Source organism: Sparus aurata, chromosome 12 (assembly GCF_900880675.1).
Source record: "Sparus aurata chromosome 12, fSpaAur1.1, whole genome shotgun sequence".
Classification (NCBI taxonomy): Eukaryota; Metazoa; Chordata; class Actinopteri; order Spariformes; family Sparidae; genus Sparus; species Sparus aurata.
This window is the reverse complement of record NC_044198.1, coordinates 23,336,912-23,481,090: the sequence shown is the minus strand read 5'-3', so window position 1 is coordinate 23,481,090 and position 144,179 is coordinate 23,336,912. Positions and strand designations below refer to the sequence as shown.

The 144,179-nt window shown below is 43.7% G+C and overlaps 4 protein-coding genes across 8 annotated transcripts; 2 read left to right on the top strand and 2 right to left on the bottom strand.

The window, feature by feature from the left end:
• Positions 1-64,920: 64,920 nt before the first annotated feature.
• On the bottom strand, positions 64,921-114,846 carry arhgef28a (Rho guanine nucleotide exchange factor (GEF) 28a). Of its 4 annotated transcripts, XM_030436571.1 has the most exons (36): positions 114,371-114,846; positions 110,135-110,189; positions 102,047-102,191; positions 101,585-101,956; positions 98,788-98,971; positions 97,690-97,879; positions 97,003-97,072; positions 95,302-95,348; positions 95,008-95,080; positions 89,991-90,091; positions 88,822-89,093; positions 88,558-88,732; positions 88,359-88,470; positions 87,566-87,652; positions 86,166-86,208; positions 85,268-85,369; positions 83,072-83,195; positions 82,401-82,536; positions 81,588-81,643; positions 81,133-81,193; positions 80,875-81,013; positions 80,663-80,778; positions 79,705-79,845; positions 79,325-79,575; positions 79,114-79,239; positions 78,900-79,017; positions 78,541-78,795; positions 78,358-78,434; positions 78,030-78,208; positions 77,851-77,942; positions 77,570-77,755; positions 77,203-77,438; positions 76,423-76,470; positions 74,769-75,287; positions 72,866-73,151; positions 64,921-66,987 (listed from the first exon to the last, which is right to left on the bottom strand). In XM_030436571.1, exons 2-36 carry the CDS (start codon positions 110,183-110,185, stop codon positions 66,812-66,814), a joined length of 5,346 nt encoding a protein of 1,781 aa, XP_030292431.1. In that variant the 5' UTR covers positions 110,186-110,189; positions 114,371-114,846; the 3' UTR covers positions 64,921-66,811. The 4 variants fall into 4 exon arrangements, with proteins under 4 accessions (XP_030292431.1, XP_030292433.1, XP_030292432.1 ...); XM_030436573.1 differs by lacking the exon at positions 85,268-85,369; XM_030436572.1 differs by lacking the exon at positions 87,566-87,652.
• A 9,860-nt stretch (positions 114,847-124,706) lies between these two features.
• Positions 124,707-129,467, top strand: ankra2 (ankyrin repeat, family A (RFXANK-like), 2). The gene is made up of 9 exons (XM_030436020.1): positions 124,707-124,837; positions 125,114-125,460; positions 125,577-125,735; positions 125,828-125,893; positions 126,685-126,782; positions 126,879-127,004; positions 127,155-127,221; positions 127,814-127,894; positions 128,441-129,467. The coding sequence occupies exons 2-9, from the start codon at positions 125,169-125,171 to the stop codon at positions 128,494-128,496; spliced, it is 945 nt and encodes a 314-aa protein (XP_030291880.1). The 5' UTR covers positions 124,707-124,837; positions 125,114-125,168; the 3' UTR covers positions 128,497-129,467.
• A 549-nt stretch (positions 129,468-130,016) lies between these two features.
• Positions 130,017-135,475, bottom strand: btf3 (basic transcription factor 3). Of its 2 annotated transcripts, none has more exons than XM_030436021.1 (6): positions 135,386-135,475; positions 133,511-133,576; positions 133,153-133,266; positions 132,851-133,052; positions 132,574-132,630; positions 130,017-130,560 (listed from the first exon to the last, which is right to left on the bottom strand). In XM_030436021.1, the coding sequence occupies exons 2-6, from the start codon at positions 133,574-133,576 to the stop codon at positions 130,514-130,516; spliced, it is 486 nt and encodes a 161-aa protein (XP_030291881.1). In that variant the 5' UTR covers positions 135,386-135,475; the 3' UTR covers positions 130,017-130,513. The 2 variants fall into 2 exon arrangements, with proteins under 2 accessions (XP_030291881.1, XP_030291882.1); XM_030436022.1 differs by having other exon boundaries at positions 135,323-135,449.
• A 6,608-nt stretch (positions 135,476-142,083) lies between these two features.
• foxd1 (forkhead box D1) lies at positions 142,084-143,667 on the top strand. Its single transcript, XM_030435008.1, has one exon. The coding sequence runs from the start codon at positions 142,356-142,358 to the stop codon at positions 143,421-143,423; it is 1,068 nt and encodes a 355-aa protein (XP_030290868.1). The 5' UTR covers positions 142,084-142,355; the 3' UTR covers positions 143,424-143,667.
• Positions 143,668-144,179: the final 512 nt, after the last annotated feature.

The following is a 144,179-nucleotide window of genomic DNA, read 5'->3' as shown; positions in this document are numbered from 1 at the left end:
ATAAATATCATCAAATATAATCGCTTGTATATAAGATGTGTGTCTGTCACAGTCAGCAGAACGTCCTCGCAAACGTTCCTCATGCACTGAAAGCGGCATGATTACATGTTTACAGATCAGTTGTGCAAACTGCTGCAGCTCTTCCTCGTTAAAAGTAACACCCATGTGATGCAACACACGCAGGTTTCAGGGCAATAATAATCACTGGGACGACTCGGTGGAGAAATTGGAGCTATGAGCTTTTTAATAATCAAAGTAAAGCTGAGTGCCGGTTTGATCGGCGTTGCAGGAGATTTCAGTTCGTTTGTGAAATGGAGCCGAAGATCCGTGGCGAGAAATTGGGAAACTTTCCCAGTAAATATTTCTCCGCACACCTTTTCATTTTTGAAGGAACGTGTTGTGACGAGACGCGTGACATTCAGAGATGAAATGAAAAGATGAACTCATGCATAAAAAAAGGTAACATGTTTGGTATTTCACGTTTAATTGGATTTGCGTTGCCCCACAGCAGCGTCAGACGTATTGTGCCAAAAGACATCCACCCGCTGCATTAGTGCTCATGTTTTCCCATTAAGCACATTATATATGAAGGTGTGTATTCATCGGTGACTTCAATACTAGATTAATTGATCATTTGCCATAATTGAAACAACACCTTGAGTGTGACGGCATTAATTTGTTTCTATTATGCCTGATTGATATTTCCATTTTCTCTCACCCTGCATCTTTCCCGTCTGTTCCATATTCATGCCGAAGGATCAATCACCACATTTCCGCACAGCGCTGCATCTTCATTCCGCTCAGAGCGTCTGCAGGAGCTGCCCTCTGACCCCCGAGATCAGTCATGTTGCAAGTGGAGTGTGACTGATCCCCCTGCAGCCTCCTCCCGCGGAGACGGTGCTGGATCGGCCCCGTCCGTCATGTCCTCATGCGGGGAGCCCCAACTTAGCCGACGTGCCTCCCGCATTAGCATTCCTCAGCTGGACTTGACATGGTGTCATGCTTCTGAGCGCAAGTTCTACCCTGTCCAAGGTGCTTATTTTCGCCCGCGAGATAATTTTCCTTCATAACAAAAATACACCCAGCTACATTCCTAAATATGAGGTTAGAGCATCACACCCACCCAACAACACAAGCGCTCTCACTGTAATTTAAAAACAAATACTGTACAGCTCTTGACTTACATAACGTCTGCAGGTGGAAGCTTGTTCTTCGCTTGTTAGGAAATTACAAATTAATTGAAAAGCTTGGAAGTCACTGTACAAAAACGATTACTGTAATTGTCAAGTAAATTACTGGATAATAATCAAATGCATTTCACAGCAGTATGCTGAAATTGTTTTACAGTAATAAAGATGAAAATCTGTAATATTGTGTTATGCTGAAAAAGTTGCAGCATGATACCGTAAAAAGCATTTGTAGATATTGTAACTATACAGATTTATAGTAAACACAACCAACGTTTGCTTGTTAGCATTTTAGCCTATTAGCATGTTGTACTCCTTTTAGCATGTAAGCATATTTACCTTGTTTTAAAGTATTTCCTTGTAATATACCAATTTAACTTTTTTTTACGGTCCCTTCAGAAGGCCGAATGAAGTGAAACTCTCGCCAAAAAGCAACCTAGGCTTTATTTGTGACTGAATATGAGTCAAACCTTCGTGTAAAATTAATTTTCAATGGGGTGGGGCACTTTTAGGATAGCATCAAAATCTCTATTTTTAAAAGACTAAGAAGGCTCGACACAACATGAAACTTTGCTTGTAGTATCACCAGGGTCTCTACACATGAACACGAGCATTGAGAACATTGTTTGTGTACACAGAGTTTATGAAAAAGAAGGTTTTTGAACTACTCACCATTGGAGCTGGATCTCCGGCGCGCCACCATCAAGGCAGACAAAAAGTGACCTAACAGGCAGGAGAGTAATGGTGGACCTCCTACCTGTTAGGTCGCACTCGGGGATCGACACTGTTTGTCTGCCATGACGGTGGCGCGCCGGAGGTGCTACTGCTAACGTGAGTTGTCCAAAAACCTTCTTTTTAGTAAACTCTGTGTACACAAACAATGTTCTCAATGCTCGTGTTCATGTGTAGAGACCCTGGTGATACTACGAGCAAAGTTTCATGTTGTGTCGAGCCTTCTTAGTCTTTTGAAAATAGAGATTTTGATGCTAGCGTACCAGTGCCCGTAGCACTCCATTGAAAATTAGCTTGCCCGAAAAACGAAACTACGGTAAATATTAAAAGTGCCTCTTTTGTCATAATTATGCATTTAGACGAAGGTTTGACTTATATTCAATCACAAATAAAGCCTTGGTTGCTTTTTGGCGAGAGTTTCACTTTAAATTCAAATTCACAGCAGCTTACTGTATAATTCCAAATGATTACCTGTCTTGCATTGCAAATGCCAAATTACAGTAGCTTCATGGTAGAATTTACTGTGAAAACCTGCTGTTGTTGCTGCCAACAGTGTAAAAGGTGATGAATTATGACTCATGTCTGTGGAATGATGTTTGCTATACAGAGAAGTTGTCACTCTGCAGCGGTGACGTTCATAAACAAGCCAGCGTTCCTGCAGAAAGTGGAGACGATGGGAAACATAAACAAAGGGAGAGGTGAAAATGTGCGACAGATAAACATGCCGGTCCTCCGGGAGAAAGAGAGCGAGCGAGCGAGCGAGCGAGCGGACAGGCAGGAGGGTGAAAAAAAAAAAAAAAAAAAAAATGCACAGAGCTTGCGATGTGAGGACGAAGTAGCTACATGAGTGCTGACATTCAGGAGAGGTGGATGCGGCACAAGGCTCCACTGTTAGAGGGCAGGACGAGGGGAAGGAGCAGCTGTCCGCCCGGGCAGGCAGCGATACGCCTGCCCCCCAGCTGTCAGGGCCTGGAGAAATGGCCAATTCACACACAGGACATTGGGTCAGTGTTCAAGGACCGACAAGACACGGGAGCTCGCAACACATATACAGGAAGGTGTGTGTTCTTGACGACGCGCGACACACACTGGAGAACATTTAGGAGAGAAAGTAAGAACACGCTTAAAAAAAAACAAAACACACACATACAAGCATGCTCTTTATATGTTTAACAACAGTGAGCAGATTCATAAACCATTAAATTACCAACGTGTTTCTGGCCATCAAGCGTATCGCGTTCCTTATAAAAACAAATCACAGTTGGAAGAATATTTACGCAGAGGGGCCGGCCGGCCATTCCCACAACTCACAGCTGCTTAAATTGTGAAACTGATACCTCAGGAGATCTTATAATGTTTTGTTTTTTTTAATTAAAAAGGTCCCACACAATGTCAGCGCTGAGTTTATTACACACACGCACGTCTGGGACCTTCATCAGGCATCACATTCACAAACTTGGAATATCTTCTTAACCTACAAGAAAAACAACTACTGCAATCATATAATGAATTATTAATTAAATACATACCAAGTAAGGATCCTAATATTTGAATATATCAAGTGAAACCTTTCTACATAGTATAATATTACACAACATATTGTTGATTTTATTTTATTCCTCTATTTAACAAGATCATCTTGACCTCAGACTCTTTAACAGGCTAACTTGTACTTGGTTTGTGCCCGAAATCAATTCTGGATGTTTACTATTATATTACGTTTGTACTCTACAACAAGTAAATAAAAAATCTGAATATTTCTGTTTAAAATCTACTGAGCAAGTTCACAGATCGTACATACAAGTGTCTCATTTTAAAGAGACTCTATTTATGATTTGTGGTGGTTTGCATGTATTAAATTACTTGTGAGCAGAGTGTTACGTGACGTGAAGAAATGAGACGTTCCTCGTCTCTCGCAGTTGCCAGTGGACGATTTGTTGAAGTTGTTTTATGCTGCTGGACTGTGGATTCCATTGTGAAGGTCCTGAGTTGGATTCTCTGCAACAGACCAAAGGATGTGACTATATGCACGTTCTCGACATCTTCAGTGATCATCTCGGCTCCGCTAACAGAGATGAGAGCAACAGTAGCTAACATAAGTTAGGAAACGGAGACCGCTAATATAAACTAATGACCCGCTTCCAGCATGATGCAGAACTCCACACGGCCCCTTTAAGTCTCATCCTGGCTCTGATCAATATGCTTATTCATTTTCCCCAAACAAGGGCTGTCACGATATCTGATTTTCACTACAAGATTACTGTGGCCATAAGAATTCATGGTTTGATATTATCACCGTATCAGTAGAAAGCTTTGAAAAGAGAACACCGTCAGTCACATTCATCTTTAACTTTGTGCATTATCAGTGATGTGCACAAGGGCCCTATTGTTGAAAAACGCGCGCTAAAGTGCCCTCCTGAGAGCCAAAACGCACGCTAAAGTGCCCTCCTGAGAGCCAAAAAAGCATGCCAAAGTGCCCTCTTGGTTGGCAAAACACACTGAACTGCCCCCTTGGCTGGTTAAAACATGCTAAACTGCCCTCTTGGGAGCCAAAGCACGCGCTTAAGTGCCCTCTTGGGAGCCAAAACACGTGCTAAAGTGCCCTCTTGGGAGCCAAAACGCGTGCTAAAGTGTCCTCTCGGGAGCCAAAACGCGCGCTTAAGTGCCCTTCTTTTCGCCCCTGCCCTTCAAAAAGTCTGCGTACACCACTGTGTATTATTAAAGGGTTAAGGTTCATTTTCATGGTTATCATTAACACCATAAATCGTGACATGTCTACCCAAAGTACTTTCTTTCGCTGTAATCCTTCTGTGAACAGGAAAAGTTACCCGCTCTCATACATTTTAAACTTTAGACAGTTTGACAGGAAACCCCGAATCAAATATTGACACTTCTAGACAAATAAAGCCCCGTTTTTTTTTTTTTCATCCGAAACAGAAACTCCTCAAGTCTAATTTCGTGGTTTCCTGACAGTTGTCAGGGGCTCACACTCAGACACTTGTTAGTTTTGACAGGAGGCATTGTGGTGATGTGAACAGTGACAGAGGAGAGAGAGGCGAGAGAGCAGAGGACGCGAAGAGGAAGAGGAGGAAGAAGAAGAAGAGCTGCAGCTCATTCTTCTCAGGGCGGAAAGCTTGAGCTGGAGGGCAGACATCCAGCTGGGCCTGGAGCACAATGTGCACATCAAGTAGGGTTTTTTTTTTTAAAAACAGAAAAGAAGGGTAGAGCTGAGTGTCATCGGGTTTGCAATTACCTTAGAAGATGGTGAATGTGAGGGTGGAGCCAATGTGTTCATAGAGAGGAACCCAACAGAGAGAGAGAGAGAGAGAAAGAGAAAGAGCAGTGGTGAATACAGAAATCATCTTCTGAGCTGTGGAGTTCACGAAGTAGAAACAGAGTGAAACAGAGATCGAAAATGCCAGATATGATGTGATGAGACTGATTTGTAACGGCCGTGTCGGTCTGCAGAACTCGAGATATTCAAAAAAACTTCTTGCAGCGTGAGAACTTGAGTCAATCGCTTGTTTGGCGCTTGCTATATTTTCGCTCGTGGATTCAGATCACCTGTTGCTCATCCTGTGGAGATTTTGCTCCTGATTGACGATCGAGAGCAGCTTGGGGGCGATCGCCTCTCAGCCAATCAAGGTGCGAGGATGCGGATTCTGTGAAGGCATAAGAGAGGTGCAGAGCGGCAAAAATCATGAGTCGACCTCCGATTTGTTTCAATCGTCACGTAAATCAGCATCACATCAGTTTGCTGATATAATATAAATCCTCTGAGGACACATGTTTCCTCTCAAACCTTTAAAGTTATAGTTTTTTAACCTACATTAGGCTGACTCGTGGTCTAGAAACACCACATCCATTTATTTCAATTAACCCCCATCATCTCGGTCAGCCGGCTCCTTACCTGGCGGCCCCTAAATAAGCCATGAGTCATGCCCCGCTCCTCCTCCTCCTCCGCTGCAGAGCCGGCTGAAAGCAGCTGTGTGTTGCTCCAACGAGAGAAAGATGAGCGGATAAAGCCGCTGCTGTTATCTCAAGATTCATCGGCCCATTCTGAAATCACACAAGAATCCCAAACATCCATAAAAGCAAACAGAAAAACACAGCAAAGTATTTCCCCCCCCCCCACTCCTTCTGAATGACTCAGATTACGTCCTGGCAAATCCCTCATTGTGTTAATCAGCGCTCGCCAGATGATTGTCTTCCCGCTACATCTATTCGATTGTTTTTTATTTCAATTTAAAGTGACATGTTCGTTACATCCTTATCTGCCGGGCCGTTCTTTGGCGTCTGCTTCACTGTAATATCAATGAGGTTATCAGTCCACCCACAGGATTGCAGATATGAAGATTAACGGTTGCTGATTGCGTAAAGATTTATTTTTTTTTATTTTTTCCTGCTATCGTTATTAGCCGGTCCTCCTGTAAACAATCTGTGATCATTTCAGATGGAAAGCCTCGGGCAGCCGTGTGAGTAATAATGTGATATTTATTGCAAAAAGTAAATTGGAGCTGTTGATCTGTTCAGAGAGAGGATTGATTTGACGAGAAGCACTTCAGGTGTTTTTGGAGATGCTCTTTTGATGATCAGTTTTTTGGGGGGATTTTACTGTAGAAATATCAGAGCTACTGGTAGCAGATCACAGCTTGAAGTGTCTCCCAGAGGAAGAAGGTCTGTCAGTGAAACGTCCAGCGTAGAGGAAAAAACTGAGGTCAGGCAACCGTGGATGGATGGATGGAAGGAAGGAAGAGATCAGCTGGCAGGAGCAGAAAGATAAATGGCTGTGGTTTGGGAGGAAAGAATGGAAATCTCCTCACCATTTTAAATACCAGGCATGCTCGGAGAGGAACCGTGAAGTGCAGCTCTGTGTAACATCTGGGCTGACGGGAGTACAAAAGTTCAGGAATTAAAGTGGAGAAAGCTTCAAAACACGAAGACAACGTCGCAGAGGATGAATAGGGTCAAAAATGAGAGGTTGAAACACAAACTGCTGCTGATCAGACGCACACTAGATCTTTTGATTCGCACACAAAAGTTGATCAGTTTCTGTTGTTGCCCTCCTGATGCCGTGTTTTGACCTGATGTCTGCTTCTGTTGAGGACGAGCTGGTGTTCCTTATATTCCAAACTTCACAGCTCATCTTCCGGTTCTATTACGGCTCCTGAAGAGCACCTACTTCGCTGCATTGTTGACTTGCAGGTGTTTACTGTAGCATCTTTCAGTACACCCAGAGGAAAAATGTGCTGCTCACAATAGTCTTTTATTTGCATATGAATTTTTTTGGGGGGGGGATAACTGAATTCTGACATTTTTCGTACCCATTTAATGTAAGAAATTATCCATCCGAGTTTGAGAATAAAAGAACAAACACAAGTTCTGTTATTCTCTGTCAACTGCACTCACTGCCCTTTTTCGGTGAATCAGTCCGAGGTCGTGCTGCTGAATGTTTGTCTTTCTACAAAGTGCTGGTTTAAAAAAAAAAAAAATATGGTTATTAACTGAGGTATGAGTCTTTTTTAACGCGTGAGTCACGGTCAGGAGCACTGTGCAAAACTCTCTTTCAGCAAGTTTATCTGCAGGAAACTGCCAGTGGCAAAAGCAGAATTATGAGTATTTTTTTTTTTTTCTTTTGTATGGATTTCAAAACCTCACAACTGACAAACTCCACTCCTTTTCTCTACAAAGCAGTCGACAGCGCACTGTCAGCGTTTTTTAAGAGAATGAAAGTCAGTCGATCGGTTGGTAGCTCGGTTTCTTGAGCTCTTTGTAGTCCAACGCTGGGCTCCACATCTTCCCCTCAATGCACACTGATGTGGTAAATAATGGACAACGGTAAGCGCCAAAACTGACTGCCCAAGGCTGGTTTGGAACAGCGGGGGGGGGGGTCTCAGGCTGGCAGGAGGCTTAAATCAAGAGAGCAGTGTCGACTCCAGCTCCAATGTGCTGCTGATTCTGCTTTGTGGCTGTGATAAAAAGCCTCCAGCCAGTCCAACAGCACCCAGGAAGACACAGAACAGAACTGACAACGGTGGTGTGAGCGGGGGAAGTTTTTCCTTCCCCCGAACTGTTCACCAACTTCACTCGCCTGCGTGCTGCACTGTGGAGTTTCCTTCAGTCAGCTGTAACACCTGGAACAAGGGTCAAGTAACCTCTGAAAATCTCTTCTTTTTTTTTTTTTTTAAAGGGTTTTTATCTCTGTCCGTGTTGGAGGCGAGGAACAGATCCAATCAGCCGACCGCTGGCGTTCACTTTCAGTTAAACTAGATTTTACCGCGACCTCTTGTGAGCCAATTGCGGTGTCAGAGTTTTAAAAAATGTTCCTTTTTTCTGCTGCTGTCAGCTGTCGTTTCAGTGTCAGATGGCTGCAACCCTTCCGCCGCCCCGCTCACCCCTGGTTTTTCATCACCGCCGGCCTTTTTTCCCAGTCGGTCCTCCCAGTGATCCCATTAGAAGTCCCGCTGCACTGCTCATCCGTCCAGACTTTCAGCATTAATCTCTTCCCTTCACCACCACCATTAATAACTGGACTCTACTGGGAGATATTCCAGTACAGCTCACAGCATCACTACCTCCTTTTTTTTGAAATATGACGTCATGATTCAACTCTCTCGCAGGAGGTGCCGGGGAAAAATTTACATCATGTTGCGGTGGCCAATCACGTAAGCTGGCAATCAGACTGGCTGCATGAATCTCCGAAAACATGCACTTAATTGGGCCTCAAGCTGCAGTTAAAAACACGCTTGTCACCTGTGGATGACGCCAATAATTGTAGGACTGTGGCAGTGTCTCCTTTTGGCGAACTGATCGGCAAACATGACAACAAAACACAGCTTGAGTCATAAGGTCCTAAAACTACAATCCCCAGTATATTAAAGTAGAAAATGCTTGAACACGACCACTCGGTATTTCTCGCCGTTGTATTCGATTACATAACGCATCCCTGTAATTCGCGTCCACCCACTTTAATTTCTGCGCTGACGTGTACACAGGTGTATGCGGCGTCCCTCGCATGCCTATCAGCTGGCACCGACAGAAGCATAAACAGTTTGCTTTATGACCAAAGAATTTGACAGATGTTTTCCAATTGCAAGACAAGGCAAGCTCCGTTGAGCTTATCAGGAAAAGCGTGGGGGGGAAAGTCCCCCGTCGCACGGTTACACTCCTGGCATCGGCATCAGTATGGATGTAGTCTGCGAGCTGGTGACAAGGGAAATTGCCGGTAAACAAACAACTGAATCTTCGCCTGATAACACATGAAAGCGGTGTGTGTGTGTGTGTGTGTGTGTGTGTGTGTGTGTGTGTGTGTGTGTGTGTGTGTGTGTGTTCATACCTCTCTGCGCTGCGGTTTGCTTCCTTATCTCCCATCAGCACATGAGAGGATTCCCGGCGAGCAGCCGTCCCTTTGAAATCCTCCCCGGCATGTTTGTTTATGTCAAGCACTCGCGTGTTTCAGGGATTACATCTTTTCTTTCCCTTTTTCCTGAATTCCCCTTCTCGTCCGCCTCCGAGGAATTCAGCCGCGACTCCCCTCCACCTCCTGAGAGACACGCACACACATTCACTTTGGCCCTGTGGCGAGGATTATCGGAGGTCATTAGGACAATTTGGTGCATAACAATAAATGTAGTTTGGCATCGGAATCAGCACTGCAACATGACAAAACAAAGTCGAGACAGTTCATCACACTAGAATACAATCTGAGCGTTGATATCCAGGGAGATGACTTCTGACTACCTTCCTCTCCCTCGCCAGAAAACAAAATGTCTAACATTTGTTGCACCGCTGCTTCTTCGACTCTTTCAATCAACCTTTGGACTTAATGGTCAGGCTAATTAGGTCTTCAGAGAGTACTGTTGTCAGACCAGTCAGGCTTGTCACTAGAAAGGAACCCAGAGAGACCATTAGAGCCTCGATTGATGTCCGCTAGACAATCGCTGCAAGGGTTCTTCATTTTTGACTAAATGAGCCCCGGTAACCATCCTGTTCTGTTCCAGATATAAGACAGAATGCTCCGATCACTGCTGCTGTTCCCGTATGGCCGAGCAACCCCGGGTCCTCCATATACGACTAATTTGCATCAGAAAATATATTTTGAAGGAAACACAAACACAACATGATGAGAAAGTATCTACATTAAAAGTATCTTTCAAACCCTGAGATGTTAACGCAAAATGTTCACGTTTGAAAGAATTTGCAATAGATGTTTAAGGAAGGTACCATGTTCACCATCTTGGTTTAGCTTGTTAGCATGCTAACAGTTGCTAACTGGCACCAAATGTATATCGTCCTTGGCATGACCCATTGGTTTGTGGGCTACAGCTGTGAAACCTCGAGGTTGGCGTTAAACGGTGGTCGCCATCTGAGTTCTTTTGGACTCAGAAGTGACCCCTTTAAGACGAGAGGGTTAAGTTGAGGAACATATCCTGGTGGCGTTCCCAATGCGAGAGGAAATGTCAGAGGGCCACTAAATTTGTTACCATGCATCGTCTTGGAAACATAAATATCTGTGCTAAATTTCATACCCGTCCATCTGATCTTCGTTGAGATATTCCAGTTTGAACCAAAACCCTGAGCCAACCTCAGCCTCCTGCTTATGACTTGCGAGCTTTACTTCCTACATTTTTAAATAGATGCCAGTGAAAGTAATCCAGGGCCTAATTATGTTTCCTCCAAAAAGAACTTGGCAAAGCAAATTAGTGGGATAGAAACATGTGTTTTCGGAGATAGGCTGCCCAAAGGGATGGACAGAAACATATTGCGAGGATGCTGCAGCTCGGTCGGTAATGACGCCTAATGTGATTCTAGTTTTTTTTTTTTTTTTTTTTTACATAATGCAGTCATTTGCAGAAAGTCTACCCAGGTCCAACAAGCTGGTCTTGGCGGAAATGAAACTGTTGGGAAAAGTAATGCACTCGAGTAAATGCACACAAATGTCGAAACAGAGCCGCGTGTCGTCGTTTGCTAATGGATCTGTGAAATTATCCACATTTAGGAGGCGACCTTGATCACAGGGTGAAATCTCTCCCCTGCCTGTCATTACTGGGGCCATGAATATGCATGACGAATACATTTATATTAGAAGCGACGAAGCCAGCTGACTTTCAATATAAGGTGCAACAGAGACGGGTTTACATCATCATGTGAACGCACACTTATCTGCTAAGTGACTGCTGGTTTCTGGTTTTGACAAAGACAGGTGCACATCAGCGCGCACGCCTCTCCTCACATCGAGCCTCGTAAATATTTCACGTGATGACAGAATCAAAGTTTCCCTCTATGTCACGGGGAAAGAATGTCGCTGAAAAAGTCAAGTCTCGACATGTGTGCGCTGTCAAATTCCTCCTCTGGAGCAGGACGTGCTGGAGACAGTCGGGGGTTATATCACAGTTAGCCCAGGTTTGAACCCTTGTTTAATGAAAACAGTCTTATTGATACGATATTCAACAGACTCAGTTTATCCCATGAGCTGTTCTCTGCTAATGACTCACTCTGAGTCATGCAGCATATGGTCCTACTGTAGAGGCGACGTTGGGGAGGTCTGAAGTCCTGCTACACTGTGAAATAATTAATGCATTCGGCTTCCCTTCTCTGCCTGCCGTTATATCGCGGATAATAACCCCCGTCCGAGGTGATGAATGTTCGATGAAGACGTTTCGAATGGATCAACGTTTAGGAAACAAACTTTCCTGCTGACTCTGTGCTGCAGAGAGCGAGTGAGAGTCGTCAGCGACGGCGTTTTTCTTTTCCTCTCCGCAGCACACGGACAAAACTGTCTCTTTCAGAATAAAGCGACGACAACAATGATTTATATTGTTTTGATCTTGAAAGCTCGCATCAACAGCAGACACTGTCTTGGAAAATCGGAGAATTGTAATTGATTCGTTCTTCATAAACCAAGATCAGGTCGTGATTCTGGCTGTTTGATGGCTACCTGTCCGTCGTTTTTGAAGGAGACGATGTGTCGGATTAGTTCTTGGCTCTGACTTACAACCACAAACACTCCAGGAAGACTCAAGTCGGTCCAAGAAATACTCAAGCCTCCAGGTTTTACCGTGCAACAGAGTCCGGCTCGCTGTTTGCCCTCGTTTCCAGTCTTTGCGGTATGCTAAGCTAACTGGCTACTGGGTGTAGTTAACGGACACATGTGAGAGAGAGGCGCCAGTCTTCACATCCAACCCTCCCTTGTCTGAACAGTACACATGGCTGCACGCCGTTTGCCAGGAGAACAGTGTTAATAAAACGAACCCCACGCCCTTCCGTACGAATTTAATTTACCATTTATCATTTAAAGGCACGTTTTCTACTCTCAGGATAAGCGAGGCCCGTTAACAAATTGGCAAATAAGTTTCGAATGTGCACAGATAATTTGTCTTCCTCTGAAGCAATCAAAAGTAAATATTTCATTTCTTTCCTCTCTTGACATTAAGTATGAGCTGCAGAGCTTCCAGCGTCTTTCCTCCGTCCTCTTTTTTTTTTTTTTTTCTTTTCTTTAATTCAGCAGAATTAGAAGTAGAGGCTTCTGTAATGGCCCCCCGGAGGCATGAAATTATGAGAGTCAGAGAGAGCAAGGTAATTACCATCAAGACTTTGGGCCTCAACCAAGAGCACATTAGCCACTTCAAACGAGAGAGAGAGAGAAATGCAAACACAGGACGAAGATACAGCTACTTCGTTGCTGAACTGAACCCTCTGACTGCCTTTTTGAAAATGTTTTATCATACCTGGGGGCTGTGTTTGTGGAACAACATTGTTTAAAAGCTATTCTATTTTTGTTGAAAGACTCATTTCTGCTTCCTTTTTAATATACTGCAATTATAATTTTGTTTTATCTGCTCAGGAAAATGTCAAAGGCAGGTAGAAAAACTATACTGTAATTTGATGTGAGAAAATAGCAGTCAAGTTACTGTCATTCGAGGTTTTTTCACTCATGGCGTCGACATCATGAAGTAACCTGCGCTCACCATTGCGACATATCAGTGCTTTCGGCCTCAAAACAAGAAGTGAGTCAACATTAGTAGAGTTTTCCTCTGAATCCCCTGTTACATTACATAACACAGCATATACTCAGCAATGTAGGCGACTTTTAAAGCAGTGTATTGCAAACTGAATTTCTGTGGAGAGCATCATGGTAACAAAAATGAACCGCTAACGGTCACAGCTTGGTTGGAATCGGAAGACAAAACTAGCCCACTAGGAAAAGATGACCAGATCCATGTTCAGGCAAATCCACCCTTCTTCTCATCCTTCCTTCGGTTGGGAACACAAACCTTCTGTCTGTCTGTTGTTGTGTTTATAACACATACATGTAGAATTGTGGAAAAAAAACAACCTCCCATTTAGTAGACTACTGTAACGCTGTTTTGCTGTGAAGCTCCAGAAATATTTTGTGGACTATGATGATGATAATGATTTGAATATTTCATTTTTGGGTGAACTTCTAGTGTACAATCTGTGAGCAATGTTGGACTTTGGCGTATGAACTTCACCCAGCGTTTAAAACCATGTTTGGGTGGCAGTGCATCAGCCCGAAGAGACTTTGCTTGGATTTCTTTGTAACAGAGCAGTTTCACGTTCAAGACCTGCATGGATCAGTCTATACGAGTGTGTCTGAGCCCTGCAGAGGTGCCCTCGAGCAAGGTATCGGATCCCAAAACTGCTCCGAGTGCCCCCAATGGGGCAGCCCCCTCAATCACGGGTCCTGTTTGTGCATATAAGTGAGTTTCAATCTGTTATTCATTTTACAAACAAACGGAATTTCTCCATCTCTTGTCGTCTTTGTTTTCTTCTTCTTCATGTTATTTGTATGCAGATTAAATTGCCTGGGCTGGCTCTCCAGTCTGCACACCTCAAGGGCAAACACGGCATCTTTATTTATTTGCAAAACACACTTTTCCCCTTTTTTTCTTTTTGTGCAAACAAAGCAGAATTCTCTCTCCACTGTATCTGAAGCATACTTGCAAAGTTAACAATGAAAGACTACTGTGTAAAAACTAATGGCGTCCTCCATCTTTTCCCTCTGACTGCTTTATGGTTTAAGTATTCTATGTTTTATTAGTTTTTCTTCAACTATCTCAGTGCCTCATTTGTACAGTTCACAGTCAGCATTGATTCTGTGATGCAACCATCGGGCTCTCGCCGATCAATAGTTCTCAAGAAGGCATCAACTAGATGCTGTGTGTGTGTGTGTGTGTGTGTGTGTGTGTGTGTATATATATGGAGATGATCTCACAGCTCCCTGCTGCACTGCAGGCTACGACTGGCTCCGACTCCCCGCACAGGCAGAAGGAAAAATAATCCATAAACAATACAAACATGCCCACGAATGATTATGCAAAGACTACTCGATCCTGACCCCAAAGGTAACTATTAAAAATGAAATAGTGCTTTGCTACTCTTAGTAAAACTGCCTTCACAAGGGAGCAGAGATTGTAGTAGTAAATAAAATGTTGGTGGGCGCCTGGAGACTACGCGCCGTGGTTATTAGTTTGTTTCCCAGACTGTCTGCGAGCGAAGACACTTCCTCCCTTTTACTCCCTCACCAATAACTGCGGGTCTCTGTGCGCGGCAGAGAAGCTCATTACTGCACTGAGCTGCCTCTAAATTTGAATAAATGTAAATACGGCACTGTGAAGCCCTGCAAATGGTCAAAACGGGCGAAGCTACTCGGCCAAGTGAAGGGAGAAATCTGCACTATAAGCGCCAAACAGCCTCTTAAAAAACGATGTGTAAAAATTCCCATAAACGGCTGATGTGTTGTTAATTATGAATAATGAAGCGGTCATACCCATGAGCGCCTCCTTTATATCGCACTAAATGAAAACCTAGCTTTTATTGCAGTTGGAGGCAGAATCTCTCCTGTCTCATATCCTCTCTCAGGGGTTTAGGGCCGTTCTGCTTCGAAGATTTAATTTTCACAAGCATGAAATTGGACCCCTGTCCGGCCGTACTTGCTGCAGCGGAGCGCCTTGACCCAGAGTTTTAAGTCGGTGAGCCCAGCAACAACAGAAATGTGAGCCAGGGTCACACAGCACGGTATAAACAACACTGAACAGCCCCAGAGTGCTCCTAAAGGGGCAGCCCGCTGACCCCTAGTGAACCCAGCGGCTGCTTATTGGGATATTGATCTGTTTCTAATATACTTTATTCAAGATCTAGATGGAAAATTCTTTTCCAGCGGCCCTGCTGAGACATTGTTGAACAGAGGTTATAGGAGGATGCAATTACAGAAATGCACCAATTGGAGTAATTGTGCTCCTGATTGTTGGAGCTTTTAGGGAACTTATTGTACGTATTGTTACGTTCCACCTCGCTGATTGCTTAACTACAGTATTATCATGTGAGAAACAAGCGCCTGTATCATCATGGTAATGTCACAAAAACATCTGTATTCGGATCATCTGAATACTGTCTGTGTATGACATCCCACACCTGTTTAGAGAAGGAAGAAGGAGTTATTTACAGAGCTTTTATTTGGTCAGTTTACACTGTTATGGTCTCTTTCGGATATTTAAAAAGTGGAAATGGAACAAGATGTGGATTAATTGGGCCATTCTTGATAATGGGAGGAAACCATTGAGTGCCTGATTTACAGGGAAAAAAACAAAAATTAGGTCATTTTGCCAAATTCCTTTAAAAATGGAGCACTGTGAGGAGATCAAGATGTGAATAAAAGTGTATTTCAAAAGTTTATCACAAAAAATGACAGAACGATTAACTACTGGTTGTGAGGTAGCGGTGTAACTATTACATTTGGCTGTTCATATGTGTTCACAGCACATTATCTGTGCATATCTGGATAACGTCATATTGATTTATTACTTCTGGAGCGAACTTGAAAGAGTGTTACACAACCCAGAGATTTACAGCCGCGTGAATCAGAGCATCAGGCGCAGCACTCGTCTGAAGAAGAAGTGTTTTCTTTGAATTCCTGCGGAAACGTGGATAAAGATATCCACTGACTGGTATGATAGTCAAGGTGACACGAAGGTTTTTGTTTTACAGACATCAATGTGAAGCGCAAGACAAACATTTGAAAGCAGTGAGGACAGATGGATCCGCACTGCATGAAAGCAGCTGCCAACTGAAGGAAGGAAATTAAGAGGCTTCTTTATAATGAACTGCATTGTGTATATTTTAATTGGACCTATTTGTTTGTGTATTATACTTGAGAGAAACCCATAGAGACCTGCACAACTCAGAGGAATTCACAGAATGAAATCTGGAGTATTGTACGGTGACAAGCCAATCTTAATACTGTGACAAAGTCCGTGTAGAGAGGAGGTCATTCAGGACTTTGGCCCTGAAGGTCGCTGCTTGTGAAACCAAAAATCAAGAATGACTAAGTTTATCTTGCATTGGTACACATCATACTTAACTTGTGTCACAAACCTGACTTGTGGCATAATGTCAGTTAACGTAATTTGACTTGATTTAACATAAGGAGACACATCATATCAAGATGTAATATATCGAGACGTCCCGTAAGAGGAAGCAACGTATCGAGACGTCCCCGCAAGAGGAAGCAATGTATCGAGACGTCCCCGTAAGAGGAAGCAACGTATCGAGACGTCCCCGCAAGAGGAAGCAACGTATCGAAATGTTGCGTAAGGGGACTTTTTCTAATCCTACTGAACTCATTTTGGTGCCTAAACTTTACCAAATTGCAAGGGTTTTCCAACAATAACCACATGTTAGAGAAGCTTTCTAGGGGAAACGCTTACCATTTCTTTGTCTGAATCTGAACAAGCCTGCGGGGGTGGTAGTCAAGCTGGATCCGAACTCAGCAGGTGTTCAGTTTTTTTTTCCAAACCTGATGAAATTTGGATGAATCATTGCTGCCTGGAAAATAATAACAGCTTCTGTGTTTCGGCCAAAGGATTCTCACATGAATAACAAAACAATTCTCAAATTTTGTCTGAATCTGGCCCAGCACGATGCGACCCAACATGCTCAGGGCGGCAGTGGCGTGCGCAGACTTTTTGAAGGGCAGGGGCGAAAAGAAGGGCACTTTAGCGCGCGTTTTGGCTCCCAAGAGGGCACTTTAGCGCGTGTTTTGGCTCCCAAGAGGGCAGTTTATCATGTTCTAACCAGCCAAGGGGGCAGTTTAGTGTGTTTTGCCAACCAAGAGGGCACTTTGGCACGCCTTTTTGGCTCTCAGGAGGGCACTTTAGCGCGCGTTTTGGCTCTCAGGAGGGCACTTTAGCGCGCGTTTTTCAACAATTGGGCCACGAGGGGGGGCGACTGCCCCTCCTGCCCCCCCCTTGTGCACATCACTGCAGGGCGGGTATCCATGCTCTAGTCTTCACTAACTGTGCATTCAGGTATTCTCACACACTTTCTAAATGATTTACAGGGTCGAGAGTATTCGACCGACCGAGTGTCGTCCCAAATCCATCATTGCGTTGACCGAATATTCTCATTTGGGAGTTTTGAAATCCAAAACGTAAAATCTGAAGCTCAATTCTGAGGCTAGTTTGTGAAGAAATTATGAATATCGAAACTTCTGCAAAAACGAGACCAATTTCAGGCTTAAACTCACAACTTCAGAGTTGGCTTAACAGATACAGATAATGGTGTGCACGCTCATCCTTCATAATTTAGATCATAAAACTTGGCATCTCCTAGTCCCTTTAATATCAGGACCACACTGATTTATTCCTCCAATAATTTAAGTAACTTTTTGGCCATCACTGAGCTTGGCTATGACAATATAAATTGTGCAGAACTCCAGTAAAATAACTCATATGCATCTTAATAATTGAAGGCCCTAAGCCCTTAGAGGTTTTAGCTAAATTATAGTGTTTTATTTGCAAAATACACTTCCATAAGTTGGTATCAGTCTCAAAACAAAATAGATTGCTTTTGCTGAACACAGTGATTAAACACTGTGAAACTCCTCGCCAGTAAGTATAAGTAACTGGCCTGAGGGAGCAAGGGCTCTTTGTTTTAATAAAGTAATGCTGCTCCTAAATAATTTGTACAGATGGGAGGTTTTTCCTTTTCATTATTAAAAGTCTGGCAGTATTGCTGCTGGACATTTCATATTAGAAAAAGTTTGTAATACTAGGAGGCAAGTGTTTTTGCTTCAATTTTCAAATCTCATTCCTACTTCCCCCCTTTAATAAACGGCTTCGGCTGTTTCAATCACTTCCACGGCAGTGAGTCAAGATGTGGTGAGGCATGCTAAGAGAAATCATTGAAGGGAAGGCTGTGGAAAAGTAGTTGGACAAATGTGTGGGGAGATAATTTATTTGTCCGCTGTCACACCACATTCATAAGAACATGAAAAGTAGGAAATGACGGGTCCTCAACTCATTTCCACGGCGCTTTCGCGAAGATTAGGAACTGAGACGGACAGATTTTCGGGATTTATCTTTTGAAAACACTTCACTGGCTCAGCACGACATTCAGCTTGGGGAGACGGTATTCAGGTTTTTCCCCTCAAGTAATATGAAAGGTGTCAGTCAAAAAGTGAAACAGCAGCTAATGGAGATATGTGCAGGTTGTTTTCCTGAGAATCCTACGATTCACGGAAAACAAAAAAGCGCAAAATACACTTGTATGTCTGGACAGAATTGGCGTGTTTGGACACTTTGGGATAAAGCCGAACCCTGTGTTTGTTTCTGTTAGCGCACACTGGTTCCATATGGGATGTTCATGATGCTTTTAAATTATGTTGAGGAAAAAATGGGCTCAAATTTCTCCACCGGTAATCTCACAGTAATAAACAGCTGCTGGTGGTGACCTGCGCTGCTTCGGGGGGGAAGGTCACATCCTTGATTTTTTTTGTTGTTGTCTTTTCCACTTTCAGTTCCCACCCGGTGTAACGCAACGCGTCCACATGTGTGAGCGTCGTGCTTATCTGTACCTCCTACAGCTACTGTGGTGGGAACAAAGCGATAATATTGGAGTGATTACATGTGGATGAAATGACATCATCATATGTGCTTTGTATTATGTTTTTTTTCTCTTTGTGTTGGGAGGGATTATTTTTCTTCCAGTGAGCTGAGAGGTGATTGACAGCAAACAGAGCGTAACGTATTTGCGTGCAGTGACATGAAAACAGTTCAGGTACAATGAAACGACAGAACCGAAATGGGAAAACCCAATTATGGTTTTGTGTTTATTGTGGGGGATTATCTCGCTCTGTGGATGTTGTTTTTCTTTACTGTACAGCGGCAACCTATAAGCCATGTCCACACTAATGCGGATAAGGGCTCTGCCCACACGCCGTGGCCCCTCAGATGGATTTCTTAAAGTTCAACATCCACATGAAAATGCCAGAAGCCGCCTTCTTCCTCTTCTGCTCCTTCTTCTTTGCGTTCCAACAACATTGTGCCTTGACCTAGGATTGCTACCAGCCTCGGGCTTTCTCTGTGACCACTCATTTTTAGTTTTAATAAAGCTGAACACGACCCAATCACCGGTATTAATGTTCGACGTGTATGTTTCTGCAAACGGTGGATATGTTGAAACTGAGGTCCAATTTTCAATTTGATGTTGTGACAAGAGTTTCTGGTCTGGTTAGGGACAGGCATACAAACCATTTGGTGAAGGTTAGGAAATGTTCTTGACTGAATAGGTTGATAGCCAGTGAGTCCCAAAACAATATAACAAGCAATATTATGCCGTCCAGTAGCCATCGAACAGGACCTCTGTCGTACCGAAATGTGGTTCGGTTCAGGCACTGAAAGTACTTGGTTAGGTTTAGGAAAACATTTTGGTTCCATTTAAAATAACTACGTTTCGTAACATTATGCAACTTCAAGAACATACCTGCTGTATCTTCCGTTACGTCGTGTACTTTTCAAGGTTAGTAAGAATCAAATAACTCAGAACTGACTTTTGGCTCCACTCCACACGAACTGAGATCTCCTCGGTGAAAGTCCTGATCATGTTTAAACCCAACCCTCCGTCCCCGATCTCCTCTCTAAGTGGACTTTGTTGCTCTCTATACTACTTCGCCCGACTTCCTCCTTTGCTGCTGTAATGATTACTTTAGCCTTGAGAGGTCGCCGCAGAACAAGTGTCATCATTTTTCAGATGTGGACGGATTAGTTTCATCTTATCAGGTTCTGCCGCCATTAACACGGTTGGAAAATATCCAAACAACTTGTAAAGTATTCAGTGGTTTCATGCTAACAAATGTTTAAACACAGACTCAAACGGTGGTCTTTGGCTTCCCAGCCTTCTCGCCCAGCTCTTAACTCACCTCCATCCCCTCTTTCCCCCTCAGACATGGAAGTCATCGGAACATGTCTACTTACATTCACTTTACATTCGTATAACCTATGAATTCAACGTATCTTTGGTTTGCAGAAACGTACAATGCCAACATTTTATTCTGCAGGCTGGGCTGGAACATAAATGCCGTCACTGACACAATATTGTGCTTGTGTTTTCAAAACGCCTCCACAAGCATTAAATAATCATTTGAGTGAGGGTCGTAAACGCCTCCTGCTAGCCGAGGCTAACCGTAACTCTGCACCGAGCGCCTCGATCGATAAATGTGCTGCGGTCTGACAGCATGGACATAAAGATATGATAGAAAATTGGGTTTTTAATGTCGCTGCTACAGCCGCACTGTCTGTGAAGATTGGCAATCATAAGTCAGTGTTTTCAAAAATGCAACACCGGTTCGCGAGAGCAGCAATTTCAAAATTGATTCTTGGAGCATCATCAAAAAGCTTCCTCCTCGCGGATGGAAAATGCCTGCTTTGTTGGCCTGAAAGATCAAAATGAAGAGAGAGAGAGAACATGTGCTTTTTAAATATACCCCAGACAATTGGCACAAATGCATAGAAACATGGGTATTATGGTTTTAATCATGTGTTCAAACATAGACTCGGAGATCTGTTGTAATCACAAAGATGTTTAAAAAACAAAGTAGTGGAAGCACGTAGGTCAACATGAGGCTTGTGACTAGTTATTATAGTAATTGAATAGGTGCTCAACCTTATTTACACTGTGCATTGAGTTTATTCCTTATTGCAGCACCCTGTAATTTACTCCCTCCAGCTCCGAGCTAATTCCCTCCCGGAGTAGCAGAGAATAAGATGCACAGCGGCAGAGAGCAGACAGTTCGAGACTCTCGTTCGTATGTTGCATATTGAGTCATAAAATGTAGCTTGGCATTTGCAATTCAAACACAATGATGCCTCCCCTGGTTTATTTCTAAATCAATACTTCCTTTCAGCAGCGTTTTTATGCTGACGAGTCAGAGAGCTGATCACGCTGAACCACAGCATCAAATGATGATAAATATCGCGACGGACACACATCTGTGCATCTACCTGATCAGCATGAGCGTTGATTCCTTTTGACTAATAACATTCACTGACATCATTTTTTTTTTTTTCCCTCGGTAACTGGAGGAGAAAGTGTTTGTTCCCATGGCAACAGCAGCTTAAACATCAGCCCCTCTCGGTGGTCAGATGATGAGAGTTTTCATCATCCCGACACAGACACTCCCATGTTTACATCGGGGAAACGTCACACAACACGTCTGAAGTAATGACAGGGGAAGCCAGTCTGCTCCCTTTATGGGCCACAGCAACAGGCCCGTAACAGAGAGCGGCATTAAATGGAACATGAAAATCCTTTTTTTTTTTTTTTTTATGGTTTCCTGGCACAAAGCAGAAAATGCCTGACTAGTTGGGCAGACCGCAACACAGCTTGAATGAGTTAGAGGAAATGAACAAAGACAAAGGAGCTTTGCTGAAGGTTGGTTCTGTATACATTTCTGTAATTTCAGCGCTACCTGACAACACCGAAAACCCAAGACAAAACACTTTTTACTCAAATTCCAGGATATTGTTCAACACGCAAGGACACCAAGTGCATGTTGGAAGATGCATCGAGGGATGCATTCGAGATCTGATCACACAGACCACATTCGGAGGTGGTCTTGGCCGATTGACCCAATTCTTTTAGCCGTGTGTGTGTTCCGGGCCACACCGAAGGACCGCCTACTCAACTTGATGTCCTCCATGAAACGGCACGAAAAAAAAGCCACAACAGGCAGAATGGATTACACACTGTCTTGGTTTTCATGTGGTTCCCTGTAATGTCAATTATGTGTTTTAAGGGTCTCTCAACCTGCAGATGTTAGCGGCAGATGTTTGTGAACACACAACGTCCGTTTCAAACACTGAGCTAGTGTCCACAGCAACCCAGACTCCCTCAACAGATCGCATCATTTTAGGAGTTAACTTGGTGAAAACTTTGCACGGCTATTTCTAAATCACCCCCTGTTAAATTCACATTAAATGCAATACGTTACATTGTCTTTTTCTTTGTTAAAACACAGTGAACAGTTTCAATTGATTTCACCATTTACACTGATTTCATGAAAGAGGACAACATTTAATTTAAGGCAAACATTTACATTTTTACTAATATAGTGAAAAGTAACCACCAAAAGCAACTCCTTTGAAGCTCGCAGAGAAAGTTCCCAGACTGCCTTAAAAAAATGCTAAATTTTGTGAGTTGTTGAGTTAGAGGAAACTTTAAAAACTTTGTAAACACTTTGCTGAGGCTAATTCTTAATTATTAGTGCCTTCTTGTAAATTCGGCATTCAGTGGAATACATTTAGTTGTTTCTTTCTTGGTAAAAGGTGTCGCTTTGTCGTTTTGCGAGCCCATCTGCTTATTTAGCAGCTGTTTTGAACTCACTGATTTCACCACTTATATAGAAGTTGTAAAGGAATAATAAGACATTTTTTTTTTTTTACAATAAACCTGTCAAATATTAAAGAATAACCAATATAGACAACTTCTTTGACGCTGGTGATGAAAGTCCCCAGACCCCCTCAAAAAATTGTCTCCATATTTTGAACTGTTGAGTTAGAGGACACTTTATAAACTTCTTATAACTACTTTACACTTGATTATACTTCCGTGTCCGTGTGTCCCAGTGATGTACGTACTGATTTGCATATAGAGCAGGAAATGTTGACACCAGGTGTGAAGTTACTGACGGTCCACTTGTGATCAAATCACTCAGGACGGATGTTATTATCAGATCCCTCCAAATGAGTGTGTGTGTGTGTGGACGACAGACTGTCAGAAACTGCTGCAAAAAGTAGGGAAGAGGTGTCAAACCCCACAAGTCCGAGACATTCCCGAGGACCAAAGTGTGAGAGTGTGTGTGTCTGTGTGTGTTTGCATGTTTATACACATGTTCTTACAAGTGTCTTTGACTGTTTGTGTAAGTGAATCTCTTCTGTCTCTGTTGTGGCATCCTGGGTTGTGTTTGTCTGTGTGTCATGGGAAGAGAGTGAATGTAGTGTGTGTGTGTGTGTGTGTGTGTGTGTGTGTGTGTGTGTGTGTGTGTGTGTTTCGATGGAGGTGTCGAACCACCCAGGGCTAATGGCGACACAGCTGCGGCAATCTACCCAAACACCTCTCAGGAATTCTCGGGGTGGATTACGAGGAAGGATGAAAGAGGAGGATAACAACACCGTCAGACGCAGCGGGGGAGATATTCCTGGCTTCCTCAGCAATTTTGCACAAAAGTGCTGGCGCTGTGTTCACTTCATTTTCAGCCGCGCTGCGAGTCTGCCGTGTTTGTGCCTCTCGTCTGCTCTGGATCATTATCATGTGCCTCTAACTCGTTTCAGGATGAAGTTAAGGAATTCAGAGCCTCGATGTGATATTTAGCCGGGCTGCGTTAAACCAGCACAAAGTGGTTTCCCGTAACAGCTACGAGAGGGTGTGTTTGATTGAACAGGACAGCTGGTATGTCTGGACAAATATTCAAAAATAAGATCTTTTTGAAAATCTTAACAAAAAAGGAAACACGGCTATACTGTGACCATATCGCAAAAGCAGTTATTTCAGTCTTATCAATGATTCTGGAACGTAAATCTGAGCTAAAACGTTTTAAACAAAATGGTTTTCTTGACCCTTAACTTTTATTGATCTAACCTTTTTTTAAATAGTTCAACATTTAGAGAAAAATCCTTCAGCGTTCTTCCCAAGAGTTAATTTTAAACGAGGACGAGCGAGGAAGTGATTAGTACGCTCTAGTATATAGAAAGGAAGTTCAGAAATGTGCATCCCCACACACGTTGTACCTCTTTTGCTAAATTCATAAAGTTACTTTATTGTATTTAAAAAAAAATATTTAAGGGAGTCGGACAAGACTGCAGGAAGTAAGGCGACTAGCTTTAGAAGTTATAGCACATAACGCCCCCCAAATACATTATATTTTTGATTTCGGCATTTGTGTTTGTGGAAAAACTTAACAAATGAGACATAAGACAGGAACTTTGGAGTGAGGCTTACTGTGTCCCCCTGCTTCTTCTTAACTGAAGCTAATTAAATAGCCTCTTGGATCCATAGCTGCAGTCTTAATGGCAAATCAATCATCTCACCTAACTCTCGGCATGATTGAGCGAATCCAAACCTCCTAAATGTTTCTAAACGATTCTTTTACCTCAACTCTATTAGACTCTGCTTCTTTGTTTTTGGATTTTCCCCATTTTTACCATCAGAAACAGAGAAACGCAGCCAAAAGCACATATAACACAACAAAATATGGTAATATAAGAATAAAAAAACAAAACTTTAATGGATTTAATAATAAAAACGTGTAAAAAGGAGTAAATGCTGACATCACAGCCAAATAGAATAACAATAAATGAGCAAACTAGAAAAAAAAACTAAGGTAGCCTTGTGTATATACAACGATACTGAGAAGCAATAACAGATATATATTATATGATATCAGAAATGTTGCACTTTTTGCGCATCGATGGTCTGACAAAGTGTGGCATGCAGGGAATGAGTGGCATTCTCCACAACACTGAACAGTTTCCTCAGCGTCTCGTTCTGACGTTGGAGTGAAAACCACATCTTACACCAGGTCTCACAAATGCTCGACTCAGACTCAGCCTCTGTATCTGACATATAAAACACATGTTTCCATACGTCTGTGCATAGTAGTGAGGGACTGATTGCAGTAATCATGCGGCCTTCCTCCTCTAACCCCATGTTGACTGCGGGAAGTTTATTATTTGAAGGGGAAGTTACCGCTCGAAGGGGAAAATATAGCCACAGGTATATTTGTGGCTGATCAGTGATGGATTACTGTGCGTGTGTGCATATAGAATTAATTCTAGCTCAGTCCTGAACATGGAAATAAAATGCAAATCTCTTGTTTATTTAAAAAAAAAAAAGGTTTTGTGACAGATTAACCGGCTGACCACAGAGGTGGTGACATCACAGATCTTCAGATTTGGTGTTAAAGGTCCCTCGTGGGTCAGCTTTGTGCCGGGAAACGTGCAGAAAAGAGTATTATGCCTGCTCTCCTGCTCGGTAGAACTGTTTACTGGATTTGTAGCGAGAACCAGCTCCCACTCTCATTTGTCCTCATTTATTTAGTTTTATTTTCCAATCACATAATTGATTGATTTAAGAACAATTCCCTCTGCCCGGGCTACCTCCCAGGCAGCTGCTGTGCCGCGGGCTTCACTAATGAATGTAATTTAAGCGTTATAGAGGACGGGGTCTCATATCGGTGATGGATGATGGTGTTTGGAGGCCTATTTTGTGTTGCGGTGGAGGTGTATTAATCATTATTAAAGACGGCTTTAAATGGTTTCCCTATATGCCCAGGTGATTTAGACTCCGGGGTGGACAGTGTGCCTAACACTGAGCGACCTGCTGCTGCTGGTTTTCATAATGAAGCACTCACTCAACCTGCTGCCAAGAGACTGCAAGGTCACGATAAGCTGTTACGGTCAGGCTGACGCACTTTACGGGCACGCTCAAGGGCAAGCACAAGTGTGTGTGTGTGTGTGTGTGTGTGTGTGTGTGTGTGTGTGTGTGTGTGCACGGCTATAAGCACATGCAAAGATCTACGACAACACCGTGATGATGCACAATCACACCATGAACAGTTACGTGGATAACACAATTTTCAAATGATTGTGTATTTCCCAACATGTAGACTGTTTAATAAATGATGGACGGGGCTGCTGTGATATCACACATTGGTTTGTGGGCTGCCATTTTGAAATATCAAGTTCATTAAGGGCATTATGGCCGTCGCCATCTTGTTTTTTTGGAGCCAGAATTTACTGTGTTTGGATGTGAGGGTGGAGCCGGGAGGTTGGACCATAATTTACATAATGAGCATCATGCTGGATTCAAAAACACACAAACAAGCAATTGAGACCATAAACTAATTAGGAAACTGATTACTGAGGTAATAAATCAAGTGAGAAGTAGGGTCATTTTCTCATAAGCTTACATACAAATGGATTTCTTTTTGAAACCAGTTGAGTTGCACCCCCCTGCTGGCCGTTACAAAGAACACAGGTTTAATGCATTTCCACATTTTCAGATTCGTAAGCTCTGTCCGCTTATTATACTGTTTGTATTTCAGAGCAGCCTCCAGCCAATCACAATCCAGGAAGCTTCTGCCCGTGCCCAGAAATAGTCTGGCACATAACTCGCTGTAAAATGGCTCATAGTCGTGTTTGTATGGATTAAACAAATCTTTTATAACACGGTTTTGTGAGCTTCAGATGTGCTGGTAGGTGGATTTTGTTACCCTTCACCCTTTTTTCCGCCTGTTGGCAAGCTTTGCGCTAAGCAACACAAACCGTCTGCTGGCCGGCTTCTCATAACTCTTAACATCTTTAAACTCCGAGTTTATTTGCTCAGCGTTACGCAACAAAAACACTCGGTAAAATGTGAGGACGTTCTCGTGATGAGGTTAAAAAGAAACCAATGCTGACTGCTAGGAAACGAGAGGTGAGCATCACTTGTCTTCCCAGAGTGCCTTGAAAGCTGATATCCTCAATATTTGTTATCGTAGCATTAGCAGCGTATCAAGCGATGAGGGTGAGAGCAGCGTGATGAACATGCAGAGGATAATAACCCAACTTACTGCAGCCTAATGGAGCTTTTATAGCGCCCTATAAAGACAACAACTTTATTATGAGTATGTTTGTTCCGCTATCAGTACTCTAAAGGCGTGAGAGGGAAAACTGCAGCGGTTTTCAGGGAACAAGCTCTAAAAAACCTGCTGTACTCGGCATGAAACGGCAGATATATAAAGTTAGCGACTAGCATGGGAACACAGTGGAGCATTTAGCAGCTAAAGAGCCAGATGTTTCCCTCATTTCATTTAATGCGAAACGTTTTTTGTTTTTTTTTGCATGTACCGAATGTTCAAACAAGGAACCATTTGCAAACAAGTTCTCCGCTTGATGACTTGCCGTTGTTTGTGTTCGCAGCCATTTTACCAATCGTGGTGAGTAAACATTTACCACTTCGGCCAATAAAATAGTTTGTCATTGTGAGTTCTTGTGGATTTAAGTCAACCTGACAATTTCCCCGACGCACTGTTTTTAAGCATCTAATCTGTATTCCCGTTTCAATCGGACGTCTGTTTCCATTTCCTCCCATCGAGAATGAGCGAGGCACGCCGCGGCGTTTGCGGCACCGGATGCGGTCGGCGTTAACGAGGGTCTCGGCCTCGTGACCTCCAAAGGTCACCGAGGAGTGCTTGTACGCGCAACAGCTATTTATCAGTCTTCCCCCTCTTGCCCTGTTGCTAAGCAGTCGCAGGCTGTTTCCATCCGCGGCGCTCGGCGACTCTTTGTTTATCAGGAAATGTGATTCATTCGAGGGGGCAGACGGTGGTCCGCCGTGTGGGGGCGAGGCGGCTTTAGCGGGCCTGATGGATGGAGGGCCACGGGGACGCTGACAGGGGTGGCACCGTGAGCAGATAAAACCTCCAGAGGTCTCACATTGAGATGCAATTCAGAATAATTCTCTCTCGATTATTACCTTTTTTACAGTTTTCAAGTCGAGCCGGGAGAGATTTTAACCACATACTGAATTTACGAACATAAAAATCACAGCGCTGCGGCTGTTCGGCTCCGCTGCTCAACACTCGCGCCGTGTTTACAAGAGAGCATCCACTCAGCTCTCTTTGTTCGCTTTCACACAACATTTTTTTTGTTTTTCTCTCATGTGGTGAACGAGCTGCAGTGCACTAAGATGGAAATAATGAAGGAGGCACACTGAGCGGTGAACACAAGTACACTTGGCAGCGTTAATGTATTTTAAATCCCATCTTTTCCTCCTCAGCGCATCAATCATCCACTCTGCTACATAAAAAAAAACTTTAAAGCCCCCTTTTTTAAAAAACGTGCTTTTTTAAAATCGGCTTCTTACCTTTTTTCTGATGGGATCCAACATGAAATCACTTCTCTACAGTTCTGTTTTCTTCGCATTTCTCTCTCTCGTTCCTCTCAGAAGGTTTGAAGTTGGCAGGGCTCTGTTGGAAACTTACGGGACGTTGCATACTTAATCCGCCAATCAGGATTCAGCACAGTCCAAATTAAACAGATTAATTAAGTTTCTTCTAAGTAAAAAAGTGGCTCCAAGTGTTTTTATGTTCCAGAGAAGTTTTCGGGGGTTGTGAATGATTTTGTTTTTGGTGTGACTTGATGGCCGGCTATTTACTGCTGTGAAAAGCGGCGCCCGTCTTCGCTGCGCAGCCTGCTGTTACATCCTGGGGACTATTTTCAAACGAATAGTCTGAGGATAGATGGATGTGAGGAACCCCCCCCCGTGATCCAAGTTACAATATCCCGTTTGTCATCAAGTTCATCAGATCCTGGAAAAAAAGTTTTTGTGGTGGAAAATGGCTGTGAGGCTGTGAGTCATACTCTCAAAGGTCAGAACACGGAAGAACAACAAACCAGGGATTAATATCAACAGGAAGTAGTTGATCTTATCGCTACAGCAGAATTAAGCGAGTTTGTGTGATTAAGTATAAATCCTTTGTTACTAAAGTAGAGAAACCTTAAAAAATCTAAGTTTTTATAACAAATATCTGTACTTTCTACTCCTTACAGTTTCAAATCAGGCGCATTATTTTAGTTGCATTAGAGGGGAATTATCCATTTTGTGTCATTCCACACCGACTAAATACATCGAGCACAGCTGACAGCAACGTAAAGGACATTAAAAGATGGAAACAGACAGAGAGGGGGAATCAAATTTGGAGATCAAGATGTGTTGATGTTGCGTATCTGCCCAGGACGCTTCACCAACCCAAAGTGTGACTAAGGCTACGTTCACACTGCAGGTCTTAATGCACAATTCCGATTTATTGCTGAAATCCGATTTTTTGTTTGACTGTTCACATTACCTCTTTAAATGCGGCCTGTCTACGGATTGCTGTGTGAACAGCTCACGCTCCTGAAGCGACCCGCATGCGCAGCTGATCATTGATGACATCACGCCACAGCGGTGTTTACGGAAACGAACATGGCAACGGCAACCGGTAACGTGGGACCGTATGGCTTAATGCTAAAAACAGTGTGTGGCGGCAGCCGGCAAATTTGTGAGCGGGTGATATCACGAAGGAGGAAGAGGAGAAAGAAAATTCATATTTTAATGATGGCTCTATGTGGCGCAATAGCGGCAACATCAGTACAGAGGAGTATTTGGATGCGGCGTCGGAACCAGGAGTGGTCGGATCGGGATGTGGCTGGTTACACCGAGCAGGATCACTGCTGTCCTCCATGTTTGTTTTGATTATGTTCGTGGCCCCCGCTCGCTCCCGCCTGTGGCACACTTTTTTTTCAATCAACTTTATTTGTCATTCATTTACAAAACAGTGCAGCGCGGGTCAGAATGACGTCAAAGTCAAGTTAAATGCGACCTGGCTGTTCAGATTGCGGTCGCATTCAAAAAAATCCGATACGTATCCGATTCAGTACCACATTTAAATGTGGCCTGAATCTGATTAGAAAATGTCAGATTCAGTGTGACTTGTGCTGTTCACACTGTCAAAAGCAAATCAGATATGGGTCACATATGAGCGAAAAAATTTTAAGTTTAATAGTCGTTTAATTATATTAACAAGATGCGATGTTCTGTTAGCTTTGCACAGAAACAGCCAGTAGAAATGTCCTTCAGAGGGATACTTTTCAGAGTCTGTACTTTATTACTTTCACTTGAGTAAAGAAGTTGAATCAGTACTTTTACTTTTACCAGATGTCTTTTTTTTTTTTGCACAAGTATCTGTACCTTCTGCTTGAGAAAAGACTGTGTGTGCTTTCCTCTTCTCAGCAGCTCTCAACAGCACGCAGGTGGCATCAGTCTGCCGTCACCTACAGTCTAATTACGCAAATGTTAGTTCCACTGTGTCTGCTGGTACGATCACAGTGCTGGAAATTGATTACAGATTCAAATCTGCTGCCAAACTGCAATATGAAGTGTATAGCTAATCATCAACCTTGGCAAAGTATAATCATTGCCTTCAATTAATTCCAGACCTTGGAATCTGTCTGTTTTTATTTCTTTTTCGCAGTTTATATCTCTGTGAAATCAGAAAACTATAAAGATACTTTCAGGAGGTGCTGCAGTGTGTTTTTTTTTGGAGGGGGGGATTTCAAACCACGGCTCCTTGGAAGAGGACAGATTGATGCCGCCTTTTAAAGTCGAGGTAATTACATTTTTTTTTTTTTTTTTTTTTTTTTGCACAAACGCACCATTCTCTCGCTTTCGCTTTAACGACGGAGGAAGTCGCTGATGTGTCTGTTGATTGGGTTCAAATCAAACGGCCTCTCCGCGGCGCTTCTAGCTGCGTTTCGGGTCGACTGCCCGTGTCTGTGTGAATAAAGAATCGTGCGCCTCATTGACTTGAGGGGAGCTAATAAAGTGACACACTGTGCGAATGCTCACTTTGAAGACTCCTCTATCCTCGTTTTATGGGAGCTGCTTGGCTCTCTGCGTGCGTGCGACTGTACGTGCCATCTGTGACTCTCAGAGCACTGTTGAGAGAGTGTGACGGCTTTGTGCAGCGCGTCTCCGTAACCCTCGTGTCGAAAAATACGCGCAGCGCAGGAAAAACGACTGCATTTTGTGCGTGTAGCACGTCAAGAACAGCGAAACTGATTAACCTCCAGCATGACATCCTCAGTTAAGTTTATATGATTCATACAGAGCGTGTGCGAGTGTTATGCAGGAAAATCACATCTATGATCTGTCTTTAACCTTAACCAAACAGTTATTGCTACCAGTTTGATAATCATACTTTAAAAGGGCATTCATTAATTAAGAACATTCTGAGAAAATGTACTCTGTGTTGTGCTCCTTTGTTCCGGGAGATGTTGACGCGTCAGAGTAAAAATAGCTCCCGGTCCCTGAGGCCTTGCCTCCGCTAACCCCTCCGAGTGTTGAGTGGGAAGCGTTCTCCAGCGCGTGTATTTATTCATCTTATACCTGCCAAACAGAGAAGGTGACCTGGCCTGCCTGCTCCGACTGAACCAACCTGGGCGAAGACAAAGAAAGCGATAAAGAAAGATGAATAAAGCAGGGCGCGCGGCTTGAAGGTCGCGCGGAACCGACAGACTCTGGACTTCAGCTCCGAACGAAAAAGGTCATCGTCTTTTCTCCGCGTATCCGAGCTCCCTAATCGGCGAGGCCTCACCCCGACGCTCTGCTCTCGCCCTTTTGTGAATGACAATCCATTCTGCTCCTCTCTGCCGTCTTTTATAAGAAGCTCAACCTCCGACCCCCCCCACAGATTTCGCAGGTTCACCTGACGCCAGAGCCAGCGGAAAATACTTTCCACTCATCCATATTTCATTAGAGATTGAAATAAGCTCAGGGAATGAATCATTCGGTGATGCAGCTTTCGACAACACGGGCAGGTTTGACTGAGTCATCCCCGCGAGAGCTGACGGACCTGGTGACGTCATCATCATCATCATGGGCTTCGACCTGACATTTCGAACTCTACTGTATTCGTCGTCTCACCGGGGATGGTTGACGGCGCTCTGTTAATAATTCAGCAGCAAATAATAACCACATTGCAGCAAATTACCTCACTGCACCATCCAGCTTCATTACTGGAATCCTGACAATGAAGTCACGGGTTAGATCACGAGAGCGCGACTGTAAAAGGGAAAAAAAAAGTAAAAGAAAACATTACATCATCAATTAAAGGGGCTTGTGGTTACACTCATTTTCCATATAAACGTGTTTGACTAGCTTCTGGCACGCGGGAGTAAACGCGGCGGCTGCAGAGCTTTCGCATCAAAGTCGGCTTGTTTAACGCGATCGCAGACCAGATTTCTGAGCATTGAAGAAAAAAAAACTAGATTCCTTTTTAAAGGCCGTAAACGCAGCGACTGGGAGAATTTATACATGTTATTCCAGCGGAGCTTAATTCAGGGCAGTTTCATAGCGCTCATTTTGAAATCCATCCCTTGTGTAGAACCGCACACGAGCTGTTTTATTAGCGAACCGCAGTGACAAGCGTGATAAATAAAAAAAACACAGCGCAGCAGCCCAATCGCATGTGGAACAACCTTCAGGAGAAAACGAGAGGATAACTTCTCGTTGCTGTACGAGACCTCTGGCCAGACGGCAGAATGGAGTCGTCAGGAGCCGATTCAAAAGTAGAATTAAATAGATGAATCTCTCGTCTCCGCCATTAACGGGGAGTCTCGGACGCTCCCAGCTGTTCCTGCCGAGGTCGATAATAGCTTGAACTACCATCCCTTGCTTTTGTGGTGATAGCCGTCTCTTTGAGAGCCACCGACGGCTACAGGTTTCTTTTTGTCAAAGCATCGTCTTGTCCGTTTAACCTCCCCTCTGCTCAACAAAGCCACGTGAACGAAGCACAATGCACAGGCTCTGCTTTCTCTCTCGGAAGGCGTTACACCAAAAAAAGAAAAAAGTAAGATTTCACAAAAGCCCAAAGCGAACGCACATCCTCCCTCCCTCCCTCTCTTCCGTCCATCCTTGTAGCTACAGCGCAGACACGCGTGGGCGGCTGTTGTTGTTTGACGGAGCTCATTTGAATATGTGGCCACTGTGGATTTTTTTGCGATTTTCTTCTCTCCCAAACAAAAACATTTGCCCGCGTGACTTTTTGTTCAAATCACCCTGACAGGTGACTGTTTTTTTTTTGGCTTTGTTTTTCTTAATTTTCTATTCCGCAGCAGAGAAAATGAACAATCCAAGCGCCGACAATAACGAGAAGCTGCTCCCGCTGAATGCCCGCTAATTATCTGCTCCACCTCGCCTTTCTGTAATTACACTTCTTTTGCTTTTGTGCGGCGCTTCTCGAGAGGCTGCCGAGCTGCCGCGTCTGGCAGGGTGTAACATTATGCAGCGGCCTATTGTCCTCTCCTGTGTTTAATACATGCAAGGAATCTAACAATCCGCCGCTCGTTTGTTCACGTTCTGCGCTGACCTCGTTGTTCAGGTGATCACTTTGTGATGCGCTGGCTTGTCCTGTGTTGTTCATCCCGCTGAAAGCGACCTGTTATACGTGACTCGCTGCCTCTTTCGTGAGTCACATCTTTTATTCTTCTGAGGTAAACTGAAATGTACGAATGCAAAGCACACTCTCTTTCTCTCTCTCTCTCTCTCCGGTGCTGCTTGTATTTGCTGTCTTGATGCAACGCACTGAATAAAACTGCCAATTTCTGTGACTCAGAGCCTCAAAATATCTTAAATACAGAAACATCTTATGTAAATCAAACATTTCATTTCAAGCGTGTTTCTGTTTGGGTGCACTTTCATTGCTACTCATCGCGTGGACGTCAGACAATCATCCTCATCACTTTGTCACTTCCAGATGTTGAGTCCGTCAACAGCATATTCGCCGATTTGCATTGCTGCAGTGTTAAACATGTGCGGAGACTTCTTTTCCGAGGCACTAAAGGCAGAAACGTATTTGTGGGTGGTATTACATTTTCACTAATGTACCATTAGTACAGAGGTAGTTGCCGTTTACTGACCGAGTGCAACCTTTTCAAACCACTGTCCTTCCGCTCATTCCTGAACTTTTTCATCAAGTCCTCATCAGTCTGACGCGAAACTGAAACATGAACCATCAGCACTGCTCGTTTCCTCTCTGATGACCAAGCCCCAGCAGTTTTTTATATAATTATATAACACCGACTTCAGAGTTTGGTCCTGTCCAGACAAGTCCACGCCAGGGGACGCCGGTTTAGGCACCAAAACTACTTGGTTAGGTTTAGGAAAAAACCCTAACCCAACATAAAAATCGCTGTTTTCGGTCGGTAGCCCATGTTTCTCCTCCCCCGGCTCATGCAGTAAAAGAGAAAATACATTTTCTGGTATTTCTTCCACACTTTATCTAATATGGACAGAGAATCCCACAAAGAGCTGGTTCCCTCTCCTAACACGGCACTGAGCAGGGTCCGCAACAGGGTAAGCCATCAATTCCAGCGCTCCCTTTGACGGCGTATGCTGCTGCCATAAACGCTTGAAGGAAAGCCGCCTGCTTTGACTTCCCTTACAGGGAAAGTTAGAGCACCCGAGTGCACCATCCGGCTTCTTGCGAAACTTCTCCTGAGAGCCATCTTTCTGCAGGACTTTAATACTCAATCCTTTGTTTTATTCAACAGTCAGGCGTACAGTTGCAAACTTACAGAAGAAAAAAAAAACAGTATTACAGTAAACCACCGGGAGCCGTTGTGTTGTTTGATATAGAGTTAAAGCCCCTGTGCGCTCTTCTCGGGAGCGGGGTTTACACGATCAGTCGCAGATCAGCCGAGCTCCGGTGAGCTTAGTGCTACGCTGCTATACAGAACAAATCCAGCTCCCTGTGTACTGACTCCGAGCCTCAAACTTGTTTTTTTAGCACGGATTTGAATTCAGCTCGTGTTTTTGTACGGAGCGTTTGTATAACATCATACCTAGCATTGATGCCGCTATTGTTCGTGTGTGGGGGAATGGATCCGTTTCAACACAAAACAAAAGGCATCCTTTTAAAAGATAAGCCTACAGTGTACTCTATGGGTTTGAATGTGTGTGAGTGTGTGTGTGTGTGTGTGTGTGTCAGTTTCGGTCAGTGTATGTATGTATGTGTGTGTCAGCAGTGTGTGCTGATTTGCACATAAGTATGCAGCTGCAGTCACATGTTTCAGCTTTGAAAAGGCTAAATGAGTAAGCGGCGCCTTTGAGAGAAGAGCAGCCAGGGATTTCATTGACCTTTGACCCGCGGTAGGGAGTGTGTGTGTGTGTGTGTGTGTGTGTGTGTGTGTGTTGCAGTTAATGCGTGACACGGCGAACACACCTGGAGACGAGACCTGTCAGTGACGATGCCTCACTTGTTTGGGGTTACAACGATCGTGACAGTGAAATATCGAGAGCTTCACATTAATTTCCCACAGTGTACATTAATGCATACGCAAACAAGATAAAGACCCTCTCTGCCAAGCACACACATACACACACACAATCGCACACACTCGGAGTGAAGGTTATCCAAGGACTGGAAGCTATCTGATGCCGGGCTGTGATTTTTTATTTTTTTTTCCAACCTCCTTGTTGATTTACAGCGGCTGAAGTGGGCACAAAACGCTCCGCCGCGAAAGCAGCGCGATAAACTTATGACCATATCTCATCTTGTCGCCGGGGCTCGGCAAATGAAACGGATTTATCTCTAAATCAGTGACTTATACTTCTAATGCATCATTGTATCCAGCTGAGGCCAAAGTATCTCCATCTCATCACTCATACATTTATGCAACCTCTCCCGAAGGGCAATGATGTGAGAGAGGAGCTGCAGGATACGGTGACGAGATGAGTCTCTGTGGGCTCAACTTTTTAACGAGTTGTTCGACATTTTTGAGATGCACTTATTCTCTCTCTCTCTTGTGGGGAAGACTGCCGAGCTAGCCCGGCTTACCAACCAGCGCCTCCAGCTCTCAAATACACTGTAACCAAAGGTGCAATATGTAAGAATGTGAAGCCATTTATTTTGTGCTGCCAATGTGTGAGCAGATTGTGATGTAGCTTAAAAAATGAGACCTTCCCTGAGTTTCTCAGCCTGTTGACTGATTTTCTAAGTAGCCTAAAAGACCCAAGTGCCGCACTTGGCAGACTTAATTTTAAGCTAACGTCTGCTAATGCAAACAAACATCCAGTACCCACAACAAAGTCCACGTTTAATATACTGCAAAGCCTAATTGTGATACTGTGGTTTCAGCAGGCTGTGCTACATATCATTAGCTTGATGGCTCACACAGAAGTACTGCCGGCTAGATAAAGTAGCAAAATGCTATCTTGTATGGAAAACAGCAGCTCCTGTAATACGTGCTGTTACACTTATTTATGACAGAAGAATGAGCTAGGCTAGCTGCTCACTTACTTCCTGTATTTATGCTAAGCTAACTGACTCTTAAAATGGTGTCTGCTAATGTAAACAAAAGTACATTAATTAGTCCAACACAAACATACCACAAAGCATGTGACATATATTGCGATGTGGTGGTTTTAGCTGGCTAATGTTAGCTAACATTAGCGTGATTGTTAAAACAGAAGAATTGCAAGCTAGCTAATGTAGCAGAGTACTATCTTGAGTGGAAAACATCAGCTAATACTTGCTGTTTGGCTTATTTCTAACAGTAGAGTGAGCCAGGCTAGCTGTTTCCTCCCCTACTTCCTGTCTTTATGCTAAGCTAAGCTAAGCTAAGCTAACCGGCTCTTTAAATGGAGTCCGCTAATGCAAACCCAATATCTGGCACCCACCACACTACAAGACTTGCCTGTGAGTTGGACACATTAGCTTGATTGGTAAAATGGAAAGAAATGCTGGCTAGCTAATGTAGCGAAAAATCTTAAGTGGATTTATAACATGAGCTATTATAAATGTGCTGTTAGGCAAGTCGATTTCCCCTAACTCATGTCTTTATGCTAAGCTAAGCTAATTGACTCTTAGCTCTAGTCCCTGTAGTGTCATCCATCTTCATCTAAAGCTCAAGCATAAAAAATCTAATCTAAATAGTCTGTACAAAGTTTTGAACTATTCCTTAAAGGCTCTTCAAGTCCTAAATTGAAAATCTATACACAGATGGCATGAAGAGAAAATGGAAAATTAGAAGTTTTATGTTTCACTTCTTCAACAAAGGAAGGCAGATAGCCAAACTGTGCTTTAACTGAGATTGGTTTCCCAAACTGAGTTCCCTTCTGTTCCTTCAGCAGTGCAAAGAAATTCAGAAACACGAAACCATTCATCTTTGTCCACATCGATCCCCACATTGTGCTTTTTTATCTTCATAAATCTATAATAGAGGTTTTTTTTTTCCTCAAACAAAACATCCCAGAATAAACAGACCACTTTTTAGCATACAGCAGATTTCTAGCAGCCCATCTGAATAGCTTTGGTCAAGACCACGACTGCAGCAGATGGAGCAGGATGGGTGATGGGGGTTACGGAGAAGAGAGGGGCCTTTTCTACGCGGGTGCATGTGTGACAGCTCCAACCCCCCTGGAGGCAGAGGTTTGTTTCTGCAGGACTAAATTGGCTGTCAGAGCTGCCACAGACGACCCTTCACAGGCGGCCCTCTCATATTTCTGCTGTAATATGAACTGGGGGGGAAGAGATAGAGAGGGGGGGGGAAAAATGCAATTACCATTCTCTTTTCGTACGTCATCTCTGCCATGTATGAAGGCAAAAAAAAAAAGAAAAAAACACAGAGCGGCTCTTGTTCTAATGACTACCCCCAAAACTAATTTTCCACTTGCAACATCAGACACAGGTGTGCAGGATCCTATTACCACGGACCGCGCGAGATCGTCAAAACCGCTGGACATTACATGCTATTCCTCTTTACCCTCCCTCCGTTTTAATAAAACCTCTTCAATACACCCACTCGCCCCGAGGCCGCAGAGCTCAAATTACATCACGTCCTCTTGTCCGCCGGTCTCGAGGCTTTTTTGTATTTCTCCCGACAGTAATAGTCTTTTTTCACAAGGCTTAAAAAAGGAGCTCGACAAAGGCGACATCCTCATTAAAATCATTTGGCTCAATTTAACATTCTATAGACACGAAAAGGCGATCAGATGTCTCAGGGGTAAAACCAGCGTCTTGTTATCAGAAGATCGCTGGTTCCATTCCCCCTGATCTGCATGCCGAAGTGTCCTTGGGGCAAGATACTGAACCCCCAGCTGCTCCTGATGTGCTGGTCGGCACATGAATTAATGTAAGTCGCTTTGGACGAAAGCGTCTGCTAAAAGTGTAAATGTAAACAGCTGATCAACACAATGAAAGACAACCTGACAACTAAAGGGGGGCAAACTAAAGTCTGAAATCAAATTATGGCCACAGCTCTGAATGATAAATCCCAAGTTGTGGTAAAAAGGGACTTTTTTTTAATGTCCTGCAACCAAAAGCCTCGTTTCCAACCGAGTTCATTCAGTATAGCACCCTTACTTAATGTACCTGAACCCTAGATGTGCCTTTCGTTTCCACTGCAGACGGTATTCTTAAATGTAGGCAGGGAGGTTTGACAGCCACGCTTCAGGTGTAGCTCCTTTATCTTTTCCAGCAATTGATGAACCACAAAGTTCACCTGTAATGAGTCACGGTCCGTCTCCTTGTAGCAGTGAAAGTCTTGTTCGATGATGGCTCTGTAACGAACAGTATATCCGCTCTTATTTCACATTTCTTTTTTTTTGTATCACACTGAATTGCTCTGAACGAGAGCGTCTGCTAAATGCTTGAACGCGAGGTAGATTGACAGCCGCCCACAGTGACAGACTGCCCGTCTCCGCCCCTTTACGGCCCAGATTTTCTCATTAAATTCACCGCTATGACACAGCGGAGGTGATCGATGGCGCCGCTCTCTCATTCTCGCGTGCCCCCCCCCCCCTTCCTCCGACATAATTTATCACGCAACCTACCCCCCCATCTCCCGCCATCTCCGTCAGGACACCTCGAGTGTGGACAGCACAGGTAGGTCACGGCGTGTAAACACAACACATGACGCAAATCTTGCGTTTTAAGAAAGTTTTGGGGTGAGCGTCTTCAGAGAGTTGAGAGGTCACGGCTGAGGACAGTGCAGTGAGTCACTCCTGTGTTGTTCCTGAGCTCCATCTGACGTTATGACTCCTCTCGCAGAAAGACATTCCCACCAGCTGATGGATCGCAGGCGACGCTCTCACCCACAGATTAAACAGGAGGGTCTTTTCTCCTACTGCGTCTCCTTCTCCCTCGACACAGGAGGAGGTGAGTCACCAGCCCAGGGGAGGTCGGCCCGGAGCTGATGACTTGTACGACACATGAACTTCTCACACTGTCATTACCCATGATCCATCATCAGCACCCCAGCCGGGGCCTGTTCTCTTACAGCAGCAGTGTTGATGAGTGACCCGCCAGATGAATCACAATTAAACACTGCTCCCCTCTCCTCCTCCGTCGCCGCCACCCGCCGCCGCTATATCACCGAGGTTATCAGTGCCAGACGGCCCGGCGTGTAAATGAAACGCAGACAGATACGGGAGCTGTCAGTCACCTTCCCGATCAGAGCGAGTGCATCCATCTGTGTCTCTCCACCTCCGAGCCGCAGAGGCACCAAGGACGTGCGGCAGCCCATCACCGTTCGGGGATAGTTCCCATTTCAGCGCCTCCTCTCCTCGTCTACTGTATGATTATCATGTTCTTCATGAATAAATTTGGTTTTTCCAGCGCACCAGAGCTGTGCTGCATTCTTCTGTCCTGGGTAAAGACAAAAAAAAAAAAAAGCAGCTATTATTAGGGGGAATGCAGGAATGCAGAGCACACACACACACATGTTCTTCCACACTGGCAAACAACTGTCTGTTTGCTGTTTTTCTTAACAAGCTCAAACAGCTGAAATATGTAATGTGTGCCAGGTGTGTGCACAGACCCTGAGAGGCACAACTGCTATTGGATTTCCATACCTTCTCTTTGGTTTAATGAAATGCAGATGCCCTTTGTGCTCCAGACAACGCGGCTCGTCTCCGCGCTCCAGCATGCAATCACAGGATTACCATGCGCTTGCGTGGACGATGCCGGTTGGAAGCCGAGTTCGTCTGGGTCGAAGGAGTTCAGAGGAGAAAACAGTCGGCACACACATCAGAACCAACGCGTTGCTCGTTTAACACATTTCATGGCGTTCAGAAAGACGACGGTTGTTTCAGGCGATAACAAAAAACGTATTCAAATCCAAAGCCGCCCACGCACACCGCCACCAACCGGTTTGTGCTTTGAAGCCTCGAGTTTGACATTATGGTTGATGCCATCTTGTTTATTTGTTCTCAGCCCAGATGTGCCTGTGCCGCCTAAATCTACTCTTATTCCTTTTTTGTGTAAAAATACAGTAAAAGACAAACTTTGTGGATGCCAAAGCAAATCTCTCTGGGCAAGTTTCTTAAGAGGCCGTGCAGTAGTGATAGAATATAAGTACATTTACTCAAGCACTGTACAGTTTTGAGGTGTTTTTACTTAAAGGGATATTCCGGTGTAAGTTTAATCCATGGTCTAACACACGGTGAAACTGTGTTAGACTCCCTCTCGAGAGATCAAGTTTGCCGACCGCTAGCTAACGTAGTTTTAGCATCCTCAGGAACGACCGCACGACAACAATACATTGCAGTAAATGGGTCCAAATATAAAACCGCCATCAAAAAGCCACAAATAATGCTCAGAACAGCACCAAACTTCAGCAACAGTACAAATAGGGTCCCAGCACATATTTCGAGGCATCAAACATTTGATATCGTTGCCGTATTTGTCGGAAAAGATAAAAGAAACTCACCACCCGGGAAGCCTTCCTTGTTGTGGGGAAGCCCTGTGAGTCGATTACCGAGTGCAGTAGAGTCCCGCAGTAATGATCATCATTGAGCTGCGGAACTCTACTGCACTCGGTAATCGACTCACAGGGCTTCCCCACAACGAGCCTGCAGCTGGAGAGGTCAGTTTTGTTTATCTATTCCGGCAATGATATCAAATGTTTGATGCCTCGAAATATGTGCTGGGACCCTATTCCTAATGTCAGCTCAGCTAAAAGCGGTCTGCAAACTTGATCTCTCGAGAGGGGGTCTAACATTTTATCGACAGTCTGACACAGAAAACCCATAATCACACATTATCAGATCTGATCATTTGCCAGGCCGATTATCTATCAATCCATAGTATAAATGTACATATACAAACATGTAAATATATATGGAATTTACTTTTTACTTATACTTCATATCACATACTTAAGACTTTGACTCAAGTACTATTCATATGGGTGACTTAACTTTTACAAAACTAATATTTTGATACGATATTACTTTTACTCGAGTACTTTTATACAACACTAGGAAAGACTCATGTAGGCAAAGCTTGGACCCCAACGTCAGGGATGGTCCTCCACCCTACAGCGCCTGTAAACCCCACTCAACCACTCTAGTCTCAGCCTTTGGATCATGATGTAACAGATCTATCAGCAGTAGATGAACATGCAGAAGTAGTGATCACTGCAGTCGCCACAACTCAAAGTTTGACATTGCTGCACCAGTTTTGCTGTTAAACTATCCCATGTCGCCAAGCTGCCGCTAACATAAGCGTTACTTTGCTATTGATGCAATGGGTACAACTTTGGCAAAACAGTAGAAAATAGCATTCTAAATAATGTTTTAATGAGATATTAATATAAGAATCTAAAAATCACTTTTTGTTTTGGCTCTTGCACACCTTATACCCCACAGGCACACCAAAATTAATATTTCTAGCTGTGTTACCGGAGATGTGAACATATTTGGATGAGATGGTGGAACCTTAGAGGATATCCTTGGCAGCTGGGGATCCGAGGTATCGCTGTTATCAGAGGGTCGCTGATTCGATTCCCCTGGTCTGCCATGTCGAAGTGTCCTTGGGCAAGATGCTGAACCCCAAATTGTTCCTGATGTGCTGGTCGGCACCGTGCATGGCAGCCACCGCCATCAGTGTGTGAATGTATGAATTACCGCAAGTCGCTTTGGACAAAAGCATCTACTAAATGCCCTAAAATGTAAATGTAATATCCTGATTGGTTAGAATCCGAGCACACGGCGAGGTAGCCACTTGTCGATGCTTTATTGTCTATTTTACTCCAAATGGGACCAAATTTACAAAATGAACATCACGCTGTATTGAAGAAGATTAGAAACTGGTGACTGAGAGCATGAAACCATTTACTGAGGTTATAAATCAAGTGAGAATTGGGGTCATTTTCTCATAAGCTTACATACAATTGGATTTCTTTAGAAACCGGTGGCGTCTCCACCCGGTGGCCATCAGAAACAATACAGCAGTGAGGCACGTTCAGCTCCATGTTGGATACAGTCAGTGAGATTCTCTTCTGTAATGTGGGTGAACCGCCGTCATAAAACGAAGCTCAAACAGCCCGAGGTAAGTCATCCATGACCAATTGTGTGTCCATTTATTATTAAATGAGACTCGCTCAGCAAGAAGAACTTTAATAGCCTTTAACTTCAAAGTTTCTTTTGGGGTGGTTTAAGGGGCATCCAGCGAGTGTTAAACGCTTTCCCCTCATTAAATGCCACCAAGTTGAGCGTATACATGAGTCACGCCGGGAGGGTTTTACATCATGTGGTCGCCGCAGCGTGTCGCTCCTCCTCGTGGTAAACATGTATCTAGAGTCTGAGCTCATTGCCATTAAATTCAATACAGCAGCAACATTTTTACTGTTTCGCGCATTTTCGAAACAGTCAGATTAATTAACCAAAGAGAGACCGCAGCGAGCTCTTTGACCTTTTGTCACACGCCTCTCGTCAGCACAAACAAGGCCTAACGGGGGGACTCTTCCGCCGCTCTCTCCGCCACTAATTGGGCTCCTGAAACCGCCGCTGGCCCCGGTAATTGTGGCATTGTGTCTGAATTTCCACTCCGCTGCCTTACACTTCTGCAATTAAAATTCATACGAGGCTCAGGGGTTAATGGAGTGTCATGGTTCTGTGTGAGAGTGTACGCGGGGAGAGACGCTCGGGCTTTTCTTTCTCATTATCCCGGTACTGTACACCTGTTTGTGGTGGCGGCGGCAGCAGCGGCGCGTTCAGATCCTGTCCAACAGGACCCGATGACCACTGATAATGGAGCGAACCATGTAAAAAGCTTTTTAGTTCATCGCCTCTTTGGTCTTTTTCACTCTAAATAATTGATAGCGTGTTTACATGTTACGTAAGAACGATGACTCATTGAACATTTGACCTGATGTGCTCATCGACTTGATTATAAGGAATCTTATTTCTGTGTGGAAGGTATAAAACTATTTCTTAGAGGTATAATTATGCAACAATGTCACATTTAAAAATGATGAAAGATTTGTTATATATTTTAATTTGAGTTGTGTTTTAACATAAACTTAAAAATGTATCCCGAAGGTTTCCAGCAACTTCCAAACCCGGAGAAGAAGTCTGTAATTTTACTCAAGTAGTTGTACATTGATTTAGTCGCTTGTCATCATCTTCTAGGAAATCATCGGATGATACTTACTTAGGAGAGTGAGTAAGGAAGTTGGGGAACCATACTGATGTATTTGAGTGTTTTTGTCCTTGGTTTCTTGCAGTTGTTACCTTCCTTTTCGATTCAGCTTGTTCAATAAAGTTAGTGTTTTTGTTTCTACAACCCGGCTGTCTTGAATCTTGCATTTGGACCTTTTTTTAACTTGTATGTCCTCTCCAGCATCACAACAGCATCCGTAGGTTGTCTAAGAAGTGGAACCGAAAAACTCAGTTTCTACCATCAGTCAGTGTTGATTCACTCTAACCTTGGAAGATTAGATCGGAGGACTTGTTTTCCACATTCATTATACTCTCTTAACCAGCGGTTAGTCGAAAAGCCAAACTTGTCATTGTCTCTCCAGCTATGCGGTGTGGAGAGCCTAAATGTTTTAATCCGGAGAGGAAATGAGAGAAAATACGAAAACAAATAAAACATTTGACATGTCGACCGCTGAATCATCTCGCGGCATTCTCCTCTTACCTCCTGAAGGTTTGTATTTGACTTTTGCCAATACCTCAAATAAGAGGCCTAGCATATCAAGTCTGACAAGGCCGTGCAGAGGCTGGCGGTCCTGACCCGGTCTCAGTTTACACTTCGGGAACATGAGATTTTTTTTTATGTAGCAAATGATTCAAGGTAACATTCAACACCCACATCTTTCCGCCTTTACTCTTTACCTGCTAACGATTTACTGGCTACACTCCCAGAGAGACACCCACTGTTTGTCTGCAGGGACGCTGAGAAACAGTCTCACAGTTCTCGGGTCATTCCTGTATCTCTTAGATCCTTTTGAGCTGCTCTTCTTCCTCCTCCTCTGAAGCCAAACACTCAGGTTGACTGTTTATTTTGGCATCCCACTTGTTGGGAAAGAAAGCCAAGCATTGTGCCCTCTGCTTTTTTTTTTCTCTTTCATTCACTGTATTCCTCTGTTTTTTTCACTGTTGCAGGGTAGAGTGGGTATTTGCCAGCGTCTGGTTCACAGCCCTGTAACACAGCGTTTTGTTTTGATTAAAGACAAAGTATTTGATCGGATCGCTTCAGGCACATACAGAGTTGGCCTCACATGTTCAAGAAAGAAAAGGTGAACATTGTGTGCTTGTGTTTTTAACACTGGTTCCCACCCAAGATCATTAATCTGCTAAACTAAAACATTCACTGTGAGGCACCTCGCTGCACAAGTGTCCTTTCACTGTGTATCTTAATCACTGTAGATCATCATAATACTGTTAGACCGCTGCAGACGTGGTCTAACCTTCACTTTATACATGTTTAATTAATTCCCCAACTTCTAGACTAGGTTTAGTTACATTTAGGCAAGAAAACTTCTTGCTAGCTAAAGCAAACATTAAGGTTATGTCACGCATGCGTGTAACTTTTCTACGTTAGTACGTTAGATCAACTCGCTGCTGGCTTGGTGTCAAACTCTACACAAACAATGGTCTCCTGTGCTTGTGTAATCCAACCATCCTGATTTCCTCCTTCACTGTTGTAATAATCACCACGTCCACTAGAGGTCGCTGCCAAGCAATAAGCCTAAATATGGGTCCTAATAAGCTGAATCCACAAAAGGCCTGCATGACCAATGACATGATCCATTTATGAGGGTATCTGTGATTATTACCAAACTTCTAGCTAGCCTAAATTCGCTTAAGTGCCATACGATTTGTAACGTAGCTCAGGAGCTTAGCTAGCAGAACAAAAACCCCTTTCACACCTGCTAACATGCGGCTTTGTCTTCGATGTGAATCAGTCGCCCCCCCCCCTGTGGTCCAATTGTTGAAAAACGCACGTTAAAGTGTCCTCCTGGGAGCCAAAATGTGCTAAAGTGCCCTCTTGGGTGCCTTAACACGCGCTAAAGTGCCCTCTTGGGACCCAAACTAGTGCTAAGTGCCCACTTGGTTGGCAAAACACACTAAATTGCCCCCTTGGCTGGTTAAAACATGATAAACTGCCCTCTTGGGTGGCAAAAATGTGCATTAAAGTGCCCTCTTGGGAGCCAAAACGCGCACTGAAATGCCCTTCTTTTCGCCCCTGCCCTTCAAAAAGTCTGTGCACGCCACTGGGTGCCAGAATGCTGTTGGAGAGATATTTTTTTTTTTATAATCTGACCCAGCAAGAGTGTAGGTTCGTATAGGTAAGGGTTAAAAAAAGAGGACTAAACAAATATGTTGGTTAAAAAACTATAAAAATCACTTTCAATAACCCTCTGAGCCACTGCTGCGAGCTCACTGATCTATAAACACGTTTAAAGCAGAACAGTTTCCGCCATAAAGCTTTTCAAAATGTGTTTTTAATTTGACAGAAATAACATTTGATTATTGCCTCGCAGCGCAACACTGCTGCATCAATCATTTCTGTAGCAGCGCGAACAACAAACAAAGCACGCAGCCTCAGTAGTTCAACCGAAGGGGAGGGGAGAGCTAATACACAGAGAAGAGGCTGTGATTTTAAAGCAATTGTTCTGTGATTGAAGTACTCCCCAGCCCCGGGCTATCAAATAAAGTCTGATCCCTCTTCCTCTATACCCTCCAAAATCTTTTAATGAGACCAAATCCTTTTAACTCGAGCCCTAACTGCCGGAGTTATGGATATAACTGTGTATGTGTCTGTCAGTGTGTGTGTGTGTGTGTGTGTGTGTTTGTGTGTGTGAGGACGAGCTCCGAGCATTTTTCTTTTCCCTTCTGTCAGGGTGGAAAAGGGAAGAGCAGCAGTTTCCTCTGGAGGAGAAATCACATCAAAGACATCAAAAACGGCTGAAAAACACCAAGCGTAAGTATCAGGCCGAATGAGTATCATCTCACAAGACCAGCCGGAGTCTGAGAACCGCGGCTCGCGTAACCCAGATGCACACTGCCGCAAAGATTATTAGAGCTGAGCTATAAATACAAAAACATTTTTGAAAAAATCTGTGCGTCCAGTAGATTGCACCTGACAGGCGGTGAGCTTTTTTTTACTTGGAAATCGAGCTGGACCACGCTGTGATCCTGATATAAGAAGTTTTAAATTCATATTTTTTATCCAGAGTTTCCAGGCCGGTGATCGTCATTAACAACGGGCAATTTAACTCCACCTCAACGGGGGAAATTAAGCGCCAACAAACTTGAAAAAAACTATTTATCCACAGCAGGAAGTGTGCGAAAATGAATTCAATGGGCATCAGTTTGCCTTAAAGTGACAACACATCTGTGCGTGCACATCACAAGGAAATGTGTTTTACATTTTCTTGAGGAATTTGAGTTGTCTGACGCGAGGCTTTTGCATCTTTAATCCACGAGAGACGGCGAGAACTAGCTCGGAACGAAAAGAAAAAAAAAAAGCCATTGGCTCGCCGCGAACACGGGGCATGACATCACTCCGCTCGCTTTGCAATACAAACAATATGCAAGCAGTCTGTCGGGCTTCCTAACATTAAGTGGGCGTCGTGTTGTCATTGAGTATCTAAATGTGAGGCGCTGATTTCTTTTGTCGCCCTCCGTCCTCCGGTTCGGGGTGAGTCAGCGTTTGATTAAACATTAATCCCTGAGAAGATGAAGGAGTCTGTTTACCTCCTTCCCCTGTCATTAGTCTTCTGTTTGGCTGATGTAACGCACGGCTAAAGGCGACACGCGGCTGCATCTCACACATGAGGCGTGGAGGCTTTAACTCGTGAGTTGTGGATGCGATTGCAGCTCACAGGTTGGATTTAATGCACGGCATCATACGTGGGGCGTGATCAAACACATTAACTCCACTTAAATCTCCATTATTCTCGTCTGTCTCTTCTCAGCAGTGTCAAACTGAGGATGAGTTTCTGTTGCGTCTATGAAAATGCACCATGACTCATTCACTCCTTCCTTTCTCAGCTGATCACAGAGCTGCCGCGCCCGCGACGGACAGCAAAATGACCCCTGTAAAAGCTGTAATTGTCACTCCCTCCTTTGTTGCCCGGGCGGATGGAGGTGCGGCCTGACCTTGTTTTCACCTGTTCTAACGACCGACCGCTCATCTGCGAGGAGACGGCGCGCTCTCTTTTAACTGCCGCCAGCTCTGATGTGGGGAAGGACGTTATCAAAAGGGGGAGCGGAGTGAAAAGACGGACATTAGAGAGCTCACAGCCCGATGAACAGAAAGCGATACTCATTTAGAGGCAGATGAAATACAGAAGTGCACACTTGCATTCAGATAACCCGAGCTTTGTGTTTGTAGTGTTTGCGATCGTCGTTCTTCTTGGTGATAATAACGCTGCAACCAGCAAGTTATTCGCTGAAGTCTGGGAGCGTAAATGCAAAAGTTAAATGATTAGACGGTGCAAGAAACACGAGCAATCAGATGATCACAGAGGTTTTAAACACAAAAACTGTGTGCTGTAAACATCCGTCACAGTTTACAGACCTGCCAACTTCCTGAGTGACGTCGCCTTGTTTCCTCAAAATCTGCCTCTGTAAAGATAAAATACCGAATACTCTTCTTTTACATTTGATACGTCTAATGAATTGACATAATTTTGTAGAAATCTGTTTTCACTTTGACATTAAAGAGTTTTTGTTTTGTATATTTTGTGTATATTGACCATGATTCCATTCATAAAAGCTATAAAAAAAAAGGGGAAAACATCCAAGAGGGTGAATGCTTTCTATAGGCACCGTATCTAAGGTCCGTAACGTTCAGATGTCGCCAAGGAAATCGAGTTATTGGCTGGTGAAATACTTCATTTAGTTGGATCGCAGTTGAGCATGAGAGTGATCGAGGTGGAAGCAGGATAACACGGAGCCCGAAGGATACTAAAAGACCACGGAGAAGCTCTTTTGCTCGGGTCGTGACACTCCTGTACTCGTCCTCCACACTCGATTTATCTAAAGTAGAGGTAGCACGACTCAAGGACTCAATCATCATTTCATTTTCTACACCCTTGTTTAAAAAAAAAAGCAATAGATGTACCTTGCACTTTTTGTACAGCGCCCTTCGAGGTTAAGGGAACAAAAAAACATTTGTGCCTCGAGGGGTCTCTCAATCAAAACACAACAAAGGACGTACGTTACGTGGGATCACGTCTGTCTTCGGCAACTGCCGCTGCTGATGAAAACCTGACGTAATGGAGGCAGAAATGTTCAAAGACGAGGTAATGTTTAAAGTTTTATCCGCTTGACATCTGTCACGTTCGCCGACTTCCTTCCTCGCTCTCTTAACGCTTTTCATGGAAGTTATAGCAACGGGCGAATAAATGAAACACGCAATTACCTTGAGTAAAACTCCAGATTTCTCCGGTTCGCAACTCAACAAAACATATATATATATATATATATATATATATATATATATATATATATATATATATATATATATATATATATAACAAAGGTTTTCACACAGAAATGTAACACATTATGTTCTTTCTTTAGCCGAGCCTGTAGCTTAGAGCCCCCTCAACACCCCTAACTATCCATCATCCATTACCCCGCTCCCTTATTCAGCCTCGCACTCCCTCGCACGACACGCGAGCGCCTGACAGTCCTCTATAATTTAGAGGGACAAAGCAGGAAAATGAGGGTCCTATAGAGAAGCAGGTGGGTGGGTTGAACTAATGAGTGAGCCTATTGTTGAGGATTACCTCGCTGTCACGGTGCGGGATCACAGTGAACAGCTCATCCCTCTCACGAAAAACTCCGCGGCATTCGTGTCACACACACACTCCTCGAGCGCTGACAGGTGAAGGCCCTCGGCACGCATCAGCACGCCTGCAAGACCTCCGGCCTCCTCCCCCTCCCCGACCGCAGGAAAACACTAAGACGGAGCGGTCAAAGGAGGCATTTAAAGATGGCCGCACTCAGTCAAGTCGCTCCGTCTTCCTCTGAGAGGCAGCTGATGCTCTAATGTTACCATTCAGTGCGTTTTTCCTCTTCGCAAACAAGCTTAAACACACACACACATATATATTTACACATGCCGCTGTAAAGCTTCACAGGAACGACTGATGACAGAGAGTACGGAGCGGCGCTGACAGGACGGCAGGCGGCGAGCGCTCTCCGACAGAGGCAGGCCCGTCACGAAAGATGATACGCCGTTTGTGGCGGCGAAGCCTCCAACAGGTGGTGTGACAGATGCTGCCTCCTTGCATTCATATAGTATCTTTTCAACTTTTTCTTCTTCCCGTTCCCTCAGTTTTGAGAAGAACAAATCGTGAACAACTTAAAAAAAAAAAAAACAACATGTGGGCGACTCATAGCTGGCGAGGTTGATGCAGATAGGCAAACAAGTGTAGACAAGAGGAGGGAGGAAAGGATGGAGGAAGAAGTAGAAGAGACGCGGTGTTGACGGGGATGAATATGAATCATTCTGTATTGATTTGCGTTCCCCCTCCGGCAGTATGAGGTGTTTGGAAGCCATGGATTATCAATTCCGACCCTCTTTTTCTACACATCCCCTCGATGGCATTAATATTAAGTATTTCTTCTCCGATAACAAGCAGGAGAAATGTCTGGCAGCAGCAGCAGAGAATACAGATCTTTTGTGTTTTGTCTCTTTCCACTGAGTCACATCGTCGTCGTCTTCGTATTCCAACAAACCCTGAGTCCAAAAAAGTTGTGAAACTGCGTGAAACGGAAATTAAAAACAGAACGCAGTCACTGCCAAACAAACTTTTGTCAACTGGTAACAGTAAAACCAAACCGTCACGTGTTTCGCAACGTGTGTTGTCCTTGCTTGTGAACACCTGAGCCTTTCCGAGGATCGATTTCACACCTGATCACGATGCTATCACCTGTTACCAGTGAATCTTCCGAACAGGTGTTTTCTGGAGCCTTTTCGCAGTATTTTGTTGCCCGTGTTGCAACTTGTTTGAAACGTCTCCCTGGGATTAGATTCATAATAAGCATAATAATGTACAAAAATCAGTTACGTAGATGAGGGTAACACTAAACATATTGTCTTTGTAGCGATTTCAAGGATTAGCAAATGATCAAATTCTGTTTTATTTATGTTTTTTACGCGGGGTTTTATCTCAATCTGGGGAAACTAGATTTCGATGTACCTCAGATGTGGCAGAAATGCGTCTTATCAGTATTCCTGTTTAATTTAACATATTTATCACTGGTTAGATGATGAAGATAATAGTGTGAAGTTGTTTAATTGGAGTTAAGGAGTGGAAACGGAGCTATATGCACATTTAAACACATACGTAATGTGGAGATTATAGCTGAAATCCTCAGTGATTCAAAGTGACATCCCTACCCTCACTTCTATGGCAACCAGGTGATCACACAGGCCTGAATTAAAATTAATTTGCAGCTTTTTTGAATTAACATGAGTTGTTATTCTGACTAACAGATATGTGTCACCTTTAAGAAAACCAAACCAAATGAATCTTTAGTCTCTATCAGCTTTATGGAGCCTTGTAGCTTCTTTCCTCCTTCCTTGTATGACCTGTTGCTGCATATGATGGGTACACTTTTTCTGGAAACGCAGCAAACAAAAAAGTCTTGGATCTAGGAGTAGCGATCAAACGCCATACAACAGGGATGATAAATGATTGTTACACGCCATGTTGCTGATGCTGTTTTCTCCGATCTCTGTATAAAATATTTTTGATCTCACCACTCTCGTCGTTTCCAACGAAAGTCAGCAACTCTTTTCAGCAGAAACGGGACTAAAAACCGTCACGTGCAGCTTTAAAAGTTCAACTCTGAGGGATTTTTTTATTTTTGTTGTCCTTTGGGAACGGCAGCCACTGCCGTTCCCAAAGGACAACAAAAATAAAAAAATCCCTCATTACATGTTTAACAGATATTCCCTCACTTATTGTGATGTGATTGTGTTTTTACGTTGTTTGTGCTTTGACTGTCTCCATGTGAGATCATCTTCTTTCAACTTCATCCGCAGCGACGCCTCCAACCTCAGCCTGGGAAACTGGATTCAGGCGCACCAGTAAAATGAGCCCCGTCTGTGTTTCTGTTAATTTCTCAGACGATTATTGTCATCGCGCTTCGAGGTCGGATGATGAATGTGAGAAGCTGCTCGGAGCTCAGTTGTTGGGCATAAATGGAAAAATAAATAAAGTCGTGACGTTGCTGTATCACTTTTACGTCCTGGGAGAATTATGTAGGCTGCTAGAAATTTGGAAAAGCGGTCTCGTAATAACAACGTTGGCAGGCCTTTTTAAACGCACGGAAGAAACATATTTGCCATTTTCCAGCTTATAAAACCAACTTCCAGGTCGTAACTGGATGGGTTTTTTTTCCCAAGAGCTCTGATATAACTGACCTGTCTTTATGTTAACAAAAAAAGGAAATGTCTGAAATGGCTTAAATCCACCAAGGTAAATAAATCCCAATTAAAACATGATTTATTTATTTTTTTGCAGCTAATAAATCCAGCTTTGGGCTTATTAACATTAATCTGCCTCTTCATGTGCAGACAAAAGGGGGAAAGCCAGCCAAACGCTTCTGGCAGTTTATTGCAGGATCCAACTCGTAACATCATTCTGAAGCCAACTGTTAATGCACAAAAATGTACTTAACTAGCTCATCAGCGAAGAAATGACAGCTTTAATCACCCCGGGCAGAATGGAGTTGTGTCTATAAACCATGTAACCTTTTTTTTTTTTTTTTGCTTTTGTAGCCTTAAACCACCGCCGCCGCAGCATCTGAGCTGCACGCCGCAGCTCCTGAAGCTGCGACACCGAAGCCGTCCTAAATGTGCGAGTGCCGTAATTAGCGTTTATTTTGGGGTAAGCAGCGATGCACTTGGCTTTGACACCAGCTGCAGGAGATGTGACGAGTTGAGACCAATTAAATCCGGGGTCAAAAGTAAAGATCAGAGGATGTGTCACTTAAAATGTCACTTCAAAAAGCAACACAGCATTCCTTTTGCGGGAAGGGAGGGAAAGGGGGGGATGAAGGCTGCACAGGCATGTTGGAGATGTTGTTCAATCAGCCCTGAAATATTTAACTCCACCAACAGAGGAAAAACGTGGCAAAGTATTAAAAGTCGAACGTACAGTGAGCTGTTAAGATCTTCTCCTCTGGCTGCAGTCTGTATATATATATATATATATATCGAGTCCAGCCTGTCGCTATATTTCACCCCAAGAGAAATCTAATAACCTGTATATATGCTGTATATTGTTCAGGTTTCTCATAAAGAGCGCTCCTCGCCGGGATAAGCTTTAATGGCTGTTATTTATATTTGAGGCCGGGCAGGTTTATTCTGTGCGCCTTTACAAAAATCATTACACCTCCTCTCCGGGGAAAAGGCCTCGGCAACGCATGTTTCTCACCCTGGCAGATGACTCAGCGATAATATGTTTCCCTTTTATCGGTTTTTCCCCCTCGGCGTTATTGGTTACCTTCCACGGGGGTCATTAAAAAGCAACTAGGGGAGACGGACAGAGACCGCACGCTTGCCGCAGCGAGGTGGGTTTCTTCACGGCGTAATGAGGAAGGGGGGGCTGCTTCTGATTATTGAATCTGAAGGAGGGTAACGCTAAGGAGACATTAAGTATTTAACACTACTGCAGGTGCAGCGTGGAGCCTGTATGGTTTTCGAATCAAAGCTCCCCGTCAACTCAAAAATACGTCTCTTCTTCTCGTCCCTGCGGCTGAATGTTCGAGCTTCACCCTGCAGAATGCTGAATCTGCAGTTTGTCCTCCGCTGAACGTGAAAAGTTTCTCTGTGCTCTCTGAAAATCCCATTTTTAAAGGGACGGGCTTATAGGCTTACACTTTGCAACATCACAAATACTCTGAAAGCCAAATCCTGGTCCGATTTGAACACAAGTGTGATGTCGAAACTCCAATGCACAGGTTCTTAGAATCAGTAGAGCAGCAGCAGCGCAGCCACCTGGATATGATGTTCAAGGTGGACATTTGGACCAGACAGTACCAGATTAGTGGACTTTCACAAGGCTGCCAAACTGGTGACTGCAGATCAAGTCCGTGGGGACACCTCCAGTTGTTTTTGTGACAACCAAATGCGGTTGTCTTTCACCTCTGGCCAATTCTGGACCGACAAAGACCGGTTGTCTTGCACAGGAAGTCAGACCGTCTCCATCCGTTTCTGTGTCATTTTAAGCCAAACCGTAATACTTTCTTAATCCTAACCAAGTGTTTTTTGTGCCAGAAAGCTAAGCAGAGCATAAGCACAGCGATGTGACGAGGGAGAAATATAAAAATTGAACCTAAACAGATGTAACGTTGCAACATAAAGAACGTATCTTCTTGGGCTTGTGGGAGACGTCTCCCGTGAAGTCGCTGAACTTTGGAAAACGACATTTACATATTCATAAATTCAGTATTCTTTATGAGGGAAAAGGATCTCATTTAATTTTTTGGGGCTTGAACAAGATAAGAGAACATTTCTGTGTGAAAACCATATCAGAAACACATAATAAGTCACAGAATAGTGTTTCATATACAAAGAATGTCAAAAGTGGATCTTTAGCTTTGATACTTTAAGCTGGAAGATGGGATCTTAATCAATCACCTGTCCTGACTTTGTGAAGTTATCAGGAAATGAGAAGCCTTTGTAAAGTTATCAGGAAATGAAAAGCCTTTGTAACGTTATCAGGCGGTGATATCAGAGACTGCCCGCTGAGCTGGAAAAACCCCAGATGGCTGATTGGCATTTACATGAGAGTAGAACCGGTGTAAAAGCACCTGTCAGACAGAAAACAGACAGGTATATGCAACGAATCGGCTCCGCGGCGTGCATACAAAAAAAGCTCTCTTTCTAGTAAAAACCCACTCTTCCCGTCTCTTTCGACACCTCTCTGTCGCCTCTCTTTGTCCAACACAAACACTCTCCCCACTCCTCAGACAGCTGTTTGGCACCTTTGACAGGGTTTTCCTTTTAACCAGAATTCAAAAAGAAGAGAGAGGCGCATAAAGCACAAGAGTATTTTGATTATGCATGCGAATATATGGCCCATAACGTCGAGGCAAAAAAGCTGCTGCTCACTGAAGCGTTACGCAGTGTTTCAAAGCTCGTTAGGTGAGGGACGTGCACAGACATCGTGAGCGGCTTGTTGCTCAACCTTCCACACAAAGACGGCTCAAATCATTTGGGTGCTGCGAGTTACACGATGGAAGGCATTTTTATTTTTCACGGCTCTGGGTCGCCCCACCTCTTTATCCCTCAGTGGCATTAAAAAGAAATAAAAGTTTTGACGACGCGGTGCACAGGTCTGACTTTAGCAATTACGGGCTGCTCGCATTAACACAACCAGAACAGAATACAGAATAACACAATTATTATTTTTTAGCTCAGCCACAGAAAGCTAACGGGCTGTTGATCGGGGCAACTTCAGCTCGGCCTCTTGCACGTCTTCGCGCTGTGAGCTCAAAAAGAGCCGATGGAAGAGAGTGTGGTCTTTATTTGTAGTATAATTGATCTTTGAAGGGCTGATAGAAGTTAGCTCTTCAGTGTAAAAGGTCAGACAAAGAAAGGCAACGAAGCAAAGATGAGGAAAATCAAGGTAAAATGAATGTATTATATGTGAAAAAAAAAAAATGAGCCAAAAAAATAAAGTTGGTTACGATGCAAAAGTAGCCCTTAACGTGGCAAACAGAAAACTATTGATTTAGCAGGGGTTAGATTGAGAGCAGACCTCAGATCTGCTAGAAGTTTAGTCCAGATTTGTGGATCAGAGAAACTAAACGACTGCTTCAGTTTATTCTGCTTTAATCCTTGAAAGGAAAAGCAGTCGGATGACCTGACAAAAAGGACCAGTATCTTAGAAAATGTAGAATGTTTGTTTACATATTCCACTTCATCATTTCAATGAAGAACTCTTTCAGCAACACTGAATCCAGTGGAGACGTCAGATTGCTGCTGAGGCCTTGAAAACAGCTGACCAATATACATTAATTGTAAAGCTTCCCTTTTGATTCTCTCTGTATTTAAATGGTAGGCCTTGTGAAGTTCTATATTTCTGTTAGTGTACCAGAATCCTATGAAAAGACTAAAAAACAAGATAGCCTTGGTCTTTCCTAACTGTGGCTTATTGATGCGATTTCTATAGTTTCTGAACAACATTGGAGCTATGTGGCAGAGAGGAACGAGGTGTCGAGTTCTGCTCGCACAGACAATAATTTCCCATGAGTTAACGAAGCAATTAGGCTCAGAAAAGAAAGAAACTCTTTCAGGCAGCGTACGGGTTGCATTTTTCCTTTTTAGTATGGAAAATAGCTGTAACTTTACTATTTCCCTTGAAATTTTGTGAGATGTGGGTCAATTTTGTTTACTTATAAGACTATGTAGCTAACTCGCCACTTTAACATCTCTCAGCTGAAACTTCCAGGGTTACCAGACAAAGTAATAGTACTAGTATAAGTAGTAGGAGACGGGACGGGCAGGGTCTTTCTTATACATCAACACTTTTAATTCTTCACACTGTTAATACTGTTTTTTGAGAGTTTTAAACAAAAACTCTGGTCGCATTTAAGGTGGCGGATGAGGACATTTTAAAACAGTTTGTTTTGGGATACTAACCTCCCAGATGTTAAACTGATGTTAAATTGGATTGTCGCCGACACAACTGTGAACACAGAGTTTGTGTTTCCCATAATTTGAGGTGAGAAAGAACGAACAGAAGATGTCCAATAACGGACCCTTGAGGAACTCCGCTAGAAGACGTTACCAAGAAGTTTCTATCTTTTAAAAGCGATTCAGAATGATTCATGTTTAGTCAGTTTGAAGTAGGTTTCCTGATGAACCATAGTAAACCTGTAGATGGTTACGAGGGTGATCCACATAAATAGAAACATATGCATGCAGCTTCTACTTGTTTAAGGAGAACTTCGGTTGATTTCAACATGCAGCTTTATCGCTCAAGCTGCCCTTGACTTGCCAGTACCGAAAACGCGAACTCTTGTCCCCAATTGTCCCAATTTTTAATTGGTCAAATTTTATGATATCAGCCTGAAAATCGCAGGACTTAGCTGTTGTTGGGAAAGAAGTCAGGAGTATGAATTTGAAATATGTGTGAGCCTCCTTTCATACTGAACAGAGGGGGAACAGTATCTGACAGTAATATTCCAAGCTGTCAGGACGCGTTCTCCCGTTTAAATGGTCAAATTTAATGATAACAGCCTGAAAATCACAGGATTTACCTGTTGTTGGGAAAGAAGTCAGGGGTATGAATTTGAAAGATGTGTGAGCCTCCTTTCATACTGAACAGAGGGGGAACAGTATCTGACAGTAATATTCCAAGCTGTCAGGATGCGTTCCCCCTGTTTAAATGGTCAAATTTAATGATATCAGCCTGAAAATCACAGGACTTACCTGTTGTTGGGAAAGAAGTCAGGAGTATGAATTTGAAAGATGTGTGAGCCTCCTTTCATACTGAACAGAGGGGGAACAGTATCTGACAGTAATATTCCAAGCCGTCAGTATGTGTTCCCCCTGTTTAAATGGTCAAATTTAATTATATCAGCCTGAAAATCACAGGATTTACCTGTTGTTGGGAAAGAAGTCAGGAGTATGAATTTGAAAGATGTGTGAGCCTCCTTTCATACTGAACAGAGGGGGAACAGTATCTGACAGTAATATTCCAAGCTGTCAGGATGCGTTCCCCCTGTTTAAATGGTCAAATTTAATTATATCAGCCTGAAAATCACAGGACTTACCTGTTGTTGGGAAAGAAGTCAGGAGTATGAATTTGAAAGATGTGTGAGCCTCCTTTCATACTGAACAGAGGGGGAACAGTATCTGACAGTAATATTCCAAGCTGTCAGGAAGCGTTCTCCCGTTTAAATGGTCAAATTTAATGATAACAGCCTGAAAATCACAGGACTTACCTGTTGTCGGGAAAGAAGTCAGGAGTATGAATTTGAAGGATGTGTGAGCCTCCTTTCATACTGAACAGAGGGGGAACAGTATCTGACAGTAATATTCCAAGCTGTCAGGATGCGTTCCCCCTGTTTAAATGGTAAAATTTAATGATATCAGCCTGAAAATCACAGGACTTACCTGTTGTTGGGAAAGACGTCAGGAGTATGAATTTGAAAGATGTGTGAGCCTCCTTTCATACTGAACAGAGGGGGAACAGTATCTGACAGTAATATTCCAAGCTGTCAGGATGCGTTCCCCCTGTTTAAATGGTCAAATTTAATGATATCAGCCTGAAAATCATAGGACTTACCTGTTGTTGGGAAACAAGTCAGGAGTATGAATTTGAAAGATGTGTGAGCCTCCCTTCGTACTGAACAGAGGGGGAACAGTATCTGAGAGTAATATTCCAAGCCGTCAGGATGCGTTCCCCCTGTTTAATTGGTCAAATTTAATGATATCAGCCTGAAAATCACAGGACTTACCTGTTGTCAGGAAAGAAGTCAGGAGTATGAATTTGAAGGATGTGTGAGCCTCCTTTCATGTTGAACAAAGGGGGAACACTATCTGACAGTAATATTCCAAGCCGTCAGGATGTGTTCCCCCTGTTTAAATGGTCAAATTTAATGATATCAGCCTGAAAATCACAGGACTTACCTGTTGTTGGGAAAGAAGTCAGGAGTATGAATTTGAAAGATGTGTGAGCCTCCTTTCATACTGAACAGAGGGGGAACAGTATCTGACAGTAATATTCCAAGCTGTCAGGATGCGTTCCCCCTGTTTAAATAGTCAAATTTAATGATATCAGCCTGAAAATCACAGGACTTACCTGTTGTCGGGAAAGAAGTCAGGAGTATGAATTTGAAGGATGTGTGAGCCTCCTTTCATACTGAACAGAGGGGGAACAGTATCTGACAGTAATATTCCAAGCTGTCAGGATGCGTTCCCCCTGTTTAAATGGTCAAATTTAATGATAGCCTGAAAATCACAGGATTTACCTGTTGTTGGGAAAGAAGTCAGGAGTATGAATTTGAAAGATGTGTGAGCCTCCTTTCATACTGAACAGAGGGGGAACAGTATCTGACAGTAATATTCCAAGCTGTCAGGATGCGTTCCCCCTTTTTAAATGGTCAAATTTAATGATATCAGCCTGAAAATCACAGGACTTACCTGTTGTTGGGAAAGAAGTCAGGAGTATGAATTTGAAAGATGTGTGAGCCTCCCTTCGTACTGAACAGAGGGGGAACAGTATCTGACAGTAATATTCCAAGCTGTCAGGATGTGTTCCCCCTGTTTAAATGGTCAAATTTAATGATATCAGCCTGAAAATCACAGGACTTACCTGTTGTTGGGAAATAAGTCAGGAGTATGAATTTGAAAGATGTGTGAGCCTCCTTTCATACTGAACAGAGGGGGAACAGTATCTGACAGTAATATTCCAAGCTGTCAGGATGCGTTCCCCCTGTTTAAATGGTCAAATTTAATGATATCATCCTGAAAATCACAGGACTTACCTGTTGTTGGGAAAGAAGTGAGGAGTATGAATTTGAAAGATGTGTGAGCCTCCCTTCGTACTGAACAGAGGGGGAACAGTATCTGACAGTAATATTCCAAGCCGTCAGGATGCGTTCCCCCTGTTTAATTGGTCAAATTTAATGATATCAGCCTGAAAATCACAGGACTTACCTGTTGTTGGGAAAGACGTCAGGAGTATGAATTTGAAAGATGTGTGAGCCTCCTTTCATACTGAACAGAGGGGGAACAGTATCTGACAGTAATATTCCAAGCCGTCAGGATGCGTTCCCCCTGTTTAAATGGTCAAATTTAATGATATCAGCCTGAAAATCACAGGACTTACCTGTTGTCAGGAAAGAAGTCAGGAGTATGAATTTGAAGGATGTGTGAGCCTCCTTTCATACTGAACAGAGGGGGAACAGTATCTGACAGTAATATTCCAAGCTGTCAGGATGTGTTCCCCCTTTTTAAATGGTCAAATTTAATGATATCAGCCTGAAAATCACAGGACTTACCTGTTGTCTGGAAAGAAGTCAGGAGTATGAATTTGAAGGATGTGTGAGCCTCCTTTCATACTGAACAGAGGGGGAACAGTATCTGACAGTAATATTCCAAGCTGTCAGGATGCGTTCCCCCTGTTTAAATGGTCAAATTTAATGATATCAGCCTGAAAATCACAGGATTTACCTGTTGTTGGGAAAGAAGTCAGGAGTATGAATTTGAAAGATGTGTGAGCCTCCTTTCATACTGAACAGAGGGGGAACAGTATCTGACAGTAATATTCCAAGCTGTCAGGATGCGTTCCCCCTGTTTAAATGGTCAAATTTAATTATATCAGCCTGAAAATCACAGGACTTACCTGTTGTCGGGAAAGAAGTCAGGGGTATGAATTTGAAAGATGTGTGAGCCTCCTTTCATACTGAACAGAGGGGGAACAGTATCTGACAGTAATATTCCAAGCTGTCAGGATGCGTTCCCCCTTTTTAAATGGTCAAATTTAATGATATCAGCCTGAAAATCACAGGACTTACCTGTTGTCGGGAAAGAAGTCAGGAGTATGATTTTGAAAGATGTGTGAGCCTCCCTTCATACTGAACAGAGGGGGAACAGTATCTGACAGTAATATTCCAAGCTGTCAGGATGTGTTCCCCCTGTTTAAATGGTCAAATTTAATGATATCATCCTGAAAATCACAGGACTTACCTGTTGTTGGGAAAGAAGTCAGGAGTATGAATTTGAAAGATGTGTGAGCCTCCCTTCGTACTGAACAGAGGGGGAACAGTATCTGACAGTAATATTCCAAGCTGTCAGGATGCGTTCCCCCTGTTTAATTGGTCAAATTTAATGATATCAGCCTGAAAATCACAGGACTTACCTGTTGTTGCGAAAGACGTCAGGAGTATGAATTTGAAAGATGTGTGAGCCTCCTTTCAAACTGAACAGAGGGGGAACAGTATCTGACAGTAATATTCCAAGCTGTCAGGATGCGTTCCCCCTGTTTAAATGGTCAAATTTAATGATATCAGCCTGAAAATCACAGGACTTACCTGTTGTCGGGAAAGAAGTCAGGAGTATGAATTTGAAGGATGTGTGAGCCTCCTTTCATACTGAACAGAGGGGGAACAGTATCTGACAGTAATATTCCAAGCTGTCAGGATGCGTTCCCCCTGTTTAAATGGTCAAATTTAATGATATCAGCCTGAAAATCACAGGACTTACCTGTTGTTGGGAAAGAAGTCAGGAGTATGAATTTGAAAGATGTGTGAGCCTCCCTTCGTACTGAACAGAGGGGGAACAGTATCTGAGAGTAATATTCCAAGCCGTCAGGATGCGTTCCCCCTGTTTAATTGGTCAAATTTAATGATATCAGCCTGAAAATCACAGGACTTACCTGTTGTCGGGAAAGAAGTCAGGAGTATGAATTTGAAAGATGTGTGAGCCTCCTTTGATGTTGAACAAAGGGGGAACACTATCTGACAGTAATATTCCAAGCCGTCAGGATGTGTTCCCCCTGTTTAAATGGTCAAATTTAATGATATCAGCCTGAAAATCACAGGACTTACCTGTTGTTGGGAAAGAAGTCAGGATTATGAATTTGAAAGATGTGTGAGCCTCCTTTCATGTTGAACAAAGGGGGAACACTATCTGACAGTAATATTCCAAGCCGTCAGGATGTGTTCCCCCTGTTTAAATGGTCAAATTTAATGATATCAGCCTGAAAATCACAGGACTTACCTGTTGTTGGGAAAGAAGTCAGGAGTATGAATTTGAAAGATGTGTGAGCCTCCTTTCATACTGAACAGAGGGGGAACAGTATCTGACAGTAATATTCCAAGCTGTCAGGATGCGTTCCCCCTGTTTAAATGGTCAAATTTAATGATATCAGCCTGAAAATCACAGGACTTACCTGTTGTTGGGAAAGACGTCAGGAGTATGAATTTGAAGGATGTGTGAGCCTCCTTTCATACTGAACAGAGGGGGAACAGTATCTGACAGTAATATTCCAAGCTGTCAGGATGCGCTCCCCCTGTTTAAATGGTCAAATTTAATGATATCAGCCTGAAAATCACAGGACTTACCTGTTGTTGGGAAAGACGTCAGGAGTATGAATTTGAAGGATGTGTGAGCCTCCTTTCATACTGAACAGAGGGGGAACAGTATCTGACAGTAATATTCCAAGCTGTCAGGATGCGTTCCCCCTGTTTAAATGGTCAAATTTAATGATATCAGCCTGAAAATCACAGGACTTAGCTGTTGTTGGGAAAGAAGTCAGGAGTATGAATTTGAAAGATGTGTGAGCCTCCTTTCATACTGAACAGAGGGGGAACAGTATCTGACAGTAATATTCCAAGCTGTCAGGATGCGTTCCCCCTGTTTAAATGGTCAAATTTAATGATATCAGCCTGAAAATCACAGGACTTACCTGTTGTTGGGAAAGAAGTCAGGAGTATGAATTTGAAAGATTTGTGAGCCTTCTTTCATACTGAACAGAGGGGGAACAGTATCTGACAGTAATATTCCAAGCTGTCAGGATGCGTTCCCCCTGTTTAAATGGTCAAATTTAATGATATCAGCCTGAAAATCACAGGACTTACCTGTTGTTGGGAAAGAAGTCAGGAGTATGAATTTGAAAGATTTGTGAGCCTTCTTTCATACTCAACAGAGGGGGAACAGTATCTGACAGTAATATTCCAAGCTGTCAGGATGCGTTCCCCCTGTTTAAATGGTCAAATATAATGATATCAGCCTGAAAATCACAGGATTTACCTGTTGTTGGGAAAGAAGTCAGGAGTATGAATTTGAAAGATGTGTGAGCCTCCCTTCGTACTGAACAGAGGGGGAACAGTATCTGAGAGTAATATTCCAAGCTGTCAGGATGCGTTCCCCCTGTTTAATCGGTCAAATTTAATGATATCAGCCTGAAAATCACAGGACTTACCTGTTGTTGGGAAAGAAGTCAGGAGTATGAATTTGAAAGATGTGTGAGCCTCCTTTCATACTGAACAGAGGGGGAACAGTATCTGACAGTAATATTCCAAGCTGTCAGGATGCGTTCCCCCTGTTTAAATGGTCAAATTTAGTGATATCAGCCTGAAAATCACAGGACTTACCTGTTGTCGGGAAAGAAGTCAGGAGTATGAATTTGAAAGATGTGTGAGCCTCCCTTCGTACTGAACAGAGGGGGAACAGTATCTGACAGTAATATTCCAAGCTGTCAGGATGTGCTTTACCTGCTATAATGGAACTTGATTCAAGACAAATATGATAAAATGGCAAATTATATTTGCCTAAAAATGATTGAGCACTTTCTGTCCCAAAAGTTCATAACATTCTAAATGAAAATTCTCTCACAAATATAATATTTTTCATTAATAGAAACAACAGTAGTTGGTTGTCTTAATAAACATGTAAAAACACAAACATATATGCTGTTGTCCAAGTTTAAAAGTATAACTTGACAGTCATGAATTTGGATTTCATGTCTACAATACAACATCCTCAGATAAAACTCGCAAAAAAAAAGTCCGTTTTGAACCTTAGCTGTCTCCGCAGTGCCTCTGTGGTACGAGCACAACAGCTCGGGGCGAGCTTTTTGTGAACACGCGCTTCCTTCGCCCTTCGGGGCATTTCGGATGGGGACGGTACCAGGGGAAACAAACCTCAACGAGGTACCTGAGCTCGATACAACACCTGTTTGTTGACATCCCTGTCGTCCGGTAGTCCAAACTAGTCGATCCGTCGAACATGCGCTTACTCCCTCACTGGCAGCGACGGAAACGTATTCCAGCATTTTCGCTTTTCTGTTCATAACGTACATGTTCATGATACAGCCTGTCATGAGCCATTAGCCTTACATAGCCTGTTATGAGTCTATTAGCTCTGCACCGAGAGCTAGCTTGTCTGCTCATGCTAGTGGTTCTTGCAGAGAGGAGAGCAGAGCAGAGAGTCCGTGATGATCGAAGCAGCGCTAGTTACTGAAAATGGTACGAGTTTGTGCAATGCCCAATTGTGGCAATAGAATGAAGAAACATAAGAATACAAGCTTCCACCGTTTGCCTCTCTACTATCGCGAAACATTACCGTTGTGGCTTCTAATAGACGTGCAAACTCGGTAGGCTGTATGATGTCCCACTCCTTACAGCATAGGCTTTCCTCTTCTGTATCCATTTGGACACAACATCCACAAAAGCACCACCAGGTCGCCGATGTGCTTGGCCGTGAAGCCGCCTCTGCCTGTTCTGCTCTCTCCGCTCCCTCTCCGCTCCCTCGTTCTCTAGTGCAAGTAACTCCTCATCTGTATACTCTGGTTCGAACAAATATGGTCTACCGTCGAATTCAAAAAGTTCTTCGTCGATGTCTTCCACTTCGACATAAGACAAGCTCTCCATCGTGACTATTTCGGAAACAGCTTCGATCATCACGGACTCTCTGCTCTGCTCTCTGCAAGAACCATTAGCATGAGCAGACAAGCTAGCTCTCGGTGCAGAGTGAATAGACTCAGGCTACATAACAGGCTATTGTAAGGCTAATGGCTCATGACAGGCTGTAACATCAACATGTACGTTATGAACAGAAAAACGAAAATGCTGGAATACGTTTCTGTCTGCAAAATTCAAGTTTCCGTCGCTGCCAGTGAGGGAGTAAGCGCACGCTCGACGGATCGACTAGTTTGGTCTACCGGACGACAGGGATGTCAACAAACAGGTATGTGGCTGCTTGCACAAACACACTGTTTTAACCACTTTTTTATTCATTGTGAGTCATAAACGCTACAGTGCTGTGTTGTAAGGTGTCTGCTGATGTTGCATAACTTTCGGGGTGAGATTTGGAGCATGTTAAGACGCTTAAACACAGTGTAAAGTTCTGACCCCATACTGTTAGCTGTCAATGCTAACTCTCCGTTCAAGGAGCTCTGTAAGAGGTGGACCAAAAGTTTTCGCGTTTTCGGTACTGGCAAGTCAAGGGTGGCTTGAGCGATAAAGCTGCATGTTGAAATCAACCGAAGTTCTCCTTTAATGTTGAACCTTTTATCCATCTCGTTCACTCTAACCTCCTTCATTAGACTGCAGTGTGGAGGGCCTGATTAATTAAGAATCAGGTCTAATCAAGGTTGAGTGAAATAATTAAAATGAACACACATTAGTGTAAGTGGGAGTTGAGACGTGAATCACACTGGATTTCTCTGTAAATGACCTTTTTTTTATACAGCCAAGTTTAATAGGCTGCAAATAAAAAGGACTGACGCAGAATGAAGGGGGCGTTCGCAAGCCGCACCTCTGTGAAATAATAAGGTGCACATTGTGGGGGAAGAGCAGGGACCCTGTCGATCTCAGGCATCTGCTCTGATGTGTAAAAAAGGGACTCAGGTGGAGAATATGAAATAATGCTGTCAGGGAAAAGCCTGGGAGCTCCAGCTGAGGTGTCTCAGTTTTTATTTTTAGCCTTTAGAGGACGAGCTGTCGGCGGCGGGAAACCCTATATCTATTAAAGTGTATCGAGACATTCTCCAGAGTGAAATGGCCCCCGCAAGTTTTGGCTGACTCCCGCCGGCTGTTAATTGCTGCGCCACATATTGTCTTCATCCCGTTCCTGATGATGCTCTTCGTGAGGTGCAGTCGAGACAGGAAGCCATTGACATTCACGCACCTGGTGCACCACCTGTCACTGCTGGCAACCGAACAGGCGGCTCATCACACATCTGTCCACGCCGTTGGAGACGGCTTCACATCCGGACCGGGGCCATAAACCCGAGGTGAGCATTGTGTTTGTGTTTCAACCAGTTTTTTTTTTTTTTTTTTTATCCTTTATTGAACTGACACCTTCACTGAGCCTCATTTAACAGCCTCAAGAAAAACACAGCAACCGTTTCAAGTTCAATAAAAGTCGTTTTTTATCAAGACAAGCACACAGGAGGAGCAACGGACTGAAAAAAACACACCTGTTCATGTATGTACAATACAACCCTTCACAAAGCACTGGAAAACATTACAACTCTTGGTGCTGTAATAAATAAATAAAAGGCACAAACATATATATATATATACACGGTGCTAAAATCACAAAAATACTGCCACTGCCTTGTTTTCTCCCGCGAGGAAACGACAACAGTATTTAAACCAATTTAGCTTTTATAGTGTCTGTAAGCAGACAACTAAAGCGTTGGCACACGGAGCTCTTTACACAAATAAATGCCCACAAGAGACAGTATGTAATTATACTACATGAATATTCAAGTGTAATAGTTTAAGCGAGAAAGTATTCGTAAGGCAACATCATATCGTTCTGGGTGCTCGTGAAGATCATTTCAGAACAACGTCTTCCACTTCTTACAGCTTGATGAAGTAAAGATGGGATTTTTTTAATAAAGTAATGACGGAAAGACGAAAAAGAGAGAGTATACAGCCTGGATGTGTTTATAAAATCTGGATACCGGAACCCCAGAATGGTGCCTTTTCAGTCCCAGTTTCACGGTAACCGGTTTTACTCGCTGACAACTTCCCGCCTAAACTTTAAACTGTCACGACAACACAGATCTTTAAACAGCCTTTCTCCGCTTGAGGAAAGTTTTATGAATTTGAAACGCTCAGTTGACTCTAAAATTAAAAATCGAAAGACGGCAAAACTGAAAGCAAGTGATGAACAGTGCCGCCATATTCGGGTGTTATGATGCGTTACAACATTCATGGTCTACAGCTATGCTAGTTGTGCTAGCGGGCCTTTTCTACTGACAACCAAGTTCAGCCACATCGCGCCAAAGCATGTGTTGCGATACTCAACTGGTGTCTGTGCAGGAAACCAAAGAGAGACATTTTCGAAGCCTTGCTGTGGTTAATTTTGTGCCTTCTTTGGTGTGAAAGTTTCTCTCCAGCTTCCCTGTTTGTTCGGCTTAACTGTGTCAGTGTGTTTTAAATAACTGAACAACGGGGAATTTTATTATGAGGAATTTATAGGAAATGAAATGTGGTTGTAACTCTGTCGGCGTCTCTTCTTCTTTAGCTCTGCAGGGAGAGTATTTACAGGCGCTTCGTTGACAACTACTCAAGTGTCATCAGTTAAAGAAACATCTGCGCTTATTTCTCTTAACAAGAAAAACATGCTGAAGACTAGACAAACAGAAATAAAGGATGGCTGCAGGCAGTCTGAGAAACATGGAGCCGACGCTGTCGCACCTCATCTTTCAGTCCGGATGCTTCGTGCTTCACGTTCTGCTCGGCTTGTACATAAACAGAGCCCGTCTCGTGAATGCATGAGGGGCCGTTTACTACAGAGGGACGCATCCCGATGTTTTCGCTGGTATTGGGCTCGCGCTTTTTCTCCTTTTGTGGTAAATTTAATAAATAGAGCGCTTGAGGGACGAGTTATGCGGAACCTGAGAAAGGAAGGCTGCGTGGGAGGGACAGCGAGGAGGAAGAGGGAGGGGGAAACGTTTGTTTATCTGCAGGGACCCAGTGGATAGAAAACAGAAAATATAGAGACGTCGAGCACCCGGCGGTGCCTCGGGGCTAAGGTGCATGACACATGTGAGATTGAGTCTCAGTTTCTTTATCTGTCTCTTTTCACTAAACTATGCAGTTTGCAAAAAAAACAGGCCACAAATACAATCTTCAAAATATAAAAAAAAACATGCATGACACAAGACTGTGAAAGAGAGAAATGCTTTCTGAAGCCGCCCCGGATCAAATCCTCGCGCTTCATGAACGTCTTTATGTATTTTTTCTTTTTTTTTTTTGTCTCCAAGTCTGAAATGTTTCAACATTCAGAGGTACACGATGGTTTCCTCGCCGCCCTCCTCCCCTCCGCTGTCCGTCTCCAAGGAAACCAGAGCGCTCAGGTCCAGCTGGGGGTCAGCGGGATGCGGGAGCTCCGGATAAGGGTCGGCTCCGCTTGCTGTCGACGGCCAGGACTCCCCGATGTAGCCGTGACTGTTCTGATCTGAGTGGGCACACACAACAACAAAAAAAAAAAAAAAACCCAAACACATTTATTCGTGCAGTCTGAGGGGAAGAAAACGCGGCTCGAGATACACTTACCGACTGAAAACTACGGAGACATCATCATTTACTAATCACTGGTAAATAATCACCGGGATGGGACGTGGAGCCGCTTGTTTAATGAGCTCGGTCTAATTGTTTAGCCCACTCATCTAATCACCAACTGCAGATAGATCAGCCACAGCTGCTGCGGCTCAGCCCGCCGCAACCCCCCGAGCACGGGACAACAAAAAAGACTTCCACGCCATCCGTCACAGCCACTCTGCTCGGAGGTGACACTTTTTATCATTATCTTCGTCGACGTGATCAATCGCCATGGTTTGGATTCGATGACGTCACGGAGAGACGAGGAAAATGGCGATGGGTGAAAGAAGGCCTCAGACCTGCGAGTCTGCAAACAAGCGACCTGCTGGAGTGTTTTTTTTTGGAGGATTCAATAACATTATGAGTCGATTAAAGCACATCTAAAGGAGAATGTGTTTCTATAAGTGGCTGCATGTGTGTGTGTGCTTCCATTCGTACATTTGTGTGCTGTGCGCCGGGTGCCGTCTAGCATTAGGGCAGGTGTGCTGTCATGGTAACAGATGGCGTGAACTATAAATTGCCTCATTGTGTCCCTGTAGGAAAGTGTCTCTGTTTGATTAATTATATAAGAGTGTGTTAGAGTGGCTCTGTTAGCCACCACACAGGCCCGGCCTCCTGATAGATGAGACATCAGTGCGCAGTCAGACGACACAAACACTCCGTCTCTGTCTCAGAGCGTTATCCACCAAGTAATGTGATTTTTTTTTATTTTTTTTTTTAGCGTTATTAAAATGTTACAACAAAGACAGAACGTGCATTTTATTGTAAAGACGGCAGCAAAGCATGATTTAGTAACGCTGTAGGACATTAGAAGAGATACTGAATACAGGTGTTGTTTTCTGTCCACAGCAGTAAAATGTAATTAGAGGGTAAAAATGCACTTTGTGCTGTTTCATCTTGTTTTATTTATCTACCGTTCAGTCGAGTTCCCCTTCAACAGCTCGCTCGTTTTTGTCTGATTAGTGGGAATATTAAAATCGTGACGATGTGACCGTCGTCGTGCAGAAGAAACATGTTTTCTTATGTCTGGAAAACAACATTTTGATTAATTGTGCAGCCTTATTTTAACGTATCTTCAGTGTTCTCTTACAACAAACTGAATTTCACTGACAAACGTTGATGTCGTATGAAAGAAAAGCCAATCAGAGGCTTTTTGTCATTAGGAGGTGAATTCGTTTTGGTGTCAGTGATCCTTAAAATATCTGTGTTTTAATATCTCAGTCCGGCACGGTCGCCAAACTGTTGCAACCAGGAAACCATCCTGTTCGGGGGAAAATGTAGGTCACCGGGATCAATGGATGCTATGTCAAAAAAAAAAAAAAAAATACAGGGAAGCTTTGGCAGTTACACCTGTGCTCTGAATTTGAATACATCCCTCTGGACAAGGCTATAAAACAAGTCAGGCAAACATAAAACACACACAGGGGATTCTTTGCGCTCGATTGGATTATTTGTGATTCACTGTTCTTATTATCTTTGTGTCTGTTCTATGATTATTACATTTCTGCTCTGGCGCACGAAAAAAAAAAAAGGCTTTTTTCTCATTATTCTACTCTCATCCAGTCGTAATCTCGGCGTTGAGCAATCATTAGTGTAATTTAGCTGTTGCTGTGCAGGACGACGCTTTTGTTTAAAAGCCACAGATCAGGTTTGTGCATCATGCCGACACGCCAGGTGGTGAATTCATCTGCATACTGTCAAGAGCGCCGCTTCTCTTCTTCTTGTTCTTTCTCACGACACTCTCTTTCGCGGCCCTTTGTGTGGAAGAAGGTGAGCGACAATAAAGAGGACTCATCAGATGAGTCGTCGTCTCAGAAAATTCCATCCAACTGGTTCCCCGAGATTACATTGTGCGGGAACAATTTATGGAAATCCACGCAGAGGGGTGTGTGTGTCTGCATGTGCGTGCGTCGAGCGCATGAGAAGAAAAAAAAAAAAAAACCCTTCCTCTGCTGGGTTGAGGATGAGAACGTGAGATCGCGGTTTCGATCCGCGAGACTGACGGAACAATGCGGAATTTGCAATTCAAAGAGATTCCTTTTTTTTTTTCCGTTTGCACGCGAAGACAAGAAAAGAGATACCAGGTTACCCCAGGTTCCAGGCGGCGCGTGATCCGGTATGAGGTCGTAAAAAAAAAAGGAGGTCTTAAAACCTGAGATTGCACATAAAACACTGAAATGACTCCATATAGCAATTTGAAATCTGATGAGAAACTGCGTGAGGATCGAGGAAACATTATTCAGTGTCACGGCTTGTGAGGGAGAGTGAGCTCCACTTCCTCCTGTCTACACGTAGAAGCGTCCTTGGGCGAGAGACCGGGTTGTTCCGATGTCTCTTTTTTTTTTAATATATATATTTCCTTGAGCCTCGCTGGAACCAGAAGTTGTTGTGGTCCACCACGTCGTCAGCCATGCAACAGTTTACACGAGAGCAGCCTTCACTAAGCGCTTGCAGCTGAAGGCCGCGACGAAGAAATAAGAAATGCTTCAGAGTAAAAAGAAACTCTGAAAACACATTCCCCCCTCTCTTCACGTGGTTTTCTCGCGGGGGAAAGACGCAAGCGGAGAACCGACTTCACGCCAGTCGCAACTCAGATGAAGTTCAGTCGTCCGCCAGACATTTCTGGAGCTTCACAGCAAGACGGTTTTGCGAGCGCGTCTGCCGCGAACCACCGAGAATAGATTCGAAAAGGAAATATTTACATCCTTGAAGTGTCAAGCTCGCGCAGATTGGGCGCGTGACTTTCCGTCGGCACGCCGAGCTCACTACCTCCTAGCTGTAATATACAGATAAACAGAGTGTTTGTCCCTCGAATAACCGAGCCAGCTGTCTCCCCCTGTTTCCAAGTCTTCAGCGAGGCTAACGTTCTCCTGGCTCTCCTTTATATTTACTCACAAATATAAGTGCGCTTGTGCTTTAAGCTTAGCAGCTACAGTGAATATTTCATCTTCAGGGTTCGTACACATTTTTCAAGGTCAAATTCAAGCACTTTTCAAGCACTTTTAAGGGTCATTTTAAAGATTTTCCAGCACCTTATTGCTTGGGTAAAATACTTTTCTACAGGAATATATAAACTCATTATTTTTTCTTCACTTTTTATCACAATAAAGTACATTGTATTATGCTGTAAACATCTAAAATTATGTTTCATAATAGCAAAAACTTCAGAAATTAATTATCCAGTCTGATCCCAATTTTGTGAAAGACACAGAGTTATAATGTCAAGCACTTTCAAGCACTTAAACTAAAATCCAAGCACTTTTCAGACCTTGAAAACACAACATTGAAATTCAAGTACTTTCAAGGATTTCAAGCACCCGTACGAACCCTGCATCTTAGAAAAAAAGGGTAAGTAATGTCTTTTCAAATTTAAATTTTGGGCTTCCAGAGACTTGGATCATGTCGGCCTTTACTTCAGTTGTTCAGGAGGACGCTGGCTGCACACTTTTTCTTTCCATCGACATAGCAGTGAGTAGAAAATGACTTTTTTTGGGTGAACACAGCCTTCAACCCATACTTCTTCATTTCCTCCCTCTTTGCCTAGTTTCCCTGCGTCTATCCATGTATCCTTGATGGAGGGATTAAGACTTAAGGAAAACACGCAAGGGAGGGAAACTTTTAGAAAATCCCTGTTTCCTCCCGGGCTACTGGGATTGCACAAGCCAGCGTGTTCCAAATGGCCGGTCCCAAAGCCCAGATAAATGTTGCATCAGGAAGGATATCCAGCGTAAAAAGCCCTCCGCCGTATAAAATATGCGGATCGCAAATCCATGCGAGGTTAGGGGAGGGTTTGACAGCGAGATGGAGACGTATGATCCGCTGTGGCGACCTCTAATGGGGAGCAGCTGGAAGAAGAGGAAGAAGAGGAGGAGGAGGAGGAGACGCCGGCCAGCCCTCCCGGGATCCGGCGAGGAGTGCATTGTGGATTAGATGTCAGCTGAAACACACCCCGCTTTGTAGACGTGTATACACCCCGGGCTTGTTAACAAGTGACTCAGGTTTCACCGGGGCTCGCGCCTGCTCAATAATGAGGAAAGGTTAATAAGCTGATCAATGCGGGAGAGATTGTATGCCGCCTTCTGCAGCAGGTAAACAACACCAGAAACTCAGCTGAGCGGCAGGACACGTGTAACCTCTAATTTGCTCCCCCGCCTGCCACAAATATGACAATGACCCGGCGCGAGAATGGATTAGGAGCGGTGATGGGCGGGCGCGAGAACGTAGCTGACACCTCGCGAGTGAAACTTAGATTAATACGTGTCCGCATCTCTCATTTCCCTCCTCCCGCACCTCCCGCCCCCTCCCCCGCCTGATGCGATGACAAGTCATGCTGTAATGAGTTTCATAAAGATTTTTTTTTTTAGATCGATGTCCCAATCAGTCAGCCATCGCCTGTGAACTGTGATTCACATGCCGTTGTCTGCCCTGCCAGTCGATAGATAGAGGAACCATTGATTTTCTTTTCCTTTGGCAGGTGAGGGCCCCGGCTGGCCCCGCCGGTGCAGGTGGAGATGGTAGGGGGAGGACGGGGGAGGACGGGGGAGGACGGGGGGGGGTTTTCTTTGTCAGGAGACACTGATTAACTGAGAGGAAGGACGGACAAGGCCTCACCCAGGATACAGCCTTGAGAGCAATGTGTGTGCGTGTGTGTGTGTGTGTGTGTGTGTACAGTACGCTCACACACACACACACACACGGGTGAAACCAGTTCAGGCGGAGGGGTTTGTTTACGTTCTCACAGGAAGCAGACTTTTCATTTTTATGCTGAGCAGCAGAGACGGGATGATAACAGTCCGACACGAGAGGCACTTGAGCCGCGTAATAACGGGCGATTAGCACTAAAACACAGGATATTAAACATAACCACTAATGAAAATCAGTAATTGAGCTACTTGATGCATTCATTAGTGATTTTTTTTTTTCTTCTATGCCAAATGACTTCCCTTTAACAGATGGTACCTGATGGCAAAAAAAAATAAAAAACTGTTGAGAAAAAAATGTTTTTCCTCATTAATGTGCAAATCACTTTCGGTTCTCGTTGCTTCTGTGTAGCTGTTGTCTCTAACTTTAATTGCTGTAAAAAGTTATTGTCTTTACAGAAATGTGTCAACACCAGAGGCGCAACAATTAGCTAATCGACACAGAGATAATTGTGTATTGATTTGTTCGAGGAAAAACAGCAAATATTTTCTAGAATTCTGGCCTCTTTGCGTGAGGATTCGCTAATTACCTCCAACAAGGAGGTTATGTTTTCACGGTTGGTTTGTTGGTTTGTTACCAGTGTTAGACAAAAACTGCTGATCAGATTTCCACGAAACTTGGATGGAGGACGAGTCTCGGCCCAGAATAGACCTTATTAACTTTTGGTGCTGATCCGAGTGAAGTGACAGATTCAGGATTATTTTTTCAAGATTGCAAGATAGGACGTTTTTTTCAACATTTTCGTTAATATCTCTGGGAATAAAGCATGAATTGCGGTGAAAAGGTGGCTGGTATATATGTATGAGTACAGTTTGATGCGGATATTAAATCTTAAATTATGGCTAAGCAGGTATGGGTGGTTAAATCGTTAAGGTTTTAAAGTTATTGTTGGAAAGAACAAGAAATCTGAAGATGTCACGTTGCACTTCGGGACACTACAACAGGTGACTTATCCAGAGTATAATCAGCAGATTAGCTGGTAATACAATAATCACACGTTACAGCTTTAGACAGACAAACGTAATAATTCTCACCGCTGGGCGTGTGCTGCAGCTCCAGCCTCCCTGCAGGGCTGTAGAGGTAACCTGTCCCCATCACCCACCCCTGGGCGTCTGACTGAGGACCACGGGGACTCTTAGCCGCGGGGGTCTGTCTGCTGTTGGATCTTGCCAGCAGGGTGTTGAGGCAATTGTGTGCGCTGGGGTCATTCTTCTTGTGGTGGACGTGACGGTTGTTGACGCTGGTGCCGGCGAGCGCGGCCTCGTTCACGAACACGGAGCCGTTGCCGGCGTGGTCTCTGGACTGAGTCGGTGCCGAGTCCTGAGGGAGAGAAAGCAAATGTCCCGGTCAAAAACTAAAAAAGTCAGGAAATTCATCAGAGGTAAAGTAGACTTATAATTAAAGTTATTAAAGCTGCTCAGGAGGAGGATTTTCTTTCACTTTTGGTTTAATTTGTCCAATTTTTGTGACGTCTGTCATCTCAGCCGCCTGGAAACACAAACAGCTTCGAATGGAATTTCACTCGTGTTTTATAAGTGTTGTCAAGTCAAGTGGGAATAATCCGGAGAGCGTGTTCAGCCCTGTGCATCTTTTGTAATCCGTTCATCTTGTTGCCTTTTCTCTACTAATTGATTCTTTTTGTCCACTTCTTTTTACAGTTACGGTTACACTCTCTTCTCCTCCTCCTCCCGAATCTCGTATTTTGACAGTTATTTAATTGCCAAAACATTGCATGTGTGGGCAGAACTCTCTGGATGAGCACAACTCAAAATGCGTGCGTGGAAAATTAAAATGTTTTGTTGCTGAGTGACCCTTTCGATGTACGGTGGAAGCTCTCAGGGCTGCAGCTGGCTTCAGGCTCGTCCTGCTCTCTAAATACCCTCTCTCCCTCCTTCCCATCCCATCTTCACTTCTACATGGCCTCCTTTCCTCCGCTGAGCCGAGGCAACACAGCTAATTAGAAACGACCTGAGAGCCGGTGTGTGTGTGTGTGCGCGCGTGTGTGTGTGTCATTCGATCGCTCTCTGACCCTGTGAACCGCTGCCTCTGGCTAAAGCATTAGCATGGGAACATTAGGGCCGCCGCTGCCTCCGCACGCCTCTGTCAGCCCGCTGCTGTTAATGCAGCCTCCGCACCGGCTAGAATAGATGAATGGAAATAAATAAAGTCCACAAAGAGCCAGGACGGCCTCATCCCGTCTGGCCTGTGGAAAAAAAAAAGCCCAGGGTGGTGTGTAAATTAACGAGGGAGAGAGGGAATATTGTAACGTGAGCGTGCTCATTTGTCTGTCCGTTTCGACTGCTCCCTGTGTGCGTCTTTTGAACAGTCGCACCTGCTGAGCCGAGCAGCCGAAGCCACGGAGACGTATGCGCTTGTCTCAGTTTCGCCACTGCTGCTTGTGCATGTGAGGTACATTGAGTCTTAAAGGGCAGCGAGAACAGTGCTGCCTTTATCCTCCGCGCTTTCCAGCTGCGGTGGTGGTGTGGGGGGGGACATTTCGCTGTAGCGCTTTTCAAAAAAAGTGTCGATAATTTAAGTCCTTTCGGACGCGATTGATTGGTTTTCTCGGGCCACGTGCCCCTGGTTTTAATTATTTTGTCGCAGCTTTTATTTGCACCGGTTTAATTATCATCAATCACGGAGATGTTTATTGGTGAGCGGAGCTGCTGGAGCGCTAAGACAAATGATGCTGAAATTGCTCTCATTATCGTAGGTTGTACATCAAGAGGGGATTGAGCTGCTCTGTGTAAATGAGTCAACCGGCGTAACTCAGGCTGGGAAAAAGGTCCTCATTAAGCCCGAGAAATACTCCATAAACACTTCATTTTTACCTCGCACTCGTGTCAGGGTCAAGAGATTTAGTCAGGGGGGGATTAGTGAGCCTCAGACGTCTCAGATTAAAAGTTGTGTGTTAAAAAGTTGTGTGCCTCCCCCTACCTGCTGCCCATCTAGAGGGATGACCATGTGTGGGATCACAGCGGGCAGGCTCCTCTGCCGGCCGTGCCTGAAGCTCTCCAGCAGCTGCTGCTGGTTCTCCAGCCGCTCGCGCTCCTTCTCCACGTTCCTCTGGCCCTCCCTGAGCCGCTCCAGGCCCTGCTGGTACTCCTCCAGCTGCTCGTCCAGCTCTTCCCTCTGGCGCCGCAGCCTCTCGGCCTCCAGGTGGCACTGCCTCTCCCTCTCCTCCAGCCTGCTCTCCTGCTCCCCCTGCTGGCTCTCCCTGGCCTGGCACTCCCTCTCCCAGCGCTCCTTCTCCTGGCGCAGTCGCTCCCGGAGGCGCTGAGCCGCCACCACCTCCTCCTTCCGCTTTTCCAGGTTCCGCTGCTTCTCCTGTTCCTGCAGGGTGCTGCCGCGGATGTTCGGGAGGTGCGGCCGCTGGGTGCGGGGCGACGGCCGGCCGCTCTCTTGGAGGAGGAGCCTCTGGACCTCGTAGCAGCTGTCCTGGATGGTCACCGCCGCCTGGCACGGAACGAGAAAAAAAAATCCACTTTTACCCACAAGTGCATCCTACACAACACGCAGCAGGAGGAGGTGATTTGAATCGCAAAACGAGGCGGAAATGATGTGTGCAGGCAACAGCGCTTCTTCACAAGGTGAAATGATGCCACGGGTGGAACCGCGGGTTTCAGGTTCATGTACAACAACTTTGAATATGAAAATATTATTGTGATCAAAGCATCAAACTCACACGGGTGAGGTCATGCAAATACACACACATGTTCTCCCCTGCAGGAATTTACATTTCATACCAAAGACTGAGCTGTATGTGTGTGTGTGTGTGTGTGTGTGTACACGGTGAAACAAAAAGACCCTCATATGTCTCTCAGCAGAAAAAAAAAGATACCTGGGAGTCTCACTCATGCAGCTCGCTTCGCTCGGCTTCAAGCAGCGCAGACTTGGTGTGCAGGAACACTAAAGCCTCACATGGCATATGTGCATGATGTTCCCAGAGAGAGGAAGAGGCTTGTTTGTTTGCTGATCAGCTCTCAGTACAGGTGAGGGCGGTGAGGAGGATAGAAAGAAGCTGTATATAACACTCAGGGGGCGGAAGTGACTAATTACAGCAACTCAAATGACCCTTATCAAGTCATTTTTTTCTGTCTATAATTTAGTCATACTCCTCACCATGTAATCTACTTGGTTGCTTTTGAAATCCTAACTGAGTGCTGAGCACGATATCGATATCCAAACCTCTCATTTGCATTTTTGTAGCCAAAAGCACACAGATCAATCTAGTATATATAGCATTTCTATCGTCTTCTATCTTATCTGAGTATATCTTTTTGTTGTTTGCGCGCTGTTTGCGACACTGTGTTGCTGTGTCAAGTTTAATGTCTCCTACGGGGGGATCAACAAAGGTACACCTCATCTTCATTTTGAACTTAAAGCCAATGAAAACCTGACATACGGACAGAAAAACACAGAAGTCTGCAACAGACGCAGGCTTGGAGAGGTGTTCGTAACCACTGAGCAGAACAGAGCAGTCAGAAGTCATTCAGACTGAAGACCTGGAGTGAGTAATATCACAGTAATGTAACCGTACTCGTCCTTGAGCACAGACTTTCAGTACTCTCTTTCTTAAAACTGCACTCACCTGCAGGCTGTAGAGTAGCTGGGTCAGGCTCTGGACACTTTCAGCAACCTGTTAGTGCACACAATCACACACAACATGCAGATAAACATTTTAAACAAACGCTTTTGTCTTTACAGCACGATTTTGAGCATCTCCTGTACATATCCCTCCACATCATGAGCTACAGTTTATCATCTACTCACAGGGAAGTCAAAATAGTTCCCTGAAGCCGCATCCGTGCAACGTTAGCGACCCCTTGAGGCCACACGCTGCGCTGCCGCACTGTTTTTTTACGGCTTAAATGATCACATTGCAGTCCATGAGAAAAAAAATACACCCCTCTTATCGGAGTCATTTACCTCACAGGTCACAAAAAGCTGCAAACGGTAGCACAACTGTGGCGCGGTAATTGGAATGAGTCTCCATATCCATTTTTAATGGCGCAATACCGTCGGGAGCTAAATGGACCTCTTCCTTTTATTATGAGCTTATCAATGATTCATCGCATTAAGACTGAAATGTAATTCTAATAGGCTGCGCTGAATTATTTAAACAACTGTTGGCAATCTTGAGCCACACATCTGCGAAGGAATGGAAAGAGGCGACGTGCAGATGCAGCCTGTGAGAGGTGGTAACAACCTATAGTACCTCCACAATCACAGCCACAGTGATGGCAACAGACATTACATCACATTGCTGCATCAATATTTAACTCAAGAACGCCTATTCATTCACAGTCTTTATTTATATCACAGGGCCATGAAGCTAAATAGGTTCCATACACCAGAAAACGTGCTGTACCTTGAGGTCGATGTCGTTCGTGTCGGTTTTTTGAGATAGAGTCGGGGACTCGGGCACGAAGGCATCGTTCCAACTTCCCTCCGCGGCTTCGGGGGTTTCGGGTGAGGCCTCAGAGTCCGAGGGGGGCTGTAGTGGTGTAGAAGAGCTGAGAGGAAACACAGAGTCCGCGTCCGAGTCCGAGCTGTGACTCGACGGGGAGCAGGCCTTGGAGGACAGCGTGGCTTTCAGGTTCTCGGCTGGGAAACAGACAAAGACACGCGAAACTTAGTGCGACGATCAATTAAAACAACAAAGAGTGGCAATTCTGTCTGTTCAAAATATTACTGTGTTTGTTCGTGCAGTGTGCTGCACGTGCAGAACGCCTCACCCTCTTGCAGCGCCGCAGCCAGCAGCACGGCCGCCTGGGGCAGCTCCTCCGAGTGCGGCTGGACGAGCAGTCGCGGCTCGACCGGCGACGCGTCCGGCCGCCCGCTCAGAGCGGAGAGCTCCGCGTAGACCTGCAGCTTCTCCTCCAGGCCAGAGCAGATCTGCTGGTCCCGGCTCAGCAGACTCTCTGAAACACAAGTTCGCCGGGTTCACAGATTATGTAAAATTGTTGACTGGTGAAGGAAAGAATAACAAAAAAATGACATTGCGGGTTATGAGTACCTTGGAGCTTGTGGATCTTCTGAACGCGAGCCTCTGCAGCTCGTTTCTCCTCTTCGGACTCGCTCGTGTATTCCTCTTCCTCCTCGGGACAGCTGAGCAGAGAAGACAGTAAAATAACCTCCTCCTCCTCCTCGATTCATACACTCATATATGTTTATACCACACAGACGTGCACACACCTCTCCACGGCCTCCCTGATGAGCCTCATCCAGGTGTTTCTCTCCTCTTTGGACGATGTGTGAACCTCGTACATTTCCGGCCCGGCGGCTGACGCGCTGATGAGAAACATCCCTCTCTCCTCGTTCGCCACCTCCCGCACTATCAACTTCTGCAGGGCGATGACTGGAGGCTTCTGGTCCTGAGGGGAGTTGAAAAGTGTGAGGGAAAAAACATAAAACATCATGTGATGACGGCCCGGGATGAAAGAGAACGGGTAATAAGGTGTGACATCTGCTGACTGCCGTCGCAGACGAGGATTAATTATAACGGTGATCAATGTGTGCGTACCACAGCTGCAAATGTGTATTTCTGGTCCTTTTCTTGCAGGAAGATGAGAGTGTCTGTGAGAAGGAGCGCCAGCACGTCTACGGAAGTGAGGAAAAGGAGGAAAAAACGTGTTAAAATGATGTGTTAACAACAAAAATTAATTGATTGGTTGATTGAAAGACAAGAGTATAAAATGGTCCTCACCTTTCAGCCGACCGGTGGCCGTCTTCCACAGCAGCAGGCCCTGGTGCTTGAGCGTCTGTCCCGGCCCCATCATGTCCTGCTTGCGGAAGGTGTGGCCGTTCTTCAGCTTGGCCGAGCTGCGGTTCTCCATGCGGCTCCACACTTCCTGCAACCTCTGCTGTCGCTCGTACTCGCTGACGCTCAGGTCCACGGCGGCGATCACCTCTCGCACCTGAGCCAGAGCTTTGGCGACGTCGGCGTGCTCCTCTGTTTCCTCTGAGGAGTCGGGGAAGGAGACAGATGAGACCTTATCATCATCTTTATTATAATCACCACGACCGTGTGAGGGTGTAGCCAGCAGAGGGCAGCAGAGGACTGACCCTGAGTGTGTTGCAGGATCCTCTCCAGCAGCACCGGGTACTTTGTAATCCTTTGGGTCACCAGCAAGATGCACTCTGGGATCTCCCGCCGTCTCACCAGGGAATTATTCCCTTGTTGCTTGAAAAGGGAAACATCAGGGGTTATTGAAGAGTTCATTGTTAGTTTGGATGACAGCGGGGTGCATTCAGAAAAGAGATGCTCCCGGTTTGGTACCTTAACGAAGGTCTGAAACCTCTTGTTGTGCTGCTGGAGCTCTTTGAAGAAGCTGACCGCTTCGTTGTGACGACTGCAGAAGTCGCCGTACACCTGCTTCATTTTGTCTTTATTCTCATCCGAAAACTGCAGAGAAAAACACACATCCAGTGAATCACACCCTCACTGGTTGTCCATCTATTACAGCTGAGTGACAAGACCTCCAGCTGACCTGTTGGAGCAACACGTCGCCTATCCGCTGGATGAGGTAGTTCCTGTGTCCCTGCGGCCGGGCCGAGCCGTGCCGCCGCTCCTTCATGGCGGCGAAGAAGGCGTGGTGGAAGACAAGCAGCTGGTCCAGACAGGGGAAGACCCGCTCCACCGCCTCCGTGTCCAGCTGCACCTCCTCCCTCATACCTCGCCGGAAAACCTCGGCCATGATGTGGAGCGTCTGCAGGTGGTGGAGCTCCGTCTGCATCAGCTCTGCGTCACAAAAAGCATAAATCTCTCGTGTTTCTCAACCGGAGCGGTTTGCGGGAGTTGTGCGCGCGGTGACGCCGGCGGGGTGGTTTTTTTTTTTTTTTTTCTTTCCCAACTCTGACATCTGCTTACCGTAGATTACATCCTGCCTCTTGACAGCTCGTTTGTCCTGCTTCTTGCAGAACTTGTGCTCGACCGTCAGACTCCACGACTCGGCCTCGTAATCCACAGCGTCCGCCGACATGTCGCTGTGGATAAACGCATCCACGCAGTCTGCAGAGGGAGAGAGAAAGAGGGGTTTTATGAATCTGTGATCATAACGCTCACTGGGAGGAGACGTTCTTTATCCCTGAGGGTAATTATATAGAGAGAAATTAAGAGTCAGTACTGGTGACGAACGTGTTTCATGATTCACACAAAAAAACAAGAGTCACAGATGTGTGCGATGATTTGTGACTTCTCGAGCAAATACCAACCAATTTCAACACATTTCAGTGGAGACTCTTTATACAACGTTCCAATCCACAAATACAAGTTGAACTTAAAGCTGCTAAATTAAATGTTTTGTTGATTCTGGCTGCCCTCTTCTCACAAAAAGATTGATGATGATGATGATGAAGCTGATGACCACCAGACGAACAGAGCAGCTTCCTCCCTCAGGATGTGAAGCTCCTCAATTCGTTCTCAGCCCTCCATGAAAATTGTTTTAATTTTACGACTCGTCTGACTTGTTTCAGAACCAGTTTGAAGTTCCTCGTGCTGCGTTTAAGTGCTGGTGGTAAAAATCAGACGCCCATTTTTTCCCAATGCAAGAAAAACTCACTTAGAATTAAAGCCACATTACACTGGAATATTCAAACACAGTAAGTACTTTGTACAAGTACTTAGGGGGAGGCTGTGATGCATTCGCAGCAGCTTGTTTGCATTTTTTTTTCTTTTGCTCCTATTATCTGACAATTTTCTGAGCTACGCTGGTTGCAAAAGGACCTCGTGCAGGAAACACTTTGACATCTCGATGCACGAGGACATGAAATCCGTGTAAACGGCAAAAGAAAACAATCAGAAAATTAGCATCTTCTTCGTCTCCTACCTTCTCCAAAGGAGGAGTCAGTGGAGGTGGATGACACCGGAGTCGGCAGGAGCTCTTCTGATCGGCTGTTCACCTTCGAGACGTCACTCTCCGTCTCCGAACTCTCGCTGAGTCGACTGTTACGCAGAGAACAACATGGATAAACATCATTACCCCCATTTTTTCTCCCCCACCCCCCCACATCTTAATATGTGATTTATAAAGTCTATGACCTGTCACTGTTGGGGGAACCCCCTGAGAGAGCGCATGACGGTGTCGCGGCGTCTTTCCTCTCCTTGGGGGCCATGACGGGAAGAGAGGCAGAGCTGGGGACGACACACTGAGGAGCAGGACTGTCTCTCACTGTGAAGTCTTTGCAGGAAGCAGAGAGAATTAATATTAATCATCCACGATGCGACAGGATGTTTTTCACACACACGCAACGCGGTTAAAAGACGTCGAGGCGTCGACCCCTCGCGCTGTAAACTCACTCTGTGGGAGGGATGCTGTCCTGTTCTTCACCATGGTGACCGCATACTTATCCTGAAGTTTCTAAGTAATACAAATGAGAGAGAGAGGGCCGGTTACGGAATATAAACAAGCGACATCAGGACAGGCTCCAGTAGAATGAATTGGTTCAGACGAACAGAAGTTTTACCTTTGATACAAAACTGGTATTAAGAAAAAGATTCCTAGACACAAAATATGATTTTTTTTTTGTTAAAAAACTTCACATGATGGTGGCACAGAAAAGGTCACTCAACACATATCAAGACATTCCTGAAAAACTTAATATCTGGCCAGTCTTATGTTGAAAATCTGATTATTGATCTTTAGTGCTTAACAGAGATTGTGCCATTTTAAACTTGTATCCCAAAGCAGACAATAAGACGGCCGCTGCTGAAGCCATTTTTTTTTAACCCCAATTTTTCAAGAGAACACTCACTTTCAAACATGGCGGCAGAGAATCCTTACAGCCCTTATGGACGATGGCAGTGCAACCTGGGAAAAAGGACATTTATTGAAGTTTATGTACAGTACGAAAAGCACTCAAACAACTATGTAAAAGTACAAGTCAGTATAGCGGGAATGATCAGTGATGCATTGGTGTAAAAACAGGATTTCACTGCTGTTGTTGGCTGAGGTTGAGTTTTAGAAAATGATTATTTTCATCATGAAGTGACTGATTTGTACAAAGTCTAACAGTAGTAAGTTTTGTCAATTACCCAGACTCTCAGTGCCAAAACAGTCAGAACATTACATTAGATGACAAATGGCTGAAATTTAAACATATGGTGATCAACTTTCTGTCCATCGTCTGATTGTTTGCCGTTGCGCATTCATTGCAAAACATCACGTTTTCCCGAGCTCTTCATGTGATTTGTTTTTAAAAAAAAATCTTAAAAGGGGAGCTGTGGAGCTTCTGTGTTTTGTTGACTTCCGGTCGTTTAGTTTATGTTAGCGGACCCTATTTTTAAACTGACGTTAGCGACTGCTGCTCTCTGTTAGCGGAGCGGAGAGAGGCGCTGAGGTGACGCACGCGAGAACAAGTCTACCGGACTGTCACGGAAAATCTGACGGCGGAAAAAAAGAAATGGAAACATGTAAATCGCTACGAATTGTCACACAGAGCTCCTTTAAAAGTTGGTCAACAGTTCCGCCTGATACGCAGCCTGGTGGGAAAAGAAAACACACATTTGTACAGCACATGACTGATTAATTCTCCTCGGTTACATTCCGCCACTGCGGCATTACTTACCGGAGCAATGCAGCAGGTCCTTTCCAGACGCCGGCTTGTTACACACCACGCACACGGTGGGGCCCAAACAGGCGCCCGTGTTGAACCGATGTCCATTCAGCGGCCTGTCCTTGGCGTCCCTGTCCTTCCCCTTCCCCTTGGAAAACCAGGCCAGAGACATGGATGTAAACAAAGAGGCCATACGGGCAGACGAGACGCAAAACGTGGCCGGCCGCTACAGCTCGAGAACTCTGAGCCAAGCGGGACTCAGGTCATGTATTCTGAGGATCTTTGTCAAGTTCCCTTTTCCCAGGTGTAAACAAATATGCCAGCCTGGAAGGAATCCCCCCCGCCTTTATCTCTGCAGACCGTAGGAAAAAAAAGTCAGCGGACGAGGAAATGGAGCGTAGCATAAACAACAGATGCAGGTCGGGAGGGGGCCGCACAACAGAGGATTAATCATTAAGAGGAAAGAGGCCGGACACCATGTTTGGTCTGTCACTCTGTCCTTGAGTCATTCCCAGAAACATTTCCTGGCTGTGTCTCCCACAGAGCAGGAAGACAAAGTCACATATTCTGTACCTGAGTGTGGAACCCAGGACACCGGCCTTTACTGTATTTACCACCACAAATACCTTCGATCAGCACAAAGAGTGGAAATGAGAGATTTTGTGCACTGTTTTGTGGTTTACCTTGGTCTTGTTGCGTGTGCTGGACATCCTGCTCTTGAGGAAACTGAAGGTGCGAATGACTTTGTACTTCTCTGACTCCACTTTCGTCGGGATGTTGTACTTATCCAGCTCCTCCTCTTCAATTCTGGAGGGAAATTAAAACACTTGTCAGCGCGATTTGTCTCCTCGCGGGTGTGTTTTACAGCTTACGAGAAAAGGAAAAGAAAAAAAATCATTGTTAGTTTGCAGACGTGCGTTGCGCCACCTCGGTCTTATGTTTGCTGAGTCTACAGGACAACGGAAGCAAATACGACAGGCAGAGGGTCCAATGTGCAGCTGAGTTCTTATATGCTGACGGGACGCGAGCATATAACGGGTTCACCACCTCATCCAGAAACATCGGAAATGAAATGTGAGAGAAAGGGACGTTAACGAAGTTCTGTTGACGGAAAAATACTTTGTTAGTCACTAAATGAGGCGCGACAGCTTTTAGTTCATTCTCTGCGACTCTGTGCTGTAAAAGTGAATTAAAATTAGTAGAGAAGAGGTCGGACACATGCAAACACGACGATGACTTTCAGTGCAACAGACAATAACAACCTGTAAGAGAAGGAGAAGACGCGAGGACAGGAGAGGAGAGGAGGCAAGGAGAGGAACAGAAATGAGGAAAGGAGAGGAAGGGGAACAAGGAGAGGAGAGGAGGCAAGGAAAGGAGAGAGAGAAGAGGAGACAAGATGAGGGAGGGAGAGGAGTGGAGGCAAGGAAAGTATAGGAGACAAGGAAAGAAGAAGAGAAGAAACAAGGAAAGGAGAGGTGGTTTGGAAAGGAGATGAGACAAGAGGAAGAAAGGGGAGGGGGCAAGAGGAAAGGAACAGGCAAGGAGAGTAATAGAAACAAGGAAAGGAGAGAAGGGGGAACAAGAAGAGGAGAGGAGGTTAGGAAAGGAGAGAGAGATGAGGAGACAAGATGAGGGAGGGAGAGGAGTGGAGGCAAGGACAGTAGAAGAGGAGGAACAAGGAAAGGGAGAGGTTGGTAGGAAAGGAGAAGGGACGAGGAGAGGAGAGGAGGCAAGGAGAGGAACAGAAACAAGGAAAGGAGAGAAGGAGGAACAAGGAGAGGACAGGAGGTTAGGAAAGGAGAGAGAGGAGAGGGAACTAGATGAGAGAAAGAGAGGAGTGGAGGCAAGGACAGTATAGGAGACAAGGAAAGTAGAAGAGAAGGAACAAGGAAAGGAGAGTTGGTTTGGAAAGGAGATGAGACGAGAGGAAGAAATGGGAGGGGGCAAGAGGAAGAGAAGAGGCAAGGAGAGTAATAGAAACAAGGAAAGGAGAGGAAGGGGAACAAGGAGAGGAGGTTAGGAAAGGAGCGAGAGAATAGGGGACTAGATGAGAGAAAGAGAGGAGCGGAGGCAAGGAAAGTAGAAGATGAGGAACAAGGAGAGGGAGAGGTGGGTAGGAAAGGAGATGAGATGAGAGGAAGAAAGGGGAGGGCGCAAGAGAAGAGAAGAGAGGAGGTGAGAAGGAGAGTAATGGAACAAGGAAAGGAGAGGAGGGGGAACAAGGAAAGAAGAGGTGGTTTGGAAAGGAGATGAGATGAGAGGAAGAAAGGGGGGGGCAAGAGGAAGAAGGTGAGAAGGAGAGTAATGGCAATAACGAAAGGAGAGGAGGGGGAACAAGGAGAGAAAAGGAGACAAGAGGAAGCAAGGACGGTATAGGAGACAAGGAAAGTAAAAGAGGAGGAACAAGGAAAGAAGAGGTGGTTTGGAAAGGAGATGAGATGAGAGGAAGAAAGGGGAGGGGGCAAGAGGAAGAGAAGAGGCAAGGAGAGTAATAGAAACATGGAAAGGAGAGGAAGTGGAACAAGGAGAGGGAAGGAGAGAGAGAGAAGAGGAGACTAGTTGAGAGAAGGACACAAGAGGAGGGAAGGACAGTGTAGGAGACCAGGAAAGTAATAGACGAGGAACAAGGAAAGGAAAGGTGGTTAGGGTTAGGAGATGAGACGAGAGGAAGTAAAGAGAGGAGGCAAGGAGAGTTATAGAAACAAGGAAAGGGAAAAGGAGTAAGAAGCAGAAGAAGTGGAGCAGAAGAAACAACAAGGAGCTTGTAGTTGTTGCTGAACGTGCTGTAAGTTTCCGTTAAGTGTTAGTGTCTGTCAGAGTGGAAGTGGGTGGTTAAGGGTGCGAGAACAGTCAAATGGGGCTCGGCCCCCGCCACATACTCTTTGAGGAACTCAGACAGGGTGAGATGCTGGAGGGACTCTGCCAGCTCCATGCTGCCCTCATCATCAGCTGACTGGGCTCGCTTACGGAACCTAATCTCCCTGCAGAGAACAGCGCACACACACACACACACACACACGGACACACACTGATGTTTTAATACTGACGAGAAGCCGAGAAAGACCTGTTGGGTTGATCTCAAGGACGCAAAAAGGAGAAATAATGTTTCACACTCTGATTCCGTCCACTAGGGGGAGCTACTGAAGTGCGGCATGTCAATTGTAATATTTATACATGAATTGGAAGAGGAAGTTCTGTATCAGCTGGCATCATTCTGCTGTGAAAATCTGCTGATTGGAGAAGGAAGAGGGAGGGATGTCCTCTCTTAAAAACCAGCGCCCCCTCTCAGAGCAGACGGAGGCCGCACACAGCAACACTGTCACGTTCTGCGATTGTTGAACACACGACCCACTCAATCATAATCTGCCTGTTCTTCGTAACATACAGAACATTCATCAAGGGGCAAGATGACACTGTCGGCCGCTGATTATAAACAGAGCGAAGGCAAAGTGCGTTACTAAAGCAGGGCTGGAGGTATCTCAGGGCCACGCTGATATCTGTGCGTCACAAGGACAGAGAGGATCAAAACACCAATAACGCACGGAAAAAAAAACGCTCGTCTTCACGAGGACAGAAGAGTTCCCGCCGTCACCAGGCAACCACGGGTTCATCATGGTTACCCACATATGTTGCTCCTGGGGATTAAGCATCTGACAAAATGTACTCTCGTCTTAATGAAGAGCGAGCGAGGAAGGCTGAGTCATTTCATAGAAGGGCATCTGGAATACAGCGAAATCCAAACAAGACTCGAGTGAGTCGAAAGGGAAGCATAAATACCTTTTTTCATGGGACTGCTCTGATATACTGGAGGCTCTTTGCTCTGTGAAAGTAAAGAACGAAGAGAGAGAGAGATCTTAAAGTTATAGTTCAGGAACCCAGCCATTCATCAAATACAAAAAATAAAGACATTAAATCAGGCAGCAGAGCAAATTCAATTCAATATGACTGGCAAACAAAATTGAGTACAGTATACAGTGTTAAAAAAAAAAAAAAAAAGCCATTCAGGTTTCATTTGCATGCGAGAGGAGCTGAACAGGTTCCCATAAAAAGCGTCCGACTGAAAACCCTCCATTGTTGTGCAAAGCAACAGAGATGATCCGCGGGTACGTAACCAAGACAGCACAACACATAGAAAGCTTGTAGCGCAGACAGACACGAAGCGCCGACCACCGCGAGACACCTCAGATCCAATCACTCCTTCTTGACGATTGTGAAAGCCACACACAGACGTGCACGCAGACATATGCCAAGGTGATTGCACGCTCATGACTTTACGAAATATCTGGCGTTTTAGCTGCCTAATGCTCTGCTACATTCACCAGCGAGTTGCTCATTTTATGTATCTGCTGTTTGTTGCAGAGTAAGGTGTGTGTGGTCTCGTGTGAAAGCTGGTGAGAGAGGTGAGAACGACAAAGCAATGAGCGAAAAACAGAGCATCGTGGGGGTTAATTCTCTGTGGGTTAGCTCTGTATATGCCATCTGATCCGCGGTTTTACAGCAGAATCACTTTACAATAATAACGCTGACTGCCCGCTAGGGGTGTGCCAAAATATCGATACTACGATATATCGCGATATTTCGTCTTGAGGTACGTTATCGATACACTGGTGCCAAATATCGATATTTAAAAATGTAAGAAAAAAACATTTTGAGCCAAACCACCACCACCCCTCTTCGGAGGACAGCTTTGTCTTTATTCAAACATAGGTATACAACCAAATCAAATTTAAAAAATGGTTTATGTAGCTCTGAAACCCACACATACAGATATTTAATGATAGCTGTAGTCAGTGTCTGTGTTAAGAAGAGACACTGTGCAATATACTCTTTGTTTACTTGGCTGTCATTCATGTGAAATTGATTGACAATGTTTTGTAATTCCTTTGAAATGGATTCAGTGCAGTCAATAAATTCAGAATTTATGTATCGTGGATGAAATTTCTTGCAATATATCGATTATCGCAGAATCGCAGTATCGTGATATTATCGTTATCGTGAGCAAAATATCGTGATAGTATCGTATCGCGAGGTACCTGGTGATACCCAGCCCTACTGCCCGCACTCACACACACACACACACACACACATACATCACAGAAGCGCTGACACTGACAGCGGCATGCCGGGCGATGCTGGGTCTTAGCGCAGTGTGACGGCTGCAGGTGTCCGGTACTTACTACCAGGGTGGAGCAGAGACAGAGATTTAGACAGAGAGAGGGCCTGAAGGAGAGATCGGCTGTGGTTGACACTGTGGAGCACGGCATCTACGAGGGGGGGGGGGGGAACAGTGGACAGAGGGCGGCTCACACATCAGCTACAGTCACCACATACAGTCAACTCCAGACGGAGAGCTCTATCATCACTTCATCGTGCAGAGGTGTGTGCTCGTTGGAGTAGGAAAACATTTTGGTAAACACACTTACTTCTAACATCGTGTTGAAGATGATCCTTTTCACTCTCAAGTCTGTCTGTTGTGGTTTTTCAGGAGTATCGTGACAACCTCAAGGCGAGGACAAAACTCAAGGATGTCACTGCTCATGGCCAAGAGGCAGAGCAGTGCCTAACCCCCCTCGTCAAACCATGACTTTTTGTTTTAATCTGTGAGCTTTAGAGGAGCCGGTAGTTGGTTTTGCCACCTCTGGACAGAGCCAGACTAGCCTTTGTGCTAAGCTAAGCTAAGCTAACCGTCAAGAGAGTGGTATCGATCTTTGCATCTAACTCTGGCCAGCAAATAATAACGATTATTTCCCCAAAATGAGCAACTACACTGCAAACCATTTTGTGGGAGCTGACTGCACTTTATGTTAGTACGTAAAAAGAAACCAGCTTTTGCACTGAGCGATCTTGTGAAACCGCTCCATCAGTGCCACCCAGACGAGTGATGTTAGTCAGCTCATGGAAACATTGTTAGTTATGCGTGACTACAAACTATGTGAGGGAGTGAAAAAAAAAAGTCTCGGTGTCACTGACCGGGGCTGATCTCTGAAGCGTGGTTGTCCCGGGTGAAACGAGCCGGACGCAGACTGATTTTGGAGGAAGAGTAGGAATACGAACGCAGTCGGATCCCCTGGTCGCCCAGTTCCTGCACAAAGGACAACAAAAGTTTAAAACAGGAACATAAGACTTCTTGTGGTAAAATAAGTGTGCGATCCTGAGATGTTGTTTTTACTTTCACGGTGGGTTCACACGCCGAGGCGGATTGGCTGCGAGTGCAAGGAAGGTCAGGGGAGGGACGAGCGGTTTCCATTCTGTCTTCGCTTTTGTCGACATCTGACGAGAGCGGGGAAAGAAGAGACTTTGGCTCGACGCTGTCCTCTTCGCTGTCCACTTCCAAGGCCACAAGACTGTGACGAGAGCAGCAAAAGACAAGTTTAATACATAGAAGCACCGGCAATGACTTCTGACTGTGAGGAAACCTAAAGACATGTAATACCTGAGGTCGCAGGTGTCCATCGGTGGACTTTCTCTCTGATTGGTCGAATCAGAGGAGGCGGGACTGGTCAGCCTGGCGAGAGCCTGGTCAGCGGGGGAGATTTGGGGAGAGAAGAATACAGAGGGAGGGTCGAAATCTTCTGGATACGGTGGAGGAGTATCGGTGGCTAGCAGGAGAGCTTGTGAGTCCACAGCGTCCCATAACCTGCCGTCCGTCCCCGTGCTGTCTGCGGTCACTCCACCGACGCTGTACTTGATCTCAGCATCTTCCGCCTAAGATAAAATAAAAAAACTATCAGCGTGTCTACAGGTATCAGACGCTTGAAGTGAATGCGTTTGGAGACCCTTTCAAGATAATCATAACCATTTTTAAGATGGAGGTTTATTGGAAAAATCATCTTTTTTTCGATTTTACGCTCTATGGCAAGAATTGTCTCTGTACAAATTAGGTAATCTACATTTTGCCAACAGGTTGAGTGCAGAAATGTCGACTTTTTTGCAGAAGAGCTTGACTCATTACGGCAAAAGAAATTAAAAAAAAGCATAAATTAAATCCAAGAAACTTTTCTGATGCAATCGAGACCTCACAAATTCAAATTTAAGATGATTTAGTGGCCAAAATTCTGTCATTATCTACTCATCCTTATGTTGATGGAAGTTTCATCGTCCACAAAACATTTCTGGAGCTTCACAGCAGTATAGTAATGCAGAATCCTGAAGTCTTCAGGAGCTTGAAGCCCCCAATACATTTTGAAAAGACGTCATTTACACCCTCGACGAGCGGCTGAGCTCGTGCATCCACCTTCGACAGGTTGTGCGCTTTGCTGGATTCTGGCTTTAATCTCGGGGCTCCCTGAAACTTTGATCACGCCGTACAAGCTGTATGGAACCATTTTTTAAATGAATTGTGTTTTTTTTTTTTCATTTTAAATCAAGTCCCCATCTGCTTCAGTTTGGTTAGAAGAACGCTCTCGACGTTCTCAAAAGGTTTTGTCCCGACTTTTCCATCAGCATGAGCAGATAATAACCACGTTTATATTTTCAGGTGAACTGTTCCTTTAAGGTCTCATACGCATAAAACTGAATTTAAGACTTCTCGAGGACCTGCAGACGGCTTGACAAAAGCCAAACAGAGAAGATTCAATAACAGCTCGCAGGATGATTTGTTACCTGCGTCTGATCGCTGCCGTTGATCATGGAGAGCGGAGCGTCTGCAGCACTCCGGACGATCTGGTTCTGGACTCCACTGGACCGCACGGGATGCCCATTTACTGTGATAGAAATACAGCACAATCTCAGTACGGCTTCGGTGTAGTTTATAATAATTCAAACGGACCGCTTCTCTTTGTCTCCCGCTGTCAGCTGCTCTACAGTATTGTACTCTCGAAGACGTCTCCCAGGAATTTGTTTTTATTCCACCGGGTGATTTACCGCCTCGGAACACTGTGAGGAGCCATGTTTTATGACCATTCATCATCCCAACATCAGCCAGAGACTTTAAAATGTCTGGTCGGATACAGAGTAGCGTGACATTACCAGATACCAGACAGCATTTTTCTCCGTCTGACAACCCGGACAACAAAAACACACTAACAACCATTTAATAAAGGAAAACATGCCCCGAACCGAGAGAACAAACACGTCGTATCGGACCGTTGAATAACATTTACTCCGTTTTGCGATAAGCCTCCTGTTTTTCCCTCATTCTGAGTCGACCCGCTGCGCCGTAATTCATTGATCTTTCATCATTTGAATGTCGAGGCTCAGATTAAAGACAGGAAAATGTGATGAGAAGCGTACTCCCTCTCTGACCTTTAAAGGTTTGTTTTCATAGAAAGCTCCACATATCAGCCTCACCAGCAGGTCGTCCGTCCGCTGGAAAATAAGCGCTTTATTGAGTGTTTTGGAGTCGTTCTCGCTTTTTATTTGCCCGACATTATTTATGTACACCGTCTCGATGTGACACTGATAAACAGAATAAAAAGGAACATGATTTTCACACCTGGATTAGGTTTGAACCCCTTTAACTTCAGCTAACTTACTTGATAACTTTAGCCACACTAGCAGTTGGGCTCTGCGGATGGTATAATCAGGTCGGTCTTAATTTGCCAGATAGAACAAATCACATTTTATGTTCGCAATAACTTCCATACTGAAGGAACCTTTCTGTTATGAAAGCATAAACACATGCAGTTAAACTGTATGGAAGCTAATGCTTGATGCAGCTTTTCTAGGAAGTTACTGCAGAAAAACATTGTGATTCTGTCTATAAAGTCTTAAAGGGACAGTGTGTAATATATCAAGTATTTAGCGCCATCTAGCTGTGAGGTTCTACATTGCAACACTCCTTTGCTCACCCCTCCCGCTCTGAAGACGTTGGAGACGTTCCGGAAGCTACGGTGGCCCTGACGGACAAGAAACCCATTTTCAAAATATGGAATCTTTCCCAACAGCGTCGAGTATTTCTACTGATTCAAGTAATGAGGTAAAGATGTAGTTAGTTATTAGGGCTATAAAACTAGAGGTTCCCTCTCAGTTCCGCAGTCAAGCTAGCTCTGAGCGAAAAACGCGTTTAGCCTAACTACGTAGTACAACGTAGTGTTTTGTGTCCCTCTCGGCAGTCCATAGTTTTTTTTAAACCGGAAAGACATGGCGGCCTCCATAGAGCTTGCCCGTGCTATGTATATTCAGATAGGTAATTCTGCGCTCAGGAGGATAAGTCCGATTGTTGGCAGAGGTAACTGTACACCAATGAGGACTTACTTATGAACGAAGACGTTGGTTTGAGTTAATAAATTACTTAAATCGTTACACACTGTCCCTTTAAATTGCAAAGTAACCAGTAACAACATATTACGCATGAACAGTGCCATTAAAAAGCACAGTATTTAACTCTGAAATGTAGATTAGTAGAAATGCAAAACAGCATAAAGTAAAGTTAAACAGGGGCGGTTCTAGGGGGGGGGCCAACAGGGGCCAGTGCCCCCGTAACTCTGAGTCTGGACCCCCCCTGTGGCCCCCCTGACAGGGAGTCTGCATCAATAATACAATGACAGATTTCTTGCAATGATTTTGTTTGAAGGGAAAGGCAGAAATAAAGTGTCTCAGCAGTTTACTACCCAATCAAAATTGCTGAAATTGTAAACACTGCTTTGTCTGAATGAGGGATTTATCCTTTTTTCCGGGTTGTATGTGCCCCCTAACAAAAAAGCCGCCCCCAACCTGGCCCCCCCTATTAAAACTGCTCTAGAGACCACACTGAAGTTAAAACACCTCAAGATATTACTTCAGTTCTGCGCCCGTGCCACTGCTGACATTGGGCGGCGGATGGTGTATCTGCTGTAACAATGTGGAAAAGTACCTCCCCTGACGAGGAGCCGTTTTCGTGGCTCTTTCCACCCAGACTTTGATGTCTGGACCAGCCATGCCTGCACTAATGTAAGGGGAAATCCTGGGCATCACAGAGGCATTTCCTCTCTGCTGCTCTCACACAGAGAAGCCATTAGCACGGAGCTCAAAACACACCGGGGCAGACTTTTTCTTACATACATTCATCTCGCGTCTCTGTCCTCCTGCTCTGACTGCCCGAGTGTGTGCATGCAGCCGAGCTTTTACACGCAGCTACTAAAAATCTGCTTTCCGTTTAAAAAAACAAAACAACTGGTGACAGATTAAAGCAGCACCCGTCTCAGCTGGTAGACTAATTGTCACGTCGGCCAGCTCCAACAATAACCGGCGCGCGCTGATTTATGTCGGTGACACCAGAGAAACCTCCTCTTTTTTTTTTATTGCGATCATTTCAACAGATCTGGAAAAAAACAATAACTCTGGATGACAACTTTGCACCACAGCGGCCTCGCGTCGCTCGCCTCCCGACAAAAATATTCAGCTGAACAGTAAGTTTGAGCAACACGGGACAATCTGCAGCCTGTTAAAACGCCGGGATCGATGCCCTTGTGTTGTCACTCAGAAGCTACTTCGTGAAGACTTATTACCGCACACACACTTCTGTTTACGGGCTCCACTCAGCAGCGGAGTTTACAACAAACCGCTCGTCCTTCCACGACAAAAACACAGGAAATTAGCTCTCCACAGTATCCGTGGCAACACCTGAAACACTTGTGCATCCTCCTGAAAGTTTTTTTTTTACGAGCCCCAGGGAGTGTTTGTGCCAGCTCGGCTTATATAATCCTGTGTGCACGTGTGTGGTTTAAAAAGAGAATTCAAGCTTATAGACGTATGCGGCTCGACCTAAACTGTCAGCTTTGGTACAGCATCTGAGCGTGTTAACATCCTCCCCTTCTCTCGGTTCGAGCACAGAGCTGCACTGTCCAGGGGGAGTCGGGGGAGGGAGGGGGGGGCGGCCGGGGCGACGGGCCAGCTCAGACAGAGTTTGAGTAGGACGAGTCTGACCCCATTCCTGTCTTTGTCCTGGTGACAGGGCAGATTCCTGGACTCTCGGACTGCGTCATGAGTAGAAGCCGACGGGTGAAAGACCCCGACCTGCGCCACCGCCGCCGCCGCCCGGAGACAGGCTCCAGGTCAGGAGGATAATACATCTGTTTAATCAAAGCAAACTGCTCATCCACCTCGAGCAGAAGTCTGCGCCCGTGAGATCTAAATGTATCGATTTCCTATGACGTGATTCAAAACAGAGCTCTGCGCTACTGTGCCAGCATCACAAGAGCAAAGATTCCAGTCAGGGCTTCTCAAGCAGCTTATTATGCGATGTTCCCACACCCTGCTGTGCAGTAACAGCCACAAATATGTTGTTGTGTTTTTTTTGTTTTTTTTTTATGGATAACTGCTACATCATTTAAGCCACATGGAGCTCCTTACTAGTGCCAGTGCAAAATAAAAAAAAGTTTAACCAGTAGTTTATGCATAACCGCACTAAGACTGCTGATCTGCAACCAGTGATTATTTTTTATTGTCGATTAATCGGTCGATTATTTCCCCAATTAGCGGATTAGTTGCTTGTTTTAAAGAAAAGTCGATTTGTGTTTCTCAAAGCCCGAGATCAAGTTCCTCAAATGTCTTGTTGTGTCCACAACACAGTGACGTTCAGTTTGCAGTCACAGAGGAGGAAAGAAACTGAAAAATATTCACATTTAAACAAGCTGTAATCAGAGAAATGTGACTGTTTTTTCAATCAATAAGGGACAGACCAATAATCAGCCCGGCCAATAATTGAGGCCAATATTCATCCTTTGGTTCTGATAATTGGTATTGCTGGGTTTTTTTGTCCAACTGTAATAAAATAAATGGACATATGACACTCTGTGGTCTCACTGAGTGTCCCGCGCCACAGCACTTGAGTAAACGTCAAAAGCACGGATCCACCAAGGGAATACAGCGTCAGAGGTGGAGCCACAGTCACTCCTCTGAAAGCTGCTCGGTGACGCATGACACCAAAACACTCCCTGGGTGTAGAAACACCAGGATCTGACGTGCTGTTGGGCCGATAGAGCGTGATCACTAGAGACTTCCAACAGCCAGGACGGCTAACTTCCTGTTTCGCCTCTGTCTTACTTGAATAGGGATGAAACGATTTAATCGCAGCTCTACTGAACTTTATTCAAATACTATCTGACCGAATGGAATCAAACCACGAGAGTGAAACGAGTCATTTCGCAGTTGTTGTGATGTAAAAAACAAACATATTCACCGTGGGAGAAAGTGTTTTTGGGCCCCAGAGCGTCACGTGACGGTGTAATTACAGGGTTTGGCCACTATGTTATATTGGTGCCCTTCTGGACGGCCTGGTCACAAGTAATGGCTCAACAGCACTGAATTATCTTAATCCGAAAAGTAACTTGTAACTTTAAGTTATCAAATAAATGTAGTGTAGTGGAAACACAAAATGGCAATGGAAAGTAAAAGTACTTGAGTAAATCATTTCTTATTAGATTAGTCAGCATTTATTGTAATAATTCATGACCGATCTTTAATTGTTGAAGCTCTAACAACGACGAAATCATCTCCTCTGAATACGACTCTACTACCCAGCAATGGAAGCCAGATGCCTGCGTAACTTCGCACAAAAACAAAATTTCAGTCTGGAAAAAGTTGCTGTAGTTCCTTGCCAAGCCCAAAATGTTGGGCAAATAAATAACTCCTTTATTTATCTCGAACCCTCGAGGTGGATAAACACATTGACGCTGACGGATCGAGTGAGAGGACTCACCAGATAACGAGGATGGGCACTCTTCTACATCATCGTCGTCATCCAAAGACAGAACGAGCTGTTCTTCAAAAACCTTCAAACACACACGCACGCACACACACACACACACACACACACACAGAGGAATCATGAAGTCATGAGCTGTTTCCTTTAAAACTGCAGGCACACGTGAAGTTGCATGCAAAGGAACCAGTAACAAACTTAAGAGGCAGAGCTATAAACATTTACAGTCACACACACACTCACATATATAACTGTATATATATATATATATATACATATATATATACTTACATTGTCCTCCAGCCTCGGCTCTTCCACTCGGAGCTCCTTGCTAATGCCTGTGCAAAATAAAAATATTTAACCAGTAGTTGATGCATGACATACTCTCCTCCTCCTCCTCCTCCTCCTCCTCCTCCTCCCGACGAGAAAGTCAGGATCTCTGGATATGACTCGACTATCCAGGAATGGAGAGCTGGCCAGCGAGATGTTGTGCTCGTGCAAAGCAGCAGGTCCAGAGGAAGAGCACAAACTCCCCACTGCGAGGCTGTTATTTCGAGAGGATTAATGGACGGCCGCTGAAGACGGGACAGGGTTAAGGTCAATACCGAGGTACACTTCCTGCTTCTCTTTACGAGTCGATACTGCCATGTGCCATCTCCACGGCAACCAGAAACAGTGGCCCGCAGGTTAAGTGGGAGCTACCGGCGCATGACAGGAGGAGAGAGAGAGACGGGCAGAAAAATAAAAGAGGCGGCATTCAAGGATGTTCTCTGTGTGGTGCTCGGTTGCGTGCCAGCCTGAGCAGCTCGGGGGATAAAAACACACCGTCTTTCTCAGTACTCTCGGAAAGAAAGGAGAAAACACACACGAAGAAGGAGAAGTGCACCTTTTATGGTGTCTGTCGGGAGTGTTTTCTTAAGTCTCTTTAGGTCGTAAGTGATGGATGTCGGACCGTGCAGATGTTTGCTCAAGTGGATCGCCGGCGGTTCGTTTTCCACTCGCGCGCCGCCGCGCGCCGACAGACAGGCGGCAAATAAACGCTGCTTGTGCTCTGACGGCACCACAAGAGTTTAAACTAATGATTGTTTTTTTTTTTATTACGTGTGACAAAAGGGCAGAAACAAAGGCCAGCGCCACTTCCCAGAGTCAGAGATGACGTCTTGCCTGTTTTGTTTTGTACGTCACCTGTTTCGGCCTCTTTAAATCGGCTCCCCGGTTCTTTAAGGATTGATTTTATGAACTTATTGATCACTCTTAAAGCTCTTTGTGGCTTGGCTCCAGATTATGTTTTCAGATCCTTTAATCCTTTATGAAATTTTGCGTGGTTTGAGATCCTTGGGCCGTGGTCTTCTGTCTCTTCGAGGCTCAGAACTAAGAGGGACAGTGATTTTGCTTTCAGGGCCGCGAGGCTCTGGAAAGAGCTGCCTGGGGAAATTTGCTCCGATAAGCGCTCTATAAATTATTTGCTCTGGCAAAACAACAGTCCACACTCCAAATATATTCAATTAAGACTGACGTTAAACAGAGAAGAAAGTCATAAATGAGAAACTGCTTCGTAGATTCGCTGAACTATCCAGATTTGTGTTCATTTGCTTTCTGGATGGACTACAGGACACCACTACACGTGTGAGTCTTTATGTGCTTATGTCACTGAGCGTGTGTGTGTGTGTGTTCATGTGTCTGGCTTTGTGCGTGATGTTTGTTTACTGGCAGCTCGTGTTACACAGCTGGTACATCCATGTGATAGCGAGCGGGCGGGCGGCACACGAGGGAGAACGCAGGTGATGTCTGGCGCCGGGGTACCGTGGGTAAACACGCTCGGTTACAAGTGGTATCTATTTACAATTAGTGTCATTAAAATCAGCGACTCTATCTGAAAAAAAAACATCTCGCGATGCGTCCTCGCCTCACTGATAAACAGGCCTCATTATGAGATGACTGGAACTACGTCTAAAGGAAATAAATGGGCAGTAAACAAGGAATTTAATTTACCGTCATCGCTGGGGAGGAGTTCGTCTTTCCCTCTCTTGTCTCCTTCGCCATCAGCTCTGAGCACACTGATCTGGAACAAAAAACAGCAACGCAGAAATGATTTCGTCGTGCAATGTTATGGTAAAACTGTAAAAGGAAAACCTTGTGCGATCAGATATTTCAAAACATCATGCAGCCTCATTCTGCACAAGCTACGATCACTGCATCGCGCCACGAGCCCGACGGATACTCGATCTTTGTGGACGGAGAGATATATACCGATGTTAGGGAGTAAAAGATCCTGATTTTGAACATTTTAAACAAGTAACTTTATTGTACAAGACGACATCAATGCTAGGGGGAGTCACACATTCAATTTTAAGTACAAAATGAATCAAAATCAGCCTTCGGTGTCGACATCCTGACCTGTCTGTCCCCTTCGCGCCCTCTGGTTTACAACCTGCGATATCTGCGGCGTCGCGTTTGCTCTCACCTGCTCCGCTCTTATCAAAATGTCTGACTGCGCGTTAAAGGCTGTGAGGCGGTCAGCCGTTTACCGCCGTTTACTCAAGCCAGAACAAACCTTGTGCAAATGGCCTTATCTCCACAACAACAAACGTTACATCAGGAACAAAGACGCCTGGGAATATTTATCAGCCTATATCCTATGCGACAGACTAGACGCGATAACAAATATAGATTTCTCACCAGTTTGAGGATGCGGTTGTCTCCCAGTTTGTCTCGGAGGATCTTGACGCAGTCCTGAGGGCGGCTGCCGGGTGTGTTCCGCACGGTCAGGGTCGAGGAGTCCGTCCCGGGACAAAACCTCAGCACGCTAGAGCTGTCGGACCAAACGCACCACACGCCTGGGACCGGGCCGGTAACGGGACCTGGAGGACTGACGAGGAGACGGACAGAGGCACCAACAATCAGACTACAAATAACAGGAGTCAGATTACAAATTACAAAGATTACAAATAGTAGGAAGTGAGGTGGAAATAAAGAGAATTCAGTGAGAGAGGAGCCAAAGACGAGATATGTAACATTCAAACTGATAAACTTCATTGTTTTGTGTAAATACGCGCTCGTTCTGAATTTGATGCCTGCAACACCTTCCAGAGAAGCTGTTTCCAGCGATACGTTTACCTCTGTGTTACACCAACTTCTCTTTTGACGAGTGTTTTGGAAGCGAGGACACTAACTGTTGCAGATTTGAAAACCCAAGTACGATCAGTTCAACTAGTTTCTACTGAAGAAACAGGCTGTAGATCTCAAACTCTGAGCAAATGAAGACCAAAACTGTGACTAGATGACGCCATTAGGGATGTTTTCAGGACGTACATAACTGCAACACCTTCCAGGGAAGCTGTCTCCAGGGGGCACCTTTACCTCTGTGTTACATCACCTTCTCTTTTGACGAGTGTTTTGGAAGCGAGGACACTAACTGTTGCAGATTTGAAAGTGAAGCGCTTGAACACAAGCCCCCCTCCCCCCCCTCCAACCCCCCGTGAATTCCGCGGAAAGGTGAAGAGTTTGCATGCGCGGCTACTTAAAGCTCCTTTTATCTTCTGACAGCTGTCACGTTTTGAAATACGACCGCTGATCACACCTGAAGCAACCCTACAAACACGGCTGATTTCTTTCGCTGCTTGAGTAGGTTTCTGTAATTGTCTACAAAGACAAGTTATTTCAGCTGCGGGTCTTTGATTTTTGAAGTGGAGGAGAAACTTGTGTGTGTTTTTTTTCAAAGGCCCCAATTACAGTGGCATTCTCACAAATAAGAGAGGCAACAGATCGTGTCCTTACGCTGCCAGCGCTCTGAACACGGCGTGTCGTCCGTCCGTCTGAGCCAGCTGGAGCGGGGTGTCTCCCTCCTGATTGGGTGAGGTCAGCGCCCTCTGGCCTCCCGGTTGGTGGATCAAGAAACGGCAGAGATGGACCAAACCCAGCCGGACGGCGAGGTGGAGGAGGGTTTCTTTAGGCTGCGGCTCTAGAGAAAGAGACCAGCGAGTGAGGATGGCGCGATGTGCAAAGCAGAGACGAAGTTAATGCAGGAGCCAAGTTGAATTACAATAGAATTTCAGCAATCATAAAAGGCTAACTAAATAAACATACAGAGGTTCAGTATCAAAATACTCGATCGACCAGTTTGCCGGGTGGCAAGTCCGCACTGGCACCGCACTACTCTTCTCGGTCACAATTCTTCTAATCTTTCCATCAAATCAAAGTGTTCGACGCCTGCTCCCTGAGCTCTGCACAGATGCACAGATCATCGGCTGCATACTGTATGTACGGAATGTGAGACAGCAGCAAACGGCGCAGACGAAGGAATGAAGGACTCCGGGTTTACATGAGGTCTGCGGTATATCGATGAAACTGCTACCTAGAAAAACTGGATGTTTCGCCGAGCCAACACCTGCTCCCAAACCGTTGCTGCCCTTTTGCCTCGTGTGCAGCGGAGCATACGGGAGCACAAACAGTAAGCATGAGGGCGAACGGTAAACCCGCGACTCTGAATGATGCTTTCGATGCGGCAGCACATCGGCCTGAATCCTCCACACGCACACACACCCTTGTTGTTTTGTAAGCACAGGATGAAAGAGAGCACCAGAGGTACTTTATCTCCGGGGCCTCCGCCGTAAGTGTGGGTGAGAGCCGGAGGTTGCCATGGCTCTGTCTCTCCAACCCAGAAACAATGTGGAGAAGAATTTCAACTCCTACTTTCCTCTTTTTCCCTCCAATTTGTCGCCGGAGGCCTGAGACGAACTGAAGCAGCCCCGTCACTTCCACAATGGCGCCGTTAATTGTGACCCAGTTTCGACCGGCTGGGAGAGGAGCGAATGCTGAACATGCTCTTCATGCAAAGTTCAGGAAAACAAGAATGCCATTGTCGAAAAAAAAGGGCTTTGCATTTGCGCCTCGCCCATGTTTTGCATGGACGTTTGCCTTTCATAAACAAGGCATGTACACACAGAGACCCGACGTACAATTTTTTCAATGCATCCAGTGATTCTAGTCTCATTTCTTTTCTCTTCCTAAGCTAAATAAACAGTCAGGAGCTGTCCGGAGGTGATAAAATATCTGCACCGGCTATACTTTCCCATACGAGGGCATGTGAGCTATTAAACGTCTTTCAGCGTAATTGAAAATGCACCTATGATCAAGCAAAAAAGGGGACACTTTGGCACGCCCTTAGCGCTTCAAACTCATTTCCTAATAATAAAGAGAGACGTCACTGCTTCGAAATAATGAAACGCCATAAATAAAATCCGAGGCCGAACGCCAAAAACAACCCCGACACAGCTGCGGTGTGAAGGAGTTGGGAGCGCAGTGCAGAGAGGAGGATTGTGGGAGTTGATTTAATAGACGCAGAGGTCTGCAAGACAACTGTAATCTGACTGAGGAGGAATAATGGCAGTAATTGCTCCCTCTTTGGAGCACACCGGCCTCTGCCCGGCTGGCTGGCTGGTCCTGCACATCATGTGATGAAACAGTCGGGCTGTGCAGTCAGATCTCATGTCGGGGTTGAAACCTGCCGAACGCCAGAACACCGCTGCAATGATATTAACCCGAAAGACTAATATTGTTTGTTTGGTAAAGGGTCAGTTCACAAATGACCAAAAATCTTGTGGTATCAGGCTATAAAAATGTGTAGTTATCTTTCCTTTTTACTGGTTGTCCGGTATTTACTGCGCACACAACAAAACAGTGGTAAAAAGTCAACGTACTCTTAAAATGTTTGTGGTAAAATCCGGTAATTAGATGCCTAATGCCTTGCTTAGTCGTTTTGCAAGCTTAGTATTTTAATAGAATAATTTAGAGAGATTGATTTTCAAATCACAATATCTTAGTATTTGATTATTTGATGATAAATGGAAGATCTGATGATTTGTGGAAATCTGGTCATTACATTGAGCAAAAATACAAAGATATGTCAAAACCTTTGACTTCAACACTGGTCATTTTTGGCCCGGGGCAAGAAGGCTTTTCTTGAAATTGTGTCTCCTTTAGGACCTGATCAGAGGGATCTCAGTTTTTACACTCAGAAGCGCCTTTTTTTTTTTTTTATACAGATGTCTCACACCTCGTGTTTTGAGTGCCTCATTCATCTTGCACTCTGAGCTCCTGAACCATCTGGTGATACTCCCTGTAACACGCTTCTTAACTGAATTATCTGCATTCATGTCGGGGCCAGGCTCTTACTCTGGATAATCAGCCCCAAGTACGATCAGTTAACTACTTTCTACTGAAGAAACAGGCTGTAGATCTCAAACTCTGAGCAAAAAAAGACCAAAACTTTTACTAGATAATGCCTTTAGGGATGTTTTCAGGATGTACATAACAGCAACAACAGCAAAAAAAACATTTTTTTAAAGTAGGACAAAAAATTCTCAGGAAGTTGGAGTGCAGAGGGGAATCCCTGATATTTGACCTCTATGGTTTTCTATGATCCAGGAAGTAGCCAAGCACAAACTAGGACATGTGTCCTTTAGAAGTGCCAGAAGGCATCAATGGACTGGAGTGCAGACAAAACGACCTCTGCCAAAGAAAAACCTACAAGACCGCAGCTTGTTAGTTGCACTCTCACTTCCTATTTCATTACCTTCGCTTGGCTGACTCTCAGTGTTTTCCCACTGCTGAGGGTAATCCATGTTGGCCATAGCCAGTGCGATCTTCTCGTCCAGCTGCCTGAGACCGGTTTCGTCACCTGAACATCGTCTGAGCTGCGCATCTCCCTCGCTGCAGTCTGACCCTTCGGCAGAGAGCTCCTCGTCAGCCGTCCGCGTGGAAAACCTCTTCAGGACTTCCAGATAGCTCCGAGGGCCGAGGTGGTCCCTGTTTGCACTCAGGTACTCTGCAGCCTCCTGGGCAACGTCCCTGCGGTATTCAAGACATGCTTCACCCTCGCATCGCTTGACTTGATCTTCTGTGTAAATGAAGGGTGTGACAGCGGCGCTTTCCGCACGGGCATGACCTGTGGAAGACAGAAGAAACTCGTGATGCAAGGCAGCGAGACAATCGCCGGCAAAGAGTGGCATCTGAGTGCTGTTAGAGGTCGACCTACCGGGAGCTGTGAAGCAGAGCGTCATCCCGTCATCTCCTGTTTTTGCTGAGGTCACATGCGAAAGTGTAGAACCTTGTACAACCACATAAAACTCGGCATCCTCAGGGGCTTTGGCTTGTAACCTCACGTTGGCCTCCACCTGTCCCTGAAATCATAAGAGGAAAATACCTTTACAGCACAACCAATGTAAAATCTACACTAAATGGTCACATCGGGCGCAGAGCCAGGCCCTCTGGAGGAATAAACACCCGAAGTCACAGCTGGCAGGAGAGCTCAGATTACTTTTTAACTCTTGGGGTTAAAAACTGGATTCATCTTCACTCCTGTTTATCAACCTGACCGCAGCAGCAACTGGCGGAGGGGAGAAATGAGAAAACCCAGAGTCTCTGGTGAGTGCTGAGTTGAGTGAGAGGTTGAAACACAGACACAAACCCTCCGTGTTTGCCGTTGCTTGCTAGTTTACAGATAAGGTACAGTAATCTGGCTGTTTCGCGCAAATAATGAATCGTGCGAGTAGCACAAATGAACACAAATGATCCCACGGTCAAATTTGAGGCCTGAGGCTAACATTTGCTTCCCTGGTTGGTGAACACAACATTTAAACAACCCACTTCTGCTGATTAAAAACATTTATCCGATGTGGCTCAGCCACAAATGTTCACAGACGAGTTAATAGTCTCAAGTTTTATTCGTCCACCATCCTTCCTTAACTTCTCCCCTGGAAGCTTTAGCGACATGTGTCCAAATTAAATGTACCGTTACCTTGCAGAAGTGTTGCAAATGATATGTTAAAGTAAAAGAAACAAAGTAAAAATGACTGAAAGCACTTGATATTCAGCTTTCTCTAGAAGGAAACGTCCTCTGCTATCAGAGTGTTGACACGCTCCTGCTGGGTTCAAAGTACTGATCGTACTGGATGGAAGGAACAAAAATGGGGCAGCGAGGAAGAAAAGAAAAAAGACGCCCGCTCTCTCCTCCCAGCGGGGGTGAGCTGCACCCTACCGAGCGTCTACTTCATCGTCCACCTCCGTAATGAGATTATTAATTTCTGTTACATCACTGACCTTGTTTTTTTGTGTGTGTGTTTTTTTTACTGACCTCGTCTAAACTCTGCTTACTCCCACATCATCCCAAAGACACCCATAAATTCCCGTGACAGCGATGACATTGAGGGCGACTGTGCGTGGACGCAAACCCCAGACTGCAATTTACTGCGTCCGATGCGTCTCCGCAGCGTTTAACCGCTGATTGCAGGAATGTCAAAGCGCTGGGTTAGCAGCGCAACACGCTGGAGGAGTGAAAGTGGAGCCTCTCAGTCACTGACAACACAAAGTAAATGTTTTTCTCCTCATTATCAATATAAATCACCAAACACAAACCACAAGATCTACTTCCCCTCGCCAGTATTATTTTCCTCCGCAGACTGACCTCCACGAGAGGGGTTAGCGCAGAGTGTGTCCGTCACGTTCAAGAGGGATCGCATACTTGGAGTTTCATGCTTGTGCAATATCCTTATCTCTTGTTTTCTTGTGCTCAACTTAAGGGTTTTATCTTTTGATTAATGGGCCTATTCTTATTGTTAATACTTTTGGCTGACGCATCCATCATGTTTAAAATGTATTTTTAGGGCCTCAGTTTAGCTTTACATTTGGAGAACGTGACCTTTTCCTTCTCAGGTCTCTGAAAACTGCATTTTGTGTCTTCGCAGTGCTGAGTCTGAGCCTCCATCACTGTAACGTTGCTCAATAACAAGAGGCTGGGGCACACACAGCTGATAATTACGCTTAAGACGGTGAATGGATTAAACGTAATCTCCTTCATTATGTGTAAGCAAGACTGAGAGTCTACTGTAAATCCACAAAAGAAACTGCAAGGCTTTCTCCGCTGACATCAGCACGCTGACATGCTCAGACAGACAACGCCTCCACGCCGATGTTTAGCAGATAATGTTCACCATGTGCACTATGGCCTATAGTTAAGCATGTAAACATGCTGACATCAGCAAATAATTAGTACTTTAGCCAGACTGATAACTAATCAGATAGGATAAATTGATTAATTGCAACGTTTGACTGAAAACCTTAAACGTTAGCCTCACTTAAAGGAGAACTTCGGTCGATTTAAACATGCAGCTTCATTGCTCAAGCTACCCTTGACTTGCCAGTACCGAAGACGCGAAAACATTTGGTCCAACCATTACAGAGCTCCGTGAACGGAGACTTAGCATTGAACGCTAACAGCATGGGGTCAGAACTTTACACTGTGTTTTAAGCGTCTTAACATGCTCCACATCTCACACCAAAAGTTATGCAACATCAGCAGACACCTTAGCACACAGCACTGTAGTGTGTATGACTCAAACTGAATAAAAAAGTAGTTAAAACAGTGTGTTTGTGCAAGGAGCTACTCACCTGTTTGTTGACATCGGTGTGTTCCGGTAGCTAGACCAAACTAGTATATCCATCGAGTGTGCACTTAACAGGCTTAACAGGCTATTGTAAGGCTCATGGCTCATGACAGGCTGTAACATGGACATGTACATTATGAACAGAAACACGAAAATGCTGGATTACATTTCCGTCTCCGCCAGTGAGGGAGTAAGTGCACGCTCGACAGATTGACTAGTTTGGTCTAGCTACCGGAAGATGCGGATGTCAACAAACAGGTAAGTAGCTGCTTGCACAAACACACTGTTTTAACTACTTTTTTATTCATTGTGAGTCATACACGCTACAGTGCGGTGTGCTAAGGTGTCTGCTGATGTTGCATAACTTTTGGTGTGAGATGTGGAGCATGTTAAGATGCTTAAAACACAGCGTGAAGTTCTGACCCCATGTTGTTAGCTGTCAATGCTAAATCTCCGTTCACGGAGGTCTGTAATGGTTGGACCAAATGTGTTCGCGTCTTCGGTACTGGCAAGTCAAGGGTAGCTTGAGCAATGAAGCTGCATGTTTAAATCGACCGAAGTTCTCCTTTAAGTTAGGAGATTATCCAGGTCATTAAGATAAATCATCTAAGAACCATGAATGTGATTCTACTTGTGATGGAATGTAACTATGTACATTTACTCAAAACCTGCACTTAGCAATTTTGAGGTACTTGTACTTCAATATTTCCGTTTTCTGGCACTTTATACTTCCACTCCACCACATTTGGGAGGCCAATATTTTACTTTTCACTCATAGCAGTCTCCCCTTTCTTACTTTTGCCCCCGAGACTTCTGGAGCTTCCAAGCGTTGCTCCTTGAGTCCGACCCGGAGCGGCTCATAGGCAGAAATGTGACTGACCTCTTGCGCTAGCACGCTGTTGGTTTTGACTGATAACAAGAGGTCTGACTCAGACACCGGCCAGTTTCTCAGCTTGTTGCGAGCTGCTAAGTGGTTAGCTGCTGTACCACTTAGTGCACACTTACCGCTGTTACCGTTATCGCTGATTGTTTTTCCACCGCGCAGCCAGATAAGATGTCGATCGGTGGTTTGCGCAGCCTTTCCTGTTTTCTTACGAGGATTGCTTGACAGGAATAAAACAATCTTTATATTTTCAAAGTAACCAAGAAATGTTATTTTATCTTTTGCAATGGAGTGACTGTTCACTGATGTGTTTTGGACACAGATCTGGAATTTCTGTCTATATTTGCATTGAGTAGCTTTCTTTATTCTCCATCTTTGGTGCTTTATTCTCTTAAAATCGCCCCTCAGCTAAATGTCTTAGAGAGACACGAGAAAAACACATGTGAACACTTATTTTCAATATCTCCCGATATTGTTTTCACTGCTTCAGGGAGGCTGTAGTTTCCACTTAATCCTCCCAACCTCAGATCATATTGGTTTTCACAGGCACAATGTGATCAGACTGGATCCCATCTATATCTCCTTTGCCTTGGGGAAGAGAATGGATGGCTGGCTGGCGGTAAGACGTCAGACCGACGTGATCTACGGCCTTTTCTCCATGCCGTTATCATGACACAACCTGATCCAGTAACAATGAAATATTCAACAGCTCGTGGTTTTACCTCATGCCTCCCATATGGGCAGGTTTCAGGGTCAGGCATAATGTGTTAACTATGGAACGTAAACATAAGGAGCGTGGTACGAATCTAAAAGACAACTGCGCTTGTGTGAATGATGACACAATCAGTGGTAGGTATTAATATTTGTTTTCATTAAACACCGAATCCAAGGATACACACCAAGGACATGATTTTATAATCTCCTCGTGTTTTTGTCCATTCAGCTGGGAAAAACAACATCAGATCTGCTGCCTGTGGTCTCCAGGAAACCGGCAGTCATCAGCTTTAGAGCTCTTTGCCGTGATCTCCTGAGTGCAACACGTAGGTGACGTCAGGGGAGCAAGATCACTGCCACTTCAACAACAAAAACAGCTCCAGTAACAGTCGGCCTCCTCGGCGAGAAGACGGCCTGACGTCAGATGGAGTATTTTTTTCTAAATATTAACATGTTGAGAAACCGACACAAATGACATATTGTCTCATTAAGAGGAGAAGTGTTGAAATCCTCATGTAAAATTACAAAAAATGAATCCCGTCACTATAAATCATTATAAATGAACGCGCTAGCTTTGATCAAAACCCAACAGAGAGCTGAGAAAATGTGTTTGTTTGGATCATTCTACAGCTTTCCACATGCTCAATCAATTTAATACAAATTTATACAAGCTAATGCGTCAAGAGAAGCCTTTTTCCAACTCGTAGGAGTTTTATTTGGAAGTCAAACTGTACCAAGGTGACACATAGGGCAGGTACTGTATATCGAAGCTGAAAGAAACTCAGCGGACCAGAATCTCATCTGGGTCTTGAGGGTGACAGCTAGAACGGTGCTGTAGGCCTTTTTCTCATACTCAGCTGACGCACATACCTCTGATTTAATCTGCTGTGCAAATGAGACATTAATAACTGCTCTACATGTCAGATAATGCTGTCAGTAAAGCTGGAGTGCTGCCACAAACATTTCATTTCAAAGGAAAGGGGGGGGACACAGACTCATTTTTACATAATAATAGCAAGAAGTGTCAGAATTGTGTGTGAAATGTTTTTTGAAACCGTTAAAACTCAGAGGGATATTCTAGCTCTGTGATACGGGAAAGCCTTTTGACTGAGAGCACATGTCTGTTTGTTCAAGCGAAAGACTTTTTTTTCCCTCCTCTTACAATTGACTGGCTTATCAAACGTCAATAAACAACTGGCAGGGTGGGGTTTTTCTGTTGGTCTGACGTGTGAAAAGCTTGGCAAACACATTCACCACAGCCCTTCCAGGGGAAAAAACCATAAACCTCAACACAGAGATACCCACAAGCTTAAAGAGCACGTAGATAACTATCAGTATCACATCATACTCGCACATGAACAAACATGGAACACTATGGATATAGCTAATCTATCTCCATTCATGAACATGATGTGCTGTGTTGAGGTGATAGCTGCCACACAGAAAGAAGACTGTCTACAGCCATTCAGGTCTAGAAGTGTATAAGGCAGAATGCTAACATCATGCTAACATGCTGTTAATAAAGCAACATGTCATATTTACACTGATCATTATCTTTGTTTACAGTGTTAGCATATTTGTTCCTGTGAATGCTAAAGATTTTGAAAGTTGAAAAAGGTCAAAGTCCACACTCTTAGTCGGATTACAGCCATAGTTCAACTATGCTACTCAATCAGACAACTGCAATTGTCCGAGTATACATGCCAGTGAGAAAACCGGATTATTGGGCCGGAGCATGTCATATCCCGGTACGCTAGGTGGCGCTGTGCCCATTTCAACTAGTGGTAACAGAGCCACCTCCGGCTGACCTGTGCATTCAAGAAAGATGGCGTACAAAGGGCAAGACAAAGCTACATCTTTGTACATTTCGTATATGGTGTACGTGATTATTACACAAACTAGGGGCACAATGGCGCTCTTTCTTGCGGTGATTTCGGAGGAAAGACGCCGCCACCGTCCGTCTACTTCCGGCTCACGGCCCCGGGGAAAAAAACTCGCGCCTGCGCAGAACGCCAAATCCGATCCGATCCGCTGGAATGTATACATGCAGGAGTAATGCGACTATCAATTGAATAATCTAGGTGTTTTAATTCGACTATGAGAAATCCGATCCGGTCCGATTTTAGTCAGACTAAGGTGAATACATGCATCTTAAAAATCCAATCATAGTCGGACTAACCCAGTAATTTGGTTTTCTTGAGTGTCATGTAAACACACTGATTGACAGAAGCTCCCAAAGAAAACACTGCTTCTGAAACACCTCGTCAGTAGTCACGCCTTTAATCACGTGACTTTGTGACATCACACTATGTCACCATGTCACACATTTGTATAATAAATGACTCGCAGCAAATTTGCCACATTTGAACTTATTTTACAAAGCTGCTCTGTTGTTGTCAGTGGTGCTGGCTCAGGCATGTATGAGCTGACCAATCAGAGGAGACTTGGAGGAGGGGTCTTTAAGAGACAGGAGCTCAAATAAAGTGTTTCGGGCAGAGGGGGAATACAGGGCTGCTGCACTGGACAGTCTGAGAAAACAAATGTGTTTACTGGGCACTAAAGCATGTAAACCTATTCCGGAAATACAAATATGAACCTTAAAAAACGTTTTGCATGATACGTCCCCTTTAAAGCTGGGATTCTTAAGACTAACCGAGCCGATAAATGTAAGGCCGGCTGATATTCAGCATTTTCTGATTATCAGTATCAACGATTTGCCAATAGAATAAACTAAATCAAAAATGTGCAACTTTGGCAATCCAATAGCTGTTAAGATATCTTAGTCTAAACCAAACCAGTGGACTGACCAATAGACTAAAAGGCCAGTAGTACCACCCCCAGAGCATTGCCACAACAGATGGTTGAAAATTGAGAAACCCATTTGTTTTTTGTATATTTCTCTCTTACAGCTCTCACATTCCTTCTCACCAACATGTTCACACAGTGTTCCTGCAGGAGGATAACTTCTACGGACACACACACACCTGGTTGAACAAACTCCCTTTGACGCGAAATCCTGCACTGGAGCTCAATAAAACCTCCTCAAACACAGGAACCGCCGCACAATTCAATGCACCCATTTATCCATTGCATCCTGCCTGACAGTACCTGCTATGGGCCTGACACTGTGTTGCATGTGTGGAGGTGCACCATAACACTTTCTAAGGGTGTTACAATAACAGCCTTTATATGACAGCAGTGCGCCGCTGCCTGCCCACACAAAGCCCGGCATTGAAATCTGGATCTCATTCAGCAGTGAGAGTTGCTCCTGTTGAGCTGTGACCTTCGAGGGTGGAGACTCCACTTCCTCTTAATGGAGAGAGGTGTGTGTGTGTGTGTGTGCGAGTGGTAGAGCTCGTAATGATTCACATGCCTGGGTTTTTCAGACCAGGTCCTCAATCAGCCTCTATGAGCGTGTGGAGATTTTGGAGCCCTGCCCCCCCCCCCCCAACACCCCCAACCCCGTCTGAAACTGGTGACACAGCAAAACAAGCAGACACTCTGCTTACCAGAAATCTGGCAACGCTTCAGTGATTGGCCCACCCAGGCTTCCACACACATGGGAGAATAGGGGTGAGCGAGAACAGAAAGAAAGAGAAAGAGAGAGAGAGAGAGAGAGGTGGAGTGTATAGAGGAAAGGGAAGACAGATGTAAGAAAGGAAAGTAATTGAGAGAAAGTGAGTCAAAAAAACAATAATTCAAACATGCCTGCACTCTAACAAGCTTCCAGAAAATGTGTCTATTAAATTCATACACCGGTCTCATTCTGGCTATAGCCGTGCCTTCGGAGGGACTTGTCATTTGGCGAGCAGGCCCTGTAAGGCCCGGCTTCCCCCAGGGACTGAAACCCTCCTGGCTTGGGTTTCACCTGCGACACAAGGCTTGCCAGTCAAACCAAATGCACAGAGGAGACTGAGAGAGAGAGAGAAAAGAGATGGCTGGAGGGGAAAGACTAGAGTGCTCTAATTCTGGTGAGAAAAAAAAAGAGAGAATTGGGTCTAGAAGTGGGAGAAGAAATATCCAGATAGACCACACACACACATCACACACTCACAGACTGGAACAAAAACATACAGGCACTTACGTATAGAGGCACCTCTCTTCTGTTCACCTCCATTTTCACTCCATCCACCATGAGCCTGGAGAGAAAAGAGTCATGTTACTGCGACTTCAAGATGATAAAACCAAAAACTTCCAACCTTTTTACCACATAGTTCTTTGCATTGTGTTGATTTCTTGAAATTGTTCATAAAGTCTCAAACAGTCCGCTCAGAAATGTTGGAAATTCGTATAGCCAGAAACGCTCAATGTGCTCGAGTGATATTTGATGTTTTTTAAACAGTGAATACAACAAAACCTGAGATCACTTCCAGGTGAAATTTAATATGTTTATGATGCTTTGCTAACAGCCTTCAGGTGACTGAGGTATAGCTTTCTGTGCAGGAAGCTGCAATAACCACAGCACAGTGTCCAGTGGTTTGGAGCAGGATGCAGCAGTGGAAGAGACGGTAACTGTATCATCAGCACACACCTGATCTGCTGTGACTTCACTCTCAGCTGTGAATAGTGCATGACTTCAAAGCCTAACAGTGGCGTCTGTCAGCGCGGCAGGTTGTCCAGACGATCATTTGCATGAGCTGGTGCCACCCAGACAAGCTGTAACTGTTTTCGTTCTGTGGCTCAGAGGGTAATAAACACAAATCTTTCCTCTCAAAATCTCCCACTTATCGGAAGAGTGCAGATAATAATTAGTTTTATTTGTCGACTGATCTCATGATAGTTCTCTCTACTGATCAATTAATCATTTGGCGCACAACACACATTGTAGCTCAAATGAACAGTCTTGAAACGTGTTGTGTTGACTAGCAGTCCACAAATGTCGAAGGAAGTTCCAAAAATATACTGGGCAGAAGATCAACAGAGTAATTTAGGATGTAGCTACCAGCTGCTTTTAGCTAAGTTGGCTAGTTAGCTAAGTTAGCATTGCAGCTAGTGGCCCTGTTAGCTGCCTGGATCGCAACCCTCAGGGAGTCACCGTAGGCAACCGGGCTTAGCAGGATCCCAGACTAACAGATTTCAGTTTGAAGACAGGCGTCTACAGTATAGAGGTGATTTACAACAACCCTGACTAGGACCAAGAATCTGGGGACGGGAAGGTACGGCAGGCAGAGACATGAGGCGGGAGGGTAAGTAAGAATATTTTAATTTCTTGACATTTTGTGAGTTTATTTTTGATCATTTATCACATTAACAGCTTTATCTGTCAGTTGAAACAACAGGGGCTATCGGACTTTTGTCTTTTACGGTACAAAGTGGAGGCAGGATGGGCCGGAGATAGCTGGTTAGCATGCTATCTTCAGTAGACATCTCTGCAACACAGTACATTGACATCTTTGACATAGCATCAACACTATTTCTGCTCATTCTGTCGACCATTTTAGTTTAGTTTTTTTTAAAGGGTTTGAGCTTAAATTCTGGCCATGTCTTATGAATTGCTTCTTTAAACAGAGAAAAGCCAAAAAACCTCACCTCTCTTCACATGGGAGATACTTTAATCGGAGAATGTCGGGCACATTTAAATACTTAAATGATTAATCAGTTATCAAAGATAATATTTAGCTTTATTAACTTACTGTTTCAGTGCTGATACCATTATACTACATTTAACCAATTATTCAACAAACAAACATCCAATGATTTTTTTATCCTTTATCCTCTCTGTCCTCTTACTCAGGGTTAAATCTCAGATTTCTTTATATTTAAGAAAACAAAAGTATAAAGTGACACAGCTGACTGACAACAAGATCAGGATCCAGTGTCTTACCAGCATGTCCAGTCACGTTATACTGTAATACACTAACCGATGTCCTCTGGATATGTCTAACAATAATATCACTACCACGTTTGCGTGCTGTAAAATTGTTTCCAAGGGACATCTTATCAATAGAGGAGCACAATGCCACAGGCCTGGGCGTCCGTCTCTGTTTATAATCCTGCTCTTATCAATAGGGCCACACTGTGAAGTGTAACTAGAGAAGCTTCACGTGTCATTTCGCTGGATAAACATTACCCTCGGTTGGCAGGTTGCACCCCATTACACCAACGAACGTAAATATTGAGCTGTGCTTGTGTTTATCTAAGGTTTAACGACTTAATCTGAATCCACAAAGAGACAATCGAGATCCGTCTTGATTTTAGTTTCTTGAGTTCAAAGGTGAAGAAACTGCTTGTGAATCATCTAGGAGCAAACAAAAGTGACCTGAAGAAGGAAGTTGTAAGGACAAAATATATGTGAGAGTATTTGTGTCAGTCATTGTCCTCAGCTTGACTTCAGCCTCTGACATGTTCAATGTGAATGAGAAACCTGAGCTGGCTCGTGGCCACGCACTCCAGAACAGAGCGTGAGAAAAGAGATTACACATAACAAGAGAACGCACGCTGTCAAAAAGCATCTGGGAAGCTGGTTTTGACATCTATGTATGTGATTCACATATTTTGCAACGAGGGCGAGTCGATCGTGTTGTCCAGGACATTTTTTCAGGTGATGCATGATTGAATAATTTAATTCGTCTCACATGACAAGCTAAAATGAAAAGGTGTGTTCCTGCTCTCAGACCTTTAGTACACTTTGACATGCGAGTTGAAAGTTATAATTTGGTACACGGAGATAAACTTGACACCAGAGTCACTTCTGAAACTTACACAGATACCACAATAAGCAACACACTCACTCGCAGCTGGTGTAAGATCAACCTCATGTCAGAAAAATGTGAGACAACTGTCTTTGAGATACTCAACAATCATAGTCATACCGACAAAAATAGACAGATGTTACATAGAAATAAGGTTTGAAATTATAACCTACAACCACCTTTTCTATATCCTTTTAATACCATTCAAGTACTGTACTAAACTTAACTACAATTGTGAGGTATTTATACTTTATTTCAGTGTTTCCATTTTCTGCTAATTAAACAATTAACAGAATGGGAAGAAATAAAAGTTTGATGTCGTGATGTTGACTTATTATTTTACAGAGATACCAAAGTTAGCATGCTAAACAGCTAGCCTAGGCCTGTCCCAGTCCAGCGCCCCCGTGTTAGTGGTGTAAACATCGACACTACGGTGCTCCAAAGTCGGGTTCGGGGCCGCTAGCTGCACTGCTACATATGGCAACAATTAGCGGTTACACTGCCGCCCCCTATTTGTTTTGACCTACTGAAGTTAGCAGGCTAACAGCCAGCTAGCCTTCTGTATTAGTGCTGTAAAGTGTTGTGCTCAGAACACCGACTCGGAACTGCTAGCTGCACGGCTACTTGTGCTAACTGGCTAACAGCAGCTACATATACCAGCAATTAGCAGTTACACGACTAATGCTGCCCACTATTTGTTTGAGTATGAATTCAACAGATGGCTAAATATGACATATTAGACCCCTAATTAAGTCAGTAAACAGACTGGAACTGGCTGGTGCTAACTGGTTAGCATGCTAAATTTTGTATATACCCTTGCAACACAATACAGAGACATCATTACAATCAAAGCTGTTGATTCTTCACAGTCGGGCGATAGTTTTAGTTAATTTTCTAAATGTTTTAAATTATAAGTCTTACATATTGTACATTTAAAGGATGTACAGTTTGATTTTTGAGTCTCGCCTGACCACGTCTGACTGCTCTGGGTATCCCAATTCTTCAAAAACTGACACTTTGAGGTTATAGGAATTTTGACAAATTGAGATTGAGACTTAAAAATAGTTTTCTTTTTTGTTTTTTCTTTTTTTTGGTACAAATAGGACCTTTAATAGCATTTAATTCAGATACTTTAACACTTTTACTCGATGACTGTTTGTATAAATGACTTTCACATATGACACAAAATGTATTAATATCATCTACATTTACAAGTATTACTTCTGGGTACTTTTCACTACACTTTTTAATAAAATCGGGGGGAAGAAAACCTCTCTACTGTCACTGGATTAACTGGTTAGTAACCCCTCAACACAGGGAAATGAACCTATTGTCACTACTCAAACATTTAATACAGCAGGAACAGTAAATGACCTCTGCTGCTTTCACCGGGAAGTGAAACTCCTGCAGGGAAATACGGTCCCTAAACGCAGCGGAACAAAAGGGGTTGAATCGCTCGTTTTACCTGTGAACGCATCACTTTGATCGCCTATAAATCAATAAAACGACATGTTTAAAAAGTCGACATGGATATCATCGCTACAATCTTACCGCACACTGTTGCTTTCTCATCGCTTGCATTAAAAGACATCATGTTTTCAGCTGTGGATGATTAAACTTGCCATTACCTGCTGTCTCCTCTCAGCCCGCAGTTGCTCGCTCCGATCTGCTTTGTGAGCTCAAAAAACCGCACGACTCAGTTATCTCTGCGAATCAAAGTTCCTCCGCTGCTTCTTCCTTAATACGCACAAAGACTTTTCACGCCCTTCTCCCGCATTACTCCCGTGTGGTTTTTTTTTTTTTTTTATTATAGTCTGAGCTTCATCCGTGTCTGTGCTCCGGCAGAGAGTCGGTTTGTCTGCAGGTGTCGTCAGAGTTTGTGTCTCCTCTGTGCAGCGGTCCGCTCCGCTGGTCCAGCCCCCCTCACACCGACTCTCACCGGGGCTGCAGGACTCCAGCCTCTCCGGGGGGAAAGGCAGGGACACTCTCACATGATATCACATGTGCTTCTAATATTATCCCTATGCATTTAAAATCCTCTGGAGGGTGAGATTAAAGTGGCATTTCACGCTTTATAAACTGTGCGTAATGCTGTTGTGGAGCCTTTGCATCAGGGGTGAGTTGTAAGTTCAATTTCCTCCAATCAGAGGCAAGTTGGAGTGATGTCATTTTGACTTTGGGCCAGTTGCACTCAGGGCTGTAGCCAGGGTTTTTAGAAATACCGAGGTCATGCCCCACAATCCCACAAACCCCCCACACATCCGTCCAGTAAAAACTTGAAGACTATAATATAAATCTGTGCGTTTCTTTGCATTCTGACAGGATTGTATCGTTTGGGAAATAAAATCAGTGCCAGCAAACAGATGAAAATGGACTGAACAAATGGAAGCAAGAGCACGTTGCTGGCTCCCTGCACGCTTTAAGATTGATTTCAAGATTTTATTGTTCACCCAGGTGCTTTTGTTTGTCCCCAGAACAAACTCTGCAAGGAGTTGCCTCGACATGTCAGGCTGGCCTCCGCACTGCCTGCTTTTAAATCCCGTCTCAAAACACATTTACTTTATTCCTTTGCTTTTGCTTCAGTGTGATGGCTGACCTTCATGTTCTTGCAGTATTTGGGATTTATTTGTATCATTTTTTTGTGCTATTTTCTGACCGACTGTTGTTTTAAATGTGCATTATGAATTAATTCGGATTGGAAAAGTAACAAAAACGGCCAATTTTGACTTGAATGTATTAAACTTAACTTAAACCATCATTAACATGTGGTAAATTATTGACCGTTTTACCACAATTACGTTACTAATTACTTTTTTATTTTTTAAAGTAACTGTATCAGAGCAAATATTTTAAATAACCCTCCTAATCCCCCATACAAGTAAACCAAATGTGGTCAGTCCTGAGAACTTTAAGTGCTTTATAGACCAGCAATACGATTTTAAAGTCTACGTTTTTGACACACATGGAGTCAGTGCAGCGACTGAAATAACACATTCAACCAGAACTGAGACAAACACACAGAAACCATTCTGTGCAGACCACAATGAGGCTGCGTAATCAGCATATAAACTACTTTGGCTGCTCAAAATGACCTTTTATCCGTCTGCTTCCTGATACAACAGGCAGCACTTCAGGTGTCAGAGGCTTGGTAACTCTAATAACATTCAGCTTCCATGAATTTAGTTTTTCTGCCACTAAGAGGCAGCAGAAACAACCTGTGAACACAACGCTGTCGATTTGAATCACTCAATCATACTTGTTGTGTTAGTGGAGGCTAATTGTTGCAGAAATTAGACGTGGACAAGAGACGTCTGGTCGTCTGTTTCTCCACATAAACAGATTTATTTCATTTTCAAACTGTCTTCAACCAACGCTTGATCAAGTGACATCACTTGAGGTAATTAATCAGACTTTGTGTGGATTTTTTATCAAATCTAGTTGGAATCCCAACACCAAGGAAAAGAGTTTGGTGTAAAATCAGTGAATTTGGAGCCGATAGTGGTTCTAGATGAAACATGAAGAGAGTATCAAAGATATAACAGTTCATCCTCAGGGGAACATTAATGTCTGGAAGAAATGTGTTGGTAATCGATTTAAGTTGTTTTGCATATATTTCACCCTGACTGATCCACATTGAACACATTGATGACAGCAGTTTTAAGTCTGATGTGTGTTTCCAGGTGTGGTGGACCCCCAGACCAGCCTCCAGGAAACAGAACATCTTCACCAAATCTGGAAACTAGCTGAAGAACGAGGTAGGTTATGAAGCTGGATATTCATCATATTTAAGGTACAGAAAGTTTTGAAATCGTGCCAGTATATCACATCAGCCGGCAGCTGGACGCAGGCTGCACTGTAATCCTTCACGGCAACTTCGACCATCAAAGTTCATCAACAGAAAGTGTCTGTGTATGCCTCTGACGGGTTAAGATTGTTTTTTCTAAGTGTCTGACAACATTACAGAAAGCGTCCCTGCAGAGAGAGAGAGAGAGAGACCTCACTGTGAAAGAGTAAAATCTTTTTGTTTCACCAGAAAACAGCCGTCATATCGCTCTCGCTAAATAAACCAAACTATATTTACAGAAAGAGTCATTTTACATCATAAAACACACTTCATTCAAATAAAACTCACAAAAATACACTATATTCATCTTTCTACTGTTCCAACAATTACCAGCACTGATTTGGTTGAAGTAAACTCACTGCAGTTGATGTTAAATAACTCTGGCTTCACATGCTGTTTACCCCAGCTGCTCCTCTCCCAATAACTAACTCAGTAAATTGAAGGTTTACTCCGACCAGACTAGAGTTGGTGATTGTTCGAACACTGGAAAGATAAACCAAGAAAGTTTTGGTGAGTTTTATCATGTTTCTGTCAAGTTTGAATTGAGTTTGATACAATTACTGTTTCTGTGAATGGAGTCTGATAGATTTGGCAAAAAGATTTTCCTCTTTAATAAAATGGTCTGTATCGTTTTCCAGGATTCTTTCTGTAACGTTGTCAGACACTTGGAATATAATCTGAGCCTGTCAGAGGCAAAATCAAACACTTTCAGCAGTTATAGTTTGACGGTTGCCCCAAAGGATTACGTTGCGAAAATGAGCGACGCAGCACCTTTTGGCGCGCACCACCTGCTGTCGTCACCGGGTCTGTGGGCGGGACTTAAAGGGATATTCTGGTGTTAATTTAATCCATGGTCTAAATCACAGTGAAACTGTGTTAGACTCCCTCTCGAGAGATCAAGTTAGCAGACCGCTAATTTACGGTGTTTTATCATCCTCAGAAACGACCGCACGACAACAATACACTGCAGTAAATGGATCCAAATATAAACCGCCACCAAAAAGCCACAAATAATGCTCAGAACAGCACCAAACTTCAGCAACAGTACAAATAGGGTCTCAGCACATAGTCTGGGGCATCTAACCTCCGCTAGTTTAGCTGGGGAAGCTATTGTGAAGCTAAAAACAGATTTCAACTCTCCTCTATCAGCTTCCGGGTCGGGGAAGTCCCGACGCAACGACTACCGAGTGCGGTTAGAAATGCTCAATTCCGTTCTTTTCCCTGTCCGCTCTCGATAATAACTGTTATAAACTGGCAGGTAAGACACATATGAACTTTGATTGCTTTTCCATGGAGTCATAATCATACATTTTCATCCATGAGCCGCGGAACTCTACTGCACTCGGTAATCGACTCGTCGGGACTTTCCGTCAACAGGAAGCTGCTGCAGAAGAGAGTTAAATTTAGTCAGCTTTTAAGTAGAAATTCAGCTAAGCCAGCGGAGTTTTAGTGCCCCGGACTATGTGCTGAGACCCTATTTGTACTGTTGCTGAAGTTTGGTGCTGTTCTGAGCATTATTTGTGGCTTTTTGGTGGCGGTTTATATTTGGATCCATTTACTGCAGTGTATTGTTGTCGTGCGGTCGTTTCTGAGGTTGATAAAACTCCGCAAATTAGCGGTCTGCTAACGTGATCTCTCGAGAGGGAGTCTAACACAGTTTCACGGTGTGTTAGACCATGGATTAAATTTACACCGGAATATCCCTTTAATTTGAACGCGAAATAAGCAAGACTGTTAGGCTGACTTCCACACTGCCTGTCTCAAAACACTTTTTTTTTTGTTCCTTGGCTTTTGATTCACAGTGATGGCTGCCTTTCTTGTTCTTGTAGTCTTTGGGGGTTTTTTTGTGTTGTTGTTGTTTTTTGTGCTATTTTCTGATGGCAAACTGTTGTTGTTTAAAATCAATTAAATTCAATTAAATTTGGATTGGAAAAGTAACAAAAATTGCCAATTTTGGCTTAAGTGTATCACATTTAACTTAATCCATAATAAACATGTGGTAAATTATTAGATTATTAGAATGATTTAAGTCATTTCACTTGTGCTGATGAAAGAGTATTATATTTAAACTATGATGTAACCACTTCCACTTAAGTCACATCACTGAGTACCATTTCCACCACTGACTTTTTGGTGTTTCCGACTCAGGAAATGTCTCATTCACAGATAATAATAGTTTGAAGCATTTGACAGAAGTTTGTTCTGAGGAATGTGCTGTTCAAAGCATTATGTCAGTGTTATTATCATCTCATTTCTATTTATGCTGTCGTAGTCTTTGTCACAGTCGACACGCAGATTAAGTCTCTTCATGCTTGGCTAAAGATAAAGATTTAGTCTCAAGATAAAATGGCGTCATCACTTAACAACTGTTTATTCACGGCTGGTTGAGTAGAACTCCTTGAGACAAATTATCTAAACTAGATGATTAGAATGAGTGGAGCGCCCTTTTATGGTTTGGAGCTAACTGTCATTGGCTGTGTTTTATGCATACAGTGATATTTCCATACTGATACACTGAACTCATAACTACATATTTTATTGTCTGCTCTGTTGACCTTGTTTTCTTTTGCATATGTTCATTAAGTGTGAATTCACTCCACTCGTGGCCTGGTCTGACCAGTCACTCATGGCGACGGCTGTTGTTAGCTGATGTTATCAACATTCATGCTCAATGACTTAATGACTCGTCTCTGCTCGAGCTCAACTATGTTAAGCATGTATTATTATCATGCTTCATCACTACAACTGTAGAGCCGGCGGGCCTACTGACCGTATCAGCGTAACATAGATGCAATCGTGATGCTGAGCGTTGACATTCAGCAGCAGCTCACTTCGAAGTATTAAATGTGCACTATGTCGTTTTGGGGAAGAGGTGTTAATCAGAAGTGAAAGATCATCACTGACGGATTCTTTTGGCCAAATGAACAAAACTTTCATGTTTCAACTTTCATGACTGAATAAACAAACTGCCCCTGAAGGACAACACAGTGTCATACTGTTTTACTTTGTTTGTATGTGGCGGACCCTGCCACCTTTCCAGCTTCAATCAGTGTTCTGGGGGCCTTGTTTTTTTCTCTGAGATCAGCTTGTTTAATCAGTAATGGCAAAGTTAAAATATCTCAGTTTGTATTGTAATTATTTAAACTCTGAGTGTGAATTTCTTCTCCAAAACTACACAGCGCCCATTTAATTAGATTCATGACTCATTATATCATTAGATCAGTTTATCTGGGATTTCTTTTGGAACTTATAATATCATGAGTTATTTTTCAGACATTTTCTTGTCGTGACTGATCCATAACTAGTTAAAGTTTTTAATTCAAAGAAGGAAGTGAAGAATCAGGTATAAATAACTTGTGCATTGAGGGGGGAGGGAACGGCAGCACTGCCTCATATCAGTGTTCAGTTTGCATGAAACACTTCCTGATGCTCTGCTGCTGGATAGAGATCTGTCGGGCCTCAGTTGGACCGTAAACACACACAGAAGACACCCAGACGTATGACGGGAAGCCAGATGAAGACTTTCCCACCCTTCCTGCTCCCACACTTATTCCGCTGACTGATAATGAGCAGCAGATTAAAGCGTCTGAAATGAGGCCACAGCTGACAGTGTGCCAAAGTGCAGTCTTAAATTAAACACGATCAGCAGTCTGAGTTGATTTAGACTTTCTCGCGGACAGTTTTGTCTTTTGTAATTGGGGAGATTAGAGGATTATAGACCATTTGGAGGGGGAGCAAACCCTTTCATATTTGCCACACTCCTGTCAAACTTTGGCGACATCTCCTGGCAAAAGTCTGACACAGTTAAACAGTGAATGAAGTGACGATGCTGCCATCATGTGGAGGTTTCCCACACAACAGTCAACAAACAGCACGACATCTCACACCTCTCGCTTGTTCCTTTAAATAAGCTGCACAATGCACCACAGAGTGACACCCACAAGGCCGAGGAACAATTTGATGCATGCCGTTCTTGTTTTTAGTGCGTGGGATCCAGATGTCCTGTAGATGGCGAGAGCGGCCCAGTGTGGAAATCATCACCAGCAGGCGCACGTGACCTTGATCTTGGACAGGTCACGACCTTTGACCTCCTCGTCAGAAACTCCGACAAAACAAACAGCAGCAACGGCACAAACAGAGACCTCAGCACTTCCATCCCCGTCTCTCTCTCTGCAGTGGCTGGTGGTGTGAAGCCAGCACAGCCGGCCATCAGACTGTTTCAATCCGGCCTTTTTTTTTTTTTGCTGAAAAGACATTCCACACGCAGTCCAAGAATAACAGCTTACGACTCGCTGTGTGGTAATTTTTTTACATTAACAAACTGAGCCGCGAAAGCTCCCCCTGACCTCTCGATCACACCGATCGTAAAAAATTCAGGCCTTAAGTTGAGATTGGGGGATTTGAATTTCGCAACACAAGCCTCCTCATTCAAAGCAACGTTTTAAATAATTTCTTTGTTCTCTTTGTTCTGGCGTTGAATGCAGGTTTAATTCCAACAAAAAACGCCTAATTTCTGGTGTTTCCCCCCCCCTTGTGAGTGTTTTTTACAGTAAAATACAATAAAAAAGGACATGAAAAGTCAATTAAACCTTTTATTTAGGAAGGAGAAGGATTGTAGATACTCCAGTCCATTTGAAAATCACCACCGTTCAGGCCCCAGAGGGTCAAATCAGAACAAGTAGGCCCACATGTGAGGCGCTGCGGACCACTCACCTCCTCACCTCACCTCACCTCACTTCAATTCACAGCAATTAAACAGAAAGGGGGCTAATGCCATGTTTATACCATTCAATGGAGGGATTGGAGCAATTCTGAGAAAATAGTTGCCGTAACCTCTAAATCAGATTAATACGCTGGAACCTCGAGCAAAGAAAATAACCACTGCTGGAGCGAATTTGTAATTCCCCGTCATTAATGTGGTAAAGCGATCTAATAGAATATCAAACAAGCTCCAACTCTTTCTGCTTTGTTGAACTTTTCTCATGTTAGCCCCCTTCCTGAGGGTACAGCGTCGCTATTTGATTATTATTCAGAGCATCTGCTCATCAGTGGTCGGTAATCACTTTTGCGCAGCCATCAGTTGGATTTAAGGTCATTAAAGGAGTCAGGACATGCCAGATGATCCTGGATCAGAGCCTGCGATGATGTCAGTTACCGATACACTGACTTTAAGTAATGATTGATTGTATTGAATCTTCATTTTGATATATATCTGTTCCCTTGGTTCCTTTTCATTTGAGTCTGTTTAATCCTTGACATCCTGAAGCATACCTGCGATTCCATGTTCAACTGGTTTCTTGTTTCGTTGTAATCAGTGTTGTAAAAAAGTACCCAAAAGTCATGACATGAGTAAAAGTAAAGATGTTGTGTTAAAATATTATTTTGGAAGTCACACATCAACATATATTTATCAATGCATGCTGTTATGGGTTGTTGATTATCAGCCTAGCTAAATCAATTTCAAGAATGTGCTACTTTGGCTCTGATGCAGCTTGAAATCTGCAAAGTAACTACTAACTAAAGTTAGCAAATAAAAGTGGTGGTCGAACGTTTGCCTCCAAAATTCAGAAGAGTGAGTGAAAAGAAGCAGACAACGAAAATCATCAAGAAGAAGCACTTCAGCACTGTGCTGGAGTAAATGTACTTAGTTACATGCCATAACTGGTTGTAACTGCATGTATATTCATCGGTCTGTGCTTAAACTTAGACTGATAAACCAAAGATTGTTTGTTAAGGAGTTAATCTGTCATTTAAAAAAGCGGCCTTACGAGCCTTATCTTACTGCATCTTCTAATCTAAGACTCAGGGAAAATGGACGCTCCAATATGAATGTAGGAACTTTAACATTCCATTCAATTGTTTGTTACGACACAATGGCAACAACAACAACAACAGCAATTAGCTCGGTTTTCCTTGGTAATTATTTGGAAACCAGTTTAGATTAAGAATATCCTTAAACCTACTTAACAGGGCTATTTGGCTCGGTATGAGTGATGGCTTCTATGTAATAAATGGCCTGTGAATTACATCTGTAAATGCACATACAGGCTAAAAAAAACATGCAGCAAAAGTGTGTTGACATGATGACGTTGAAGATCTAACCCTTCATGGCGCTCTGGGTGAAGTGCAGCTTGTATTGTACTTGTGGACGCATCAGCTGCTGCAGGAGTCATCATCCATCATCTGTCTCTCAGCCGCTGCTGCGCTCGAATACTTAGTTTAAAAGATAGGCCATTGGGTCATTTTTCGGATGAAAGCGCAAAGTAAAATAGTTTTTCCGGCGCGTAATGAAACCTCTCTGCACAGACATCAGGAAGCAGAACGTACGTAAACAACCTAAGGCCTGTTCATGTGTGGATTGGCTCCTTGTGACTGTTAACGTTTAGTTTGGCTAGAACACTAAATCATTCTAATTTTTTTTTTCACTGTACAGAATTGGAATCACACAAGACTTTTATTTTGAAAGTTACCTACACAGATGAAACGCCTTCTGATCAGTTTCAGCTGACTGTTTCAAGATAAATGGCCACTTCCACTCTAAAATATAATATGTGTGATGAATCCCGTCAAAGGGTAAGTATCTTGAAACCAGGGAAACCATCTACAGAGTGCTCCTCACTTAGACCAATAAGCCTAATTGGACCTGACACAAAAATACTTTGCAAAGCCCTGGCAACAGACCCGGGGTCATGGGCAGGTCCCAGGGGGCCAAGCCATTCAGCATTTCTGCCCTCCTGGGAGAAATCAGCATTACTATTGTTATTAACTATCCTGTGACGTTGGCATATGAAATATCATGTTTTTAATGTCGGAAGAATGTCTGAAAAATCAGAGTTGACCCTCTGCTGGTGATCCACTTGACTGGTTTGGATGTCAGCTTCTGTCAGTTTTGCACATTTGTTTTTAAGGTCCCACATTTTCACATCCTGTAATGTTCAACACACATAAGCACATGGGTCTTTCCTCATACCGACCACTCTCAGCACCTCTATTCACTCTCTTCCTGAGTGCTCAGTTTCCTTAATGCTTTATTTACATTTTCATTTGACTCAGAGCCATCAGCATGACTTTTTCTTTCATGTTTCCTCATTTTCAAATTCAAGTTTAAATTTCATTATTCAACACAAGATTGTATAACTCAACTAGAGGTGTAGTCCCTTTATGCAACTGGAAGTCATAAAATGAAAACTATTTTTGTGGTGGAGTGTGGAGGATGCATTCTGTAGTCTCACAGTCGAACATTTCAGTTAAACGTTTAGTTCAGTTTTTATTGGAATTCAGTTCCATGAGTTTTGTGTCCAATTTAGATTTAAAAAAAACACTTTCATCTACAATGATACTGTGTTATATGAAGTCCTTTACCATTAGTGATGTTGAAATGACATGAAGTTTCTTGAAAAGTGTTTTTTGTTTTTGTTTTTAATCAATTGCAATTCATTTGCAAATGCCATCTTTTCTTATGGGCCTCAGATCTGTCTTCAGGCTACTATTTCAGTTCTTCTTGAGCTCTTACAGCACTTTATTCCATCTGTCAGGTTTTTATTGGAAAGTAATTTGTGCGGGAATTACTGTTTTTCATTAGAATCGATTTGGGGGTGATTTGATTCCAGGCACCATTAAAAAAAAAAAAAAAGGAAAATGGCCCTGTAAGTTAAATATTGCCTTATTACGTCAGTGAAGATACCAAGAACAGATACCAAGTTCTGACATTTGACTGATGTGTTACAGAAATGTGCATTACTACATTTAAAATGAATTTGAAATTATTTGCTTAAAATCACTTTTGATTTTCTTTATCATTATGCTACTTTGATGAAAACATCATGGCTTCAGTTGCCACCATTTCATGTCTGCCCAAAGTGAATTATTTCTGCTCACATCGCTGCAAATCTTGATAGTATTAATAGTGTGTTAGGTGACCTAATACTATCAAGATTAGCAGCGATGTGAGCAGAAATAATTATACACGACCACACACACCACCTAACTTAGGTGGTGTGTGTGGTCGTGTATAATCCCACGATGATAGCGAGATCATACATTTTGCAACTTGTTGTATGAGATATTTAGTCAGAATTTAGGAATTGTGTTCATTTGTCCACCTTGTGGTTCCGGAACTAAAAAGGGGGAGGCTTATAGCGGACGGACCACGTTGAGGACGCGAACATTTGCGCATGCGCACACCTGTCAAAACACCGCTACAATAGCGGTCGCTGCACGAGGATATTCAAGAAAAACAATGCCTTTTCGAGTAAGAAATGTCTTCGTTTTTATTTCTTAGCCTTTTTTGACGTCCAAGCTTGACGTGTGTCCATGTTCATATATGTTTGTCACGGTTAGAGAGTGTGACTAGCGAGGTTACGATAACAATAGCTAGCATGCTAACTGGTAGCTAACAGACAGGCATTTAACTAATATGTTGATTGGCGTCGTCAGCTAAAGCAAGCTAACGTAAACGCTTTAAGTAATGTGAATTGAAACAAAACACCGACTTTTGTCTTCAATATAAATCATCTCCGCATTTCAGGCGTGCAGTGGCCACAGTTCAACTTCAGTGTGACGGTTCAGTGTGTGAGCAGAGGATGGACAGCGTTGCAATGTCAACCTCGGATGGGACATCTGAGTGTGGCCTGGGGTCTGAGGACATGGAGGGGATCTGTGTAATGCCGGATCTGAGTGCCATCAAGACTGAGCAGTCGACGGGAGATGACCCAGGCACCCAGAATGTGGCCATGGGCATCAAATTCATCCTGCCCAACCGCTTTGACATGAATGTGTGTTCGAGATTTGTCAAGTCGTTGAACGAGGAGGACAGCAAGAACATCCAGGACCAGGTCAACTCTGATCTGGAGGTGGCTTCCGTTTTGTTTAAAGGTCAGAACTCTGTTTATATGGCTCTAAAATTAGAGGTACACTATATGACTATGGCAATTTAATTTGGTTATGTTGTGACCATCTTGTAACCAACAAAATATCTCTCTCTTTTTCAGCTGAGTGCAATATCCAGACTTCACCGTCTCCTGGAATCCAAGTGCGCCATGTTTACACGCCTTCCACCACCAAACATTTCTCCCCCATCAAACAGTCTACCACACTGACTAATAAGCACCGTGGCAATGAAGTCTCCTCCACGCCTCTTTTGGTGCATTGTAAGCACCACAGTTCTTCTGACTTCATTTATTACAGTGTTTCTAACGGGAATCAGCATTGTAATCAATATGTGCGTGTTTTTTCTTCTCAGCCTTGTCCATTCATCAGCTGGCGGCTCAGGGTGAAATGGTGTTTCTGGCCAGCAGGATTGAACAAGGTAGGCCATACGTACCCATGTCATATTATCTACATATGTTGAGGGGATGTTGCCAACAATTATTCATCAAATTAAAATTTCATTATCTACTTGGTTTGGTAGTCTATCAAACATTTCAAAGGAATCACAGCCAGACAGTGTTGTGGCATTCTCTTAAACAACTGAAGTAGACGGTGACTTGTTGTTTAAACATTAGAAAACAACGACATGAAAAAGCTAGATGAAGCTAGTCCAGTCTAATCAAAGTTTCATGAAGCTAGCTGATGGAAATGAGTAGATAATGACTGAATTCTCCTTTTTGGGCGAATTTTTCCTTTAATCTGCCATTTCTTTCTTTCTTTATCAATTTAATATGTTATCAAAAAACGTCAGAATATAGTGACAATTATCAGAACAACATCCAAAAATCAAAGATAAAGTGTTTGTTGTCATTTAAGACAAAGAAAATCATCATAACTTCATAATTATGAAGCAAATGATGGCATTTTTATCATTATCATAAATCATTATTTGATTATCAAACTAGTTCTAATCAGGCAATCATTTCAGCTCTACTACTCTTATCATTTGAAAGAATATTGTTATTATAGACAGTGTCGGACACCCAGATAACATATTTTGAAGACACAGAGTGATAAACAAGAAGAGCAAAAGGATCTTTATTGCAATGTTGATATTACAGAAGTTCATGAGTCTCACCAACTGTCAGCTACAGTCCTGCAATGATGGATGCTGATGAAATCATATGTAATGATTACAATGTTTTATCTTGTTATATATCATTCTTAAAGAAACTGTGATCAATCTCCAAGATGAGGAAGGCTTCACCCCCCTGATGTGGGCAGCTGCACATGGACAAATCGCTGTCGTCGAGTTTCTGCTCCAAAATGTAAGGACAGTTGAACTTCAGTGTATAATTCAGATATGAGAGCATGCCCTTTTTATTTACTCTCTGGTTGTCTTTCTGGATCATTCATCACTGTAGGGTGCTGATCCAAACCTCCTGGCCAAAGGGAGGGAAAGTGCATTGTCCTTGGCCTGCAGTAAGGGATACACTGATATTGTGAAGATGCTCATCGACTGTGGTGTTGATGTGAATGAATACGACTGGGTAAGAATACTCAACTTTTATTACACGTTCACACAGCAAACATTTGATGGGGGAGATTCTGTGAGGTGGTTTATTGTTGATATCATGAAGTCCAGTGGAGGCGTCAGTCTTCATGGCGGCCTGTTGTGATGTTCCTCCTGTTGGTTTCAGAATGGAGGAGCCCCTCTGCTGTATGCTGTTCACGGGAATCATGTACGCTGCGTGGAAATCTTGTTAGGTGAGGACAAATCTTTTACTGGGGTAATTTTTTATTTGCAGACACATTTGGTTGGCTGTAATCAGATGAGGGACAAAAACAGCAACAGATGTGGAAGCCATCAGGTTTATTTTGTGTATATATATATATATATATATATATATATATACATATGTATGTATGTGTTCATGTATGTGTTCATATATATATATAGACACGTACAAAAAACATCAGATGTCATAAATTGAATGCAAGTTTTTTTTTATTATTTAAAAAAAGGATGAGCTCTTAACATGTTTTTTTAGAATTCTATGATTGATGATATCTGAGGGAGGACTGGGATATCATAGCACATAGCCATGAAAATGTCACAAGAGTTTTAGGAAGTTGCCAATCTTGCAAAAAAATGTCTGCAGTAAATAGTTTATGTAGACTGAAGGGGTGTGTTTACCCAAACAATATTACCATAAATCAACTGGGGATCGATCGTGGGATGTATCCGCCTATGCTAAAATTTTTTAAAGAATAAACATAGCATTTTTTGTGTTCATGAAATGTGTTGTGTCCAGCATAAACCTGTAAAATGATAAAGTTATTCTTGTATGTCTTCCAGAGAGCGGTGCCGACCCGACTATTGAGTCGGATTCTGGATTCAATGCAATGGACATGGCCGTGGCTATGGGCCACCGGAATGGTACGTGTAAAATGAGCACATACTTGAAGCTGAAAATCATCTAGGTACGCAGGTTTATTAGCAACTTATGCCACAGAGATGTTCCTGAAGTTACAATCAAGCAGGTAAAATCATGGATAAAACCATTTGATAATGAATCTGGAAGCCTCTTCGATGTCCCACCTGCAGAAAAAACACTTTTGCCAACAAAAGCAAACTTTTAAAAGTATGTTAACAGAATTTAATACAAATCAAAATGCTTTCTGCACGTTTGGCATATTGAGTGTCAGGATCCCAGTTTTCCTCTTCTTCCTTCTGATGCTTATTGCCTGTATCCACTCTTGTCTGTGAAGGCTGAGTAGATTACAAAAACAAAGTTCTTGGTTCTTTAACCTGTTGATAGTGCCTCCCGCCACACAGCAGATTTTAGGCATTTTTCTGTTCTTCACTAGCAGATGGAAATTACAAAAAAGGTACCATCAGGCCATACAGAGTCAGTGGAGAGTGATGAATTGTTTCCCCTTCTATTCTCACATCAATAAATGACTGTATTCATTTGTGTTTTAGTTCAACAGGTGATGGAGGCACACTTACTGAAGTTACTGATGGGAATCAGAGAATAAACTGTGACACTTGAGGAAGACAAATACCGAAGGCACACCGCTGGGCTCTGGACAATCCTGTAGCTCGCCCAGGCTGTCGCCCAACAGGAATATTCAGTTCCATTAAGTGACATTTCAACAGCATCGCATCGTATCGCATCAACATCATGTTGCTGGAACGATGCACATGAAGGTTTGTGCTGTGTGAATTTTCAAGCGTAACCCTCTTTCAAACTATTTTACTCTGCACTTTTTTCACTTTGAATGTGGAGCAGCAAATCAGATCTAAATACTCTGATTTCTAAAGAACAGTCAAGTTGTTCTTCACTACAACCCAGCATGCATTGCACTCCACCTGTAGTCAGCTGCCAAATGTGCAGTGCAGTGTAGATAGAATGATAGATTTGGCTTTAACCAAGCATGGAGGTTTTGTTTTGAACCTTTTAATATTGTATATTGGATTACATGCCGTCAGTGGCTGTTGGATCATTTGTCCCATCATGACAAATGTTTTTTTAAAACATCACAAAACATTTTTAAGCGTTAAGAATATTAATGTTATACGTTGAATTGCCTCACATGATACAGACTGTGCTTTTATGATGCTGCCAAGCTGTTTGTTGATCCTGAAGATCTTTGTGTTGCTTGTTGTGTTTATTTATTTGAATATTTTTAAAATTGTGTCGTGATAAAATCTTCATATTGATGTAAATCTGTTTAGTTTTTCTGTATTGTGATACTAATGTGCTTTTGCCTCACACCTCAGTGTCCCACAGTGTTCTTGTGGTGCTGTTTGCCAGTGTTTAAGGGTGCTCGTGTTTTATACCAGTCAGACTGTAAGTGGTGTGTCACAAAATAACGTGTAATGACCTCAGTGTCAGTCTTCATTCTGTACAGATATTTATCTGATTGCAAGTCAAAAAGGTCGCATTACTGTTTATAGACACTGAAATGGAAGCCGTTATTTAATTAAAAGATCTTTTTAAACTTCATTCGAGAGTCACAGTGATGGGGAGAATACACACGGTTGAGTACAGTAGAGAGAACAAGTCTATAAATGTTATTCATCCTGCATTTTTACACAATTACTCCTCATCAGATTATTTTTATTCCAAAATTGTAATTTTTCCAAAGCCAAAACAGAGGCTGTAAATGACCTGCAATGAGTTCATTTGGGTTAAAAAGCTTGAAGCAAAAATATTTCATCCTTTGTTACATAAGATGTATTTTCATCACTATCTTTACATTTATCATATCTTCAATCTGCATCTTTGTAGTGTACCTGGAAAAAACCCTGTATGTTGCAGGTAAGATTGATATATAAACACCCTGGTGATGAAGAAAAAAAATGTTTCAAATGTACCTCAGGTTTTTCAATGAAATGCTCCTTTAACTGGTGTTCTATGATGTAAACAGTCTGGTCAAAGATCAACTGCACACTTAAGCATGCTAACCAAGTTAAAGACGGGCAGCTACAGAACTTCAGCTGTGGAAGAAGTACCGAACATGCTAGAGAGAAGAAGAAAGACAGAGATTGAGTCTTTGTATTGACAGTAGCAAAGGTTTATTTCCAGATACGGTGGTTTGAACGAGGCCACGAAGAATTAAGGTTCAGTAACATGGAGGAAACAGATGTACAGCTAGAGCCTTAAAACACCACATTTGACATGATTTCTCACTCTTAACCGGACGTACAGAGCACAACAAGCATTTGGAGGGTCTGATGGAGGAGAAGAGGTGGAATGAGTGCTGAAATACCTCACGCTTAAATACTGCGTCCCCCCCAGTTTTTAATACTTTTAGAGTACTATTCTACAAAATTACTCAAAAATAATTCACTTAAGAGTATGCAAGTACTGTGTTCAAGTGTTGCAATTTTTTTTTTTTACAGAATGCTCACAGCCAAAAAGTTGACAGATTATCCATCTTCTCAGGTACTTCACTGAACTTTCCACCTCTCGAAATAGCCAGAAAAACATCTTGTGCCCCACATGGTCCTGTCAAGTTTTGACACTCCACGGAGTCCCCCCCTTTTCCTCTAGTTAGCCTCATCCTTGGATGCTTCATCAAAGTTCTCCACCAGATCTGAAACAACAAAAGACTCAGAGGTAAATTGATGCAGTCAGGAGGCTCTCAGAGGTGCCAGATCACAATTCAGGAAAAGTGTGTTTATGTGAAACATGATTATAGGTGTAACGCGATCCCGATTCCACGCTCATCTCTGTGGCTCCACATCTGAGGCCCCCCTCGCAACTACTGAAAGCAGCTGTAAAAATTATGTTGTAAAGCATCAAAAAGTTGGCTTCAATTACGCCGTGAAATGTGAGTAATCTGCCTCTCCAAGTTTCGGGGGGTCAAAGGTTAAACTGGAAACAATCCAAAAGGTCTGAATAAACATGTTCCTTCAGCGAGAGAACAAAAAGGAAACTTAACTCCAATAACAACACGATGGCAGTGGCTGTTAACCCCGTGCCATCGGGGCCTTCGAGCGCTCCTATAGCCGAGTACATGTGTAATCGTTTGTTACATTAGTGAGAACTGAGGCAACGGGCGGAGAAGTGCTGGGAAAAGCCGAGATTATTTTAATGGCAACCTCATGTGTTTGGCCCGTTTTGCTCGCAAAGAAAAGCAAACTGGATCTTAAGATCTTATAAACAATGAGCATGAGACTCAAACACAAAGCCCTGCGTTGCACCATCGCGGAGAGTCGCTGATGAATCCCCTTCGTATGACCCCCGTTTTCACAGGCCAAAAGAAAACAAACCTGCCGTGATTGTTTAACGGAGGGAAAGGACAAAAAAAGAAAAGTCTTGCACGTTAATGGACAAGTTTAAAGGACGATTTCCAAATAAGACCGCAGAGGCACGCTAAAGAAATCTGTTTCTGTGAAAGGTGGAAGTGTAGCGCAGAATTAGACAGTTAAACCTCGTCCACACAGATAAGGATATTACGACTGTTCTGACACAGATACCTTTATTAGAGATGCCCACGATGCTGCCTAAAATGCTTTATCTGTCTTGAGAAGTCTGATCCACTGCAACACAATCTATATATCAGAAACAGAAGCCTACTTCTTCCCAGCAGCGTCCCGTACACACGTACGAAACTTAAGTAGCCAATATCCAAAAATAGCAAGCAACGCGTGTTACTTCAAGCACATCCCTAACACAGCATCCATACAAGGTTGGTAGTATACAGCTGTTGAAAAATAATAATATATATTGTATTTATTAAATGCACTGTTATTGGATCAGTGCTATTTATCTGTGTGTCTCAGAATCAGAAAGGAAAAAGATGCTATCGGTTCTTCTCTCTTGGATATTTCGCAAGACAAATATTTCTCTCCGCATTTTGGCCCTTTCTTCCTTCATATGAGATTCTTATTTCAAGCCATCACAACATTTTTCAGAACTCCAGTTCATGTTTATCCATGTGGACTCGGGAAACAATAACATCGTCGCCCTCGATTCGTGCATGCCCGCTGCTGTTGTTTCGTGTAATGAGCATCTACCTGAAGCAGCAACAACAACAGCAGCAGCAGAGCGGTTTGTTTATGTTTGTTTAGCACCGAGGCGAGTTCTCTGGTAGCTTTGCTCGCTCTGATTACAGGTTTACAACATAATCTGGTGGGTTCCTACAGTTTCGGATCACTTTATTCAAAGTGGAAACAGGCAACGTTTCCCCTTTGTTGACGGCGAAATTACTTTTGGTTCTCCTCAAAGTAGCAACTGCCAACAAGACGGCACAAAACGTGAGCTTATGATTTTATATAGGCTATGATGGAGACATGGATACAGATAGAGATGCTGCCAGACGACTTGATTACAATATAGAATTCCTTTTCCCAGGAGATTTTGCGCCCGGTGGCAGACAACCTCGCACGGTGAAAGCGAGTTTATAGGTAACTGATCCAAATTCCTGATGGTGGTTGGTGTGTCGCTGATGTCGACCTTATTGGCACTTACTGACCTTTCATGCTCGCTTGTTTGAGCATTTAAAATTCTCTTTGTGTGTGTATAGAGATTAAAAAGAAGGTTTTGTTGACGTTTCCTAATGGAGGGTGAAATGTCCGTGTGAACTCGGTGCATCATCACTCACCTGGAACGTCGTCGTCTTCCTCTTCTACTGTTGCAATCGGCGCTTTTCCATCTGCAGCTGTAACAACAGAAAAGTTCTGTGAGAAACTTGAAGAGTATTTTATTTCAGATGAATTAGATCTAATCTGAAGGGCAACACCGATCTCTGACACCGGTTTGACGAAACAGAAAGTAAAGCTCTGAATCTATAGTGTGATTAAATTCTATATTACAGGGTTGGTGCAGAACCCTGATATTATAACCTCATTCAGCAACTGTTATTATTATAGGTTACTGACCCTGCTTGGGCAGTGCCTCCGCGAGTCTCCTGAGGCTCGTCAGACTGTCGGCTCCCAGCTGGTTCAGGATGCCCGGCAGCATCTCGGTCAGCTGCTTGGTCTCAGCGTGGCCGGTGATGGTGAAGGTGTTGGCTGCGAGGGAGGCCTGCACTTTGGGGTTGTTGAAATGGATGACTGTCCCTTGATTTGTAAACATGTTAACCTGTTGACAGAACAACAACAAGTTTCACAACATTAACAACAAAATAACAGGCAGGTTAGAATCACAGCGAGACGCGACAGAGATGAAAGGTCACGCCTACCTCCTCAATACCAGAAATGTTGTTGACACCGAGTTTCTTTAAGGAGAACTGGAGCTTCTTGTCATCTGCAGTTGCTGTTCTGTGTACGACCTTCTTCTTTCTGCGAGCACTGCCCTATAAAGGACATTAATACAGACATACATGTTTATCGATCCCCAGTTCTTAGTGATCTACGAGAGAATCGTCTTCCTGGATGTGACAGTATTTTGTGTAATCTCTCTTCAGTCAGTGCATTTTTCCCTCCACCTTTTTTAGCATTTAAGCTTGTGGTACAGAATTCAAAAAGAAGGTTGTGTGTTTTGCAGAAAATCAAGCATTTCATGTAATGACTGAAAAAGCAAATTTTTTTTCCACTTACCTTTCCGCCGATGCGGACTTGTGCCTGTAGTTTAGCTAGTTTTTCTTGATTCATTATTTCTTTCATCTTTGGAAAAAGAAAAAAAAAGAACATCATGAGATTATGTCAGCGCCACCAGCAAAGTTGATCTTATTAACATCAGCCTCCGACTTTAAGAACTTGTTCAATAGTAAAACCACCAAGATTCTGTGTATCTAACAAACTTTTCAAACTTCAGCCAAGGCAGAAAAACGTGTAAAAAAAAAAACAAACAAAAAAAACACATTACAGCAAGCAGGCACGAAGTCATAAAGCGCACCATGCAACACACTGAAGATATTTGTTGTCGGCCATGAAATAAGAAAAAGTTTATCATTACTTTGCTTAAATGTTCTGTGTTAATGTTCTCAAGAATCCTGACATCAGTCAGTTAAATCTAGGGCTGTAAAAAATTATTATTTTAATTGTCCAATTAGATGTCAGAAAATGTGAAGATACTGTTAATCTTTTACGTCCCCCAAATGTTTTATTTTGTCCACAACCCAAAGATATTCTGTTTACCTTCATAGAAGAGTAAGGAAACGAGGAGATATTCACATTTAAGAAGCTGGAATCAGAGAATTTTGACTTTTGTCTTTAAATTACTCAAAGCAATTCAATCGATAAAAAAAAAAAAATTGGCTTTTTATTGAACACCTGACAGCTAATTGATTTATCGCTGCAGCTCTAATGTGATCAACTTAAACAATCCTCTGCAGAGCTGCTGTACTACATCCCAGCAGCAGCTGCGATATGTAAAGCTACACAAATTCATGAATTGATAAGCCAGATGATGAACAATACAGCGTGCAAGGGATATTGTAAAGATACAATGGATAGTAGATAAAATCAGGTGAAAGATCTATGGCCTTTACCAAGAATGTGTTTCACATCCCAAATCTGTGTGACAACATGAATCCTTGTAATGCAATCACACCTATTTTCCCTAACAAAGATAAGTCTTGCAGAGCAGGTTCTTCAGTTTTTGGTATTTGGTAAAGCCTCAGGTGATCCACCATCACCACTGCTTCTTTACTACTACCGAGAACTGTTTTGTGCTTTCCCTTTTTTGAAAGACTATACACCTGTTTTCTTAGCAGTCAATGGATCAAATGTTAAAAATGAACCATAAAACAATCCCGTTTTGAATCTATAACATCATGACAAGCACATTTACATCAAGAGACACACAGCATGCACACAACACAGCTAAAGCTCACACATCCTGATGGTAAACAAGGTGTAAACAAGTGATGAGTTGTTGGGAAAATGCTGCTTCATCGACACACACATGTAAACACACACAGGCGGGGACAGAGGCGCGGGTGTAGGTGTGGTGCTCGGCGGTGATGAGCCTTGTCAAAGCGGTACAAAGACGGTAAAAAGCCCAGTGAGGAGCTGTCAGTGCCACAACCAAATGTACCGAGTTAGGTCCATTAGCTACACAGAGCTAGCTATCAGTTTAGCTTATTTGTTATCTGTGTTGTGGTCACAAGCGATGGCGGCCAGATAACAATAAGATACCACACAAAATAAGACAAACCCTCCTCAAGTGACGCCAGGTGGCTTCAAGCCAACGTTTGCTGACCAACTCAGCCAGCCACTGTGCCGAAACAAGGTGGGGTTTCAGCTTTTGTGCAACAACTTGTTCGGCTAACTTTAGCTAGCTCGCTAGCTAGCCGTGGACGGCCTGTCACTCACAGCCTCTCACACAGCAAACACAGATTCGCGGGTCACGTTAGCGTCAAACCGCGGCGGAGTTCAGCCGCCCGGTCAGAAAAGGCTTTCGTTTACCTCTTGCCGTCGGATCGAGGGGAAACAGTGCAGGGAAGAAGGTATTTAAAGCTCCTCACTGACCTGTAAACTAACAGCAGACACATGCGGGGAGCAAGATGGAAGCGAGAGAGGAGGGAGGAAGTGACGTACGGCCGGAAGGCGGAATCGATCAATGGGTGTTTGTGCCCTGAGTTTAGCCTCGCAGGCAAAACCTTTTTTTTGTTCTGTATCTATTAGCTCTTTTTATTATTACTTCTATATTGTTCTCATTATCAGTCTTTCATAAATATATAAACACAAAAAGGGAAATGTAGTCATTTATTTACTGGAGCCTGACTGATACTCCATTTTTGGGTCAAACCGATACAGATACTAAGATGTAAAAGAATGGGATATCAATATATTGGCCGATATGTGCACACTGGTTACACTTGAGGGATAAACTGGGACGAATATAGATAATGTAGGCAGGGTATTTGATCAATTTACCATCCCAGAGTTCAGCTTTTGCACACCTGAGTATCAACAGGTACGTAGGAGAAGACAAAAGGGCGGCCAAATCAGGGAAAAAAACTCCTGTCAGCACCCAACTGTCATTATTAGGCTATATAGGAGGTTTTTTTGTAATAGTCAACCAATAATAATTCAATCAATCTGATTAGACTCCTTGGTAACACCTCCAGGAGTCTCCAGAAGTCTCACTATGCAGCACAAGCAGTTGCACAAAACAAAAGGATGATGATCAGGTTCTCTTCAGGTTCATCTGCAATCTGTAGGATTTCAGGCAGGAGGTTTCCATGAAGGAGAAAATACCTGAGCGCTGAAGTAGATCAGCTGATGGGTTAGGGATGGAATAAAGTTTCGCCTCAGAGGAGGTTAATCCAAAATCATACGAGTGAGGAAACTTTCAGCTAACTTGGTTATCGCCTGCTGATACAGCTGGAGGGTAATAGTGCTTCCTGTCGATGGGCCTTTGGGTTTAAACACCAGGGAGCTGTTGGCTAAGACAGAACCAGAATCATACTGAGGGAGCCGATGAGGCTACATTTATAGTTTACCCCGCAGTGTTGCCTGTTTTTTTCATAATGACTATACCTAATTACCAGAGACAAGATGTTTTAAGATGTGATTTGTGGTTTTGGGGGAGAAATTTTAATCCGTTTTTTCATTAAGTGATCGATTTTCATGCCTAAACAAACTACTTTTGTTTTCATGACTTGATTAACTGAACAAACAAACTGACCTTAAAGGACAACACCCCCTCATACTGTTTCATTTGGTTTATATGTGGCGGACCCTGCCACCTTTCGAGCCTCAAACATTGTTCTGGGGAGCTTACGTACCTCTGAGAACAGCTTGTTTATTCACTTATGGAAAAAGTAAATATGTCTGAGTTGTAAATATCAGAAGTCTTTAATTACATGGTTCCCCATTTAACTGTGAACTTGCAGCCTACTTTACCCCGAGTCGACCCACTTTAAGCCAGTTGCAGTTTATTCATGGAAGACAGAGAAAGACACACTCATTTTTTCAAGCTAAATTGTTGTAATCTATGGGATTGTGTGGATTACGTCTTGTTCTATGTAAGATTTAACTTTCAAAATGATCTAAAACACCAGTATGGTCCTCCTCTTTTCACTGACTTCACACCAATATGATGACAAACTGTGACTCTGATATTCAGACGTGCACGTGGTGACTCTCCTCACGTCTCCTCGACCGGCACGTGATCCTTTCGCCTCTTATCGTTCAAGGCTGAGCTCGTCTGAGAGTGAAAAAGGTTTTGGCCGTGCTGCGCTCGTTGAGTCACACAGCAGGCCATGATATCAGTTTGCGAGCTCTCTTTGAAAATTCACCTCAAATCATCTTTAATCCGGCGGATCAGCCTTCTGTGAAGTTTTTGGAGCACTCCAAGAATCAGTCCGAGGCTACAGGACTGTGCTGTCTTTTAATATGTGTGTGAGTGAGCTTTTAATCTCAGCCAGCTTTGACCGTGTGTCCTCCAGGGAGCAGGTTTCAAGGGCTCCAGCTTGTTGCATGTAGGAAACAGCAAGGAGAGCTGTAGAGAGACAAGAATTGGGGTCCTTTTTTAACCTGTCGTGTGACCACGCTGTTGCCTGGTTTCACGAGGGAGCTGTGCGTTGAGAAACTACTGAAGATTTCTGTCAGGACATGAAAATAGAAATCAGCAAATCTAGAAAGAAGCGTTTTCTCTTTGGTGAACTTTCAGTAAAACTTGACGACGAGGACATAAATATGTGTGACAACATGAGAACATGTCAAAGCAACTTAACACACAGCTGTTTCATGAAGTCAAATATAAATACAAGTTATGCTACTTGCAACCTGAGCTATTTTCCTAAAAATAGTGTGTAAAAAACCTATAAAATAATGAATGAATGCAGTTTAAGCTACATTAATAATAATAATAATAAGGGATCAGGGACGTGGTTTATATATTTATCACCTACATACTCCTCATATACCTGAGAGGGCACTGAAACATGCACCAAACAACACATTTTTGTTTGAATATTTATCATAAACTTGCACATATTTGCATAATGCAGTCCTCTGTACAACCTATAAGACACAAATGCATATCCAAACAATAAATATAACAGCAAACTCGACAAATAAACACTTTTTTTTATTTTTACAAGGTGTGACCTTAAATCTTTAGGGAGCATGCAACAGGCACAACAGAAAACATACAGGATAAACACTTATATTTATATTTCAGTAAGTTATAAATGATGTAGCTGCAATTTTAAACTCCCGTTTGCACCCTCATGATGATCACATGCTTCTCCCCCGTAGACCCCGAGGCTGCATCAGGAGCCTTTAGTGCAGTTTAAGGAACTTTATAAGGGTTTTTTTTACAAAAAATGTAAGCTGAGAAAATGTCTTTTAACTTCCCTCATGTAGAAATCAAGAGTGTGATTTCATATCTAAATGAATGAATGCCCCAAAGAAAGTAAAATTCTCCACCTCACAGTGATTAAAAGACAGTAGAAACATCACTTTGTCTGACTGCTACAGTCTTTTTTTTTGTTTACTTTCCTTTGATGCTTTTCCCCCCCCCGTAGACCCCGAGGCTGCATCAGGAGCATTCGGTGACGTTTAAGAAACTTTTCAAGGGTTTTAAAAAATGCTTTCTTGTCTTCGTCTCAAATAAAATGTCCTTTAATATCCCTCATGTGGAAGCGAAGAGTGTGAATTCATATCTAAATGAAAAAGTTATCTTTTCCACCTCATGGTGATCAAAAGAAAGTAGAACAACTTCTCCTCTGATTTCTACAGTCTTTTTTTGTGCCTCCTTTCCTTTTTTGATGATCACATACTTTCCTCCCGTAGCTCAGGAAACCTTTGCTGCACTTTGAGGAACTTTTAAAAATGTTTTCTTGTCTTCACCTCCAAGTTAAATGTCCTTTACTGTCCCTCCTGTGGAAATCAAGAGTGTGAGTTCCTATGTGCCTAAAAAAAAAAGTTCAATTAGTGACTTAAAATCAGTGATTGATTACTGCAGGCTTCTTTTCCTGTCACGATTATAATAACAAGGTGACACATTTCTAAATAAGCAGCTTTGAGTTTCAACATTTCTAAGAAAACTTAGGAAGATTTTGAGACCAGCCCACTGTACAAAGTTCGTGCAAGGCTACACCAAACATGCAAAATGTTTCGAGCACTTTGTGTGTTATTTCTAAGTGTTCACGTTTAGATTCAAGGCAATAACACAAATGAGTGGCTTTTATTCAATGTTTCTTTATCTCCTCTCTCCTCTCGGTGTCTTTGACTGTGTCTGGCCTTTTCTCCTGCATGTGATCCACATTAATCACATCACATGGCCCCGCGGACCCCTCGCTCCTCTCTCTGCCTCGTTTTTTGGTGACACTCGGAGTTTTTTTTTTTGTTTCTGTCGGAGCGTTCAAACAGCTAAGTGCTTTCTTGGTACCCCGTGGCACGGAAACACCATCGGATCGCAGAGGGGGGAATTTTAGAAACACTTTAGAGGTGGTTTACCACACATGCGAGGGCTGATCTCGTAAGTGTCGCCTCGAAGAGAATAAAAGAAAAAAAAAAAAAAGAGGCCTGGTGTTCATTCATTTAATGCTTTTATTTTGTTTAATGATAGTGGATCTGGCTCCTCAATAGTCAACTTAAATGTAAATGTAAATAAAATGACAGATAACAGCATAAAAGTAAATCTTTAACTCATTCATCATGTGGGTAATAAACACAAAGTGGGAATAAACTAATGAAGCACCTCAGCTTCTTTTAAATGTGACTTTTATTTTGTTAAATCCACCATTGATTAGTTTAGTCTGCTGTCCCTCCTGCAGGAAAACAACAGGCCCACTGCACGCTTTTAGATCATCGCACAGCCGATACAGGCTCGTTATTGATTACTGAGGTAATAGCCTATCAGTCAGGTCATTGGCTAAATCGATTAAAATAGCATCAGTCTGTGCACGAGCATCTCTTGTCCCAGCCTCCCTTAGCGTAACAGCATTTTATTTTGAAAAACTAGTAATAAATAAAAACATGATCAAAGTCGAAATAACTTTCTTTGTCAACGTTTTGTTTCATTTTATCAGATTGTGTTTTGTCCATAAATTAAAAAAGCAAATTATAAAAGTGATTTATTTACATTTTATTGTGTTTTTTAAATGTATCATATGGTGGTCGAAAAGTACTCTGTCATTTTAAACATTCAAAGTGGCAGAAGTTATTAATAATAAATAAGAAAACAGCTCTCAGGAGGTTTATTACATTCATTAAAATGTGAAAAATAAATTACAAAAAATTCTGTTTGTGATTTTTTCCCCATCAGAACTTTGTCATTAAGTTTAAAACAGATCGGTGACGTTTATTAACCTGTGTATAAGAATTAATTATTATTTCTAAAGGCCATGTGCAGGTTAGAGCCTCATGCTGGAGGGATGCTCTACACCAAACTCTGTTGTAAAAATGGGTAATTTAAGGGAAAGTTAGTGCTGTAATTCTGGTTGTGACACATCCAGCATGCAGGAGTTTGAATCTGCGTTTTAAATATGGGGGACAAGTTCACCGCTAGATGGCGCTGGTCAAATAGAAACCTCTGAGAAAAGTTAGAGAGGAGCCACACAGAGTACATCTGGAAGATTGACATTAAAATCATAATAAACCAGAATTAAAGTTTCTTATTAGAACTTTAAAAGGTGTTTGAGGACAGGTGCGTTTATGAAGGTTGGCTGGTTTTATTTATGAATCAATAAAAAATACATTAAAGAAAAAGAGCAGCAAAGTGCACAAAAGTTTCTGCAAAGTTGTTTTTCACTTTTATGGATTTTACAAACATGAACACTGTGTGATTTTTTTGTGTGTGACTTTTCTTGTTTTGTTTGTTGTTGTTGTTTTTTTCAGGATATTTATGAGCTTGTCCGCTTTAGTCCCTGACAGAATATGGAAACCAGGAACGAAATCATAACCAACCAAACACATCAGTGACGGTCACATGTGGAGGCCAAGCTGACCGACAGAGAGAATAAAATCACAATAAAGCACAATATTCATAATTTATTACCTGACTGTCACTCGTGTTGACGGATTCATCCAACAGGCTGATGACGAAACAGCCTGAAGCGCCGATAATAATAATGATAATAATGCGAATGATAATGAAATAACAGAATGAATGATTCAACACGTGTTTTACTTTTAATTAAAATATAATATATATTATGTAGTGTCATGGTTTCTGAGAGGCCTACACACACCTTCACTTTTCTTTTATTCTGAAAAGCTTATGAGATAAAAAAAAAACAAAACACACACACACACAACAGAGTGAAATTCATAATATTACCTCCTTCCTCCCAAAAAATAAAATAAATACAATAAAATAAAAAAAATACAATAGAAGTAAGAGAGATATCCCACCACACACACACACACACACACACACACGCCACCTCCACCTCCTCCTCCTCCACCACACACACACACGGCACCGTGCTCCAGACGCACGGCAGTCAGAGGCCTTATATGTGGGGCTTGCATGCTCTGCGTGACCCGTGACTGATTCGAGTTAACAGCTGACTCTTTTCCATTACAAATGGCTCGCGGATAATCTAGATAACTACCGGATCACGCAAACATGAGCTGCCTGGATGTGGTGCACCGGTCTCGGGCACTGTACTTGCAGAAGCCCCCCTCGTGGTATTCATTTTTTTAATTTGCTTTATTTTCAAATTTTACGCGCAAAAACCAAAACTAAAAATATAATCTTGAGCATTTTTTCCCCCTCTGCGTCTTTAAAGGTATTAAAAATTAAAAACGCACATGCGCTCTCCTCACACTCGTAACTAAGCTTAAATAAATACACCGGTCGTCAAAATATCCGCTTCGATCCCACACCAGCAATTAGACTTTCCCTAAAGATGTTTTTTTTTTTTCTTTTTGCTTCCAACTTCTATTTTTTGCTCGTAAGCACCGGGCTGGAATATAAAAAAAAAAGCGCTTGAGATCAGTGCGGACAGCAGGCCACCGTGAGTGACCACTAAAAAGGATGCAGGCCACACCAAACTTTTTTTTTTTTTTTCCTTTAAACCACTCACAGTTAATTTTCAAAGACTCCTTTTTGTGTGCGTGTGTGTGTGTGTGTGTGTGTGTGTTGTTGTTATTTAATTTTTTCTCTCTCCTCTCATTCGCCTCGGTGACGTCTCTCCCCCCCTCCCCCCCTCCATGTGACCAGGGCGGCGGTATAAACACCGAGGCAAGGTCCGCCCCCTCCGCGAGTCAAGGTTTGGACCCTTTTGCAGGTTTTTCCCGGCACATTTTCTCAGCCTGGCATCGACGGGGGCCGCTCTCGTCAGCGGGGCGATTTAAAAGCGATCACCCCTGCAAACATATGGAAATAGCGAGCAAACAGGGGGGACATCTCTCTGTCGGCGACACGTGCTCCTCTCCTCTCTCCCCCTCCTCGCAGGAGTTGTTGAAGAGGGAGGGCAGGGCAGCCTCAGCGTCTTCCTCATCTGGCGTCGGGAGGGCACAGCCGTGTGTGTGAGCCATGACTCTGAGCTCAGAGATGTCGGATGCCTCCATCCTTTCGGAAGAGACCGACATAGACGTGGTCGGCGAAGGGGAGGATGGGGACAACCAGACGCGCTCCTACGTGGACGAGGTGGCGCAGATGCACGACGGCATCCTCCTGGACGGCTCTCCTCCTCCGTGCCTGGACAGCTCCACCTCCTCCAGGGATGCCTACAAGCCGGCGGGCAAGAACACCCTGGTGAAGCCCCCTTACTCCTACATCGCCTTAATCACCATGGCCATCCTGCAGAGTCCCAAGAAGAGGCTGACCCTCAGCGAGATCTGCGACTTCATCAGCAACCGCTTCCCGTACTACAGGGAGAAGTTCCCGGCCTGGCAGAACTCCATCCGGCACAACTTATCCCTCAACGACTGCTTCGTGAAGATACCGAGGGAGCCCGGGAACCCCGGGAAGGGCAACTACTGGACCCTGGACCCGGAGTCTGCTGATATGTTTGACAACGGGAGCTTTCTGAGGCGGAGGAAACGCTTCAAGCGGCAGCAGGCGCAGGACCTGCTGCGGGAACACAGCAGCTTTATCCCCGCCGCCGCCGCCGCGTACGGCTACGGACCGTACGGCTGCGGAGGATACGGCATCCAGCTCCAGTCCTACCACACACACTCTGCACTTTTTGCTTTCCAGCAGCAGCAGCAGCAGCAGCAGCATCAACAGCAGCACTCCAGGCATTCACACTCACACACGGGAACCATTATCCCCGCGCCGTCTTTGATGCCCACCACCACGGACTTAGCCCGGAGTAGGTTTTACCCGCAGCTCAGCTCCAGTCTGGGCTCAGCCAGCGTGCAGGCTGCAGCCCCGGCGCAGAAGTCCAGCTCCCCGGTGCAGCGGTCCCCCTTCTCCATAGAGAGTATCATCGGAGGGTCGCTGAGCCCCTCCAGGACTTCTCCGGTCGTTGTCCCGGTCATACCGTCCTCTCTGGGGCCCGCAGCGGCCGGCCAGCCGCAGAGCGTCCACCCCGGAGCTGCTTTACACCCGGTCGAAAACTTTCCCAACAGAGCGGTGTCCGGCTCCAGCGGCTGTTAAATGACTCAGAACTTTTTTTTTTTTCTCAAGAAACTTTTTTTAAAAAACACAAAAACAAAAAAGAGACATAAAACGCCCCTCTTCGAAGGTAGGATTATTTTTGTATGTTTGTTTGATAGCACGCAGCTGAATGACGGACATGCCCAACACTATCTGTGCCTATATTCATGCTGTTTTTCTTCTTTTCAAAAACAAAATATATATTTATGTTAATTTCTTTCGGTGTGAATCAAACTTTTTTTTTTTTTTTTTTTTTTATTGGACCACAAACTTTTTCCTTGTATCTTCCCATAATTCGTTCCCAGTCACTGTTTAAGGGCGTCTCAGGATATAACGACTTAAAGGACAGGTTATAAATGATCACATGTTTAATAATAATAACGATAATAATAATAAAAATAATGATAATGAAAAAAATAGGCTAATAATGTATTTGTGTCAAACACATCCATGTTTTGTTTTTTTTTATTAGTTTGGCAAATCAGAACTTTTTCTTAAAACAGTTTTGATTTGAACTTTTGTATTAAAAGAACACAGAGAGCGAAGTCATACATTTATAATAATATGCAGTGTGTGTTTATTTCAAGAATAAAAAAAAAAATACATTGTACAGTTTTCTTTTTTGTGTAATTGAAGTGTGATATTTTTACACGGTTCTGTTTTTTTTTTTCCAAACCAGAATAAATTTCGTTTTGCAGAAAAAAAAGAAGGAAAAAAAAAGGAAATGTTTGGAAATAAATTTATTAAATAACTCAC

Bases quoted from the DNA above. Each gene is read 5' to 3' on its own strand.
- arhgef28a (XM_030436571.1), bottom strand. From the start codon at position 110,185: ATGGTGGATGGAGTGAAAATGGAGGTGAACAGAAGAGAGGTGCCTCTA. The intron at 75,288-76,422 runs GTGAGTGCAGTT...GTTCCGTGCCAG, and splicing joins AGCTACTCTACAGCCTGCAG to GCGGCGGTGACCATCCAGGA. The intron at 66,988-72,865 runs GTGAGAATTATT...GTGCCCACTCAG, and splicing joins GCTGCAGCACACGCCCAGCG to ATCAGAACAGTCACGGCTAC.
- ankra2 (XM_030436020.1), top strand. From the start codon at position 125,169: ATGGACAGCGTTGCAATGTCAACCTCGGATGGGACATCTGAGTGTGGC. The intron at 125,461-125,576 runs GTCAGAACTCTG...TCTCTTTTTCAG, and splicing joins GGCTTCCGTTTTGTTTAAAG to CTGAGTGCAATATCCAGACT. The intron at 125,736-125,827 runs GTAAGCACCACA...TTTTCTTCTCAG, and splicing joins CACGCCTCTTTTGGTGCATT to CCTTGTCCATTCATCAGCTG.
- btf3 (XM_030436021.1), bottom strand. From the start codon at position 133,576: ATGAAAGAAATAATGAATCAAGAAAAACTAGCTAAACTACAGGCACAA. The intron at 133,267-133,510 runs GTAAGTGGAAAA...TGTCCTTTATAG, and splicing joins AAGTCCGCATCGGCGGAAAG to GGCAGTGCTCGCAGAAAGAA. The intron at 133,053-133,152 runs GTAGGCGTGACC...TTCTGTCAACAG, and splicing joins ACATTTCTGGTATTGAGGAG to GTTAACATGTTTACAAATCA.
- foxd1 (XM_030435008.1), top strand. From the start codon at position 142,356: ATGACTCTGAGCTCAGAGATGTCGGATGCCTCCATCCTTTCGGAAGAG.